This window comes from Simochromis diagramma, unplaced genomic scaffold (genome assembly GCF_900408965.1).
Source record: "Simochromis diagramma unplaced genomic scaffold, fSimDia1.1 OVJJ01000802.1, whole genome shotgun sequence".
NCBI lineage: Eukaryota > Metazoa > Chordata > Actinopteri > Cichliformes > Cichlidae > Simochromis > Simochromis diagramma.
Window position 1 is genome coordinate 24,374,812 of NW_024387492.1, and position 142,615 is coordinate 24,517,426.

General features: G+C 44.4%; 6 protein-coding genes and 2 long non-coding RNA genes across 24 annotated transcripts; 4 read left to right on the top strand and 4 right to left on the bottom strand.

Moving 5' to 3' along the window:
• The first annotated feature begins 18,560 nt into the window (after nt 1-18,560).
• sox11b (SRY-box transcription factor 11b) lies at nt 18,561-20,637 on the top strand. 2 transcript variants are annotated; one of them, XM_040018438.1, is made up of 2 exons: nt 18,561-19,347; nt 19,402-20,637. In XM_040018438.1, the coding sequence occupies exons 1-2, from the start codon at nt 18,755-18,757 to the stop codon at nt 20,045-20,047; spliced, it is 1,239 nt and encodes a 412-aa protein (XP_039874372.1). In that variant the 5' UTR covers nt 18,561-18,754; the 3' UTR covers nt 20,048-20,637. The 2 variants fall into 2 exon arrangements, with proteins under 2 accessions (XP_039874372.1, XP_039874371.1); XM_040018437.1 differs by having other exon boundaries at nt 18,569-20,637.
• Nucleotides 20,638-26,285: 5,648 nt separating this feature from the next.
• Nucleotides 26,286-46,157, bottom strand: kidins220b (kinase D-interacting substrate 220b). Of its 7 annotated transcripts, none has more exons than XM_040018373.1 (30): nt 45,946-46,157; nt 44,037-44,192; nt 43,644-43,742; nt 43,407-43,505; nt 43,202-43,300; nt 42,943-43,044; nt 42,520-42,618; nt 42,211-42,408; nt 42,032-42,130; nt 41,542-41,640; nt 41,363-41,461; nt 40,720-40,897; nt 37,741-37,905; nt 37,461-37,640; nt 37,207-37,372; nt 36,975-37,126; nt 36,590-36,879; nt 36,114-36,254; nt 35,619-35,856; nt 35,166-35,257; nt 34,754-34,898; nt 34,421-34,583; nt 34,168-34,346; nt 33,812-34,047; nt 33,094-33,219; nt 32,572-32,601; nt 31,014-31,151; nt 30,840-30,938; nt 28,890-29,120; nt 26,286-28,813 (listed from the first exon to the last, which is right to left on the bottom strand). In XM_040018373.1, exons 2-30 carry the CDS (start codon nt 44,166-44,168, stop codon nt 27,620-27,622), a joined length of 5,268 nt encoding a protein of 1,755 aa, XP_039874307.1. In that variant the 5' UTR covers nt 44,169-44,192; nt 45,946-46,157; the 3' UTR covers nt 26,286-27,619. The 7 variants fall into 7 exon arrangements, with proteins under 7 accessions (XP_039874307.1, XP_039874309.1, XP_039874306.1 ...); XM_040018375.1 differs by having other exon boundaries at nt 35,166-35,254; nt 44,037-44,195; XM_040018372.1 differs by having other exon boundaries at nt 44,037-44,195.
• Nucleotides 46,158-50,560: 4,403 nt separating this feature from the next.
• mboat2b (membrane bound O-acyltransferase domain containing 2b) lies at nt 50,561-62,815 on the bottom strand. 5 transcript variants are annotated; one of them, XM_040018421.1, is made up of 14 exons: nt 62,613-62,627; nt 60,852-60,948; nt 60,593-60,738; nt 59,969-60,046; nt 59,448-59,543; nt 59,308-59,363; nt 59,179-59,233; nt 54,711-54,894; nt 54,319-54,511; nt 54,035-54,138; nt 52,861-52,925; nt 52,638-52,770; nt 52,338-52,489; nt 50,561-52,081 (listed from the first exon to the last, which is right to left on the bottom strand). In XM_040018421.1, exons 2-14 carry the CDS (start codon nt 60,888-60,890, stop codon nt 51,910-51,912), a joined length of 1,473 nt encoding a protein of 490 aa, XP_039874355.1. In that variant the 5' UTR covers nt 60,891-60,948; nt 62,613-62,627; the 3' UTR covers nt 50,561-51,909. The 5 variants fall into 5 exon arrangements, with proteins under 5 accessions (XP_039874355.1, XP_039874353.1, XP_039874356.1 ...); XM_040018419.1 differs by lacking the exon at nt 60,852-60,948 and having other exon boundaries at nt 62,613-62,815; XM_040018422.1 differs by lacking the exons at nt 60,852-60,948; nt 62,613-62,627 and adding an exon at nt 62,435-62,464.
• A 1,656-nt stretch (nt 62,816-64,471) lies between these two features.
• Nucleotides 64,472-95,288, top strand: cep43 (centrosomal protein 43). Of its 5 annotated transcripts, XM_040018425.1 has the most exons (19): nt 64,472-64,653; nt 65,526-65,579; nt 66,120-66,174; nt 77,955-78,043; nt 80,013-80,150; nt 81,382-81,438; nt 81,531-81,601; nt 81,703-81,764; nt 81,869-81,930; nt 82,052-82,114; nt 82,862-82,909; nt 83,752-83,915; nt 86,636-86,710; nt 87,886-87,954; nt 88,701-88,810; nt 89,066-89,131; nt 91,939-91,972; nt 94,958-95,045; nt 95,120-95,288. In XM_040018425.1, the coding sequence occupies exons 1-19, from the start codon at nt 64,570-64,572 to the stop codon at nt 95,198-95,200; spliced, it is 1,470 nt and encodes a 489-aa protein (XP_039874359.1). In that variant the 5' UTR covers nt 64,472-64,569; the 3' UTR covers nt 95,201-95,288. The 5 variants fall into 5 exon arrangements, with proteins under 5 accessions (XP_039874359.1, XP_039874361.1, XP_039874362.1 ...); XM_040018427.1 differs by lacking the exon at nt 87,886-87,954; XM_040018428.1 differs by lacking the exon at nt 86,636-86,710.
• On the bottom strand, nt 85,989-104,641 carry LOC120725491. The gene is made up of 3 exons (XR_005694124.1): nt 104,631-104,641; nt 103,147-103,154; nt 85,989-86,079 (listed from the first exon to the last, which is right to left on the bottom strand). It is a non-coding gene; the product is annotated as an uncharacterized LOC120725491 (long non-coding RNA).
• Nucleotides 86,704-95,321, bottom strand: LOC120725490. Its single transcript, XR_005694123.1, has 3 exons — nt 95,310-95,321; nt 90,649-90,653; nt 86,704-87,209 (listed from the first exon to the last, which is right to left on the bottom strand). It is a non-coding gene; the product is annotated as an uncharacterized LOC120725490 (long non-coding RNA).
• On the top strand, nt 97,229-105,246 carry ccr6a (chemokine (C-C motif) receptor 6a). Of its 2 annotated transcripts, none has more exons than XM_040018436.1 (2): nt 97,229-98,700; nt 102,607-105,246. In XM_040018436.1, the coding sequence occupies exon 2, from the start codon at nt 102,657-102,659 to the stop codon at nt 103,818-103,820; it is 1,164 nt and encodes a 387-aa protein (XP_039874370.1). In that variant the 5' UTR covers nt 97,229-98,700; nt 102,607-102,656; the 3' UTR covers nt 103,821-105,246. The 2 variants fall into 2 exon arrangements, with proteins under 2 accessions (XP_039874370.1, XP_039874369.1); XM_040018435.1 differs by having other exon boundaries at nt 97,229-98,555.
• A 23,665-nt stretch (nt 105,247-128,911) lies between these two features.
• On the top strand, nt 128,912-130,754 carry LOC120724616. Its single transcript, XM_040016896.1, has one exon. It carries the CDS (start codon nt 128,912-128,914, stop codon nt 129,857-129,859), a length of 948 nt encoding a protein of 315 aa, XP_039872830.1. The 3' UTR covers nt 129,860-130,754.
• The last annotated feature ends 11,861 nt before the right edge of the window (nt 130,755-142,615 follow it).

Here is a 142,615-nt window from a genome sequence, read left to right on the forward strand (position 1 = left end):
CTGCTAGCTAGTTTATTGTGATGGTGCCGTTTTTTTTATTATGTTGCTCTTTGTTGTTTGCTTTCTCTTCTGTTTTTTTTTCTCCATACAGGTGACCCAGGTGTTTTGTTTTTTTTGTTTTTTTTGTTTTCTTTCTTCCCCCCCCTTCTCACCGTCTCTTCTCCCCTTTGGTTTTCTCTCTCTCCCTCTCTTTCTTTCATTCTCTCTCCCTGTCCTATCCCCCAGTCATGTCTGTCCCGTTTGTAGCAACTGAAAATAAAATAAATTCATAATTATAATAAAGGTCAATCAAATGGACCAATATGGCAAGGCCATGATGATCCACTTGGTAAAATAAATCCGCTTGGCATCTTTCTTGGCCTTAAGACAACAATTCTGATGGCCAAAGATCCAAACGGGACACAAAAAAAAAAAAAAAAAAAAACGTTGCTCCCTTTATGCCCACTCCTCTTCTGTAGGGCTAGCTAGATGCTACGTTCCATGAATATGACATGTGGACACCTGCAGTTGTTCCAGCCAGTTGAACTCCAGACTATCACTAATGATGCAGCTGAACCCAAAGTAACGAGCCTGTTTTGAAATGTAGGGAGTGAAACTAAAAAGTACTCAAAAAATAAATGCTCAAGTAAAGTACAAAGAGCTGAAAATTGTACTGAAGTACAGTAACAAACTTTTTGTACTTTCTATCTGTACTGTCAACAGTTCAGTAACAGTTCAGTAACAGTGTTATAGTTTTCAGTACAAGGGTCTAAATGCTATTTTTCCATCATAAACTGTAGATCTTCATCACTGAGAGCACACTGGTGCCAATCTGTGGAACCCAGAGCGAGATGAGCACATTTAACCTTTTAAATTTGGAGCTGGTATCCATGGTTACATCTCACTGGACTGAGTTCATATTTATTATAATATTAAGTGTAAATATATAATATAATATAATATAATATAATATAATATAATATAATATAATATAATATAATATAATAATATTTATCATTCTCCTTTTCTGTTTCTGACTCATTTTTTAACCCTTTAAATCTTGTGTGAGGAGCAGAGTGTGTGTGACCTGCAGGAGGAGAAGAGCTCAGAGTTTCTGGAGGTTTGTCTTCTGGACATGTTCAAACAAGTTTCATTCATTCATCACTGACTAAAACCCACAGAAGAAGGAAACTTCGCATCAGACCTGGCAGTCTGTTGGCTCAGATCCTGGTTCAGCTGCAGGATCTGCAGAGTCAGAGCAGATTACATCATCTTCAGATATCAACTAGCTGCTAACACCCAGATCTGTGGAACAAATGCAGGTAAACACACCTTTCACCTACTCTCACTTGTTCTGAGCACACACCGGTTCAGTCCTCAGGCTTTAGAGTTCAGACTTGTGAAGCTAAACTCTAAAGCATGAAATCTGGAGCCCCATCAGTTTACCGTGAGGGCCACGAACACCTCTGCAACCTAGATGTGCAAAATTTGTAAAAATGTCTTATTCCACATCAACTATTTTTTTTTCATATCATGCTTGATTGTTCTGATTTTTTGAGTGTGAATAAACATTCAGTGATACTGAAACAGAAAATGAATCCTATTGGAACTCAGACAGTGACCCTGTGCTTCCTGCCGTCGTCTTCAGGAGACACTGTGTGTATTTCAGCCGGCATCACGCCTCTAACGAGACCATGGGAGCCACACCAGAGCTTTACTGTTGGTGGTGGGGTTTCTTCAGAGTTTCAGGTTTGTCACTGAGTTTGGATCAAGGAGTCTAAACTCCTCAGACGTTACTGAGCCAACAGCAGCAGGTTGGCAGAATGAAAGCTGATGTTGCTGACGAGAAGATCTCAGTGAAGACCAGGATACGTTTAAACAGCAAGCCATCCAAGTCATCCAGCGGTAGATGGATCATCTCAGACTTTCTCTGGGCTGAAGTTTGGATCATTTTCATGATCTTCTTCCTGTCACATGACAGTGTTTGTCTCTTCCCATCGATGACCCTCAACAAGACTCTGACTCTGACCTGTTTTGTTTAGCTCAAGCAGAGTTGGTGTGAAACCAGCTCACAAACCTGTTCCTCCTCTGCTAAACCTCCTAAAGCCTCTTTTTTCCACACCCAGACATCAAGCTTCGAGAGAACAGCCACACTCATCGCTTTACTGGACCTGAAGAGTCTGGATCGCAATTTGATTTCAAGATCTGAGGGTGAAATGGTTCCCAGCCCTCAAACTAAAGAGCTGAATGTCAGAGGTTTTTCAGCTCACTGCTGACTTTCCGAGTTCAGATTTAAGCAGATGACATAATGAAAGTCTGTAGAAATGTGTGAATTAAACCAGAATGAAAACAGCGTGACGCGCCCTTCGCTGTAATCCCCCGTCTTTAATAAGCTGCTAAGCTTGGCCTGTTTCTTACACACTGATTGTATTCACATTTTCCCAAATCTGCAGGGATCTAACATCCTCAGACTTATTTCCATTTCCAAACACACACACGAAAATACACATCATTACTACCAGCGCTGGATGCTGCACAACCATCACCGTGCACGCACAACAAAGACAAGAGAATAGAGAACAAGTGAGCAGACAGAACTGCAGAGTGATTGTGTGGGAGAAAATACTCAGGAGTCTCCATCCTCGGAGAAAACAGTGAGGAGGAGAATCTAAATATTCATCGCTTTCTTGTTAGATTTAATGTGTCATTTGAATCCCAGCAGGAGGACGAGGTAAAGACGCCACTGCTGTTTACTCGCCTTCATTACAGTGCAGAAGAAGAGATTAAAAATCTGCAGCCTGCGGGCCAACTGTCGCCCCCAGGGTGACTCATCAACCTATCAGCTGAGAGAATTAGACTATGACATCATCCTGCTCCAGTCCTGCTGGTTTGAACTGGGAGATCAGGACTCTGCTGAAGGTGTTTAACTCAAGCAGAAGAGCCGTTTATCCACCAGGAACAGAAACAGCTTGTAATGTACTGATGCTTTGTTAGTGGATCCACAGCTTAGTGCTGTACACATTCACATGTGATCAAGTGAATGATCCTGGTTTTATCCCAAGAGGAAGAGGAGGAAGCTCATGATGTCTTAAAAAACTGGAGCTGCCTGCTGTGGCTATTCTAAACTTTGATTAGAAAACAGGCAAAAGCTTGTTTATAATTAAAGTGCAGGTAAAACTGTTTCCATATCTAGCAGCAGGACCTGCAGTTCCACTAATGTCCAGCAGAGGCAGCAGTCAATCAGTCAACAATAAACACTAACAGCCTGATACAACAACTATTTTGGTTGTTGTTTTGGTTCTAGATAATTTTCCCCTTTATAACAACTATACTCAGCTTTTGTTACAGAGTAAAGAGGAAGTAACAGAGAGGAATGAGCAGAAGAAGAGTGTCACTACATGCAGATGACACAGTTTTATATACTGAAGATGAGTGAGACCAACGGTTTATCTTGGTTTCATATCAGAAGTCAGAGACACCTATAACACCTGTACAAGGGAGGAGATTTTTATAACTCAACTGGTTAAACTGTATTAAGGCTTAATGTTTGTAATATTAAGGGTGTGGCTTGTTTGACTGACAGGTGGATGGTGAAACAGATGGCTGTAGCTGCTAGCTGTCTGCTAGCTTCACCTTAGTTAACCGGAGTCCCTGAACTGGATATCTGAACGGTGTTTGTGCCGTTGGTGCCTTTTGGAGCATTTTAATGACATCATGTGACCAATAAGATGGCTGCTGTGAGGTTAGTGTACAAACAGTCCCAGATACCTGTAACTGGAAACTGTTCCTACCATGTGTGCAAATTCCTTTGTGTCACTCTTAGACTTGACTGACAGCCATAGTTCTACTTTTAGGGGCCAAATATCAGGGTTTTTTTTTTTAATAAAATGAGACTAGAAATACTCATGGAAACGATGGATAATAAGATGTGGTAGATATTTGTCAGTCAGACAGATGAACTGTAGTTCAGTGGGTGAGAACATGTGATGTGACAGATCTCCTGTATGTGTCCCCTGTAGAGAAGGAGCTGATCCACTAAGTGGCGCGGTGGGTAGTCACGATGATCCATGATCGGTAACAGTTTGTTTATTGACCTCCTCTCGACCACAGCCAATCACAGAGCCAGCGTTCCTGTCCTGTGTCTGATGTCATCACCAGCTTCCAGCAGACCACAGCAGTACTTTGGACTCACCACAGTTGACCGATAGGAAATCATTTTTATGCACACGTCAGCTTTGGTAGGAAACAGAGCCTCTGGGTTGGTCTTCCTGCTCATTCTGGATATGGACATCCTTGTGTCCCAGGATGCGCCATCCTCTACCTGCTGATGTCAGTCACCATCTCCTAGGAGCAGGTGATTCCTCCAAGACCACAAACTCATTTGCTGGCTGTTCCAGCCCGGCACTAAGACATCCACCCACTGTAGAACAATCAATGTGCTTCTATTTTATTTTATTTGTGTGTGAAAATATTATTTTTCAGAGGGTTTTAAAGGTGTGTGTGTGTGTGTGTGTGTGTGTGTGTGTGTGTGTGTGTGTGTGTGTGTGTGTGTGTGTGTGTGTGTGTACGTCTATATGTATGTGTGTGACCTCTTTCTCATGTTAATGTCTCTGGAGTGTGCAGCTGCCTCCTCTGTGAGTCTGTTTGCCTACAGCTGTAATCAGGTTGAAGAGTCTGGGGGCTTTTGGGGGCCTCTGGGGGCGCCTCAGTCTGAGCCTGCTGCAAAAAACAGGAGACGGAGGCCCAGAATAACATTTAACGTGTTGAAACGTCTTTCTTCTTGCTTTGAAGCATGTTTGAATTTGGAGTTTTAAAGACTTTAAAGTCTTGCTCAAATTCTCTTCCTTGTGTGTTTCCATCTCAGTTAAATGTAGTTACATGTGAAACTTTCAAAATCCTCCAGGGCTACAAACACATTTAAGCTCTGCTAGAAACTCCGACCAGATTGGTTTTACTCTCAGATCATGTGACTAGCATCAGTGTGATGATTGCTGCAGGAAAAGTCACAAAGTGTGTTCTGGGTAAACTTCTGTACTTATATCAGCCTGTGGGACAGGTGAGAGCAGGTGAAAGGGCTTCTGAATGTGACTCCCTCTGAGTCACATCCAGAAGCCAATTTTATATCATATTCAACTGTAAACTTTCAGATTCGATTACTCTGAGAATTAAAACCATGATGAAGATGAGTGAGTGAGCATTAGAGCCATCTATCTTCTTTATTACCAGTGAACACCATCTCTGCTAAAGCTGTCCACTATCTGTCAGCCAATCAGGCTCTAAGATAACCACCAGGGTGGGGCTTCCATCTTCAGTATGAGATTAAAGTATGTACATGTTAAATGGGACCAAAGATTTGAATAATGATGTAAACATATGTAAAAGTAACAACAGTCAGCTGTACTCTTCACCCACAGATCGAAGCTGCCAACATGTTGGTTTTGGCGCCTGGCGTGACCCAGAGGTGTCATGGTCCTGGGTCCTTTTGACCCAGCATTTTGTGTTTCTCTTCGATTTTGGTTCTGTTCTTCCTTTGTTAGTGTTTACTCTGTCCTGCCCGCGTGTTCCTGTTTTATTGTGAAGGTCTGCGTCTTATGTGAGTGTTTTCAGTGTTGCCTCCCTAGTCTCGCTATGTTAATCACTCCCAGCTGTGTTTCCCACCTGTGTGTAATCTCCCTGTGTTCTCTGAGTGTATTTAAGTTGTATTTTCTGTCTTAGTAATTGCTGGTTCGTCTGTGTTGTTTCCCCTTGGTCTCCCTGCGTCTTCCCGTATGTATTTCTCCAGACCTCCCTGCATCCTCGTTCTGGTTTGTCTTCTTAGTTTACCCAGTTTAGGTCTCCAGTTTCATGTTTTGTCGCCACCGCTGTTTGTACTCACCCACCACTGTAAATAAACACTCACCTGCACCAGAGCTGCCGCATTTTGGGTCCTATTTCATATTCCACACGGCTTGCCCCGGCAAACCATGACAAGAGGAGTGCTAAATCATTCGTGAGGAATCTTTTGACCAGGATATGTCCTTCAATTAGGGCTGCCACAAACGATTATTTTGATAGTCAACTAGTCACCGATTATTTTTGCGATTAGTCGACTAATCAGATCATGCATCCATTGGATGTAAAACGATAGCGTATTGGCCCAGCATGCATCTGCTTTTATATCATTAGCTTACAGCTTGAAGTGTTTAAGGTATGTGCTAACCAAAAATAAAGACAAGATGATAGTTTATTAAACTTTTAATGAAATTTGCAGATTGTCTCGGTGGAGTTTAATAAACTCAGCCGTCTGCTCTTTGGTGTCTAAAATATAACAAGACAATAATCTGTTTTCTGCTTGCCGTTTATTCAGCTGTAGGAAACCTTAACTTTAATCTCAGCCAAACCGATTTACTCAGGAACAAATAAAACACTGAAAAAAGCCAAACAATAACATTTTTAAGTCATCTAACTAAATAACTAACTAGTTATTAATTACTAATAACCAGCAGTTGATACCTCAGATTCCTTATCAGTGGTCAGAGCTGAAGAGCTTCTCTGATCAGCTCCAGCAGCTCCATGAGGTCCTGCACAGGTATCACCTGACACTGTTCATGTTAGCGGTTAGCTTGACTTAACCCCATTAGCTGTTCTGGAGGTTGAAGTGCTTGTACTCACTGTAAAACCATCGTCTGTGGTCCCAGTGTCTTGTCCAGACATTATCTCCAGGATACAAACAAAAAGCTCATGAACTTTATCAAACAGTTGTTGTGTTGAAGGATGAGCCGCAGTATTCCTCATCGTCACCCTACAAAATCCCCTCATGCTTATAAATAACTGTATGAACGAGTAATCAGAGCAGCCCAGGAGGTTATTATTCCACAATTACTCGGTTCACTTTTACTGGTCTGAGGTGTAATAATGATGTTGCTGAGGAGGCGGAGTAAAACAAAGATCAGGAGCACAGTGACTGAACTGAATGGACTCAATGAGAATCATTAACATGTGTAGGGTGCACATGTGTGTCTGAGATAAACTTCAGATCGACTCATGGCAATCACCAAGCAGTGCAGGTTCAGGTGGAGGCAGAGCGGAGCACTGACGGAGTCAAACACACAACAGTTCAGCATGTCTTCAGAGCAGAAAAAAATTACATCTTCACAAGTTCAACACCAAAACCAGACGGACACACGGGTGACCATGATCTAAACTTTAACATGCTCTCAAGCGTCTGAACACGTGTGATGGCAAAACCAAACCACCAAATTGCCACTTCCACAGAGAGCACGGGTCCAACCACACCTGCTCCTACAGAAATATGTAAATACATGGCCAAGCCTCCACCCAACACCCATCCATTTACCCATCCAAAGATTCAAAGATTTAGTACCAGTGCTCTCATCTTAGTATAACAGAGGGTGGTGCGGTCGTTGACAAGGATAAGCGGAGAATGAATGGATAGAGCAGCTTGTAAGATATATCCTTCCATGCATCCATTCTAGGCCCTCCACCTCTCCAGCCTCCTCTTGCAGTTCTTCTGAGTCGGACCAAACCAGCCGAGAGACATCATGTCCCCAGCGTGTTCTCGGTCTGCTCCGGGATCCCCTCCCCAGTAGTTTTTAATTATAATTGTCATTTATTCTGATCCGAAATGGGAAATCTTCTTTTACCTGATTACATTTCTTCTTTTTAAACATAAAGTGTGTTCGAGTTTTGTTTCATGAAATGAAATCACACTGGAGGCACTGAAGCTGGATTAAAACACCCAAAGTGAAAAGTGTTCAAATATACCTGAGGCGCATATCAGGGGGTGCTGTGACGTGTCTGTCACTTGCTTTGCGCCAGCACTCCACTCTCACCCAAAAACTGCCACATCCCAAAAAAACAGACTAAAGGGATAAATGTAAAATATGTAAATGAGGAAATCTGTGGAAACGTGAGCGATGTCACCAAAACACCAACCAATGAAAAATTTATATAACTGTAAAATGAAATTAAACGTGGTCATAATGTTGTTTCCTGTGAGCCGCTGCTGAATCGCAGCCTGATGGTCTGAGCTTTGCACTGGAGAGGAACCCCCCTCTCTCTCTCTCCCTGGAACTTTACCATCTGCCACAGCTGTCACTCGCCCCAACCGCCTCTCTAATTGACAATGAACCCACAGGCGTGGCGATAATTACAGCCGGCCGCTTGGCAACTTCTCCGGGTTTCAATTCCTTCTTTTCAGGATTCATCAGGCTCCATCTGCTGGGTCCCAAGTCTGGCATCTGCCACCTCCTCCTCCACCCTCCTCCACTCTCATCCACCCTCCCCCTCAGCCTGCTGGGGGTTTTGTGTTGGAGCTTATTAGCGAGCTGGCCTGTAACCCTGAGAGGTGCAGTGGCCCGGAGCAGCAAGCCTCACTGTGCCTCGGAAAAAGAAAAGAATTCTTGTGATTTCCTTGTTGGCTCTCTCCCCCCTCCTTTCATGTTTCTGTCACTTTAAAATTAAATGAGAAGAGCTTTATCAGCACACAAAGAGCTCTCAGAAATGAGAGCCATTTAAAGCTGTTAAAAAAAACATCTGTCACATCATTTTCACCTCTGTACAGAAACATCTGGACACTTTAAAGTCTTCAAGAGGTCATCTGATCACCTGATTACATTTCAGGAGCCACCTCAGTCCTGATTCACTTGGCGAGGCCTGCTGACCTGGAATGATCGCAGAGAGGTTGTGAAGGTGTCGTCCAATCACAGAGCTTCTCCTGCTCCATGTGTTAGCAGGGAGAGGGTCCCGAGGTTGTTGTTGAAAACAACAGGAAACAGTTATCAGAGTACAAATAGCCTCCCCTTCTTCATACCACACTTGGTACATTCCCACAGCCAGTGTCCAGAAAGTTTTGGCCCAGTTTGGCAGTTTCTCTGTCCAAATCAGAGGAAGGTCAGGTGTAGCCTGAATGTCACACGTCCCGTCTCTCGTTTGTTTTTGGCCCACTTTGTGCCAGAAAGAGGAAACCAGCGGATAAACAACAGCAGCACGTTTAAGCTTGATAAGCTGTTGTTAGAATTTATTTAATATTACTTTCTACACCAGGATCCTTTTCTACGCAGCTGACAGCTGGTAACTGTGCAGATGCGGATCTAGCAAAGTTTTGCCAGGGAGGCAGGTAGGGCATTAACAGGGAAAAGGGGGCACAAAGAAATACTTTTCTTTCTTATTGTCATTCAAAATGTCTAGCTTTTAATAAATAATTATCTTCATTTTACTTTAAACCAAAGTTTTCATCTGATATAAAATGTATAGAAGTCCATTATTGTATACAGTAACTATTAAGTCTAGTAGATACTGTAGTAAGCTAGAGTACTTTTTTATTTGGGAAGGTACCATCTGTGCAGTCTGCAATTCTGTTGAAGAAAGATGTTGAATCTATTTAATTATTGTAGAATAATAATTGATTTCTGTGCATTTGTTTTACACATGCATTAAATCAAAGTCAGTTACGTCGATTGACGTAACTGACTTTTGCTGGGAGTTGGCAACCCTCTTGTTAGGTTGTTTAATATTTCTGCCAAGTACTCTTTAAAATACCAGAATAGGGAGGATGGTGTAGGTTTAAGCTGATTAGATTGATCAGTATTGCTGAACTATGAAATATTTTGGGTGCAATGTATTTTTTTGCATAAAGGTTTAACAGAATAGCTTTAGTGTTTTGTTTTTTAAAACTTGAGTATGAACTTATACAAAATGCAGCAAGATATGTAAAAAAAAAACAGTTTTATTGATTGTAAAATACACTCATTTCAGTGTCGGCAGATATCCAAATTTATGATATCGGTATCGGACATTAAAAAAAGTGGTATTGTGCCATCTTTAGTCACAGCCAGGTACTAAAGTGTCCAATCAGAGAGCTGCTCACTGATAAACATGAGCTAAGACTAACACCTACTCTACTCTGCTTGAGTACCTGTGTTCTAGCAACGCAGCCTGACAGTCTGTGACATCACCAGTGTGCGACACAAACACAATAATGAATGGTTTCAAGGTGTCGGCACGTACCTGCTGCTAAACCCATGTCTGCACCTCATCAGTCCCGGCCAATCAGTGGCATCCAGTCTGTTTACATTATATTTTTGGCTCATTCTACCACCTAATGCAGAACCCTGAAAACCGTTGGTACCAGTGGAAAAAAGGCATTAGTGTGCATCACTGCAACTTCTGCTCAGCATGTGTGTGTGTGTGTAGGCATGTACATGTTTAGACATCTTTGTGGGGACAGAAAATTGGCATGTCACTATACTTCTCCTCCATTCTGCTGATTTCAGTAGGCCATGTTGTGCACCCCTTTCACTCATGTTGTACCCCCTTAAACTTCATCTGCTTTGTGTTTCAGAACATCTGAAGCTTAGTAGTCATCTGCAGATGTTCCCTCGTGGTCCTCTTTTTTTTTACCGTTTCACTTTTCAATGCAAGAGTCCATCAGAAGGCAGACTGACATAAAGATGGCCTGTCTTCCACCTGAGCGCAGCTCGGACTGCAGAGCGTCCTTTATCCTCGGTTTGTGTGCTGATTGCTGTCACAGAGGCATCCTTCCTCGGCACTCGCCACTTAATCACAGCAGAATAATGGCACCCTGTACTGCTGCAGGAATGCGTTCAGACAGTTAAATCCATCAGCGGCTCATCTGGAGGCATAGACGCCGCCATGACAATGACAGCTTCTGTTTGGAGCCTGTCAGAGCTCATCGTCCCACCTCAATCAGAACAACCGCCACCATCCTCGCTCTGATCACTCACACAGACAGGAAGTGAAGGAAAGCCTGGAGTCCTCCACTCTCCTCCAGATGTTCCTGATGGGTGGCTGATCTAACATTTGACACGCAAGTGAGCCGACACGAGCAGGAGGAAAATGTCACATCCACAGATCCTGAGCTCTGAGAACCATGAACACCTTAAAACATAAACGATCCCCATCAGTGAGACACATCCAGGCTGTAAAGAACCTGCTCTCACCTGTCCCACAGGCTGCTGGAGCCTGAAAGGTTACCCAGAATGCACTTTGTGGAGTTTCCCAGCACTGGTTTCACAGACATGAAGCTGCTAATGAAGGCCTGAGGGTCGTTTTCGTGGTCCTTCGGCTGAGATTGTGTGCATATCATCTTTGATGCTTCTGTGCTCTGGATTGGTGATCTTTAGCGTTCTGGTATCTCCTGGTGTTCATGGCTCTTTATTTCTTTGTAGCTCATCCTTTGGTATTATTCATGTCTTTAGTTCTGTGCTTGTTATGTTGACCCCCATGGCTGTGTGTTTTTGTATTGTATGACGGTTAGCGCTGCAACACAGACAGCTTCATCTGTAAGCCTCTGACTTTTAAAGAATTAAACCTGCTTCTTTAGCCTGAACATAAATCATATCTGATCCCCGAGGAACATCTTCTTGTCCAGCAAGATGTTAGAGAACAAACTGTTTGAATTCTGCTCTTTATCAATTTTACAGCCTCTGAGCATTAGTGATGAGTTCGTTTTCTATGGGGGGGGCGACTCACTGCTGCCTCTGCTGGACATCAGAGGAACTGCAGGTGTTGGTGGTAGAACCAGTTTGTGCATGTTTCAGTTACAGCCAGAATAAACTCATAGAGATGCTGTCGCTTTATGTTTCGTGTGTTTGGATGTGTTGGAGGATCTCCCAAAAAAATCAGGAAGAGAACACAGGGAAAAAAACAGCTTCCAAAGTAAACAAAGAAGAAAAAACAGCATGCCCCGATTCAGCTGGAACACCTGAACAGGTGTGCTGTTTACTTGACAGCTGCATAATTACTCCTAATGAGGCCTGTGGTAATGTGAGATCTGAAGGCATGTCTGGACATGACACTCACCACAGACAGCTGAGGGGTGGACAGAGTTACAGGAACACTGAGCCGTGAGCAGTGGAAGGTACAAGTTTGATTTCCACCTGATTTTTGGCACATTTATGAAGGTGACACATGTCCTCGTGAGCTTTATGAGCAAATGCCAAAACTGAACCGCAGACGGGATAAAACAGGCGATACCTGCAGTTGCAGAGGCACTTCCTGCTGTGTTTTGGGAGAAACGATTCATCCAGGTGATATTTACAGCCATCCGCAGCGCTCTGGGAATGCTGCTGATGACCACTCATCAACAGTCATTATAATTTGCATTTTAATGACCATGAGACTGAGCATGTGGCCCATTGTTCATCAACAGTGCTGGTTACTGTCATTATGGAAATGTTTCTAAGGGTCAGCTGACACTCAAAGCTGCGTTTCACACTGAGAACACAACATCCAGACAAAGGATCAACTTCCTGGGATTTCCACAGAGAATTTTGCTGATGAGTTTCCATCTCGGTCGCTGGTTTCAGTGAAACGTGAACAACTTAATCCAGGATGTCCTCAGCATCATGTCAAAAATATATTTCATGATAAAATGTATCTATTTTAAGTAACAAAGGTTGGTCAAAAGCATTTATGTGGATTTTCACAAACTTGAGGTTGTTGTACCAATCTTAGAAATATGGTATCTAACCAAGAGCCTTGGCCTCCAGTAACACTGTGAGGAACCTTGAGGTCAGTTTTGATCAGGATATGTCCTTCAATGCACATATAAAAGAAATATGTAGGACTGCTTTCTTAATGAAAACCAGCTTCCAATTTTGATCTAGGAGACAGACACTATCTCTACTTTTAAGATTAGGCTTCAAACTTTCCTTTTTGACAAATCATATAGTTAGGGCTGGATCAGGTGACCCTGAATCCTCCCTTAGTTATGCTGCAATAGATATAGGCTGCTGGGGGATTCCCATGATACACTGGGTGTTTCTTCTTCACTCACTATGTGTTTATACGCCTCTCTGCATTTAATCATTACTTATTATTAATCTCTGGCTCTCTTCCACAGCATGTCTATGCCCCTCACCCCCTCACCTCTGCCGGAGGTTTCTTCCTGTTAAAACAGAGCTTTTCTTTCCCACTGTCGCCAAAGCGCTTGTTCACAGGGGGCTGTCTGACTACAGCAGGGGTCTCAAACTTAAATGAGATGTGGGCCACTGCTGGCACTGTCCTCTCATTGTAAGGCCACTTTAGCGTTCAAGTAGTACAAAACAAACAAACAAGAAAACAACCACAAATATTTCTGAAAATGTAGTGTTTTGTTTATTTGTTTTTAAATTTCAAATACTTTATAACAAGACATTTTTTTTCTCACTCTTAACTAATTGGAGCATTTCATTGAACACTCTTGAAGTCCAGATCAATAAATCTGGAGTCAAAACTCAAAACTAAAACATGAAACACTAAATGATCAACAAAATGATCTGTAAGTCTCCACCTCCTCCATCTCCTCCACCACCTCCCAGCATCTCACTGGGAGTTCTGGGTTGGAGGTGGGTGGTCTGATGGATGTCATTCCTCCATCAGGAGAGTTTAGAGCAGCCCGGTTTCCATGACTACCAATTACATGTTGAGATAGGAGGGTGGGGGTGTAACCTTGGATTTATGTTGCCATGGAAACAGGGCCCATGGTGCATGATGGCTGGAGTGTCAATGTACATGTATTTGTACATTTGTACATGTACAGGTGTTTGTGTGTGTGCATATGTGGGAATATTGATCAGTCAGTGTTGCATCCAAGCTGATCAATTCGTGTGATCAGTACAGACATGAAACATGCTCACACCTGAAGTGTGCCACTAAAGCTGCTGTGGACCAGGTGGAATCAAATGTGTATTTCTGGTCATTCTCCAAAGCATCTGCTGTACAGACTCATGTATTTAAACCTATTTCTTGCATGGGTGGATTATCAGTACTACCAGAACATTTGAAGGTTGCTCTATTCTGTGTTGCTACCCTCTTTGAGGTCCAGACCACCAAACAGGAAATGGGAAATTCCAAACTTCTATATATTAGGGGGGAAGTGGGATCTTACCAAGTAGTTAGAAACAGAGGGGAGTTTTTCAGTCTTTAGTCTAAATCAGGGGTGTCGAACTCCAGGCCTCAAGGGCCAGTGTCCTGCAGGTTTTAGATATCACCCTGAGGGTGGAGCTGCTAATCTGAAGGTTAATAGGTTAAGGTTAATAGTACAGTGCATGATGATGGGATAATTATTATTATTATTATTATTATTATTATTATAACCACCAGTTTAACCACTACAACCAGTTTATCTCATTATATCATTCATTAATGTTTGATTCATGGTGACTAGAAAGATTTTAAAAGCAGAGCCTGCAACATTAGAAAAAACAGAAATTCATCATTGTAAGTATGTATGTAAGTATGTGTTTTTAAAACACGATTAAACTTGCAGATATTCTTGTTAAACCCTGGGGGCAGTAAACGTCAGGAACAGCAGCAGGAATAAGGAGCATCATATTGAATCTATAAAACAGGACCGGGTTAGTGATGAAGTGTTGCTGAAAGTCTGTGTCTGTCTTTGGGACTTTATATAAGTGCGTTTGATCTTTAATATGTCACGTGGCTTTTATTTGACATATTTTCTGTCTTGTCTTTATGCTCACAGTCCTCTGTACGTTTGGATTTCTTGATTAATTTAATATTCCATTAACATTCAGGACTGCAGAGGAAAACAAGCCTGTGCGGTTAAACCTGGCTCATGTTCAAGGAACACAAACGTGAATGACAATTGTAGATGTTTTCTCAGTAACTCATCATCTTTGTTTTTTATCCACATGAATAAAAGAAACACGCAGAATCCTTTCTTGCTCCCATCCTGTGTAGATATACATCTTCACTGCAGCTAACAGCCCTCGCATATAACTCAATTCAACTTTATTTATATAGCACTAAATCACAACAACAGTCACCTCAAGGTGTTATACACTGTAAGGTAAAGGCCCTGCAGTAATACAGAGAACCCCAACAATCAGACAACCCCCGATGAGCAAGCACTTTGGAGACAGTGGGAAGGAAAACTTCTTTTTACCAGGAAGAAACCTGCAGCGGAACCAGGCTCAAGGAGGGGTGGCCATCTGAGAGACCAGGGGTTAGGGAGATTACTTGGTGTTATGCCCATCACAGCATGTGACCAGCAGAGCACCAGCTCCTCGTTTTAAGACACCAGCAGTGGAGAATATTAGAGCTGTGACTGAAAGCATTATCACCCACCAGCTGATTAACTCTGATCAGATCACTGATCATCTTTCTTTTCAAAATGATTAAGATTAAAAATGATTTCATCTGTCTGTTAGATTAGCAGCGCATAATCTCACTGATTACTTTATTTTGTGGTGAGGGGTCATGTGACAGCAGGTCATCAATCACAACAGGCCTGATAGCTCTGAAGCAAAAAGCAGCATCGTCCCTGAAAAAACACAATTAGATCAGATAAAGTTTAAATCGCAGCCTCAGACTCAAAAAGCGTCAACAGCTCGAAGGGTTTCATCCAACAACTCGAAACTTCCTGTTAGACTGACTGATCACACCTGAACCAGAATCGCCTTCAGCAGCTGCACACAGCCTTCAGATGAGGAAACATGGAGCTGCAAGACCTCCCAGCATGCACTGGGCCTGCTGGACAACAGGACCAGCAGACTGAGAGTCGGTCCATCAAAGCACGTTTGTTTCCTCCTGCAGCTGCTCCAGGCTCAGGCAGGTGTTCACTCATTGTCCCGCGTCTCGATCTGTTTCTGCTGCAGACTCGGATCCATCATTCAAATAAAGATACTGAGCTCGGAGTCACCTGACAGGTCCTCACCTGTCAGGTGACTCTGTCTGTACTGATCACATGAATTGATCAGCTTGGATGCAACACTGACTGATCAATATTCACACATGTGCACACACACAAACACCTGTACATGTACAAATGTACAAATACATGTACATTGACACTCCAGCCATCATGCACCATGGGCCCTGTTTCCATGGCAACATAAATCCAAGGTTACACCCCCACCTGCTGACAGGTTAGAACAGGGCTGCTCAACCTGTAACTCCGGCTGCGATTCCATCCATCCATGTTTAGGGTTATGTTGACATCCACAGGTTTCCAGTTTTAAACCTCAGTTTTATTTTCACAGATCCCACCAATCCACATGATGATGATGATGATGATGATGATGATGATGATGATGATCACCACCATTATCATCATCACCACAGAGAGCTCAGTCCTGATGCATGACCTCACTGCGGGTTGTTGCCTTTGTTTCTCTGTGGTTTAAGAAATCATTGTTGCGGTTGGGTTTCGTGCTGCAGACTAAACTGACCATTTGCCTTGCTCATGTTGGTAGGAAAACAACAGGAGATCCATAAGGACGGTTTAGCAAATCTGAATGTGTGATATCATCTCTGTATGATACAGGAGACGATGAGGATTCTGGCTCATCATCCCTGCTGTGACTTTATGTGTTAAAATGTGTAAAAAGAAAAGAAAAGAAAGAAAGAAAGTCTTTGTGATGGAATAAAATATTTTAAAATTGGAGTTATTAAAGTCATTGCTAATTCAGTTTTATCAAATAAAAGCAGAATTTACTCCACACCAGAGAAATATATGTAAATTTAACAAAGTCTTTGAGTCTGTTTGGTTCAACATTTTCTGTTTCTGCAGCCTAGGTGTGAGGCGTGAACACTCAGGTAGCGAGACCAGACGCAGGAGGATGGTTTATTAAATGTTTCAGATCAAACTGGACAAACTGAACCCAGCTGATTTCAGGCCCCCAAAGGTATGGAGGTCCCCCTCTGGCTTCTGCTCCGTGGCTGCTGGGTGACCCCTTGTCTGGGGCTCTCCTCAGCTCTTCCCAGGAGGGTGGCACGGATGCCCCTCCGATGGTCCTCCTTGGGCTCTCAGACTCTGGGGCCTCTGGATGTCTGGGGCCTGGATCACCTGCTTCATGCCCTGGGGGATGGGGCTAGGTCAGTGCTGACAGGAGCCTGAAGGTGCACCCTGGGGGTGTAAAACTTGAACGTCCATGCAGATTTCTGCTGCACTGATGAACTGCTGACCAAAGATTATCTAAAACACAGGACCCGACCCATGTGACCTCTCAAAGTGTTCACAGTATGAAGGTTAAACAAATATGCTGAAGTAATTGGATTAAACTAAAAGACATGAAATAAAAGTCAAAATCGTGACTCATTTCTAACAATTATAACAGTTAAAACTAAACATTGTCTTCAAAACCTTAAAAAAGGTTAAAAACTTTAAAGTTCAGATCTTTTCAGTAGAAACTCTGAGCTGCAGACACATACAAACACACAGACAAACACACAGAAACACTCACACACACACGTGGACCGTGTGCTGGTGCAGGATCGGCAGCTCACAGCTGGATTCGGGAATCATTAAATCAGACAGCGCACTAACTGTTTTATCCAGAAGTTCACTTTATAAACATCCACAATCTACCTGCCAACTGTTACAGTAGCTGGCAGGTAGAAGTAGACTGTACCTGCATTTCAACAAACACCAGGTTAATTATTTCATTCTGAGGGATGAAAGGTCCTAACGGCTCTCTAAAAGCTTTAATTTACATTTTAAAGGGCCTGAATCCCCCAGCAGCAGCTGAGCTGTGCTTACAGAAGCTTCATATGTGCTGCTCCTGGTTTCTTGTCACGTTGTGTGTAAATTCTTTTTTTATTTTATTTTCTGGTTTAGGAACTTTATCCACAGAAGGAGGTTTTTTATGTGATTTTTTTTATTGAAATGTGACCTTGAACACACGTTCCCAAGGACTCGGACCTGTGTCAGCTGATGTCTGGATGTTTATTTGCTGTACAAGTGGGAATCTCTGCAGGACGGCCGGGGGGGCGTTGTCTACCTGACTGTCCTCACACGCTGCTTACAGATGGAAATTTCCTGTAGGGCAGTTAGAAAGGCTTGGTGCTGGGCGAGGGGGGGCTGAGGGCACTGGGTGAGGACGGTCGTTCAGCTGAGGGGGAGCAGTTTTGGTTTCAGACTTCTTTTACCTGAGAGCATCAAAGCAGTGCAGCAACAACAGTGACCTGTGACCCCCTGAGAGGCAGTGTCTCTGTGGGGCTCCTGTGTGTGTTTGTTTGTGGTCATGCACAGGAAGTCCTTCATACCTGTAACGTAAGCAAACACGGTTTGCTCAGTTTCTGATGCTGACTATCTCTCCTGATGAGCTCAATGTTCTCCTGGGGTCCAACTGTGGTTCTGGCAGAAGCCAAACCAGCTCCACATCAGGAACTGAGATTATCTAAGCAGAATAACTGGAACTCCTTGAAGACTCCAGGAACCTCCCAGCCTTCCTAAAGGATTCCTGGGATGTCCTTAAAGACTCTTCAAGGAGCCTTAGAGGGCTTGCTACCTGAGCGCTGAGCTTTTCACTCATTTAATATCAGAAACACATGAGATCCAGCTGTGATTGTTATTAAACAGTGAAATAAACCAGGCTTTATTCAATATGTAAGTGACCACCAGTTTATTCACACAGAACGGTCTCTCATACAAACAAACACAGTGGGAATATTTCTCTTTTGTCGATAGAGAGCCGCAACCATTGATTACTTTCACTGATTGATCTATTGAGAATGATTTGGAGTAACGGCCTGAGGCGGGTAAGCTAACACGCGGGGGAGGAGCTCTACACTGTGACTCGCTGAGGGCGAAGCGGAGGCGGGAAGGTGTTCTTGCAAAACAACGCTGATTGGTTGAGGGCGGGAACGACTTCTACTTCGGTTAAAAAGACGCCGGTTTGAGAGCTCGCGCACGAAATGCATTAAGCGTGACTGAGGGGCGCGAGTACAGACAAACTGAGAAACTGAAGGAAACCGCGGGAACATCAGCGGGATCAGCCGGTCCGGCGGCTTTCAGGGATTATTTTAGAGGATGGGTCTGCACAAGGAGCCCACTGAGGCGAGGCTCACCGCCGGCTACCGTGAAGCAGCTGCCCCGGAGCGGAGCCGGACGGTGGGGGCCTGTGCCGGCAGCCCCTCGCCGCAGAAACCGGAGCGGTGTAAGACCGCCTCGGGCCACATCAAACGGCCCATGAATGCCTTCATGGTGTGGTCTAAAATCGAGCGGAGGAAGATCATGGCGCAGTCTCCGGACATGCACAACGCCGAGATCTCCAAGCGGCTCGGGAAGCGTTGGAAAATGTTAACCGACACCGAGAAGGTTCCGTTCATCCGGGAGGCGGAGCGCCTCCGGCTGCAGCACATGGCCGACTACCCTAACTACAAGTACCGGCCCAAGAAGAAGCCCCGGACCGAGGGGAGGTCGGCCGGTCAGTACCAGGAGAGAAACGACACACCGTCTCACAAGACCCCTGCTGCGGCGAAGAAGTTCCCCCGAGCCGGCAAGTCGGTGGGCGGGGCCGTCAAAGCGGACAGTCTCCCCCCGCAAGACCAGCAGACGGACTCCCGCCACCAGCGGAAACCACAGGACCGAGATGACCCGCACCAGCAACTAGACCCCCGGTCCCAGCAACTAAACTCCCGGTACCAGCTGAAACACCAGCAGCCGGACCCCCAGTACCAGCAACTGAAACCCCGCTATCAGCTCAGCGCCCGACAGACGGATCACCGGTTACGGTACGTGCCGAGCACTATTACACCCAGCAAACGGGACTATACGGACAGAGAGGAGGAGGACAATGACGACTCATCCTCATCCTCCTCCTCCTCTGAGGAGGAGGAGGAGGAGGAGGAGGAAGAGCTGCCCTGCTACAGTATCACCAAGCTGCCCCCCCGGGATTCCGCTGTGGGACCCAGCACGCTCCCGTCTTCTGGCCGCCTCTACTTCAGCTTCACACGGCATAGCACGCCGGTCCACCCCGCCTCCCTCTCCCCAGCTTCCCCCTCCCGCTCCGTCTGCACCTCCGCCTCCTCCTGCTGCGGGGAAGACCTGGATGACCTCCCCGTGGAGCCGCTGGATTTCACCTCCAACTTCCTGGGCGGCCTGCAGTCCTGCTCGGACCCGTGGAACTCGTCGTGTAGCTTGTCCTCGGGGAGCTTGAGCCTGTCGCTTGTGGATAAGGACCTGGACACCAGCGGATGCACGGAGGGGGGCAGCCTCGGGTCCCACTTCGAGTTCCCGGACTACTGCACGCCGGAGCTGAGCGAGATGATTGCCGCTGACTGGCTGAAGGCCGACTTCACGGACCTGGTGTTTACCTGCTAGTCTGACTCTTCACCCCCGGTTCGAGCTCCGGTCAGGGAGCGGGGTGTCGCGGCTGCTGCTGCACGGGCTCCGAGCGCTGTGGCCGGCTGCGTTCTGGCGTGGACTTGGTGCTCGTGAACAGATGAACCGATAGGGTTTTATGGACTAGTTTCTGCCGCTCGGGTCGGACCCGGACGACACCGACTGACTTTTATTTTTTTTCCCGTTCAGGTGTGGATATTTGTGATATTACCGAACCGAGCATACCTCATCTTTTTAAGGAAACCAGATTAAATATTTTCAAGCCTATTTTTGTACAGTCAAAGGGAATGTCGGACTCTTCCACTGCTCTCCTATGTGAGGGTTCAAACCCCCGTGGCCTGCCTTGCTGTACTCCCTTGTTTGAATGGTTACACACATTCAGGCCTGTCTGTACCTACCGGTGTGTAAAAAGGTTTGAGGGAAACAAGAAGTTTGTTGCTTTTTCATGCTGTTGTTTGCTCATTATTTTTGGTGCAATATGAAGGAAAAAAGGGAAATCCAAAAACCAGTGATTCTGTGCGTTATGATGGAGTGTGTATGTGAAGCTGAATAAATCGGCTGCAAACTGATCAGCGCCTCTGTCTCATTATTGATCCTCATGGGATCTGATTGGCTCCTTTAAGAGCCCTGCTGCTTTATTAAACCGTCCATCAGTTTGTAATGTTCATGTTTTTGACTGTGTTGGTGAGGTCAGACTCCGTTTTCAGTCCACGTCGGGCAGATTTGTGCAAAATGATCTGCTGCTGTGGACAGACCCGAAGTCATCGATGGTTACAGCCTCGTACGGTGAACACAATTTGTGTCACAGACACAATGAGAGGCCACAGCAACATTTGGACTTTTTTCTCTAAATGATCAGTAACTTATTTTTCATTCATGCTGTGGTCATTTGGAATTTCTTGAGATTTAACTTTTTAATCACTATATATATATAGATAGATAGATAGAGATATATATAGATATCTATCTCATTCTTCCATATGTTTCAGCTGGACAGCATAATTGCACCTGAGATATCTGAAGCCTGTCTGTGTAAATGAAACTATTTTTGTTCACGTCTGGTGTTTCTGAGGCTGTTTGCAGGCATGCATCACATTAAATGAGATTAAGCTTCCACACTTTGATGACCCCTATGATGTCTGACCTCTTCTGGTGTTTCCAGAGTGTGAACTAGTCCTCCCAGTTTATCAGCGCAGGGCATGATGTTTTCAGTGGTCACATGACTCATGTTAACAGTGGACTTCAAAACTGATCATGAAAGAGTCAAGAAGTTAAGATTGTTAAGGAGTCAGAAAAGAGAAAGTGACCTCATCGGAGGCACTGTGAGGGTTTTTCCTCACGCAGCTTTGAAAACAGGACCTTCTCTGACCTACAGTATTCCCAGGACCCTAAAACAGTCCCAAAGATGTTATACAAACATGGCCGCTACAGCACAACTCACTGGCCTGTGGACAGTCTTTTTTTTTTTTTTTTTTTTTTTTTTTTTTTTAAATTTTATTTTTTAATAAGGACAGTCTGTTATCAGCCAACTCTTGATTATTGTACTACAGCCAGAGACTGTTTGGTACCATCAGATGCAAAACTGGAGCACTGTCTTCTTGGACCATCTGTTAGTACAATGACCTCACAGCAACCATATTATTGGTCACATGATGTCATTAAAATGTTCAAAAAAGCTCCAACAGCACAAACATGGGCCAGAGGTCTAGTCCAGGTGAAATTAGCAGACAGCTAGCAGCTACAGCCACCTGTATCACCATCCACCTGTCCGTCACAGAGACCACACCCCTAATAACGGAACCTTTAAATTAGCTATAGATACCAAAAGAGTGTTTGTATCAGGTGGAAACATATTTATTTCTACTGACTGACTCACTGCTACCTCTTCTAGACGCTAGAGGAACTGCAGCTTTTGTTCTTTTTCCAACTCCTGTTGATGTTTGGTCTGAACTTCTAAAAAGCTCTGTCTCAAAATGATGACCTTACAGGGACCTTTATCTAACCTTTATTTAAGCAGGAAGTCCCAATGATCTATATTCAAACCTGTTTTAGAGGACTGGCCTGACCTAAGCAGCAACATGTTCATGCTTTTATTACGCACTGTGAAAATGTGTTATCAGTAAATATACAGAGGAGGAGGGATGAAGATGGAGTTTGCTTAGATGGCAAATGGAGAGCTCAATACCTGCTAACCAGGTGTGTGTGTGTGTGTGTGTGTGTCTTGTCACACATTATGGTAATGCCTCTGGACAGTTATTTTAGCTAGTAGCATCCTATAACTTTAAAGCCAATGCTCAAAAGGTCATAAAAACTGCACGCACTGGTCTGTTTGGCCCAGTTTTACGGTTCTCTGCAGATTACTCTTCCACTCACATCCACAAACACTCAAATGTTAACAGCTTGGTACTTTATTTGTTATATTGTAGAAATTAATAAAGAAAACACTTTTGAGTTTCATACAAACTAAGCCATCGTTTTCTTTTTTCTCCACATCCCAAAACTTGGTCAGCAGTGTTGATCCTGAACCAACATAATGATGATAATTGTGACGACACAAGTATATCAGATACATTATTGTGTTGTGTGCAGTAATGTCTAAGGTCAAGAGTACCACAGATTTCAGACACCTTACTGGTGTCTTTTCTGAGAAGGTTGGTTTTGATTGGCTGTTGTTTGCAGAGCATAGTTCGTCTTTGTTCAGTTGTTTGCTGGTTGTTAACTCTGACATCAAGGCCTGATAAACAGCCAATCAGAGAGCAGTATACTTTCCTTCACCTCTAGGTTGTTAGAGAAGATCCTCCTTGGTTTTCACCTGTGCATACATCACAGAGGTTGGGAAACGTCTGGGATTTGGAGTGAGCTGACTTCAGCGCATGTCGCTGCTCATGGTCGAATCAGAGGAAACAGTCAGACTGCTCACCTCTCTATCCCCACTACTCTCTGATCAGACGTTTGGCAGCAGATTAAAGGCAGCCGGATCCCCACCAGCCTGATAAATCTGAAGGTTCTGCTCTGGATAATTGAGGCCAACACAGCGGCATTCTGGGTAATGAGAGGACGAGGTCATTGGGGAAGTAAAAATATATTTAAAAATGTGCTTTTAGCAGCAGAAAGAAGCAAAAGTCCGAGAGGCTGAGCAGTGAATCATATCAATAATAGATCAGTGAAGCAGGTCGGCACCAACACTGTACAGAGAACTCTTCCCAACAAACATGTGAGTAATTAACCACAAAATAAATATTGTATAAGGAGCTTGAAAGAAAACCAACTGGACTTCTTTAGGTTTCTTGAAGACGTGTCGCCTCTCCTGCAAAAATCAGAGCTTTGTAAAATCAAAGGTAAAGCTCATCTTCCTTGGGCCGACTCCACCTCCTCAAAAAGTTTAATGAAATTCAGCCTGGAGGGTTTTTTTATCACTGACGTCTGAAGCAAGAACAGCAGAGACAAACGAAAAGTAACCAGTAAAACATGAAGAGAAACAAACACATAGGAGCTAACGCCGGTACCATCACAGACCACGGTGACTGCAGCGCCCCTGTCAGGCTGGCAGGTGTGGCCTTGTGTCTGGTGAGTTGTGGAGGCGAACATCTGGGATCTGATCCCAGCTCTGATTGGCTTCCTCTGCTGTGTTTGCATATTTTCACCGGAGCGTGAAGTCGCACTCTTATTAACCACTCGCTTTTATCTGAAACATCAGAGCAGCAGCCGCGATGCATTCACTGACACCCCACAGGGACTGCCATCAAGTTCATCTGCATAGCAATGCATTCACTGACGTGCATTTTTGAGCTTCATGTTTTAAAAGCATCTGGACTTCTTTAAGTTGCTTGAAGACATTTCACCTCTCATCCGAGAAGCTTTTTCAAATAAGAGGTGAAACGTCTTCAAGCAACTTAAAGAAGTCCAGACACTTTTCTTTCCTCCATCACTGACGACAATGACCTGGATGACTGAGAAAAGTCACCCAGACTTCTTCCTACATTTCCCATCATGCTTCTCACCTTCTTTGAAGCTGATTGAGGACATCTAAGCGTCAACTGACTGATCAGCTGTGTTTACATTTGTGATGTTTGATAAATTAACAACAATAACTCAAAAAATAAAAGAATACAAAATAAAACTTAATTAAATAAAACAAATATTTTCAAACAGCTCATCTGTGGCACCTGCTGGACAACAACTCCCATCTTCCACTCTGCTCCTGCAGTTTCAGAAAAGAGCAGCTGAAGAAGAAACTTCACAAGTCAAAAAAATTGTAAATGAAGAAAAAATACATTATTGAACAAAGTCAGCATTTAGAAATAAAAAGTGAAATAAAACTTCATCAAGCAGAGAGAAAATAAATCAGAATGTGGCTAAAAAGCACAGAAATAAAAAGCAAATAATTAATGAACATAATGAATAAACACAACCGCAGTTTACCAGATGAATTACAAAAAGAAAAAATTCAGAAATAATTCAAATTATATATATATACCTATATATAATATATAATATATACCTATATATAATATATAGGTATATATATATATACACCTATATATTATATATAGGTATATATTATATATACACCTATATATAATATATAGGTATATATAATATATATATATATATATACCTGTATATAATATATAATATATACCTATATATAATATATGTGTGTGTGTGTGTGTGTACACACACACACACACACACACACACACACACACACACACACACACATATTTAGAAAAATGAATTAAATAAATGAAAGGAAAATAGAAATCCAATTAAATCCAAATATAAATCTGAATTTAAGAAGTCAAATTAAATATGTGAAGAAAGTAAAGTCTTTAAAGTCCAACTTTTTAAAATTATCCTAATGGTTTAGATTTGTTTGCCACAAATGTTTGTTTGCTTATTTGTTTGTGAAGTGGAGACATCAACAGATTTATTTCCTCACAGGAAGTAATTGATGAACGTCAGCAGGCTCATTTGGTTCTGTTCATTCCTACATTTCACATCATACCCTCACTTTTACCTGGCTGGCTCAAACTAGAGTCAATGAAGGGGAGAGTTGTGTCATTCCAGTCACTCCTGTGGACCATTTTTTGCAATAATGGCAGATCATGGAGCGTCGCCATAGTTACAATAGTTAGCAGTCTATGCTAGTCATGCCCCAGAGATGTATCAGTACAGAGATGTTTGAAAGGGCGGGTGCTCAAATCTCTTTCACATCCCCCCTCCCCTGCATGTGTCTGACAGACTCTGAGGCATTTATAAAAGGTCAAAACAGGTCTGTGTCACAATCCAATGGGCCGCTCAGCACTGTGGGAATTATGTGATGGCAGCAAATTCTGCCCCCTGCTGACACGTCTCTGATTTAACATTTAATCAGCTTCAGACTGTCTGATGAACTGCAGTTTTAAATAAAGCACTGTTAAAAACTTTAATTATCCTTCAGCTCCACAGACAAAGGATGAACAGCCTTCATCATCATCACATCTTCACCATCAACATGTTCACCGTGTTTCATTGTTGCTGTTTCCTGCTATAGTCCAGGCGGATCAGAGTCATGTGACTGCAGGAGAGGCAGATGTTTGGCATCTTATCACCCATGGTAACAGCATTCCGATCCAGCTGGAACATCCAAACCAGGACACACACACACACTTTTTATATCTTTGTGGGGACATCTAATTGAGATAATACTTCCCCTATGCACTAACCCTAACAATCAACATGAATGCCCAATTCTAACCCTGAGCTTAAACCTAACCTTAACCTAACTGTAAACCTGACACTAAAACCATATTTTGAGTCTCAGACATGTCTTCAAACTCGTGGGGACAGACATTTTGTCCATTAACGGCTGAAACTTTTAAAATATTGAAATGTAAATATTTTTAAACATTAATTCTAATAAAAATATTTTTCCACTCAAATGAAAAAAGTATAGGGTCTGTAAAATGAAAATAAGAAACCTAGCATAAGTTTTTGGATTTTTCCCTTTAAACTAAGGAAGGCCAAAAGTTAAAAAATCCAAATGAAATACTGAAATAAAAAATAAACACACAAAAATAAAAAATGTCTTTTAGAAACTGTAAATATTTGGTTTTGCTTCTTTATGTCCAATTTCCTGTAAAAGTTCCTAAAAAGTGTTCAGAACAAAATAAAATTTTTATTTATTTAAAATGCTCACTACTGTGTTCATTGTTCAATAAATGTACTCGGATACTTTCAACATGCAGGTTTTTTATTTTTAGTTCACAGAAACATTTTTTCCATTAACTTCGTCCTGAGACAGGTCACATGATCACTGAGAGCGCGAGACACAAACGACAGCGTTACAGAAACATGCTTTTAGAATCTAACACTGAAAACAGCTATATTATTCATTATTTATTTTGAAGGAAACATTTATTTTTGTTATTTTATTCTGAAATCTTAAGATATCTGGATAATTTTGGTATCTTCATTTTCATTTCCTGTCGTTCATAAATGTCCGACAAAGCTCACGTTCACTGCTGATTGGTCAGAATTTTTTGCCTGATGATTGGAGGACGTTAAACTCATCGATGATTTCAAAGATTTTCAGACCAAACGACATGATCACAGATTCACTTCACTGTAAGAGCACCACATCAGTGTGACACCAAACACAAACAGCCGATTAAATACTCGTTCACGAAGATCATTGCAAAATAGTTAACAAGGTTTTTTTCTGATTATAACTGACTGCAGTACACCTCAGCAATGGGTGAATAACCCATTTGTAATGCTGAATATCACCAGGGGGCGAAGTGGAAGTCTGCGCTCACCTGTCCAGGTAATTTCTCAGGGTGCTAGTTCACCGTTTGATCAGTTAGAGCAGGTGTTGTTCCAACTCTTTCTCCTGATTGGTCCATGAAGGATCTTCTACTAAACAATCAGGAAGCTCTGCTGATGTTTCTGGACTCACAGGAAGCTGGTGATTTGTATCACCATGGAAACCTTGCTCTAACTGATGAAACACCAGATCATTCCCATTGGCTGGTTTGACCCTAAATAGGTTAGGTGTCTGTCTCTAATTGGCCAATTAGTTTGTGGTGTTCTGACAGCAGGAAGTCGCCTCTCTCGCTGTTAAACAATTGGATGCGATGTCAGTGGCGTGAACGATAAGCATCAATAATGAACTCTGTCACGATGTAAACAGGCCGGAAGCGCCCAATCACGTCAGAGCAGGACAATAACGACATGCAGCAGCTTCACGTTACGTCTCTACGAAGCTTCATGTTACCTACGGACTACAGGTGAGCATGCACAAACATCTACCATTAACACTGAAATTGAGGTCCTCCAGCAGCCACTCTTCTTCTTCTGCTCAGATTTAAAGTCCAAAATTTCTAAACATATTTTTTCTTCCTAATTTCAGATTTTTGATAATTTTTCAGTCAAATTGAGCTTTTTTTCTTTTTCACTGATCAAATGTTTTTTTTCTTCGTCAAACCTTTCTAGAGTCCTGATTGGTTGCAGAAGTTGAAAGGCGACTCTCGGTGGACCCTTGGCGCTCTCCCCCTCCTCGCTGTGAGGTCACAGGATGCTCTCACGCTCCTCGCCGAAGGTGACAGTGTCGGAGGACACAGTGCAGATCTCCGGCGGGTCTCCGGGCTTCAGGCCACGCTTCAAGTGAACCACTCTGACGTTCTCGTTGTTTGGTCCCGGCCGAGTAGAAGTTGAGGTGGTTGTGGTGGTCCCGGAGCTCGGGGGGATGATGACCTCGCTGGTGGAGGAGGTGGAGGAGGAGGGGTTGGAGGAAGTGGAGCCCTCTGGGGGCTGGCGGGCGCGGTTGGCCTGCTGGGCATTGGTATTGTTGTTGAGGGTGACATTGCTTGGCGTGCGGTTCAGGTTGTAGCTCCTGGACGACGGCCAACTCTCCTCCGGGCTGCTCGCCAGCAGGCTGCACTGATCCTCGGAGCAGATGGACATGCGCGCCACCGCCGGGTCCTGCAGGCCGCTGAGGCTGCTGGGAAGGCCACGCTTCCGGGCGAGGCTCTCTTCATCCAGCTCAATCAGGTTGGCCCTGTCCAGCTGCGACAGGTCCGCCTCCTCATCCTGCAATGAGTGGTTGGGCGAGCTCTCATTGGACCTCACGCCAGAGTCAGACGAGTCTTTCTTGTCCAGCATGGCATCAGAGAGGTAGTCCTTCCCTTTCAGCGCCAGTGAACCGCCGGGCAGTTTGGGGTCCACCACCTTCTTGCCATCTTTCAGCAGGGGGACGTGATCCGACTCTTCAGACTCCTCGTCATCGCTGGTCAGCTTCTGGTAGCGCAACCCACCACTGGCCTTCAGCTTGAGATCAGCAGCGCCCTGGAACAGCCCGCCTCTTTCAGCTGAGGACTTGCGGGTGAGCACTGACTTGGAAGACCCGTGGTCACCCTTCTCGTCTTCTTCTCTGATGGGATCTAGCGCCTCACCATTGGAAGCAAAGTCAGTGTTGTCCGCTGCCGGTTTGCTGCTGCTCCTCTTGTTGAAGGATTTGCGTCCATCCTGCTCGGTGCCATCCTTGCTCTTATCCTCAGATGATGATGTCATGAACTGTCCCGGTTGTGGTTGGATGGGCTTCTCCCCGGTGATGACGCCCAACTCCAGCTGGGCCATCTGGGCGATGTATTCCTGGTAGGCATCGCGGTACTCTGCCTGCTGCTTGTCCGTCAGCTTGGAGATGTCATTGGAGGACTCCTGCGAGTTCAGACTGGTCATGCTGGCGGTTCTGTGAGCGCCACCCTGAAGACAGAAAACAACATTCTTCAGCATCAGACCCCTCACATCTGACATCACAGATCACATGTTCTATGGTTACCATCCACGGCATGTTTCCGTGTCGCTGCGGGTCATCCAGTCCCACCGTGCTCAGCTCCTCGAAGCTCAGGTTGAAGCTGTACATTGGTGATGCATCCGTGTTCGGGGCGCCAGTGTGGGGTGGAGCCATCACTCGCCTTACTGGCTCGATGTGACCGCCAATGACGCTACCTTGCTCGCTGGCAGTTTCCTCATGTAGCACCTGGCTCTCAATGTGACGCATGTCCAAAACCTTCAGCAGGAAGGAGGAGGTGGATCTTATTTTAAGTCATTACATAGCAGTAAACCAAGATGTGTTTTATGTGGAAATGAACCCAAAAGCTGCTGCAGGTCACTGAAAACTGTTTTAATAAACCCAAATTTTTTGGTTTTCCACTGCTACAGGGTTTCTGTTTTAGAAAATTCACCTATATGGAGATAATTTTACGCTATTAGTCAGTAATGCTAATGATATTCTTGTAATCACTGATACTGGACACTCTATGGTCCTAGTTTTACTGGACCTCTCTTTGGCCTTTGATATGGTGGACCATAACATTTTATTACTAAGACTTGAGCACACTGTAGGTATTAGAGGCACTGCCCTCGACTGGTTTAAATCATACCTCGCTGATAGATCCTTATCAGTTCACTTAGGCACCTTCTCCTCTTCCTCCGCTCCGGTCTGTTGTGGTGTGCCGCAAGGATCAGTTTTAGGCCCCATTCTCTTCTCATTGTATTTGCTCCCTCTAGGCGCAATCTTTGAAAAATACAATATCGCCTTCCACTGTTATGCCGATGACATACAGATCTATTTTGAACTTACTGACGACCTTGCTGTGTCCTTGCACTACTTTCAAGAATGCATGCGGGAGGTCAAAGAATGGTTCCTGAGTAATTCCCTCGTTTTAAACGATAAGAAGACTGAGATTGTGGTGTTCAACAGTAAAATCCCTCGTGCCCAACTCTGTGCTGCCCTGGGTTCCTTTGCTAGCTTTTCTTGTGACTATGTCAGTAACTTGGGTGTACTGCTGGATAGCTCGCTCAAATTCGATAAGCAAGTGTCTGCTGTAGTGAGATCTAGCTTCCACCAACTGCGCCTTATCTCTAAGGCTAGGCATTATGTTCCGCATGAGGACCTGGAGAGGCTTATTCACGCTTTTGTGACCTCCAGGTTGGATTATTGTAACTCTTTGTACTACGGTCTTCCCTCTTCTCTTCTTCTTAGACTGCAAACAGTCCAAAATGCAGCAGCCCGCCTTTTGACTGGTACCAGGAAATTTTGCCATATTACTCCTGTCCTAGCTAGCTTGCATTGGCTGCCCATAAAGTACCGTATTGAATTTAAAATATTACTCCTTATTTTCAAAACTATTAATAAATTAGCGCCACGTTATCTTAGTGAACTTCTCAAACCACATACTCCTGCTAGAACACTCAGATCTGCCACTCAACTACTTCTGACCCAACCCAGATCTCGACTGAAGTCCCGGGGTGACCGTGCGTTTGCTCTGGCTGCCCCGGTACTGTGGAATACCCTTCCTCTCGACCTCCGTGCATCTGATTCCGTTGCACTGTTCAAATCACGATTAAAAATCCACTTATTCAATCTTGCCTTTCCCTCTAGTTAATATTTCTTTTATGATTTTATATCATGCACTTTTATGCTCATTTAAATTCTTGTTTGCTCTGTACCTGTTGCTTTCCTATGTATCAGTGACAGTTATCTGCTTGCATACTTAATACTTGCTTTGGTCCTATTTCTATTATCCTCCTCCTATTCTCTATCTTACTTGTTAAGCACCTTGGCATACCCTTGGTTTTTAAGTGTGCTTTATAAATAAAGTTTATTATTATTATTATTATTATTATTATTATTATTATTATTATTATTATCATCATCATCATCATCATCATTATTATTATTATTATTATTATTATTATTATTAATGCATTCACTGCCTGGACTGACCGTTGCCCTGAAGAGCTGCCAGTCTCCAAAGTTCATGTTCATTTCCTTCTTCAGCTCGTCGATGTTACACTGAGACAGAACTCTGCCGTTAACGTTTGCCTGAAAATGAAAAACATTTGTATTTCAGTCTCAGGTCCCAGGCTTTTTGCTTTCCTGTGAAGTTGTGCCACTGACCTTCCTGATGGTGGCGGTGTACTGTCCTATCATGCTCTGGTCGATGCCTTCCATATGCCGCACGCGCTCACAGACAGCCTCTGTGGTCATGGAGCTTAGGAGGACGGGCGGAGTGGCAGACGCAACGGAGGCGGAGCCCTGAACACAGATATATTTCCCAGGGAAAAATATCCAACATTTTTTTAGATTTTAATAACAAATGTCATTATTTTCAGATGTGACATCCAGCTGTGAGATGAATGGAAACTTCATCCAAATCCTGGCAGGTTAAAGTCTCAACCTGAGCTTAACGCTTTTAGTTCAACATTTCTCTTCAGTGACTCCACCAGACTAAAAACATAAACGCTAACTCAGGTAAAAGTACACCTGACAGACATGTAAAAGATGGATGTAGCCACTGTGAGATCGCCCACTGATCAGCTTCACCACTGTTAACTTGGTCTTTAGAAATCGGATGTGAGGAAGAGCAGCAGCTCTGAAAATCATCATGCATAATTGGAAAATTTTCTCTCATGCTCAGAATGACCAAAATTTATTGAATAACCTTGTTTTGACCCGATATGAGAGACTAAGCAACATAAGGAAGGTATTTATAAATGTCAGAGGTCATCCCACAGATTTCTATAGAACCAGAAGAAATTTTACAGTGTCACCTCCTGGCGGCCATAAAAATCCAAAACAGTTTAAGGCACTTTCGTGACTGCTTTATTTTTTGGACCCAGAAGCTACGTCCATGTTTTGTACTACCTCTGATGTACAGTTTATCTGGATCTGGATAACCATGTCACGTGACTTAGCACAGCTAGCACAGGACTCATCTGTTTCTTTTAGGCCAATTTTTAATTTTAAGATAACTTTTTGCTGAAACGTGGCCTGAAACACAGAAATGTCCCCAATGACGTAAAAAATTACTGTCCAACAGATGTTTTAAAGCTTTGTGAGCACCTTTAACTCACAGTCAGGACATTTTTTCACCATGCAGAGGTGGGGCTGGGGGAGTCTGGGGTGGTGAGCAGCTGTGTGGGTTAGCAGTGAGGGGTCAAAAGTCAAGTTAAAGTTTCTGAATAGATCAAACAACAAATTTTTGATCTATGCTACTACTACTTTTTGAAGCCACATGCTAGTAGAGGCAAGGTGCATGCTGGGGGGTTGTAGTGGTTGGAACACTTCCTCCTTTGGTCCACAGCATCCGGCTCAAGTCCGGCTGAAGTTCAGATCGGTCACGGCTCAATCACTGGCTCATGTTCATGCTTGGATCTGTTTTTCATTTCGCTGTAACTACAAATCAGAAATTTTGCTCCTTAAATAAAAACAGAGCATGCTCAGTTGTGAAGCGAAGTATTTCATAAAAAGTCACTTGTTATGTTTCAAGTGTTCCTGTGGGAACCTGTTGTGTCTGAAACATCCTTGAGAACCTCACAGAAAACTTCTGAGGCCGATTTGTCAGCTGGCTGAACGAGAGCGATCAACACCAAAACACGCGGACGCTTGCTGTGGACACTTCAGGAAGGAAGGAGGGAAAGAGACAAGGAGGGTCATGTTAGGTAAGGTTAAATACCTGCTTCCTTTTCAAAGACGAACTCTTAGACTGCAGACAGACAGACAGTTTGGGGATGAAAACATGAGGAAACACAGATGAACGACAGGACAGCACAATGATTTCTACTGAAGGCACAGTTTTAAGAAACCACCACTGGTTCAGTGTTTCCAGAAACCAAAGAAGAGGAGAATAACAGCAGCAGTAAAAGAGGGGAAAACAGAGGAGCCTTCAAGCAAAGAAAGGAACCACAAGCAAAGAAAACTAAAACTCTGAATTAGACTCTTTCTAGATTTCTAGAGGAAAACCTCTGAGCAAACAAACGTCTGGTGGGCGGAGTTTCGAAAAGATTTTATTCTAAAATATTTTATGTGTTTCTTCTTCACCAGGTAATAAAACTAAACATTTTAAGTTTCAGATTCAAAAACTGAAAACAGACAAGTTTCATTATTTTTTCACATTTTAAGACGAAATATCAGAAAAATAGAAACTTGTTAAAAACGTTCATGTTGAGTCATAGCTTCCAGCTATGGCCGTACTTACAGGAGCGGCGGCAGCAGCGGCATCCCTGCTGAAGAAGCTTTTAGGAGGTGGTCGTGGATGGAGGTGTGGTGGGAAGGAAGCCACGAGTGGGCGTGGCAGCTGGTAAAGGTGGTGGGGAAAATATGGCTGAGGGGGAGGAGGTGAAAAATTAAAATAATGTCGGTGGATGTGATGAAACATAAAAAAAACCCCTGTCAAATCAAAGAGCGAATCCCTGCCGCCTGACACCCGGTCAGCGTCAGCAGACAATTGACAAGAATAAAACAGGAATGTGAAACTTTGAATTTTTATTTCAATGTGTTTCATGAACATTTATGTGTTTTTTGTCGTTTCTGTTTGTATTTCTGTGCTTTTTTTTGTTATGATGTGAAAACTTTTGACGCATTCAAAATAAAAAAATCATCATTAGCTGAAGCTAGCTGAAAGTTGAACTTTATTCAACTCCCTGTGAAGCTTTCTGTCCTGGTTAACTCGACTCCTCTTACTCTACGGAGCTGGACGACAGCCTGTCAGCTGATCGGTGGGCTGTGTGAGACAGCAGGGATTCAGTGAAACAGGAAATGAAATCAAATCAAGCAAAACAACACAAACGATGAAAGGGACTGAGGCGGGACAGTCGTCACGTGAACCGATGACATCGCTACGCCACCTGCCGCTCAGCCACCTACAGGATTCAATGACATCATGAGGTGTGGGCAGGGGCGAGGCCTTTACTCACTCTGTTGTAGAAGGGATGCTGTGTGCTGGCCATGCCGCTGTAGTAGCTGCTGTGAGGTGGCGGGGAGACCACGCCCCCTGCCGGTGGGTTGAAAGGCCCGGTGAAGGACGCGGAGGGCGAGCACGTCGACGACACCTGACTGTAGACTGATGTGGGGCGGGGCTGAGCTTCCTGCAGGGGCAGGGGCGGGTACGTGACTCCGCCCATGTTCATCTGCTCACGGGCAGCGCGAACATCTGTGGAGGAATCTCAGACTGATGATGTCATCAAATCACGCCACGCTCATGAGAGCAACAGGAAGTACAGTCAGCAATACACTGAGCAGTATCTTCAGCAGTACTGAGCAGTACTCGTACCTGCAATGATTTCACGGAGTTTGGGGTCCAGGTTGACGGTGCAAGGCAGGAAGGTGCGAATGTCCCTCGCTGTAAGGACAGGTGTCCGTGATGACAGGAAGACCTCGAAGCTGCGCACGTCTCCGTCGATCTCCAGCAGCGGCTCCACGTCCTTTGTGGTTGGGATGTTCTTAGACACTCTGAGGGAGAGAGGACACACTGATCAGCTGACGCAGTGTCGTTTTACACCTGTGGAGGGAGGGTGACCTCTGACCTCTCATAGATGGTCTTGAGCGTGGCATGGTCAGGGACTCCGTCGGTCTCCTCCAGGTACAGGATGAGCCAGGACGTCCTGTAGGGCCACTGCTCCGTCAGATTGATCCACGACGCCAGGCGGTCCCAGTTAAAGCTGATCTGATTGGCTCGTAGCAGACGGCCTGGATAGGAGCAGGCGGGGTTAAAAACTGCATTATTATTATAATAATAATAAAAAAAAATTTTTTAATGTAAAAATACTGGAATGAACCAACAAGATCAGCAGGAAGTGGCAGACGGGCTGACGGCAGTCAGACCATGTCCTGCTAATAATGAAGGTGATGGAGGTCACCTGTGACGGAGACAATGTTCAGCAGCCTCCTCATCGTCTGTGGGCTGATGTCGCTGAACCAATCCTCCGTCACCATCAGCTTCGTCAGGTCGAACGACATCTGACGCGTCACCGAGCGCTGCACCTGGCGGCGCCGGTACGTTTCCTGCAAAGTTCACCACACAGGTCACATGACCACACATATAAGGGATGGAGTATATTTACACAAGCTGTCAATCAAGAAACAGCAGCTCATTGACACAGCTCTAAGTCAATAAACGGACCTTATCACATCTAATCACACCACACCCTTTTCAAATTAAAACCTGAAAAGCAGCTGGATTTAATTCAATCAGAGGAAACATGAGACCGCCTACAAGTCATTAGATTAACACATACACACACACACACACACAGACACACACACACTCACCCGACGGTTGAGCGTCGTCTTGCTGCCAAACTTGGTTAATTCTCCCAGACTGTGCTGAGACAGCTTCCTGTCTAGCTCCTCATGCCACCCTGCTGACACACAAACAGATGTAAACATTATGTCGTTCTGTAACCACAGACAGAGGTGAGTATGATGTGTGCAGATATTCTGGGATTACAGAATAGCCTCTGCACTCCTGCTCCTCTAATTCATACTTTTATCTTAGTAAGAAAAATAAAACCAGTCAGTGGTTTATTTTCAGGTCCAGACTGAATCTGAGTGAATCTCTGTGAGACTTCATCAAACATGATTTCAGAGCAGACGCGGTCATGTGACAGCAGAAGGATGTGACAACATGCTGCTGATGTCACCTGCACGCTTCATTAATCGGCTACGATAAAAAGCGATGTAACTGCAAGTCTCGTATAACGTAGTCATTGTGTGTGTGGATACCATCGGCGGTGGTGACGTCTCCGTTGGTGGGCGCGGCAGTGCACATCTTCCTGGCACTGGAGAGCCCCCTGCTGTTGAGAAAGACAGGCAGGTGCACGATGTTCCTCATGTAGTCGTGCCCGTTGATGTTGGAGTCGCGCAGGACGCTGTTCAGGTTCTGGTTGATGGCCTTGATGATGATGTGCGGGTCGCTGGCAAAGATGGAGATGAAGGGCCCTTTGGAGAACAGCACACGCACCTGCAGGAGGGACATGCCCACACTGACCATCTGAGGCAACTTCCTGCCCTTTCAAAGTAAATCTGACCCATGTGATGAGAGCTGAGCTGTTCCGACTGATCACATTCATCTAATGAAAACACGATTCAGCTTGACTAAGTCTGTGATGTCACAGCTAACGTTTGCGTTAAAGATGACGATGAGGTCAGACTGTGTCCATGCTTCTGCTCAGTTATCTTTAAAAACACTAACTGAATGAAGCCGTTCGAGCGTCTCACCGTGTCAAGCATCTGCAGCACTTTGTCCTGTTCGCAGGAGTCCAGCCCATCAATGACCACCGCCAGCCTCGTCTGGTGCTGCGTGAACCCGTCGATCGTCTTCGCCATCCTTGCCATCAGCTCCACCTCGTGCTTCAGGACCTGCAGGAGAAAGTGTGCAGAAGCATCAGAATTCAGCTCAGACAGACTCTTCAGTCTCTGAGCTCACACTAACAAACTCAAATGACCACCCCCATGCTCTTATTCTGAAAGTTCACCACAGCACACAAGCTACATGAAGCTTTTTCCTGTGTGCAGAACCAGCCAATTACGTTCAAGGGCTCATTCAGAACCAGGAAGACTCCTGAGCTACACCCTTGCTCCCGCCTCTTGTTTCCCTCCACCAGAGACATCAGAGGATTAAAAACACTGAAACTAAAGACCCTCAGGCTCAAGGAGACCCCCTCGCCGCCCCATAGACTGTGTCCTCTCCTCACCTTCATGAAGCCCTCGCTCTTCAGCTTGTGCATCCTGTTGGCGGCACTGTGGAGCCTCTTCCTCTGCGAGTTCAGCACCGAGTCGGTCACCTGCCACCACGTCCTGCAGTTGAGCAGCAGAGCGAGGCCAACCACGCTGCCGATGGCGATCAGCACCGCGTTCACTGTCCGGTTCTCGCCATCCACCTTGAAGACGGCCAGCAGCGCCATGCCGGTGACGAGACAGGCCAGCACGACGGTGAAGAGGATGAAGGACGGCACGCAGCACGTCTTCTTCCACTTCCTCTTACCTGAGAGCACCGAAGAAGAAGAGATTGAGCCAAACTCGACTTGGGTCAGGTGACCTCAAGAAGCGCAGGCTACCAGACAGGACGTGATGCATTACCTTGCGTCTCTTCGGTCTTAAACACTCTAAAGAGTCGTGTGGCGAGGAAGCCGAACTCTCGCTCGCAGGCGTCCGACAGCGTGGCGATCATCTCGGCCATCGATGTTTCTCCTCCAACGCTGGACAGCCGGTTATAGTCTGTGAACAGGAACCTGCAGGAGACAAGTGACATCATCGTGACATCAGCGTGACATTACTGTGACATCATGACCTCCCTATGTGGTGGCGTTACCTGACGGGTAGCGCTCGCGTGCTCTGCTCCGGAAGCTCCGGCGGGTTCACGAACATCAGCTTCAACAGCAGCTCCAGGTACCCGATGTGCCGCGCCAGGCGGGTGCTCAGCAGCCACGCCCACGTCCAGTTATCTCCCTCCCTCCGGCCACCAAAGTACACCACCACTACAGAATGTAAAACGTTATGTGAACACCGGTGGCAGTACAGGAGGTCATGTGTTAACGTGCGGCATAACATCGAGGCGTTTCTCACCAAAGAAGAGGTAAAGCAGGGCAAGCAGGCTGAGGGAGACCGCCATGGCAAGCTTGGGGTCCACACTGAAGCCGAGGATGATGGCGATGGAGCCACAGAGCAGCAAGGACAAGAAGACGACGAGCCAGGAGAACTGAAACAGCGGCTCAATCTGCTGCCCAGCAAAAGTCTTCATCTCATCTGAGGAGGAAGAGGAGCGTCAGTACGTGTTGGCCAGGTGTACGTACCCTTAGTGTAACGAGCGTGGTGAGCCTGGCGAGCGTGGCGAACACGAACTCACCCTCCAGCTTCTTGAGCAGAAAGGACTTGCCGCTGCCCCACTGAGCGTACAGACCCACACAGATGGGCGGCTGCATGGTGGGCTCGCTCAGGATGTCGGCGAGCGCCGAGCTGTACAGATCGTAGCCCAGCATGTCGCCGTCCGTCTCCGAGGGCGACAGGTGACCTGCAGGGGGTGGAGACACAGAGAGTCTTTTATTCTTTTGATTTGAGGATCCCTGAGGACAGAACAGATAAAAGTAATCTGCTGTGGCGTTGTAATCAGATTTCTGGAGTCAGAATGATTTTGGTAAGATGAGCTGATCGATTAACACGAGCCTGCGGAGCAGTCCCAGCGTGGCTGATTTCACTCTTTGTATCAATTTACAGCAAACACCAAGTCTGAATGAGCAGAGAGTGCAGAGGGAACTCAAGCCTGCAGCTTCTGAACTTCATTTTCTACTCATGACATTATTTTCTGTGAGTGGGTGTAAATACGTCAATATGCTGATGATACTTTACTGTTCATTCACTCACTCTGCACTCAGTAACCATAAATCAGCTCTTATTGCAGATAAACTACAAGTTTTTCCTTCATCTTTGTTTTTTTTGTTTTTGACTGTCCCGTTTGGTTTTTTAGCCATCAAAATTGTTGTCTGAAGGCCAACAAAGATACCCAACAGATTTACTTTACCAAGTGGATCATCACAGCCTTGCCGTATTGGTCCATTTGATCGACCTTTGGTGTTATTATTTATTTATTTTATTTTCCGGAAGAGGTCCGACCAAGCCACGGGCACCAGGCCCCGCCACGCAGCCACCGGGAGTGAGCTGGTACATACTTGAGCGCCCAGCCCCGGACACCAAGAACCACCAACGCACTGAAACACATCAGGCAGTGTGGTGAGGATAGATAGGCCTCCATACCTTGGAGGGCCTGAGATGTTCCCAGAGAGGTGCAGTCTAAGACCCGACCTGACATATAAACACAGACGAACAGGCACACAGAGACACAAACGTGCATTCCCACCCTCATGCACACATATACAAATACTCAGCACTCACCCAACGGGAAGACAGACACAAATGGACACTGTACACACAATCACACTCCCCAAACATACTCTATACCCCGGGTCCAGGTACCTTCGCCCGTAGAAAGCAACTAGACCCAGGACATGTTACCCTTTCCCCCGGGATGGAGACAAGCAGACCGCCCCCGGCTCCGCAGCAGCAGGGAGGCCCCGCATCCAGGACCCCAATCAGACAGTCAACACCTCCTCCCAGCCCCTCCACCCTGATGGCTAGCAGAGAACAGGGGTGTGTGAAGACCCCATACCTCCCTTCACCTGCTGATGTGTAGAGTTGCTGCGTGTTGTTCTAAAGTGCATTTAGAACACGGGAGGGCATGGTGCTTCCTGCCAGAGAGCAGCAGGTGTCAGCACGGCCCCTCCCGAGAACCCTCAATGTCTACATGCATTTAAAATTGAGAGGTGGGCACCGGCGCCAGAGGTGAGATTGAATACACAGACCATCCTCTGGACGCTGTATAACGTGCCCACTCCCAAGGCCCTATATGTATGTGTTATGAGAGCGTGATAATGTGGATGTTGTGGAATAAAATTGAGGCACAGGTAGCCATAAGGGGACAGAGGGGGAATGCCTCCCCTGCACCGTGGTGGTAACCCAAGCCTCCAAGGTCCAGCCAGGGCCCCAGCCCGGAGGCAGAGCACCCCCAGAACCCCAAGCCCCCACGCCTGCCCCAGACCCACCCAGAGGCAGCCAGGCTACCAGGCCAGTAACCTACGTCTGCCAGCACAGACCCTCCCCCAGCCCTGCATCACGCAGTCAGGAGGGAAACACCATCTAAGAGCCACCAGACCCCCTAACCATTTCATGACCACAACCCCCGGGTTAAGCCCTCCAGGGAAAATGTCCCTAAGTACAGTGCAGAGAGGAATGCCAAGACCTCTACATTGGAGAGACCAAACAGCCACTTCACAAATGCATAGCACAACATAGAAGAGCCACCTCCACGGGACAAGACTCAGCGGTCCATCTGCATCTTAAGGATAAAGGACAAAGGTCACTCTTTCGAGGATGCCAATGTTCAAATTTTGGACAGAGAGGACAGATGGTTTGAAAGAGGAGTAAAAGAAGCCATTTATGTCCACTGTGAGCGACCATCTTTGAACAGAGGTGGTGGTTTACGACACCAACTCTCTGCCATCTATAATCCAGTTTTGAGATCCCTTCCCAGATGCCTTAACGCCCACTCACATCCCGGGCCATGTGACCTCAGGAAATCACATAATAGGGTGGGGCTAGGTTTCACTATGAGCTCACCCGAAACCTTGGCTGATTGTGACCTACATCCGTTTTCACACATTGGCTCATGTGATTAGGTAGAGGATCATTAGGGGGTCCTTTTGTCCCTCCCGGGGGGATACTCCCACAGGGCTTAAATCTGGGACTCTCCACCTTTTGACCCTAGAACTGAAGAAGCTTCTCCGATGAGAGGTGAAATGTCTTCAACCAACTTAAAGAAGTCCAGACGCTTTTCTTTCCAAGCTCCTTAAACTACGATGACCTGACTGAGAACCTTCACAGACATGTCCCTAAGGACTCTCCAGATGCCTAAGCCAATCCCTACCTCCACATCAACCACAATAGCGAACGCAGGACCAAACTACTAGCTGCTGCTAGTGGTTTGATAAAAATTGCAAACAGTGAAGGGGAGAGTGGGCATCCCTGCCTGGTACCCCTCAGGAGACAGAAGCTGGAGGATGTTTGGTCATTTGTTCTGACACAAGCTGTTGGGGAATTATATAATAATTTTAGCCAGTTTATGAAAGAGTTTCCAAAACCAAATTTGTGTAAAGTTGAAAATAAAAATTTCCAGTTAACTGGAAACGCTTTTTCAGCATCTAGAGACATTATTGTGGTTTCAATGTTTTGTGCAGTTCAGGCTCACTATGAGGTGAGACAGAAAAAGACGTACGTGCTCCAAAAATCTGCGTCAGGATGCTTTTCTGGTGGCTGCAGTCAACGTTGTACGGCGTCTCTCCAGCCTTGTTGGGGCGGTACAGCAGGCGACCATCTTTGGGGTTCCTGAGGAGGAGCTCGGCCAGGCGCCGGCTCCGCCCCCGGATGGCAATGTGGAGAGGAGTGTCCCCTTTCTGTGAAAACAGGTGTCAGCATCAGGTCCTCTGTAACCTGTTCATTCATTTCACTCTGTGACAAATCTACAGACTAAAAAACAAGCTAAATATTTAAACCTGCTTTTACTTTGAAGGGCAGGTAGATACACGTGATGCTTGTGTCTATGGACTGATTGGTAAATGGTAAATGGACTGATTCTTATATAGCGCTTTTCTACTCTCCCGGAGTACACAAAGCGCTGTATACAAGATGCCTCATTCATTCACCCACCCATTCATTCATACAAGCACTTCTAAACTCAAGTGCAAACTAACCAACATACACACTCCGATGAACACATCGGAGGGCAACTTGGGGTTAGTATCTTGCCCAAGGATATTTGGCATGTAGAAAGCCAAGGCTCGAACCACCAACCTTCCAATAAGTAGGTCATCTGCTCTATCACCTGAGCCACAGCCACCCCTAGTCTATCTGGCTCTCACCTTGTCCACAGCAGACACCTTTGCTCCTTTGTCAAGTAGTAGCTCCACGATCTCGATGTTCCTCATCTTTGTGGCTTTGATCAGCGGAGTCTCTCCATCCTGAAAGCAAAACTCAGGTTAACCACAGAACCCCACCACCGACTCTGAGACAGATGTTCTCAGGTGTGCTGGGCTCTCACCTTGGTGCAGGTCTCCGTGTCGGGGTTACACTGCAGGATGTCTCTCACCATGGTGGCGTTTCCTTTCTCCACGGCCCAGTAAAGAGCAGTCTTATTCTCCTGGAGGCGGAGCAGAGAGATAACATTAGCAACATCACTTTACGCTGCATCTGATTGGCTCTGATCCTCAAGTTCTTCTTTACTGAATGCTCGCAGAGCAACAGCAGTGTGAAGCCCTCGGTCGTCCTTCTCATCAGAATGTTGAAGACACCAGCAAATCAAAACAGAGACAAAACTGCGGAGGACACCAAGTGCCAAAACAATCAAACCTAAACCTGCAACTGAATTAAGTAATGATGACACATTTATAAAATATTATCTGTGTTAGTCTGACTGCAGCGTGCGTGAAATTAAATGGGAAAGATTTTTCATGTTCATAAATATCTAATGAGCTAAGAAATGAACTCACTGTTTCCAATGTGATGAAGGAAATGTGTCTCCAAAACCTCACCTGCCCTCTGATGTCGATGTCAGCGTATTTGTGCAACAGAGCTCTGACGATCTCCACGTGCCCGCCCCTCACGGCTCCGATCAGTACCGTGTCGCCGCTCTGGAAAACACAGGACGCCGTTTAGTTCCCCTGTTATTGAAACCGCGTGTGTCATGTGACGATGCCTGTTGGCGCCTCACCCGGTCAGGGATGTTTACATAGGTGCCGGCATCCAGCAGATCCTGGACGATCTCGGTGTAGCCCTCCTTGGCGGCGATCATCAGTGCCGTATTCCCGTCCTTGTCGGTCATGTTGACGTTGGGGTTCCTCTTCAGCAGCTCCTTCACCACCTCCGTGTACCCGCCCCTCACCGCCACGATCAGTGCTGTCATCGAGTTCTGGGGACAGACAGGAAGTAGTTAACAGAGGCAGGCGCGTATTATTCTGGCATGCCGGCAGTGATGGTGATGATGGTGATGATGACGTGGTGACGGTGATTAAGGTCGTACCGCCCCCTCCTGGTCAACGTCAGCACCGTTCTCCAGCAGGTGCATCACGCAGTCAAAGTGTCCTTTCCTCGCCGCCCAGATAAGAGGGGTGGTACCGTACTGTAACACACACACACGAAACACACACACCATCTCTGAGCTGCTTTATTGTGAAATATGTCATAGTGTTTGGTGTGTGCTCCTGTGTTGTGTCACTTCCTGTTGTTGTCCATCATGCTACTTATTGTTGTATTGGTGTTATTTTGCAGGACGTTTCCTGTGCAGGTGTTTTTACTTTCTTACTCTCGATTCACTCGAGCCCACAGAGATTAATTTATTTGATGTCAGTCGGATGTTGTGTTGCACTGTTTCCTGTGGTTTCTTGCTGTTTCAGGTCAGGTCATGCAGGTGTGTGTGCTCTCTGTTGGGCTCTCGCCCCCTCACCTTGTCTGAACAGTTGACTTTGGCTCCATTTTGCAGGAGCAGTTTCACGATGTCAGCATGTCCTCGACCTGCGGCCCAGATGATCGGATACACACTGTACTGCTGCGAGGGACACAGGAGGACGTGTCAGCGCCATCACTGAAACACTGTGGACTGAAACCGTCCAAAACACAACAAAATCTTCCTGCCAAAATCAATTCTCTCGTCCATGTGTGTTACCTGCCCTGTGTGTGTGTTACCTGTCCTGTGTGTGTGTTACCTGTCCTGTAGTGTTGGGGTTGGCCCCGTGTTCCAGCAGCAGTTTTGCAACCTCCACGCGACCTTTATAAGCAGCCCATGTGAGAGCTGTCCAGCCGCCCTGGGACACGCACACGCACACGCACACACACACACACACACACGTTAACCCTCGGTTTAGCTACTTCAGTCTCTGCACGACATTTCCCATGAGGCTTTGCTCCCACCATATCCCTGTGCTCGATGTAGGCGCTGTTCTCCAGCAGCTCCTTTACCACCTCCACGTGACCCTCCTTGGCTGCGGAGATCAGAGCCGACCAGCAGTCCTAAAATACACACAGACAAGGTTACCATGGAAACAGGAGCCGGCCACCTTGCCCACCTGTCTCCTAGCAACCACAGCACCGGAGGATGGGGGAGGGTTTTTTTTTTCTCATTGGTGACAGAGCACTCGTTTCGCTCACCACATCATCCAGGTTGACATTGGCTCCTCTCCTGATGAGCTCCTGGACGATCTCCAGACTGCCCTGCTCAGCCGCCAGCATCAGAGGAGTCTGACCATTCTGCACACACAGGCAAGTACACAAACAAACAGGTAAACAAACCAGAAAAATAAAACAAGCACTAAGGTAAAAATCACTAAAGAATAAAAGTCAAATAAAAAGTGACCAGAAATGAAAATAATATCATACAACAGCATTAATGAACTGAATTCACAGAAGAACTACAGTACAACAATGACACTGAACATGAATGTCATTAAATACAGTTAAAGGAGGGATATCTGTGCTCAAATGCTCTAAAATGTCTTCTGACTGTGAAGCGAGTGCTACCACCATCACAGCGCGATTACATACATCACTGCGTCCATCCACTTCCTTGAAGCGATCCAGGTGAGCCTTCAGGGCGGACAGGTTCTCCTCCTCCACGTAGCTGAACAGGTTCTGGATGGCCAGAGTGGTCATCTTGATGGACGTGGTAGTGTCCATGTCTGCGGTCTCTCACGGCGCCCCCTGCTGACACAACAAATACGGCAGTGAAATGCTTGGCCTGCTGGGTAAAACTGAGCTGAACTTCTGAGATGAAACTCTTAGATTCACTCAGCTGTTGCTCCTCTAACTGCAACCAAACAGTGACCTTTGAACCTGCTGCAGAAACATGCCGTCCTGTGGTATAAATCAAGCGGCCCCCGTAGCTCCCCCACTCCACCACCACCACCGCCTCATTCCCTCATCATTAGTTTTTATTTGAATTCTGTTTAAAGGACAAAGACGTGTTTCTTCATGTTGTTGTTTGAGTTTATGAGACAAAGAAGATTTTAATTACTGATAAAAGCAATTAGCTGTACTTGAGTACTTCCTGTTTGTCAATAATCACACTGAAGTGTCAGTTTTTCTCCTGGTTTTCGGGAGCTGAGCAGCCTGCAGGAGGCGCTGGCAGGTTTAGAGAGAGGCAGCTGCAGCCTGTTTGAATCTCTGTGACATTTCTGTGGTGCAGACATCAGCCAGTGTCTGAAGACAGTTTCCTTTGAAACAAGCTGACCTGAGATCAGCTGGCGGCTCTGCTCTATGCCTGATAAAACAGGAAGTCATCATCTAACGGACAAACCGCCATGAACAGACAGCCTGAGGTCTGTCCACATGAGCGAGCGTTTCCCTCTAATCAGCCACAAACACGCCCACAGCTTTCTGCCAGGAGCCGAGGGATAAAAACAACCCAGGTGAATATGTTCCAGGATTTCTCCAGTCCTGGATCCTCACTTTTACACCTCAACTCACCCTCTTTTACACTAAAACCCCTTTCTCCTCATTCGCTGGCTTCTGGAAGCCTACTGAGGGGCACGGCACATATCTGCTAATCTGTAACATCCAAATAAAATTTTAAAACTGGAGCTTGTTGGACAGTTTGTCTAGAGGCCAGAGGTCACACAGAAGAGTCAGAAAAAGGTCAGAGCTGCTTCAAAGTCCCAGAACAAAGATGGAGATGCCAGCATGAGCAGAGTCACAGATACTGAAATCGTTATGTATTCATACTGAAGAGCAGACAATAACTGTGTCTGAGGAGCAGCTCCAATATGTCACAGAATTCATTAATGTGCTAACAGTGACGTCTTCGATAATCCCACTGTTTACAGCTCAGGACCAGCAACAAATAAATAATAGATAAATAAATACATGTAGATAAATCAGACAATTTTAATCCAGTCACAATAATAATGATCGATTAACTGCGGAGTTTTTTTTGTCTGTAGTCATATTGATTGATCAGGTTTTATTGTAAGCTGAATAAGCAGGTACCTGATGACGTCATTTAATGATTTACGTTATTATGTTGACTCTCTCGGGTCCAGTGTTAATAATAACCACGCTGTAAATGAAGAAACCGCCATGTTTCCGTGCAGTGGTGTATCTGACCGGCCCGGCTGGTCCCGGTGAGGGCAGCGGACTCTCGGACTCATTACTGGTGAAACACCGCCGCCATGTCGCCTTAACAGCGCCGTTATCTCCCGCGGTAACCGGGATAACCTTCACCCATTCACCGCCCGGAGCCCCCACCCCTCCCACCACCCCCGAACCAACCAGCAAAAAGCCCCATATTACACCGGTAGCACTCAGATTTTATGTTTTACCGTCGATACGGGGGCGGAAATCAAACCGAATCACCCTAATCTGATTTTTCTGACCGATCCGGCGACGTGTCAATCAAACAGCGATCGATGGCAGGGAGGATGCTGCAGAGAGAGCGACGGGAGCGGAGCCCCTCTACCTTCAGCGGAGAATCAGAGTGAGTTCGGGCGGTCCGGGTCCGGGGTTTGGCTCCCGTAGATCAGCGGGTCGGTGCGCGTGTCCTCGGCCTGTGTTCGGATGTCAGCCTGAGCTCACTCTCCATCCCCGACAACAGCAGCCATCTTGATCTGATCAGAACAACAGCAGGAGGCACGGAGACAGGGCAGCCAATCGCAGTCCGCCGCCCGTCAAGCGTGCCAAAGCCAGCTCGCCGCTTCCGCTCTCGGCTGCTACGATAAAAGTACACATGACAGCAGTTTCCTGTTAACTTAAAATGACTTAAAATAAAACACCCGCACTCTGAGCCCAGTGTGTTTTTCACTTCCAACGCGTCTTCATCACACATCACCCCCGACCCCCATCTCCACCCAGCCTGCACTCTCTTCTTCACCTCTGCTTAACCTAACTTACACACCTGGTTCCCGTGTTTTCATCACGCTGTACTTCCTTCAGCTCTGCACATCACCATGTTCTCGAAACTCAGAACTGGTACAGGTCTTCTTCATTTCCATCATCCGCTCAATTTACAGCATTGTGCTGTACTGTTTAAACAGACTGTTAAAAAGTCCACCACCCTCTCTCCCAGACCTCCCCATACCTGCACAAGTGTCGTCTGGACCAACCTCCTTCAAGTCAAATCAAGTGGCTTTATTGTCATTCCAACCATGTACAGTGGTACAGTACACAGTGAAGCGAGACAGTGTTCCTCCAAGACTTTGGTGCTTTCTCACTCACTATGTATTAACAGACCTCTCTGCATTGAATCATATCTGTTATTAACCTCTCTCTCTCTTCCACAGCATGTCTTTTATCCTGTCTTCCTTCTCTCACCCCAACCGGTCGCAGCAGATGGCCGCCCCTCCCTGAGCTTGGTTCTGCCGGAGGTTTCTTCCTGTTAAATGGGAGTTTTTCCTTCCCACTGTTGCCAAAGTGCTTGCTCATAGGGGGTCATATGATTGTTGGGTTTTTCTCTGTATCTATGAAGCGCCTTGAGGCGACTTATGTTGTGATTTGGCGCTATATAAATAAAATTGAATTGAATTAATTAATTAAATATAACAGACAATAAAGACAGGACTACATACAGTGCAAGTGTGCAAAAATTGCAGAACAATTGCAAAAGAATAAAAGAACAAAACAAAAACAGTGCAACACCAGACAAAGCACAGCAATACAGACACAAGACAGTGCAGTAGAAAAGCAAAACAATGACAGTGGGTTGTGCAAAATGACTGAGCATTTTGCAAAAGTAACTTGATGTATGAAGGTATACCTGTGTGTGTCAGTCCAGTCACTGAGTGTTCAGGAGTCTGACGGCTTGGGCGAAGAAACTGTTTCAAAGTCTGGCAGTGAAGGCCCGAATGCTCTGGTACCTATTGCCAGAAGGCGGCAGGGTGAAGAGTGTGTGTGAGGGGTGTGTAGGTTCCTCCACAATGCTGGTGGTTTTGCTGATGCAGTGGGTGCGATAGGTGTCTGTGATGGAGGGAAGAGAGGCTCCAATGATCTTCTCAGCTGTTCTCACAATCCATTGTAGGATATTGCAATCCAATACGGTGCAGTTACCGTACCAAACAGTGATGCAGCTGCTCAGGATGCTCTTGATAGTCCCTCTGTAGAAAGTGGTGAGAATGAATGGTGGGAGATGGGCTTTTCTCAGTTTCTGCAGGAATTAGAGATGCTGCTGGGCCTTTTAAGTTATGGAGCTGGTGTTGAGGGACCAGGAGAGGTTTTCCACCAGGTGAACGCCAAGGAATTTGGTGCTCTTGACGACCTCCACAGAGGATCCATCGATGTTCAGTGGACAGTGATCTCTCCGTGCTCTCTTGAAGTCGACGATCATCTCTTTTGTTTTGTCCACGTTCAAAGACAGTTGACTCTACACCATTCTGTTAACTGTTGCATTTGTGTAGCACTTTTCAAAACACAGAGTTGCAGAGTGCTTCACAGTTTCAGTAAATGCCACACATTAAAGATAAATATACATATTTCAACATACACACATGCATTCATGCAGGGTTGCAAACTATGGCTGAAAATTAAGTGGAAAAGATTAAGGCACAGCTAACCTATAAAAATGAGTTTTTAGCAGTCGTATAAAGAAAATGAAAAAGAGTGATCCTGATTGCAAAAACCTCAAAACCACAATCATCTCTGGTTTTAAAATCAGTTAAGAGACCCTGGTTAGAGGGTCAGAGGCCAGCTGCCGTGACAAGGTTTCAGAGACTGCTGGATAAGCAGGGGCGAGTCCATGTTGACATTTATATGTTGGTAACAGAATTTTAAAGTAGATTTTAAATTAATATGAATTGTGCAACATGAATTCTGAAATATCTGTAGAAGCTGGTGAAGGCATGCCTTCACCAGCTTCTACAGATATTTTCAATCAAAAATGATGATATTTTGATCAAAACTGATCAAGGTGAGAGAAAAGTGTGAACTACAGGTTCCAGATGATTGAATGACAGTAAAGGTTCAATTTTTTCAATATTTCTGAGGTGAAGGAAAAAAGACTGGATGGGCTCTGAGGTGTGAGAGTAAAAGTTAGTCAAAGATGATGCCAAAGTTTTTAGCATATGATTTCATGTTATTGGCAAGGGGGCAAAGCAATGGCTAACCTCCTTAGAGAAACTGTCTGGGCCGAGCACTAGAACCTCAGTTTTACTGGAACTGAGATGGAGGAAATTTGAATATATACACTCAGTAATGGCAAAGAAGCATTTGTTGAATCAGGAGACGCTGTCGAGGTTGCTGGGCTTTACAGAAAAGTATAGCTGTGTGTCATCTGTATAGCTGTGGTAGGAGATTCCATTAAAACCATTAGACAGGTGACCCAGGGGTAAAGAAAACAGAACTGGTCCAGGGACTGAGCCCTGGGGGACTCTACATACGAGTGATGAGAACTTACACTGCAGCAGAGCTTGGGGAGAGTCTGTGCTGGCGGACGTGGGTTACTGGACTGGTAGTCTGGTTTGGGGGCTTGGGGATGCGGGGGTGCTCCTCGTCTGGGCTGGGGCTCTGGCTGGGCCTCAGGGGCTTGGGTCCTGATGGTGGTGTGTCACGGGCATGGGGGGCCTCTGGTGCATTTGCAGAACTGAGGCTCCCTTTAAATGGCGGGGAGGTTGTTACATCCTTGCAGGTCTCTGTTCTTCAGGAGTTCACTCTGCAGGTGAGGGAGAGATATAGGAGAGGTGGAGAATGAACTCAACCTGGGTGTCTATTGTCTTATGTAGTCCGGAAGATAATTGGATGATGGGTTGAGGGTAGAGCCCCAGGCTCTGTGGGGCTTGGTGGTGCTACTGCTGTGGGTCCCGGTCTGGATGGGCCTGGACCCCCTGCCCTTGGTGGGGGTCCAGGCCCAGGGAATGGGGGCGCCTACTGGGATCAGCAGGGGACCAGATAAGTCGAGCGGGACTGAAATAGAAAGCTCACCTTTATCTGATTGTATTAGAATATCCTTAGTCATTAAAGCTGGTTCAGTGCTGTGGGTTTATCTCTAACCGGACTGGAATTTAAACGATAAATGGCCTGACAGACTTTCTCAAGGATATCAGAAATAAATGTGAGTTTGGAAATTGTCCTGTGAGTATCTGAAACAGTGGGATCTAAGTAGGGTTTTACAGCAGAGCAAAGATGCTAGCTGTAATCTGGAAGGCGGCCAGATAAAAAGGACTGATTCATAATAGAAGGAATCTGAGGGAGATGAGGCATAACGCCTTTGATGAATTTAGGAGGGATAATGACCGCTGGGCAGGATGACAGCGTCCATGTGTGAGACTATATTGAGAAGATCTGTCGAGGAAACCGGTTTAAAGTCAAAGAACAGGACGTGAACAGCAGACTGACGAGTCTGCTGATGGCGTCAAACAATAACCTTGGATTGTGTTTGTCGTTAATCAAATCAGCAAAATAAGATGTTCTCACATCTTTTATAAGCTGGTCCAGGATAGTTAGTAACTCCTTCACATGGGAGGGAGTCACTCTCACCTGCTGCACATCCTTTTCAGCTCGGTCTCTCTGCCTCTACAAGTCCTTCTCTCCTTCCTCAGAGTCCAGCCTCACTATAAACCTTACCTTTGCCTCATAATCACATTTATCTCAGTATTTAACATTTTGAGCATGTCAGGCTGTGCAATTCATTATTATGACTGTTTGTCCTTCAGTCATGACTGTACTATGTAAAGCACCCAGATACTTACTGAGGTTATACATACTGTAACAGACTGCACCTCCTGTACAAAAGCCAAAGTTAGTGCAGTGGAACATTTGGTTAACTCAGAATTAAGGAAGAAGCAGGAAAATGCAAGCTCAGGCTGAAAGGCCGGAGTGTGTGAGGATAGCAGAACATCTGGTGTATTTGATATAAATCCACTGAGTGATAGCTTTAAATAACGTGTTTGTGTGTGCATGTTTGTGGGTTTAATGCTGTGCTGGTGAAATCTCTGAACCACAAACATCACCCAGCGACTTTATGACCTGATATTTGAGGAATTATTAACAGAGTTGTTCTCTAGTTTGATTCCTATCAGCCTGCCAAAGTTTAAAGTGCAGACTCAAACTTCCACCCATCCCAGCAACAATCACACATGTTCACCTGGTCAGGTGTCAAAAATCAGCTTTATTTCACATTTACAAAACCATGAAGCCCACAGAGAGGTGTCTGTGTCCCAGAACATCTCCACCAGGAACAACACTGACGATACAAATATGGCAACAGGAAACAGAAATGTGTTTTCCTCAGTTTACAAAAACACACAGCAGTAAACGCATAGCACTTCCTGTCGGAACGTCCTCCTAGATCCGAAGACCAGACTACAGAACCACGATGAACCCAACCCGAAGCACTTTCTTTATTTTCTTACATAATATTAGCATGTGTTCATACGAAACATGGCCCAAGGTCAAAGTAATAACACTAGCATGTGAACGTAATCCAGAGTAATCTAAAGTAACCCAACGTAAAGTAATCTAGTCTCAAGCCTGCTCTTAGCACTCAGCTTCAACGCTGTTCTATATTTTTGTCATTACATTAGATTTCTTTATGTGGTCATCTCCTGTGGGCAGCACAGCTCACAGGTACAGAGTGCTGCCCCTCAGTGGGTTTTCAGAAGCTGGCCAATCAGAAGGAAGTGGGATTTTAAAGAAGGATGACTTTAAAGAGAGAGGAGCTAAAAGAGTTTATTGAGCTGAGAAGCCAGAGTTAAATAAAGTAAAGTTGTTTTTATTTTATTTTATTATTTTTGAATCATAGGAGGGTAATACAGCTGAGTAGAGCTGCAGGTTAGCTCAATGGTTCTCCTTTAACGTGAAAGATGATCACATGACCCTTACTGATCTTTCAGTTCATTTAATCTTCGAGCTAAATCTGCAAACACCTGACTGCTTGGAATGAAATGACATAAATCACCTGATTCAGACATCTGCTAATGTAAACGTGATGCCACCCTCTCCAGGTAACACCTGCAAAAACCCAAACGGGTAAGGCTGCTGAGTGGACCTTTATCGGCCCCTGTGAACACTGTCATGCTGTGGTTTAACCTGCCTGACTTCCATTTGTGCATGCTTCACTCATCCAGCGACTCTTCCCGTCCTTCCTTTGTTCTTCTTCCTTGCAGATGAACAGTCAGCAGGTGTTTAACCACAAAGAAACACTACACAGGTGATCATGAGAGTTTGGGGCAGCTCGGTTCCCACACAGCAGCTCCATGTCAACTTACACTGTATGTATTTATACACATGAATCCTCCGTCACCACACATCTGTCTGAATCTGAGCAGTCACGAATCCTTTTGAAGACAACACGGGGCCTGTTTCCATACCCCCCCCTATGACTCCAAGTAATCGTCATCATGTTTCTGTACCCAGCCAGCAGGAAGCTCCGTCTGCCCACTTTCTGTACACGTCCATGTAATGCATGATGTCACATCATCGCTCTCTGTCCTCTGTCTCATGTGGTTTTCTCCTTCTGGCTGCAGGTCCTGTCTGTAGCCTCTAGGTGGCGCTGAAGCGATTCCTGCACTGGGCTCTTCTGCTGGTCTTTGAGAGGGAGATTCCTCCGTTTGACGGGCAGCACGAATGCGACCAGAATGCAGCCGATGTGGAGGCTAAAGTACCAGGAACTGCAGAGAAGACGAAAATTCAGAAATGCTGCTATGAGCAGTCAAAGTTACACACGAATTAAACCTGGGTTAAACAAGGTTTAAACCTGGGCTGCACCAGCAGTAAACCTGAAATATATCTGGGTTAAACCTGGAATAACTTATATTAAACCTTGGTAAAACCTGATTTAAACCTGGGTTAAAGCTGTGTTAAACATGCATTAAACCTGGATTGAATCTTGATTAAACTTTGGTCAACCCTTTCTGACTTACTGACCTGTAGAACTTCATGGAAGGACCCACAGACAGCAGGACAAAAGGTATCACCGTGTAGCAGATGGCAATCTGAGTGGCTGCCCACGTGATGACATCATAGACCAGTTTGTGTACGGAGGAGTGCAGGAAGTATGGTCGAACGTTGTGTCTGACCTGAGGATGAGAAGTTAACATGGAGGACTGCTAAAATGGACACAGGTCTCATTTCAAAGGCTTAGCAGCAACATCAGTTAACAGATAACAGCTAACTGCTAACAGATAATGGCTAACAGCTAGCGGCTAATAGCTAACAGCGGCTCACCGCTCTGGCTGCCAGCGTGATGACGATCCCTGTGAGGAAGGTGAGGTAATATCCTGGATAGGCTCCGTGCCACATGGCTGACAGAATGAAGGTGGCTGCTGTCGGATGGTAGGGACATCGCTCATAACACACCCTGTCAATCAGAGATAAGGGGTCAGAGGTCACAAACAGTCATTTTTACACATGCCAGGTACAGATTCCAGATCAGGTAACTGAGTGTGACCTTTTGAGCCAGTGTGCTGTCTGAATGTTCCAGTTGTCCAGGAAAACTTTGAAGCTGGTGGCAAACTGGAAACAGACAGAGATCCATTAGACTGATGTTATCAAACCATTTTAGTGACTCGTAAATAGGGATGGGTACTGGTATCCGGTGCCATTATGGCACCGATTCTGACATAAACGGTAGTAACCAGACCGAAAAGCAGCGTACATTTCGGTGCTTTATTTCGGTGCTTTTTTTCCTGAGCTGTGATACACTTTAGATTCTAGCCAATCATTTTACGTTTCCGAGGATAGTAGGCGGGTCCAGGTACGTACGTTCTTTTAGAGCAGAGCTACAGATTAAAAATGCCCAAGGTGAAGCGGTCAAGTCTGGCTGTACTTCACAGCAAAATATGCAAACTCAGCAGCCTGCAACAAGTGCTTTAAGCTGATACTGTGATACTGTCAAAGGAGGTAACACCTCGAATCTGATGAAACACCTGGCGACGCATAGCGGGTTTTTTTAAAAGCCGAGAAATGAGCCGTATTTGATAGCTTGCTGCGAGACCTCACACGGTGCACATCTACTGCGGGTGTGGTGCCAGTTATCGGACCCAGAGTTAGCAACATCCCCCAAAAACCCGAAGAGGAGAGTCCTGGCTCCTAGCCCTGCCAATGTAGCAGAAATGATGACGGATGATGATGGCAGCAGCAGCCGTTCTTCTCTGCGTGAGTAGCTTAATGTTGTTCGTGTGTAATTTACGCTGAGTAAATTAATGCATGTAAGGTGAACTGGCAAACATCATCATAGCTACATGCGGCTGTCTTCTTGTTTGATGGCAGATACTCCCTTCACCCTGGCCAAAAAGGCTAAAATGACCAAAGAAAAAGTGGGAAACAGCTAAACATGAGAGGTTTTTGGACAAAGTTTGTGTTTTTTCCATTGATTAAGCACTGCTTCCAGCCAAGAGTGATGCCATAAAAAAGGCTAACATTGTTATTTTTTTACAAAAAAACAGCTGAACATGAGAGGTTTTTGGACCAATTTTGTGTTCTCCATTCTTTAAGCACCGGTTTGAGCACCGTTTAAGCACCAGCACCGTTTCAAAAGTACCGGTTTGGCACCGATATCGGATAAAACCTAAACGATACCCATCCCTACTCGTAAACTTGTCCAGGTCTGTGATTGTCCTGACCTCAATCTTCAGGATCCTCAGATTGGAGATGAGGTCCCAGCGAGCAGAGCCGTCGCTGTCGTAACCATTGAAGCCAAAACCGGCGGCGTTGTTGATGGCGTCAGCTGTAGCAGAGATGTGACTGGTCAGAAATTTAGGTATGAACAGTGTGTTTGTGCCCAGCATTTTCATTTCAGCACATTTTCATTTCAGCACAAATGATCGGTTAGATTTTGATTTTAATCCAATTTCTCTACAGCAGCACATGAAGGTTTATTTGCACAAAGCAGATTTCAGCCACCCACCAAGCGTCCAGACGAAGTAGTACTTGGGTCTGGTAGTCAGCATGGACAGGTACAGGTAAACCACTTGAGCATAGAAAGGTGTGTTGGCAATGAAGTTGTCGTCGATGTTTCGCTCCACTGGGAAAACCTTACACACTGACAGAAACACCAGCAGGCAGAAGAAGGAGGTGGTGACCTTACGTACGACCTCCATCTGTGAAGAAACATAGTATTCATTCAGGTTCAGTATGTCTTAAATTCAGTCAGCAATCATGAACAAAAGAAGAAATGGATTACGCTCCTCAGTTTAAACGTCTCAAAGGTAAATGTCTTAAACCTGCTTTCTGTTTAATGTCAAGCGGGGGCGACTGCTCATACTGTAAATACAGGTATACCTTAGTCATACGACCTACGTTTGGGGAGGGCTCACTGTGCCTCAGCTTGCTGCTGGACTTCCTTTCATCCTTGTAGTCTCTGCAGCGTTGAGGGGCTCCCTCGATGAAGCCGATGTAGTCGTTGTAGGAGCAGGTGGGGCCAGCCAGGATCCCCATGAAGTTACAGTTGTAGCTGAAGTACTCCAGCAGACTGGGCATTCTCCTAAATAAATAGAGGGTTAAGACCATTTCACCACAATGCTTTCTATTGGTAACTCCTGTGAATGTTGTATGCTATGGAAACAGCCGTGCTCTGAAAGAAGGCATGGAGAACTATTCAATTTTCAATTCAGTTTTATCTATACAACGCCAAATTACAACTACAGTTGCCTCAAGGTGCTTTTTACAGTAACTTAGACCCTACAAGAATACAAAGAAAACAGAGAAAACCCCAACAATCACATGAGCCCCGATGAGAAAGCACTCTGGTGACAGTGGGAAGGAAAAACTAAATTTTAACAGGAAGAAACCTCCAGCAGAACCAGGCTCAGGGAGGGGCGGCCATCTGCTGTGACTGGTTTGGGTGAGGGGAGGAAGACAGGACAAAAGACACGCTGTGGAAGAGAGCCAGAGATTAATAATAAATGAACCTTAAGTTGTATATGAAAGATCTGTTTTCACACACCCTAATTTCTATCACTGCTGGGATTCTGTTCTGCTGTGGTGGGCCATCAGAGTACTTGCAAAATGGTTTCATTAAATTCTGTATGTCAATAAATAATGTTCAGTTTCTTGTACTAATCTCTTTTTATTGAACCAATGATTTAATGCGAGAGGTGTATGAACACATGAGTGACGTGAGTTAAGAAGAAACACCCAGTGCATCATGGGAATCCCCCAGCTACCTTCACCTATTGCAGCATAACTAAGGGAGGATTCAGGGTCACCTGATCCAGCCCTAACTATATGCTTTAGCAAAAAGGAAAGTTTGAAGGCTAATCCTAAAAGTAGAGATATTGTCTGTCTCCTAAATCCAAACTGGAAGCTGGTTCCACAGAAGAGGGGCCTGAAAACTGAAGGCTCTCCCTCCCATTCTACTTTTAAATACTCTAGGAACAACAAGTGTGAGAGTGAAGTGCTCTAACGATATGATACTATAAGGTCGTTAAGATAAGATGGGGCCTGATTATTCAAGACCTTGAATGTGAGGAGCAGGATTTAAATTCTGGATTTTTAATGGAGCTAATGAAGGGGAGACAGTAAAGGAGAACCAGAACATAGAACAAAGAGCTAATGTGATTGGCATAGTGAGACTTGTAGTAAAAATCTCAGTTAGAAAAGCTCTCTAAAAGTACATATCCATTTATCATGTCTGATATTTAGCTAACATCTGCACAGACAGCATGCTAATGCTAAGCTAGCCAAGAACTTAAGAGTGATGAAAGAGTGGAGTATATGCAGACCCCAGTCTAGCAGCCAGACCCTGAACTTCAACAGGTTAACAAAGGCAGTTCTACCTGTTCATGTTTCTAAAGCAGAATCACCATGACGACTGCTCTGAAGTCTGTTTGGCTGGTTTTAACTTTGCTTTTATTCAAACTTCAAGACTGTGTGTGTCCTCATTAGCACAGAGATCTGTGTCAGTGTGCGACTGTAGCTTCAGGTGTACACTGTTCATTGATAATTATCAGACTGTGCTTCAGGTTGGAGTGACATGGAGGTAATGTAACAGGTTGTGTAAGAAATTACTTTCTTCAGTGAGTAATTAAGTAACATACAACACTACTTTTAATATAAGTAACAAGTAATGTGCAATAGATTACTTTTTTGAGGGACAACTCTAACACTGTCTTGATGCATGCTAAATCACCCAGGTAGGTAAATCCCAAAAGGTTGATTCTGTTCATCTGGATGTAACGTTTTTAGTGGGGGAAACATTTCGTCATTTATCCAGGCGACTTCTTCAATCTCAGTTGACTGCAGGTTTCCCTAATCTTATAAACAGTAGATTTGCGCAATAATTGAAACCAGCCCACTGATTGAACAATTTGCTGTGAGGTTGGTTTATGATCATTAATATGCAAATTGTCATGACCACTAAGATGGCGAAAGATGTACCCTTAGGCCCCCTTCTTGATTAAGAGATGGTCTTTCCCTTTTCACGTAAATGGCCTCCTTGACTCAACCAGCGCTCCTAACTGTCCAGAATGTTTACATCCTCATCATTGAAAGAGTGTCCACTGGCCTGTAGGTGTGAATAGACTGTGGAGTCCTGGCCTGACAAGTTAGCTCTTGCGTGCTGTGCCATCCACTTAGCCAGAAGTTGTTTAGCTACCCTGATGTATAATGGCAGTCCTTCTGGCACTTAACAGCACACACTGCATTACTCTGTTTGTGTCGGGGGACCCGGTTTAACCTGAGTAGCGAAAGACCGTGGGGGGTTTGAAAACGATGGGCCGGGAGTTCGCTGTTCTCACCGGCTCTAGTGAGCCTTGACCTCCCGGTCACCTATCAAGCTAGTGGGAAACAGACGTCTCTGAAAATGTCTGAGCATTTTTGCAAATATGCGATGTCTTGATAAATTGAGCAGATATTTGAAGTTCACACAGCTACATTCTCTGAAAATATCTTAAAAGTTTATTTTGTGACCCAGAAGGAGCAATAAGAGTGATATTAAAACTAAGTAGCTGCCACCATTGTTGGAAACTGGAAATTGGCTGGGCCACACTGTGAATTCTGAGATATGGGCCACGAAGGATACACCTGACCCATCCTTCAAATCTGGGGAAAAGCAGGACGCATTTGTCGACCGCATTTGGAGGAGTCTTTGAATTGGGACAGCCTTTGTCGCGTCACCTTTACGTACTCGGCCTACAAAAGTGCAGCTGTCTATTGTAATTTTTGAGTGTATGCTAAAATAAAAATAAAAGTGTTCTATATCACCTGTTTGTTTTTATTCAAGCATACGTGTATTCTATTTTTATTGATAGAGAGATTAAGCTTGTGTTTCAGTCATGTAGTGACTGTGCTTATTATGAGGCTTATTAGACATTATAAAACAGATGAACGTAATTTTGCCAAAGTGCTTAAGGTCGCATTTGGAGGAGTCTTCAAATTGTGACAGCCTTCGTTGTGTCGCTGTCACGTAATCGGCCTACAAATGCGGCTTCCGAAGATATGCAGTGCCTGAAGTGGACACAGCTATGATACCGGAGACTGCTTCTTCTTCTTCTTTGGCGTTTAACGGCAGCTGGCATCCTTGTAGAGGCATTGCTGCCATCTTCTGTTTCAGTCCGTTATTACACTCTTAAATCCTACTACTTATTCCTGTGTCTTGCAGGATCAAAGCTTCAAATGATGCGTCGACTATTAAATTACTCGGCAACGATTTTGATAGTCGACGTAATCGTGACTAGTCGACTAATCATGGCAGCCCTACCTCCCTTGTGAATTTGATGTGTTGGTCCATCGAGTTAATGTGATCCATGAATTGTGGTATGTCCCGTGCTGAGATCTGATTTTCACCCAGGTGTCATCCACATACCTGAACCAATGACTTGGTGGTGTTCCATAGTAGGATAAAAGAGCCCTCTTTTCCACTTCTTCCGTGTACACGTTGGCCACAGTAGGTGAAACTGGGGAAATCATGGCACACCCATGTTTCTGACTATAGTACTGACCCTTGTATGTGAAATAGGTGGAATTAAGACACAGTTCCAAAAGTAAACACACTTGGTCAATGCTGAGAGTGGTCCTGTTGCTAAGGTTGGGGTCATCCTGTAATGTCTTACGAACTACCTCCAACGCTTCAGTGACTGGAACACAAGTGAAGAGAGATGTAACATTGTATGAGACCATTGTTTCATCTGCCTCCATAATGACATCTCTCACCTTCTCAATAAAATCCAAGGTGTTCTGGATGTGCTGTTCAGAGCTGCCTACCATTGATTGATTAATGATCAAGGAACTGACCTCACAGCCGATTGTTCATTTAGTGGCTAATTTCAGTTATTGTGTAAATGTACTGTTTGTAAGGTTGAGGAAACATGCAGTCAGCTGAGACTGAAGAAGTCACCTGGATGAGTGACGAAATGCCCAGACGAGCAGAATCAACAATTTTGAACTCCAACACTGCCGATAACGTGATGAAAAATGAAGGCCACAGAATGAGGATTGTTCATGCAAAGATCTACTAAGAGCAGGAAGAAGACCATTCAAAGGATTCCGCTATGTCATGAGTTTTGAAGGACTGATCCAGTAAAAGTGACTCAGCCGAGTATTTTTTGTTTTTAGTTTAGGTGAAGCTATTTTTTCATACTAAACCTGTTTTGCATGAACAGAAGTACAGCAGGAAGTTGCATTACTTTTAGGGAGAAGTATTAGGGCGGAGATACCTTTGATTGACAAGTGTCTACCATGGAGGCATGGATTTTGTCTTAAGCTCCACCCTCCTGCCTAAACACGGTGATTTCTGCTCCAGTAAATAATGTTTCTACCATGAACAAACCTTATTGCCAGAATCTTCTGTCCCGCCGTCAGATGTTCTTCCTTCCGAGCCATTCCTGTCAGAAACACAGAGTGGACAGTAAAACCTGCAGGATTTACGGAAAACAGCCTGTCTGAGAGTGCAGCTCACCGTCATGGATCTCAAACGCCAGACTGGTGATCTTCTGAGTGATGACCATCATGGGGCTGCAGAGAGGGCAGAGGCAGAGATTAGAGCCTGGACACGGGGAGGCGTTTAGGAGTGAATGGGCCACAGAGCGGAGGCGTTACCCTGTGAAATCGGCGGTGTACATGCCGTAGTCAAAGACGTACACTCGAGTGATCTGACACAGACTCAGGTATGTGAGCGCCACCACTAGGCAGTACCTGGAAAAACACAGAGAACAGGCTGTTATTCAACTTGGGGTCGGCGGTCCTGACGGCCTCACTGAGGTCTGAGGACCTCTGTGATGATCTGGCTCACTCAGGTTTCTGGCTGTAGCTCATGTGAAGTTCCACAGGTTTAAGACCTTCACCAGTCTGAAGTTTGCATCCTTTTGAGGACAGAACACCTGGTGCAGTCATGTTTGTTTGGCTGAAAGGAGCACATTGTTACTTTTACAACATCAGAATCTGTGGAAGTCCTTTTGTGCCAGTATTCATGACCTAATGTTCACAGAGCTGGAAATAACAGAGGTCCGACTGTGAGCTGCTCTCCTGACATCAAAGGTGATAAAAAGTTTCCTCATTAACCCTGAGCTCGTTAATGGCTTGTTAGCAGCATTTTAATGCATGTCGTGTGTGACGCTCACTTGTGCATGTGTTCGACTCCGGTGAGGATCATGATGCCGTAGGTGAGTCCGCTCTGAACCAGGAAGTGGAGAGCATACCTGTAAAACAAGGAGAACACAGAGCGTCATCTCCAGACACCAGCTGACCAGAACACGTGATGTGTCTGCTGCTCCTGTGACGGATGCTCACATTAAACATAATGAGCTTGGTGTACAAACAGTAATCTCTGTGAGCCAACGCTCAGGCTGCCCTCAACACTCAGTCAGTCACAGCATTTTTCCCTCTGGGATCTGGATGATGTCATAGAGAGTTTGTTTTAGGGTCATCTGACACACAGACCGAATCAGAAGAAAGCTTTCTTAAAGGGGGAGGAGCTAAAAGTTGTTTCAGACGGTGAGAAAATGAAAGAAGAATTATTATGACTGCGAGTCATGCAAAGCTGCTCTAACAGCGGATCCTTATTTAGTCCAGCCACATCTGATGTTTTCTGCTCCTGACAAGTCATTATTGTGTAATTTTTCCTTTACAGGTGAGATGAGCGATGCAGGTGTGACCTCTATCAGAGCTCTGATTGGTTCAATTTTAGGATAAGTCAGACTTTGGAGAGCTCAGTTTTATTGATCCTGAGTCATAGTTGGTCTTACCAGCCGAAGCAGAACATGGCAAAATAGAGTCCCAGCAGCGTGGCCACCACGTGCCGGATGATGGGACTGGTCTTACTGGGATGGAGGAAGAGACGAAACCAGAAGGCGGAGATCAGAGCGCAGAGCTGGCACGCTACGAAGTTCACCTGCAGGTGAAGCAAACAGACAGCACCTCATTGGTGCTTCAGTACATCCAGGTGAGAGAGGGCAGACCCGCCCACCGTTAGACTGCTCCGCCTCCCTCAGGCTGACCCCTCACCTTCTCTAACACCTTCACAGAGGGGTGCTGCATGCTCATTGGCTAATCCTGCCTTCCTCCTGCTGAGGGGACCAAACATGAGCGCCACCGCCCCCTCCTGGGTGTGAGAGAGGTGTCACATGACTCTTTCAGAACCAACACAAGCACAAAATGGCTGCCCTTTTCTCCAAGCAGCTCCTCCTGCAAGAAGGCAAGGAGGAGGATCTTCATCATCATTAGCACAGTAACAGCCATGTTATTGTCCAGTCACCGTCTACTACAGACTAATACCAGAATACTAAGAAAATAACATCAGAGTACTATCTGACTAATATCTGTAGTAATGTCAGAGTATCAATAGCGCTGTCAGTTTTTGTAGTATTGTGTGTGGTATTGTGAGTGTTTGTAAACAGAGCAATGATATCACCACCTGCAGTACTTTATGTCTCTTTGTACTTCAAAACTCAGAATTTGACTTTCAAAGTTCTCTTGTGTTTTTTTGCAACACTGTGAAGTCGAAGTACTCATCACTGAGTCACTGTCACGAGGTATTTTCTTACAGTGTGAAGTTTTTATCAGAGTGTCCTGAAATATAAGACGTTACAAGACGCCTTGAAACTACCTAAATGATACTCAGGCAGGTTTTACTGTGCCTGTCCCAAAGTACACATCTGAGTCAGGACGATGGGAATAAGGAGCAGCGAGATCTCTGGCTTTGATCTTTTACAGCTTTGAGATTTTCATATTTGAATGGGTGAAAAAGGCCTGAAAGTTTGCTGATGCAGCAGTTTTCAAACAGTTCTCTGTAATACTCTCTGTTGTACTGTTAGAGTATCTACAAACTGTTTAAAGGTTACAGCGGCCGTGTGTTCACACTATGGACCATAAATATTTATGAAAATCAGAGACGGTCGAGCAGAAGATGAAATGTGCTGTTTGAGAAGGAGCGACCTTGGTGAGGGTCGCACCCCCCGGCCTCCTTCTCGGAGCACCTCTGGCAGTGCCCATTTCCTGCCTTGGACGGAAGTGACACCAGAGCCTCCACTCTTCAAGGCGTGAAACTTGCTGTGTGGTGTAGAAACAGGATTTTTCTCTGAAGACTCACACACAATGACATCGGCCCACAGGAGACACTGGTATCATCAGTACTTCCCTGTAAAACTAGTAAACTGAGGCAGCTGGTCACCTGAACCGACTCCAGAGGCCTGGCTGTCAGCCAGTCAGAGGGTAGGTGTGTGCAGCAGCTCACCAGGATCACCTGGTGTAGGTCCACACAACCACACTCTGATCTACCATCTGCTGAATGAGTAGCTGCTCCACCCCCTCTGAGCTCTGGACTGAGGAATGACCAATCAGGAGCTGACGTGGAGGTCATGGCTGTGCCTGGTTATCACCTGAGCCACACCTGCGTCAGAGAAGCTCCATACCTGACCCCAGCGCAGACGAAACCTAAGAGGAAAGGTGGAGCCTCAGGAGCATCACGGGTGAGAGATCACCCCCCCTCCCCTCCCCTCCCCCCACCACCACCGACATGCCTTCCCCCTTCATCATCATCACAATAGGAACAATCCGCACAGCTACATCCCCTTCCTCCTCCTCCTTACGTGAATGAGCAGCATGAAGCCTCTCCTCCATCACAGCTGCAGGAGTCTGCACGAGGCCTCCGCCCTTTACTTTTACGGGCAAAGCCCTCCTCCCTTCCCCGTCCTCGCCTCTCTTTGTACCCCCGTGTCGGACCTCCGGAGCGGCGGCCGCCGAGGTCCGGGCTCCGGCGGCTCTTACCTGGTCCAGCGGCAGGTCGGTGAGCTCGCTGAGCGGCTGCAGAAGGCTGGAGCCTGTGCAGGCCGTGGATGGAGCTCCGTCGTCGGCCATAGTTCCGATGTTAGGCCGACCGTACTGCTTCTGATACCGGCTGCAGCTGCGCAGAGGCGGCGGAGGCTCCGTGATCCACCGGAGGTCCGTGCCCGTGCGTCTGCGCGTGATTCTCTGCTTTCTGCTCCTCCTCCTCTCCCCCTCCGTCTGCCTCCTCCTCCTGCTGCTTTCTCTTCAGATCAGTCTCAGAAACATCTGTTGGCATCTGGCTAAAGAACACACACACACAGCTCACGGCATCTGAAGGCAAAGTCTTTTTTTAATCGTTTAAGTCTTCAAGGATAAAACTGGCAAAACAGGAAATCAATAACTAAAAAATTAATAAATTCATTCATTAAAAAAAGTCTGTCGGTCACACTCAAAACTGAGGGACTGAAGGTGTTTTACTGTATATGAGAGCCATTCCTGATTTGATCAGAATCAGAATACTTTATTAATCCCTAGGGAAATTATATGGGTTACAGTTGTGTCAGTACAGTAGCATTAACAAAAACAAACTAGACTATTTATCAATACAGTATGTTAAGATATGAGAAATAGCATAATATATACAATACAAGTCACCAAGTAATAAATATTCAGGGTTGACATATGTGATTATAAGTAAATATTAACAAATTGGCAGACATTTTTTTGTTTCCTGTTCTCATGCTGTCCTACTATGGAAGCATAGCATGAGTAGGGGTCTCTTTTTTTCCTCTTGTACTTTCCCCATTGTAGTGTACATTTCAATGTTTTTTTTCTCTAATGCTACCAATCTCCGACCTGTATCCCCATGTAATGTTTGTGCTATATGTGTAAGGTCGGGGGGGTCCCATTTCACTGCAGGGCAACCTGCATGTGACGAATAAAGCTTTGATTGATTGATTGAAACATTACAGAGTAAGAAAGAGTGTGTGCCAAAAGGATGTAACTATTGTAGTGTTTACATTGTATTAGAAGGAGGAGAGATGGCCACAGGTAGGAACGTTCATTGGTGCTTTTTGGTCATTTCTGGTAACCCTTTTGTATGCAGTATTCTGTGCAGTACAGTGCAGTATTTCTACTCACTGGGGATCTTTTGAGTCTTCTGTTTTATTTTTCGGCCCCTCTGAAGCTTTTTGTAGCAGACGTGCAACGATTGCAGTTATTAATTTAATGTGAAGACAGACTCCGTCTGGAGATATAATAAATACAAGGTCACAAACTAGCTCAGAAACTTTTATCTAATCATAAGATAAAATAACCTTTATTAGTCCCACACGTGTGAAATTTGTTTTGTCACAGCAGGAAGTGGACAGTGCAAAAGTTATGTAGCAAAAATTAGAATATAATAAGAATAAATACAGTACACAACTGTACAGAATAGAATAGAATACTATATACAGTAGAATAAAATATACAATAGGATAAAAATAGAATACAAATTCTATATACAACTGAGTAAAAATACAACGATGCAAGAAAAGAGAATTGCACTTAGTGTTATTGCACATGTGTGGATGTGTGTGTTTGATCAGTTGGAGTCTTTGTTGTACAGTCTGACAGCAGTGGGGAGGAAACACCTGCGAAATCTCTCCGTCCCACACCGTGGGTGCCGCAGCCTGCCACTGAAGGCTTAAATGTAAAAAATAATAAAAGTGGAAATAACATGAAAAACGTGAGGCTGAATCCCTCTCACGGACCGTGAACGCCGTTTGTTAAACAGGTAAATTATCCAGCTGTAGTTCCGACTGCAAGCCAGCAGATGGGATTCAGGCTGAACTGCGTAAAGATCGGCTAAAGAGCAACAGAAGAAGAAAGGGCGGAAGTTGCGTCAGGTTGTTTTGGCGTGTTGTCCTGGCAGTAGCAGTTAGCTACGTTAGCACCTTAAGCTTCAGACAGAAAAATGTCAGCAGCCGAGGACGACACGGAACTGCGGGACCTGCTGATCCAGAATCTTGAGAACAGCGGAGCTCTGAACAAGCTGAAGGTGAAAGGTCACGTTTAACGTGAGACGCCCTGACGGCGGGATAGGCTACAGCTACTCGCAGCTAACGACTGCTAACCGGCTGCTCAGAGACTGTTTCAGGTTTATTTTATTTAACCTGAGAGGAGAGATGAAGTTCTGACTGAGTGTAGAGGTTCAGCAGCTGTGTGAGCTCTGTTGCTGCTGTTATCGATCAAGCAGGATCTAACCTTTGAAACCGGTTTAAACATCCGCGAGAGTAGATGAGACATTTTATTACTAATAACGTGTAACTGCGGCTCAGCATGGAACCTCAAAGCTCACAGCCAGGAAGAATAAACCTCACAGAACAAATAGAAATAGTTTTCCTTTTTTATTTCCTTTCACGCCCTGTTTTTGTCATGTGACTCGACAGCGTCAGGTGCTGAGAAAGACTTACCTCCAAACCTGAAACCACTCTTATTGATATCTGATCAGTTTGTGACTGATATCTGATCAGTTTGTGACTTATATCTAAACTAAGCGCTGTGTGGATGGTGCAGGTCTAGTTTAGTGCGTGCTAACTTCAGCACAGTTGGAACCCGTCAGCCTAAAATCTGATCCAGGAACCAGGAAGATTCGCGCCGAGAGCTCGTATAAAAATAATGTGAAATAAAGCAAATGAATGAAACGCTGTTAGTCCTGCAACATGCTGGTGACCCGTCCAGGTGTGTCCCGCCTCTGGGAGAGGCTCCACCCCCCACAACCCTGAATACAATGACTGGAAGAAAACTGATGAATGGAAATGAAATAATATTTAGGAAACCCTTTTAGTTTGAAATATCTGTCATGAATGACATGTATGAATTTACTGATAGGTTTCAATAACTACCTGTATTGATGACATGTTCCTGCAGGCGGAGATGAGAGCGGCGGTGTTCCTGGCAATGGAGGAGCAGGACAAACTGGAGGTGAGTGATTCACACAGAAGTTCCAAGCACAGTGTTGATCAGTCAGTGCTGTCCGTCATAGTCCAAGATCAGGACAATGCCGGACAATACGTCCCACTCACTGTGACATGCTGGCCAGTCACAACGAGAGCATGAGATTATATGTAATGTAGCACTGAACAACTCCTCCATCTAATGCACAGCATACACTAAAATATCTGCACATAACAAGGGCAATGTTAACCAAATATATTTAATTTGTGTAGCATACTGGAATATTTATAATAAGAGCTATTTTGCTATATTTTAACTTTAGTTTAGTCAGTTCCAGTTTTTAGTGTCTTGGAGCGACTATTACTACGTCATTAATAAAGTATTCAAATTCAGGAATACGTGAGACAGCAGGTTCATGGTGTATTTAGATTAAAATCTAAGTTTGTAGTCTGGAAAAGTGAACAATGAGGTGGGAGGAGTCAGGAAGTTGGGAGGGGTCAATGATGGTCTTGATGTGTGACTGACAGCTTTGACCTGCTCTGAGCTCTCGCTGATGTTTCTCCTCAGAATAAAAGTCCGCTGGTCAACGAGAGCCTGAAAAAATGTCTCAACACCAAAGACGGTGAGTTCCTCAACTTCCTCTTCCTGCCTGCAGCCGGTTTCACTGAGCAGCAACATTTCACGAGCAGGTTAGCAGTGATGAAGGTCATACTGCTTCATGGCTGTTATTTTACAGTTTTACTAAAATTAGTCCAACAGAAAGACTCATCAGCGAGAGAGTTCATAAAGGTTTAAATAATTTCAAACATGCTCTAAAGAATCCCTCACTGATCCAGCAGCTTTCACTAAGAGTGAAACTGCCCGTGAGCACCATGGTGGAGCATCCGCAGGTTCACCATGCGTTTCTTTCTTATCCTGATGTCATCGATCATCAGACTGCAGTATTTGTTACAATGGCAACAAGTAATAATAATAATATTAATAATACATTTTATTTGAGGGCGCCTTTCTAAAACCCAAGGTCACCTTACAAAGAGAAGAAGACATCAATAAAACAGTAGATTAAAATAGATTATAATAAATTAAAATACAAAAAACACAAAATACAACCACAAACAACAAATTTAAAAAAAAAAACACGATTTGACAGCAAGTAAAATCTGTATTAAAGCGAGTAAGCCAGTTTAAACAAGTAGGTTTTGAGTTGTGACTTAAATAAGGGAAGGGAATCTATATTTCTTACGGCTGAAGAAAGTGAGTTCCAGAGCCGAGGAGCAGAGCGACTGAAAGCTCTGTGCCCCATAGTGATAAGGCGAGCAGAAGGAACAACAAGATGAAGATCTGAGTGAGCGGGAAAGAGTGGGGATATGAAGCAGATCACAGAGATAAGGAGGGTACGATGAGGTTATAAATACACTTAAATGTGAGAACTAAGATTTTAAAGTTTATCCTGGCTTCTATGGGCAACCAGTGAAACTGTGGAAGAATTGGGGTAATATGGTCTCTTAAGGGAGTAAGAGTTATGACCCGAGCTGCAGAATTCTGAAGAAGTTGAAGTTTATGGAGGGACTTATTAGGGAGACCAAATAAGAGAGAGTTGCAATAATCGATCTAGGAAGTAATAAGACTATGGACAAGGATGGCAGCAGTAGGACTGGGCGATATATCGAGTTGTTTTTTTTTTTTTCAAATATCGATATGTTTTTATATGAGATATAAGATGTGACAGCATCGTTTATATCGATATGGTATATGTTGCGTTATAATTATACTTGTGGAGCCGCAAGTTTGCCTCTCTTTTGTCTCTACTCGGCCTCGCCTCTCCTTCACTGAACACAAGTCCCCCTCCCCCATCGCTTCACCTGCAGGCAACAACAAGACGGACACAGCAAATCTCCGTTCTCTTTCATAGCATTCGTTTCGTGTCTCACTATGGGAACGCCTCCTGCGTGACCTCATCAGAAGCTCAAATACCACTACGCCAGCCCTTACAGGCTGGCTAGGTGACGCCCATGTCAGGAGGGGCCAGTGCCTCCCTATATAATAGGCTGACATAGCGTCAGATGTCATTCAAAAACCTCTTCTCGCTTCTCACAGAAGCCTGTAGACAACTGTGCTATTGGGTGCTAAAGCTAAACTGTCCACAGATTCGAGTGAACAACTCGGTCGCCGGGCGCTTTGTTCCCAGCTTTTCAGTTGTCCACTAGCATACAAGCAGTAGCAATACTGTTCTGTGGCTAGTGCGGGTGCCAAGTAGCAATACTTTCACCCAGGGAAGTAGCAATACTTTCCGAAAGCGAAGTAGCAACACTTTGCTAATAAAGGTACCCCTAGCTTCACCATCAGGTAGCAATACCCTTCGACGCTAGCGGTTTTACACATTAGGTAGCAATACCTGTAGGAAAGTAGCAACACTTTTCACCCCACGTTAGCGAGGAATAGCAATATTCTCCGCACTCGGTGTCAGTCTTGCTAACGTGCGCAACCCTCTAGCTAACCATGGCTACGACGGCCAACGAAGTTGCAAAACTTTGTCCTTGCGGCAGGAAGATTTCTGCCTGGGATACACACCCCGTGTGTGCGGCATGCCTGGGTTTATCTCACGCTCAGGCTGCCTTGACACCTGCACACGACTGTATCCACTGTGCGGCTTTCCCACGCAAACTACTCTGCCGCAGGCTAGCTTGCCAGGCTAACCTGTCGGGTGGCGACCCTTTGCTGTGTGAGGCTGCTGCGGCGCAAGGAGAAACTGAGATGCCCGATGATTTGGCCGCAACGCCAGGGCCGAGCTGAGCAGAGGCAGACCTCAGCCCATCGCGACCGCTTTCCCGTCACTGGAGGCACATGGAGATCGTGTGTTTTTCCGCGATGCTGGAGTCACCTGGGGAGGAGATGCTAACGAGGACGGAGATGAGTCGGCTGACTCGGAGCTCCTGCTGTCTGACGACGGCGAGGAGGAAGATTCCATCTCCTTGGCTAGCATCAGCTGGGCTGCAAAGCCCTCAGCTACCGGCGAGGTTGAAAAACCGACACCGCCGTCTCCCCTGGATCTCGACATGCAGGACATGTGCAAGCGCGCAGCCGCTAGGCTCAACATCCCGTGGCCCGCCATACAAACAGAGGTTGTAAAGTCTCGTTTTGACGGTAAGAAATTGCCGAAGGCGAAAAAGACGGGGAAGCATGTGTTGCCTGTTTTCCCTGAGCTACTCGATGAGATAGCGGTGACGTGGAAAGCAAAACCTTACAGCGAGAAACACCCCATCGTGGGGAGCTCCCTGCTGGATTGTGAGGGGATGGAGTCTATTGGCCTCCGCCAGATGCCACAAGTGGAGCCGTTGGTGGCGAGCCATCTTCACCCGAAGACGTCTCTGTCCTCATCGGCTCCATCTCTCCCCTCCAAAACAGACCGCTTCCAGTCTAGCCTTACAGATAAGTGCTACAAGGCAGCAGCTCTGTCAGTAAGAGCCCACAACGCCTCTTCTATGCTAATGGCTTACCAAGCTGAGCTAGAAGAGGACATGACAGCTAACACAGATCCCACAGTGTGGGAAGAAATCTGCGTTATAACTGACCACGTCCTCCGCCTCCACAAGGTAGCCATACAGGCTACTGGGAGAGCCATGGGCCTCATGGTTCTTCAGGAGCGAGCACGCTGGCTCGGGCTCACCAACCTGACGACCAAGGAAAAAGAGGAACTCCTCGACACCCCTGTCGTCCCTCACGGTCTCTTCGGTGCGGCTGTTACATCCATGCAGAAGAGATGTGAGGAGAAAAAGAGAGATGATGAGGCTCTGAAACTCTGCCTGCCGAGGAGGGCCCAGCACGCCACCCCAGCAGCGCCGCGCCAGTCATTCGCGCAGGCAGCGTTTCGCCCGGTCCCCGCTTTGAGGATTCCCAAAGTGCCTAAGCACTTTGGGAATCCTCAATCCTGCACTTTGGGCAGCCCCCCAGGCTGCTGGGGCCCCTAAGAATCCATGGACTTGGAAGCAGTCTCCCCAGGCCAGACCTCAAGCGGCCCCTCCTCCTCCCCCCGCTGCCGCGATCGTGAGGAGGAAGAAGCGGCCGGCCTGACAGCCTCTCCTCTAGGCGGGAGCGAGCCCAGTTTCCCCCCTTCATGGGCCACCCTGCCGCCTCCCAGCTCCGTTCCAGAGCAAGTTCAACGGGACATGTTCCACACAGAGTGCTTAACTCGAGCCGGCGTTCCTGTCACCGGACCCGCCAGAGGGAAAGAGAGCCAAAGTTCGCAGTGTTGTTTCACGAGCACTTCTCTCATGCATTCTGTATTAAAAAAGCCCCGACACGCGCATCCAGGCAGTTTGCCGAGGGCGCTGTCGAGTGTTGCAAAACACATGAAAAAAAATCAAACATGCTGAAAAACAGAGCACCGTCTGCCATAACGCAGCCCATGGAGACTCGCGTTTCCACGGCTGTGATGATGCAGATGAGCCCGTCACCTCACTCGCCTGTGACGGAGGTGACGGGACACCGAAATGGCGTATGTTTCGCACTGTGACCACAAGGGGGCGCCAAAACGCCATATTCGGTGGAGTGGCCAGTGAGCGCTCTGTCTCTCCACATGAAGAGCTGGGCCACCTGCACTCAGTCAGCATGGGTGCTGAGGACATTGGAAAAGGCCTACAGGCTGCAATTCAGTGTCGCTCCACCACATTTCAAAGAAATCGTTTACTCTCGTGCTCTGGGCGAGTCTGCCAGTTTTCTCTTGGAGGAAATTTCCACCTTGAGAGACAAAGGAGCTATAAGAGTTGTCCCTCCCGAGGAAATGCACAGCGGATTTTATTCAAGGTATTTCCTTGTGCCAAAGAAAGGGGGGAGGGGGATGAGAGCCATTCTGGATCTCCGTGCCCTGAACAGGCATTTGAGGACATACAAGTTTAAGATGTTGACGCACGCCTCGCTGCTACGGTTTGTACGAGCGGGCGACTGGTTCACATCAATCGACCTGAGGGATGCTTATTTCCACATCCCCATATATCCCCCACACCGAAAGTATCTGAGATTTGCTTTCCAGGGGATGGCATACGAGTTTATAGTCCTGCCTTTTGGTCTCTCACTGAGCCCAAGGGTGTTTGTGAAATGCACTGAGGCAGCAGTGGCCCCGCTCAGGAAAAAGGGCATTCGGGTGGCCACATACATCGACGATTGGCTGGTGGCAGCCCCAACCCGCCAGGGAGCGACTTGTCACACAAATGCTCTCATACACCATCTGGAGAGTTTGGGTTTCCAGATAAACGTGGAAAAGAGCACATTGACGCCAACTCAATGCATTACTTTCATAGGGCTCAGCCTAGACTCCCTTCGGGTGAGGGCTTTTCTGTCCCCGGAGAGAACGGCGGCCATACAGTCATCCCTAGCACTGTTTCACAGAGGCAACACAGTGACCCTCAAACAGTGCCAGAGGCTGCTCGGTCTGATGGCTTCTTCTCTAGTGGCGATAACACTGGGACGCCTACACATGAGAGGCTTTCAGCGCTGGGTGGGCTCGCGGGGACTGGACCCTCACCGAGATGGCCACCGTCGCGTGAGAGTCTCTGCAGACTGTTCACTCGCTCTCCGCGAGTGGAAGAGGCCAGGTTTCTTGTCTCAGGGCGTTGCCATGGGGGCAGTTTCAGCCAGGAAGGTGATTTCCACAGATGCCTCTCTTTCGGGCTGGGGGGGCCACCCACGAGGGCAGAACAGTGAATGGGGAATGGGGCCCTCACATGCGCTCCGCCCACATAAACTGTCTGGAACTGCTGGTGGTTCACCTGTCGCTAAAACACTTTCTCCCTTGGCTGAGGGGTCATCATGTTTTAGTGAGGTCGGACAATTCCACCGTTGTGGCCTACATCAACAGACAGGGGGGTCTGGGGTCCCCCAAGTTACACACGCTGGCACACAGACTGATAGTCTGGAGCAGTTTCCCCATGCTTTCACTGAGAGCAACTCACGTGCCGGGGATCTTGAACTTTGGAGCAGATCATCTCTCCAGGGGCAACCCGCTGTATGGGGACTGGAAGCTTCACCCAGAGGTGGTGAAGCAGATCTGGCTGCGATTCGGGCAGGCGACCATGGACGTTTATGCATCCAGGGAGAATGCTCAGTGTCCCCTGTTTTACTCGCTGCATGATCAGAGAGCTCCACTCGGGGTGGATGCTCTAGCTCACGAGTGGCCAAGAACCCTCCTCTATGCTTTTCCCCCAGTGGCCCTCATTTCTCCAACTCTGGCCAGAGTGAGGGAGGGAAGTCACTATATGATCCTGATAGCCCCGCACTGGCCAGGGAAGCACTGGCTGGCGGAGATTTTTCAGCAGCTGTGCGGCCCACCTTGGCCGTTACCACTACGCAGAGACCTCCTGTCTCAGGCACGGGGGGAAATATTCCACCCCCACCCAGAGAGGCTAGCTCTATGGGCTTGGCCCGTGAGTGGTTTAACCTGAACACGGTGGGGCTCCCTCATAGTGTTATCGACACTATTCAGTGTTCTAGAGCATCGTCTACTCGGACGCTATATGAGCACAAGTAGCGTGTGTTTGAAAGCTGGTGCTTAGAATCACGGGCCATCCCTTTTCAGTGCTCTGTGGCTGTGATTCTGTCATTTCTTCAGGCCCTGATTGATAAGGGTAAAGCCTTCTCCACCATCAAGGTGTATTTGGCAGCAGTTTCGGCCTGCCATATTGGTTTTGAGGGAAAGACTGTTGGCCAGCATCCCTTAATATGCCGTTTCATGAAGGGTGCACGGCGTAAATTGCCTACGTCTAGGCCGTTGGCTCCATCGTGGGACCTTCCCACAGTATTGGCTGCGCTCTCCTGTTGCCCATTTGAACCCCTGGAACAGGTTGAGTTAAAATGTCTGTCCTTGAAGACGGCTCTATTAATTGCTTTAGCTTCTGCTAAACGTGTGGGAGAGATCCACGCTCTCTCAGTGCATCAGTCATGCATTCAGTTCTCCTCGGATAATACGAGGGTCAGTATGCGGCTCAACCCTGCCTTTGTCCCGAAGGTTGTCGGCACATGTTCCCCTATAGAACTGCCGGCCTTTTGCCCACCGCCTTTCTCCTCAGAGGAGCAACAGCGGCTGCATACCTTGTGTCCAGTCCGTGCCCTGCGCATTTACATGGACCGAACCCAGAGTGTCAGACAAAGTGACCAGCTGTTCGTGTCTTGGGCTAAACCACATATGGGAAAGCCTGTGTCTAAACAGCGCCTCTCCCATTGGATAGTAGGAGCAATTTCCCTGGCCTATACTAGCAGGGGCCTTCAGCCCCCTGCTGGCTTGCGTGCGCATTCCACTAGAGGTCTGGCAACCTCATGGGCTCTCTTTAGGGGAGTTTCTATTCAGGAGGTGTGTGCAGCTGCATGCTGGACCTCACCTCATACATTTGATAGGTTTTACAGGTTAGATGTGACAGCGCCTAACCTAGCACATTCAGTCCTCAGTGCAGGTTCTTCCCGGGTGGGGGCCTCTCCCCTGTGAAGTGCTGTTGGGGACAGTTGTCTTCTTAACAGGCATGTCTGGCAATCCGGGAGTCAGTATTTCTCCCATAGTGAGACACGAAACGAATGCTATGAAAGAGAACTTAAGGTTATGTATATAACCCCGGTTCTCTGAGTAGCATGAGTGAGTGTCTCACCAGACCGCCCTCCTTGCTATGGAAGCGAGGAAGAGGTGGGCTTGTTTTGAATGACATCTGACGCTATGTCAGCCTATTATATAGGGAGGCACTGGCCCCTCCTGACATGGGCGTCACCTAGCCAGCCTGTAAGGGCTGGCGTAGTGGTATTTGAGCTTCTGATGAGGTCACGCAGGAGGCGTTCCCATAGTGAGACACTCACTCATGCTACTCAGAGAACTGGGGTTATATACATAACCTTAAGTTACCGCGGATCGCCCTGTGCGTGGGGCTGGACGCATCAACGTGTTAACGAGCTAACCGCGCTAACAGCTTTCTCAAAAGTTGACAGTGTACCTTATGTATGAATTCTGGTTGTTCTTAATGACCGTGAACCGATTTTATGTGGTACACGGCGCTCAGCAATCTGTCAAAAAATGTTTTAGTACGACTTTGGAAAGCTACGAAGCTGCATCACTTGATGGATGATGTTGGAGCATTACGGCCACCGTAGTCTGGAGCCTCGCGGAGCAGTAGCGGTTTTAGATACGGGTGGTTGCCCAGGGCGGCATCGTGGTGGGGGGCGGCATCACTGGCATCGGCAAAAAATAAATAAAAATGCTCGTACTCATGCTGCCCCGACGTCATGCCAGCGCATATTGGGAATGGCATAGGCACCGATCGGTTTTCTATCGCCCATTTGCTGGGAGTAAGGTCGCCCTCGTCCGCTACATACAGTCCAGTATATAGAGAGACGAGACGACGTGGCTCCAGTTACAGCAGTGTAAGTAAACAAACAATAAATATAAGAAGAGTAAGAAAATAAATATACACTTTAGGACCAGGGGTAAAGGGATCAATAACAATTTAAAATTTACAGTTTGATGATTTAAAGTCTCACACACAACCCATCGAAAGGGGAGGGGGCCCCTGCTGCTTCCAAATAGAGCACATTTAATTTATAATGTTGTAAATCCAAGCCCACTATCTATTCATGATTTGAATCCTGGGTTGTGTGAAATCTCAGAAATGCACCCTAGACAAAGTGAATCTGTGAACTAAGGCAGCGGTCCCCAACCCCCGGGCCGAGTCGTTTGGTACCGGGCCAAGAGAGTTGAGGCTCGGGTGTGAAATGCATGGTTTTCAGGGTTTTTATCGGTTTTTGGCGTTATTTTGTTATCATTTTTATTGTTAACTCTGTTTTCCTGGGTCTTTTCACGTGTGTTATGAATAAATCTTCTTTTTTTCGGTGCCGGTGCTAGTTTTATGTTGTTGTATTTATCCGCGACACCTTAAAGGCCGGTCCGTGAAAATATTGTCGGGCATAAACCGGTCCGTGGTGCAAAAAAGGTTGGGGAACGCTGAACTAAGGTGTAGGTGTGTTAGATTATGTTGTGGTGTGAGGGACCAAGCAGCCAAAGCAAAGAGGACACAGGCAAAAAAAAGTATCTTCAAAAAGGGTTTTCTTTATTTTAACCCTCAAAAAGTCCAAAATTAACAAAATTCAAAAACATACTTAGCAGGCCCATAAAACAGGTCAACTAAATATAACTCTACAAAAAGTAATTTCCAGAAACTTAAACAAAGCAAAGTGAGACACAACATAACTCACAAACTGACCTAATTACAAAGACACATGAGGGTAGCTTTTATAATGATTTGGCCAAGCCATTTGAACACAATAGGGGGGAAAAACAAACACACACTAATATTAACTAAGCACAGAATAACCTAACTAAACCTAAAACACCCCTGCTCCTGGTAAGCCCATGGTTAGTCCTGCTGAGCAGGCATTTTGTTCCCAGAGTCCTCAGCCACGCCTTTTGCCCAGACAGGAAACAGCCACCGCCCAAACCCAGGTAACTCAAAGAAAGAGAAACATAATTAATATAACAAAACATTTTAGAAAAACCACACAATGTTACTATGTGCGCGCCTCATAATACCAGTGTTAGGTTTAACCAAATGATTAATGAAGAAAACTGCAAAGCAAACTAATAAAGTAAAAAATGGACTAATTTACCCCTGTGTGGCTGATGCCATCACATGTGGTGATCCTCGGGTTGAGGGATGGGTGTTCATACTGGAGTGCAAAATTAAAACCAATGGAAGATGGACAAGAAAAGTGGGGAGTGTTCGCCCAGGGCGCCAAACAGGCTAGGACCGCCACTGTCGCGGAGTAATACGTATTGTGCTTCAACGTAATGTTACCGTATTGTGTGCGTGTCTGTTAGTTTACATTTTGACTGCACAATTGTGAGCGTTTTGTTATCACAAAAACAACATTGTTTTCTTTTATTTATGGAGCATTATTAATAAATGCTGATAATTTATTTTTGAGTAATTTTTTAATGTACATCTACGCTGTATGTTAATAAAAGTGCCTGTGTTACATCTGGGACACAGCTTTGACTAAGGATGGGATGAAGCTGGTTAATGTTACGTAAGTGAAAAGTATGCAGACCGGGTTATGAAATGAGAGAGTACTGTCAAGTATGACACCCAAACTCTTTACCTGCGGGGAAGGAAGGATGGGGGAATTTTCAATATTAATGGAGAAACTGTTAGATTTGGTTAAGATAGAGGCTGTGCCAGTGAGTAAAACTGTTTTATTACTGTTAAGTTTGAGAAAATTGGAGGAGAACCATGATCTGATCTCCATAAGACAGTTCAAGAGGGAGGTAGGTGGAAGGGATGAATTAGGTTTGGAGGAAATGTAGAGCTGGGTGTCATCAGCATAACAATGAAAATTGATATTATATTTTCGGAATATTTGGCCAAGAGAGAGCATGTAGATAATGAATAAAAGAGGCCCTAATACTGAACCCTGGGGCATGCCAGCAGAAACAGGATAGAGACTTGAAGAGTGTGATTTAAGTTGGATAAACTGAGTGCGGTCTGAGAGCTATGAGGTGAACCAGGCAAGGGGGGTGTGACTAATGCCAATGGATGCTAATCTGCTCAGGAGGATATCATGAGAAATTGTGTCAAATGCCGCACTAAGATCGAGAAGGATGAGGATGGTTAAAAGACCAGAATCGGCTGCCATCAGAAGGTCATTAGTAATCCTTAACAAAGCCGTTTCTGTAGTATGATTGGGGCGGAAACCAGACTGAAATTTCAAAATAAAGGGGAGGTTTGATATAGGGCGGAGATTATCAAAATTATTGGGATCTGCACCAGACTTTTTGAGAATTATAGTGACAGAAGCAGTTTTCAGGGATGGAGGAATGATTCCAGTGTTAAGGGAAGAGTGGATAATACTAGTTATAGGAGGAGCCAATGAAGGGAGACAAGCTTTAACTAACACAGTGGGAAGAGGGTCGAGCTGACAAGTGGTTGATTTTGATTTTTGAGTAAGATTTGGTACATTAGCTATGGAGGGAAGAGGAAAACAGAAAGTCTACTTCACAGCTAGAAGCTCCTACAGAGTTAAGTTGTTGGTGGATATCAGCGATTTTATGAGTGAAAAAAGATATAAGAGAGTTGCAAAAGTCAGCAGAGTCCATATGAGAGGGGAATGAGTCCGGAGGTTTTGTAATTTTACTAAACAATGAAACGAGAGACCTGTAGTTACCTTCACTAGAACTGATTAAACCATAGTTTAATAGAATACATAGAATAGCATGTAGATTTGGCTGAAGCAGTGCAGTCCTTATACAACAAGATATGATTGTTATACATTTCTTTGTGTATGGTAAGTCCGGTTTTCTTGAACAGACCAGTTGGCGTCCTTTGGAGCTGTGACAGCAAAGGTTAAGGCTGCAATGACCTCGGTCAGCAGGCGTTGCAGCTCCTATGTGCCCCACAGGGGGGCACTGTGGCTCCAGCTGTCAGCTGGTCTTATCTCAGACCACTGTAGGGAGCAGACAGAGTTGACGAGCAGGAGTTCACTGGGATTTTAGGTGTTCATTGTGACGTTTACATGGTGTCAGTATTTTTATAAGGTGTGCTCCATTAACAGGAATCCACCAATCAGAGCTAACTCCAACTCACACCCTGAGATTCTGGGTCACTCCTGCATTATGTGACTTCCTGTTGGTATGTAATTTTCTGTCCTTTATTTAGCAGCAGTCACATTGATGATGATGAAGATCAGAGCTTTGATCTCTTTGGCCCTCGAGGGTGTCACACAAACTTCACAAACACACAGCAGCAGGACGCCACAGACATGCACACACATACACATACATGCACACAGACATACACTCATTTAAACCACTGGGGTCAAACTGGAGGCCTGCAGCTGAGTCCTGGTTGGTCTGTGGCATGAGTAGTGACCACGTTCAGTGGTGTGAAAGCCGAGCAGAGAGTTGGAGGTCAGGACGTGTTCGTCTGACCAAAAACAGTTTTCTGGTTTCCTAGTTAAATCACAGTGCTCATCACAGTGTTCCCTGCTTCAGAGGCATGTGAAGAGTTTGGACATCTCCAGCAGGATGTTTTTCACCTTTTGGGATTAAATTGTGTGAATAAGTGATGAGACGCCGATGCTTCGTGTGGCCTTCAGGAATTAAATGATGTTAAACAATGAGAAGAAAAAAGCTTCATTAAAATTAGTGTCAGGACAATGCGAGCAAAGTCACATCAATCAGATTTTAGTGTTTGATCAGTCTTACAGATCATGAGTAGTGACACGCCAGGTAATCAATCAATACGTGAAGTGATTGATGAGTGATAAGGATTGGTAGATTGTCTCTGAACACAGCATCAGATGATCTCAGCTGCTGAGAGAGAAGTTTTCCCTGTGATGCATCTTGATTATGGTGATAGTGATGATATCATGCCCTTGCAGGTCGTCTGGTGGCGAGTCTGATCGTGGACTTCCTGCAGATCTTTAACCTGGACTTCAGCCTCGCCGTCTTCCAGCCAGAGATCAACTCTGTGAGTACCAGAAGCTTCTCCTCCACCTCTTCCTCCTCTTCCTCCTCGTCATTGCCTCTGACTCCTCATGCTGCTTTCAGGTGTCATGAAGCTGTGAAGAAAGTGCAGCTGTATTTGCTGTTTGAGTGTTTGAGCTATGAGAGCTGTGGTATCAGTAGAGGATCCATAATAATACATATTCCAGTGTATCGATAAATCAGAGGCGTGATGATGGCGGCTTGTGACTGGAAAGAAAATGTGAGCGATGATGTGTAAATAACAAAGGACCGAAGCAGCTCCTGAACGCCGTGTTCGACACTTGAAGCTCAGCGCCACACAGCGAGCGGTTTCCTCCTCCTATAGCCGAGGACTCGCTGAGGCGCGCTCGCGACCACGAACTGACTCAATTTTCCTTCTCGTGGTTTGTGGGTTTGAAGCTTAGATCACTGGTTGGCTTCCCCTCGGCTGTGTGACTGTTTCTGTTCTCTGTTTAGTTACAAACTGTAACTGGACAACTGTACCCTTAAACACACAATAATAACATGGACTGAACCACCACTCACAACCACTAGCACTTTATATAGCCTCTGTAGAAACTATCTACACCCTCACTTATCTTAACTGCACTACTGTATAGCTCTGTGTAAATAATCATTCTGTACATTCGATAATCTTTAATCCTACAACTGTTTACAACTTGCATAGTTCCCATTTCTGTATAGCTGTATATCTCAGATTCTGTAAAGTTATTTTATTTCTATTTCTATTCTGTATAGTTTTTCATATTTATATCCTGTTCATAGCCTGTACATAGCTTGTACTCACTACAGCCTGTACATACTTATAGTTATAGAATATTCACAACATACTTCATACCGTGTACATTATAACATACCATAATAGACCCATTTCTGTAATACACTCACATATCTATATTATTGCTAATATATATTGTAATATATCTATATCACTAAAGCACTTCTGGATGGATGCAAACTGCATTTCGTTGCCCTGTACCTGTGCATGTGCAATGACAATAAAGTTGAATTCTATTCTATTCTATTCTAAACTCTGGAAAGCTCACAAACCCTCGAGGACGATGCGATTCTCCCACGTTAGAACAAACTGCTCGGCCCAAGCAGAGAAGCATCCAGCTGCACCTCCACCTCTGCATCCCCTCATACAACCTTACAGCAGAGGTGTTTCAAGGACCAGCACAGATGGAGCTAGACGTGCAGAGAGCCATCGGTAACAGTAATGACTGTCAGATCGGCTGATGATGATGATTTTACTGGTATGCTGAGATTAAACTCTGTTAGGCCTGACTTTACTCAGCAGGAGCTTCCTGCTGTCGTTTTCAGAACACTTGATCTCTGACCTCTGAGGACACTAAGATTTGAACTCCTCTGAGATTTTTAGTAGATACACTGATGGAGTCAATTTCAGGCTCCGGTGTCGCCTTGTTTTCAAGTTCTCACAGTTGCAAACTAGCGTGTTCACGTCGCCCGCCCTGCATGGTGACAACAGTAAGAACTTTGTTTCTGTTTTAGATGAAGGGTTCAATGAGAAGCTGCAGGGCAAGGGAGGCCTGCTGACAGGTGTGCTGACAGGTGTGCAGACAGCGCCGGTGTCGTTGGGAGGCTCAGGGGTGATACGTTCAGCTCACTCGCGAGTTCAGACTTCAACCTGTACGCTGTCAGCGAGTAAGGGTGCCGATGGCTCACTGATGAGGGTGAACGGACTGCAATAATGCAAACATTATTGCTGACAAATGCAACACGACCTTTAAGTGTCCGCTCCATGTCTGCTCAGCGTTTAAATAAAGTTTTGTCTCTGTGTTTTTTTTGTTATTTTTAAACAAAGAAGCCAGTATCAGCCAATAAAGGATGTTTATGCTGTTGCTGAGCGTGAGGCCTGTGCCGGCTGGACGAGTTCTGGTTTAGTTTTATTGATAAAGCTTTATTTGTTTCCTGCTGCTGTGTTTGTCCAGGCGAGCTGTCTGGATGGGCGGGATCAGGTCTCCAGGGAGCTCGGCCTCTCCGACTTGGACCTGAACAGGAAGTCTCCGCTGCTGCTGGAGCTTGTCAGGAGGGGGCGCCACCGGGACAAAGCGGCCTCCTTGGCTGAGGTGAGACAAACCTCCTGAGGATGATGATGTCAGTGAAGTGATGAAGAGTTATTGATGTAATGTGTGCGTGTGAGAGCAGGGAGACCAAGGAGGGAGCATTCCCAAGATGAGCGGACTTCTCCTTCACTGTGTGTGTGTGTGTCGTGTGTTTGTGTGTCGGTGCGTGTGTCTGTGTGGGTTATTCTGGGTCATGATGTCAGTAGATGGAGGGTTTTGGTTTCCTGTTGATCTCAGGGTGTCCTAGTTTCTGCTCCGAACTCTGCAGCACACGCAACCAGCCCACAGTACTGGTATTACAGTACTGCTACTGACACTAGTACTGATAGTAACGTGCATGAAGTCTTCTGTTCAGCTCTGGACTCTGCCACGGCACCTTTGCATGATCCACATCAAGTTTGTTTAATTTTTGTGTAGTTTGAAGACATTTGGACTTTTATTCGTTTAAATGCTAAAAAAGTCTGTGGATGACAGAAGCTAACCAATCACATTGGTGGTTACATGCAAGTAAACAATGAGGTGATCAGTAAGGATTATTTGAAGCAGCAGGTGGGCAGGGCTTCACCCCTGACAGTCAGGTGGAGCTAACATGAAGAACAATACAGAAGATAAGAGCGACTATGAGAACTGAAATGGACCAAAATGTAAAATTAGGCTGCACACGTTTGATCCCTCTGAAAGAAACGGCTCAGCTGACACAAACATGAGAATCTGACTTAAAATGATTCATTTAACTCACTTCCAACTGAACACTGACGCCACAGATGGATGAGTCAGGAGGAGCGTGGAGAGGAAGGGGGACTCCGTGCTATTTCTGGAGCTCGATTGGTCAGTTCGTCAACCCGTCCTGCTGTTAGGGGCATTTATGGGTTAGTGTGGGCGTGGTCTCTGAACGTTTTTCCATCCGTGGCATCACTCAGAGGCCAATTTGAGTGTGAGATTAAATAATCCAGAGTTATCCCTTAACCCCCCAAGGTTTCTGTTCAATGTGGTTTAAATGTGTGTGTGTGTATATATAAGGCGTGTGTTTTGTGTGTGTGTTTGCTTGCACCGGTTTGGTTTAATCTGTGGTTTGTTTTCTGTGAGCTGCAATCTAATCTCAGCCAATATCTTTCTTCAGCTCTTTGATCACTGAGCGTGCTAAGAGAGGTTTAGCGTGAGGTCACAGGTTCACACGTGTCACATCTGATCCTTATCAGCAAATAAACTACTTCCTTCCTTCCCCTCGTTGTAGGAGCTGACTCAGAAACAGATCACAAATGCCAATAAGAAGTTTGAATTTTACGACAAGGTGAGCCCCACACTGTACCTGTGTGTGATGTCATCAGCCATTATCCAACCACAGGCTGCAAGTATTGATCTTTTGTCTTTGACCCCCGGCAGGACCACAGCGGCTCAGTGCTGAGAGAAAATCTGAAAAACATCTTTACTGATTTGTTCCCCGCTGTGAACAAGTAGGTTTTACTTCCTGTTTCAGACAGTGAAGAGGGACACGGAAAGAGTCTGAGGATGATGACGATGATGATGAAGGTTAATCTGTTTGTGTGATCTACAGGAACTTGTTGGAGAGGTTCGTCACTGATGAGCTCAGAGCCTCAGACAAAGACTTCTCTACAAGTAAGAAAACGATTTTAAACCAATCACACTGATCAGAAACTCTGATGGCGCTCTGACTGATCTGTGTCTGATTGATCTGGTTGATTTGATCAATACGTTTACAGCTATAGACTTCCAGCAGTTCCTCGGGATGTACCGGCGGCTCTTCTCTCAGTGCAGGAGTGTGGTGAGACTCAATTTTTGGTTTCTGATCACATTTTATGAGTTAATGTGAAACATTTAGAGTATAAATCCGAGAAAATGCTCTTCAGAAACTCAGAGTCTCACAAGGTCTCATCTTTGTTCAGGTGCTTCAGGACTCTGATATGGGTGTGACTCATAGCCAGTTACCTGAGCAGAAAGTCAGTAAGGTACGTTTGCTCTGTCATCTGACCGGTCAAAGGTCATTCCGCTTTACTTCATCTCCCTGTATTTAAAGCTGGTGACATCACAGCGATTCTGGGTTTGTATTTTTGTTTTTTTCCCAAATGCGACCGCCTTGAGGTGACAGTTGTTGTAATTTGGTGCTAGCTAAATAAAATAAAACTGAGTTGGATAAGGAAAGAATATTTAAAAGAATATTTAAAACACATACAGAAACAAACCTAAAAGTAAACAGTTCACTAAAGGTCAGGTTGCAGCAGACTAAAGTCTGCTGCAACCAAATTGCTGCACATGTGTACACGATAGAAGGAAAACCGTGGGATAAATAGTTCACAAAATAGAATTAGAACAGTTTAATTTGTGTTCTAACACAGTTACAGCTGCTGGCACCAAGATGAAGATGCTGATGTTAGCCTGTTAGTTCTGCTGGTAGCTGCATTGAGTTAATGCTAGCACTAATTTCAGCTTGTTAACTGCCATGTAGTGAAGATGATGGCCTGTTAGCTCTGCTGATAACCATTTAGCTGTAATATTAAGAGCTGATATTAGCACTGATGTTAGCCTTTTAGCTGATAGCTGTGTAGTGCTGATATTAGCCTGATAGCTCTGCTGATAACCATTTAGCTGTAATACTATCCTGATAGCCATGTAGAGCTGATATAACCTGTTAGCTGATAGCCGTGTAGCACTGATGTTAGCCTGTTAGCTGATAGCTGCTATCCTGTCCTGCACAGATCCCCAGGTATAAAGGCCTCAGAGGACAAAGTCAGACAGCAGCCCAGGTAACACAATGAGGAGCAGATGAGAGACTCACTTTGTGCTATTGCTAACCATCACCATAAACAGCAGCACTTCTGACTAACGCTCCTCTCTGGCCTCCTCTGTCACAGCTCAGAAACAGGAAGCTATTCATGTTATGACTTATGTTCATCTCATAAGACATCAGCTATAATGATCACAGCTCTTCTGGTTAGGAAATAAAATGAAAGGCTCTAACTTTAAATCTTTTAATATTCAAACATCCCCAACTTTCCAGAGTACTTTTGCATCAGTCGTAGTTCAGAATAATCAGTTATCCGATTATGGGAAAATACGTTTTACCTCCTTCCCCTCACTGCTGTATTTCTCTTGATTGGCGGACTTCAGGAAGCCTGCTGAGGGGCAGTACACTAAGCCTGTGAGCGACAGCATCTGAATTCACCAGACACTATCACTGCCACCATAAACCTAGTTTATTCTGTGTTTATGTGATAAAATGGCTTCTTCCTGTTCGCATCTTTAAGAATAAAAGCTGCAAAAGAGTACACATCTTTAGTTTTACTGATTAAATAGATTTGTTTATTTCTGAATGAAGACGTGAACATTTTTCTAACTTGTGTTGCTGCCTCTTTAAAAGCTTGTATTGTGAAACATACAGGAAGTTCCCGGCTGCTGAACATCAGCTTTTGTTTGAGACCTGCAGCTGATTATGATCAAATCTAACTTTTCTGCTCTGAAACACTGTGACCTCGTTACTACAGCTTTAATCGGCCTCCACATCTTCCTCTTTACCGCGTCTTCATCACCTGCTCACCTCCAGTCTGGGGTGCACGGTGTGATCTGAACTTGTCATGTTGCTGCTTAGGACTCAGAACGCTCTCTGAGTAAAGGAGATTTCCAGCAGAAGGAGGAGATCTCTGCCGACAAGAGGGAGCGCCTTGACCTGGACCTGGAGGAGGAGGAAGACTTCGATGAAGGAGATTCTTTCTTTGACGACCCCTTGCCCAAACCACAGAAGACCTATGGCTGGTGAGCTTGGCTGACCTTTAACCTCTGAGTCAGTGTGAATTTGTGGGTCAAACGTATTTCCTTTCAGCTTCAAACCACAGTAGTTATCCTTCCCCCTCACATTTACCCTCCCCTCCAAAATAAAAGGAAAATTTCCAGAAAATATTTGCTGAATCCAAAAAAGGAAAATAATTTTAAGATTTTCTTTCCTACAAATTGTTTCAATAAAATAAATGTTGCAAACAATCTGAACATTTTGATACATGCAAACATGTTGTAATAGAAAACTGAATTTTCTGTATTTAAAAGAAATTGTTCCAGCTTTCTCTCTTTCATCTCACACCTGAATTTTATGGGGTTATATTTGTGCCACTATTTTGAGCGCACATAAAAACATTTTGAGCGCATGTAAAACAAATTTGCATGTACAAGTGTTGCATTTTGAGGAGAAATTTATTTTGAGCAAAGAAAAGCTAAATTTGAGCGCACAAAATTCATTGCTGCGTGCAAAAAATGTATTTCAGGGTTTGCTGTACAGGGAGTGCAGAATTATTAGGCAAGTTGTATTTTTGAGGAATAATTTTATTATTGAACAACAACCATGTTCTCAGTGAACCCAAAAAACTCATTAATAACAAAGCTGAATGTTTTTGGAAGTAGTTTTAGTTTGTTTTTAGTTTTAGCTATTTTAGGGGGATATCTGTGTGTGCAGGTGACTATTACTGTGCATAATTATTAGGCAACTTAACAAAAAACAAATATATACCCATTTCAATTATTTATTTTTACCAGTGAAACCAATATAACATCTCCACATTCACAAATATACATTTCTGACATTCAAAAACAAAACAAAAACAAATCGGCGACCAATATAGCCACCTTTCTTTGCAAGGACACTCAAAAGCCTGCCATCCATGGATTCTGTCAGTGTTTTGATCTGTTCACCATCAACATTGCGTGCAGCAGCAACCACAGCCTCCCAGACACTGTTCAGAGAGGTGTACTGTTTTCCCTCCTTGTAAATCTCACATTTGATGATGGACCACAGGTTCTCAATGGGGTTCAGATCAGGTGAACAAGGTGGCCATGTCATTAGTTTTTCTTCTTTTATACCCTTTCTTGCCAGCCACGCTGTGGAGTACTTGGACGCGTGTGATGGAGCATTGTCCTGCATGAAAATCATGTTTTTCTTGAAGGATGCAGACTTCTTCCTGTACCACTGCTTGAAGAAGGTGTCTTCCAGAAACTGGCAGTAGGACTGGGAGTTGAGCTTGACTCCATCCTCAACCCGAAAAGGCCCCACAAGCTCATCTTTGATGATACCAGCCCAAACCAGTACTCCACCTCCACCTTGCTGGCGTCTGAGTCGGACTGGAGCTCTCTGCCCTTTACCAATCCAGCCACGGGCCCATCCATCTGGCCCATCAAGACTCACTCTCATTTCATCAGTCCATAAAACCTTAGAAAAACCAGTCTTGAGATATTTCTTGGCCCAGTCTTGACGTTTCAACTTGTGTGTCTTGTTCAGTGGTGGTCGTCTTTCAGTCTTTCTTACCTTGGCCATGTCTCTGAGTATTGCACACCTTGTGCTTTTGGGCACTCCAGTGATGTTGCAGCTCTGAAATATGGCCAAACTGGTGGCAAGTGGCATCTTGGCAGCTGCACGCTCGACTTTTCTCAGTTCATGGGCAGTTATTTTGCGCCTTGGTTTTTCCACACGCTTCTTGCGACCCCGTTGACTATTTTGAATGAAACGCTTGATTGTTCGATGATCACGCTTCAGAAGCTTTGCAATTTTGAGACTGCTGCATCCCTCTGCAAGATATCTCACTATTTTTGACTTTTCTGAGCCTGTCAAGTCCTTCTTTTGACCCATTTTGCCAAAGGAAAGGACGTTGCCTAATAATTATGCACAGCTGATATAGGGTGTTGATGTTATTAGACCACACCCCTTCTCATTACAGAGAAGCACATCACCTAATATGCTTAATTGGTAGTAGGCTTTTGAGCCTATACAGCTTGGAGTAAGACAACATGCATGAAGAGGATGATGTGGACAAAATACTCATTTGCCTAATAATTCTGCACTCCCTGTATACACATACAATAACAGCCCCTCTTGCTCAGTTTTTGCATTTGCACTTGCTCAGATCTCTGCGGACCCGCTCGCAAAAGTGCTGATCTAACGTTTTCGGAGATGCCTGTTACCCACCAGCTGACCGCACAGCTGGTGGGTAACATCTCCGAAAACGTTTTTGCAAATATGTGATGTCTTTATAAATTGAGCAGATATTTGACGTTTACGCAGCAACATTCTAGCCTGAAAATATCTTAAAATTTTATTTTGTGATCAAACCCTGCCACTCTGCGTTCCTCTGCAACTGCCTCGTTTGAGTTTTTGACGAAATGCATTCTAGGATATTTGCTTGGGTTTGGCTACAGTAGCTAGTGAACTGATTGGAGACCAAAACAGCCAATCAGAATTTTTGCATCCAAGTCTGTGATTGGTTGGTTTTGTGGCACAAATATAATGTACAGAAAGAGTTGAACGCGCAGGGGCAGAGATGTGGAGAGCGCAAGCGACAAATTGCAAGTAGGTCCGCAGAGATAGTGGCAAATAGTTGCACAAAAATAACACCATAGAACTTTACCTGTCTGTGCTGTTCACACCTGTGCTGTGTCTGAACGTGCTCCTTGTCCTTCCTCTCCTCCTTCTCCTCCTACTCCTCCTGCGGTAGTGCCGTCCCCGTGTTGGAGGAGAGTCTCTCTGGCTCCAACGTGTCCTCCATGAGACGAGGCAAAAGTCTGAGCGAGTGAGTGTGCACGTCCCGTCACGCCCAATCAGAGGAGCTGTACGTTCTTTATTTAAAGAACTTTATTGAAACAGATGCGCAGAGACCAACACAGACACACTTCACTACAGACTGCATAAAGAATCATTGTTGTTGTTGTTATTATTATTATTTATTTGTATTTGTTCTTAATGAGCAGATTTTCACTGAAGTGTCTCTGTGCGCTGGGCTGTTTCACTGACCAGCTGATGAATGCAAACATTCAGATTTATCCAGGATGATGATGATTGGCTGGAGAGTTTCCTCCATGGTGGGAGCGATCCTGTGTTTCTAACAGCTTGTCAGGAGGCGTTCAGAGCTGTGAGCTGGGGTTTGAATGTGGAGCAGGATCACGGTGTTGGTGTTCCCTAGTTGGACTGGGTGTGGATTGAGCCCTCTGTGGGTGTGACTGAGCCCTCTGTGGGTGTGACCGAGCTGTCTTTGTGTGTGTGTGACTGAGTTTTGTGGGTGTGGCCAAGCTCTATGTGGGTGACCTCCTGTAGAGCATGACGCAGGTCTCAGCTCAGCGTTTGTGATGAAAGTGGAGCAGCCGGAGTCTGGGCAGCACCTGAAACCATGTCAGTCTGATCAAACAGTTTTTAGATCAGTGATCGATCAGCAATGAGCAGATGTTATTGATCTCCCTGCTCCCTGTCTACGTGACGGGCTCTTGCACGCTGCTGCCCATTAATAGCAGGGGGCGACACAGAGATACAGGAATGACACTCGTGTAAGCACCGCCTGACGGAGCGACCACAGAAACACTTGCCGAAGATCTCCCAGCATGCCCTGCTCTTAACTGTGCCCGCCCTGCTGTGCCCCGTGTCACGTGTTGGGGAAGGTAAACTCGGAGCTGCTTGCCTGTCCGCCTCATTACGCGTGAGTTAAATCAGCATCCCTGTTGACGCCAGTCCCGTGGACTAAGCTGTACTCAGCTCAGATTACAGTTTGATGGTGGCAATGTGAAACTTTAATGACGTTTGTAAAGTGGGTCACGGGGGAGCTCCAAGCTTCTCTTCCTCCTCTGCTCATGACTCCGAGGGCGTTTAACAGTTTTCATGGCTGATTACGTCCTCCTCACTGGAAGCTCAGACTTTGATGTTCACTGACTCCTTTCTTTCCTTCTTTTCTCCTCTTCCTCATTCTCCTGGCTTTAGCCTGTCTGTGCTGGCTGCTGACTCAGAGGGCGAGCGAGACGAGCCTCTCTCTGATCCCTCTGAGCTCAGGTGAGCTGCAGGTGCACCTCTCTTCATGTGATTGGCCACTGATGAATCCTTCCAGGTGAAGCAGGTCAGCATCAAACCTCTAGGCTTTCCTCTCTGCTCTGACATTTTGGTTCCTCTCGTGAACACGAAAGTGTTTTGATAAACCGTTTTTATATTCCTGGAACTGTCTGATGTCAGAGAAAGGGGATCTCCTTACATAGTCAAATGATTTATAGGCTTCATTAATAGGTCAGCTTTGAGTTTCAGGAATGACTTTAGGAATCATAAAGACAGGATAAACTGATTAAACACCATGTTTTCTGTATTTATTTTTGCCTTGAAGCTGTTGCTGGCTTCTCTTTGTCATAAATCAAGTACACCCCTTTCGGTTTTCATTCAGACTCTTGCTGACTTAACAGGAGTGTTTGATCTGTGCAGAAAATGTAAAATCTACGAAAAGTTTCTGAGTGTTCATATTACGACTCCTAAGGTTTATCTCCTGACCTGGTGAAGGGCCATGCCCCACAGCATGGGAACCAGCAGTCTGAACTGTGCAGCTGTAGGCGGAGCTGATAGACCAGCCGCTTTACAACCCTCCTCTTCTCTCGTTGTTTCTGGTCCATGTTCAATCTGCTGTTTGATGCTGTCTGCTCTGGTTAGGTGGAAGAGAGGATGCCTAATCTGGGGTGGAGTGGGGGGTTTCTGATTAATTTGACTTGCTGGACTGTCTGTCAGGGTCTTCAGTCTTTGCTGTCTCCTCTTCACAGGAAGGGGGAGGTGTCCGGATCCAGGGGGAGTCAAGGAGGGTCGCCTGAGGGTCAAGGAGGAGGAGGAAAAGGACAAAGCAGCATGTCGGAGCCAAACCTCAGCAGGAACGGTCAGTTTGATTTCTCTCGGAGCGAGTTTGGGTCGAGTGTGTTTCTGTGAGGTCACCTGATCTTTAACAAACTGATTGTGATCCTGAACATGGCCGTTCTCTGTGGACTCCAACTGGTATGGTTGTGTGTTTGGATGTTCGTGTGGTTGGATAGTTGTGTGGTCTGGTGATGTGGAACTTCCTGTTTGATCTGGAGCAGTCTCAGTCACGCTGTTGGTGCTGACAGATAAAATGGAACTCGTGATTTCTCTGCAGGAGCATCTCAGGACAAAGACAGAGGCTTCAAGGCTCCAAGTGACAGAAGTGGATCTCTGCACTTAGGTAGGATTCAGGGCTGACACGCAGCAGGTTCAGATCACATAACACAGAGTACATGAAATATATATAAAACACGTTAACAATATATGACTGGACAAACACCCAAACAAGGTCAAAACTCCTTTTTATAAAATGGTTTTCTAACCCGATTGGTTCTCTTCTAATATTGTCCCAATCTTTATGTTTTGTAATGTAGTCCATTAACTACAAATATCTATAATGGTCCCCTGGGGATAAAGCATATTTAGCCCTTAGCTGGGCAAAACTTTTAAGAGTATTCTTTTCAAACAGCTGATTGACTGTAATCAGTCCTTTCTCCGCCCACCTCTCAAAACTCCGATCTGACAATGATAGAAGGAACTCAACATTTCCATTTATGGGAACAGCTCGAGACATGGTCAAATTCCCTTTTAGCATTTTTAACACTTGGTTCCAAATCTTTACAGTATGCTTGACCCATGGATTAGTTATTAAAAAATTTTTTCCGTGATTGTGGGTTGAGAAATGGGAGACTCCGAAGGGAGATACCTGGTAATGAATACTCTTCCATAGATACCAACTGCATTTCTGAATTATGAATAATCCAGGCAGCCATTGATTTTAATTGAGCTGCCCAGTAGTACATTCTGAAGTTAGGCAATTTGAGGCCCCCTTTTTCTTTTCCATTAACATTTTGAGTCTGACCCTTTGTCCTTTATTCTGCAAAATAAATTTAGATGTAATGCTTTGTAATAATTTGAATGCAGACTGTGGGATCAAAATGGGTTGGTTCTGAAATAGGAATAATAGGTGTGGAAGCGCCTTGAGGTCACTGTAAGCGCCTTGAAGCGACTGTTGTTGTGATTTGGCGCTGTATAAATAAAATTGAATTGAATTATTTTTATTCTCAATAATATTAAAATTTCTATAAACAAGGTCTTAAGAAACCTGTGAAAGAGTGGTGATTTATAATTAATAAGAATATTCATCCTTATACATTCAATCCTCCCCATAAGAGTGAGTGAGTTTGTTTACTTCTGAAAAACATTCAGAAGTAAACAAATAAAGAACATTAAGAACAGTAGCTTCCACGTACCCGACTGAATTCAGAACAACCTGAGTAATCCAGACCCCGGTGTATCCAGGGCGGAGGGTGGTGACGAGTCCTCCGAGGGGGGAAAACACAATGTGTTACGTTGTCACTGTTGCCCGCTCGCAGATCGGTTCATTGCGGCTATATAAGTGGGGAATTGGTATCTACTTGTGTGCGCACATTCCATCCACTGAACAAGCAAAATTTGGTTACCTTTTCCTAACATTTATGTCCAAGAAAAACTAAAATGAACTCGGCAAGAGTAATATCTCAGTGCTCCATAAAGACATTTTTCATTTCTGCAATGGAGAGGGTCATACCTGCCCTAGTTCCCTCAGCTGACCATCGGCACCGGGATAGCTCCGCTTCCATGCACTCCGTCTGGTCGACTCGCACTTGTACCCCCAGCTCTTGAAGCGTCAGCAGGGCATCCATCAAACTTGAGAACGTCTTCTCACCACCATCCTTGAACAGTCTCCGTTTTGCTGGAAACACACACTTGGCTCTTATGTTTTTCAGATTTAATTGCTTTACTGCATCTCGTACCAGTGCTCTCCTCTTTTGCAGTTCCGGGGAAAAATCATGGTCAAAATATATCTGTGTGCCCATATATAAGACTCGCTTCTGATCCCAGGCTTGTTGTAGGATGGTCTCTTTCACAGAGAAGTCCCAGAATCTGACCACCAGCGAGCGCGGTGCTGACAGGGTTCTTGGGCTTAGCGGCGAGGGCTCTGTGTGCTCGCTCTATTCCAATCTTAGTCTATATTGCATGTCCTCGCATCGTGCAGTGAGATCCATTTCTCTATGCAAGAAGTACCGGAGGGCTCGTTTATGGCGCCTGGTGGAGTCTTCGCTGTCACCGATACGCTCCTCCATCGCCGTTGTTCTGTTTTCCAGCTTTGTCATATCTTCTCTCAGATTCTTGACAGACGCCTCCAGTCTTGTCAGAGCTTGCTGTGTTTCCATATGCCCGTCTTTGTTATCTTTTCTTATCTTCTCTAGTTCTGCTAGTATCCTCGTATCTGCATCCCAAGTGCTAGCAGTAGCATTAGCATCTGCATTCAAGGACAGAGTTAGTTGCGTCAAATGCTCGCCTTTATCTTTATTTTGATCCTGTTTTCTGGATCCCTTGCCTCTCAGGGACGATGCCATGTTGGTTAGAATGGAAATTGCATTTTTAAAAACTGCAGTTTTAAAAACTGTAGTTAGGAGTATTGTATTAATCTGGACAGAGCTCGTTCCTTATGCTGCTTGACTAGATCATGGCGTCAACGGAAGTCCCATGGTGTACTCCTTTAATCAATCAGATGCTGCGACCAGTCAGATGATTAGTGGATCCACATCCGCACATCAGAATAATCTTTCTTTGTCTGATACTCTGTCTGAAACTAGCTGCTTTAGCTCCTTCCCCTTCACAAAATGTTTTCCTGATAACTGCCCCCCCCCCCCTTCTGTGACATCATACAGGTGCAAGATTAAAAAAACAATTTATTGATGAAGTTCAGATGAGCCTGAGTTCGCACACCTTTAGCTGGTACTGACAACTTCCTGTTTACACAAGTGTCCACCGCAGGAACAGGAAGTGAGCAGCAGCAGCACATACAGCTAGCTGTATGTTCTTCCTGCTCGATGACAGAAACATAAATAAAACGCAAACAAACAAATAGGTCCTCAAACACCCTGACTCTGAACTGGATGAAGTCAGACGATTAACGAGGTTTTCACTTTTTTCCCTCAGATGACGAGGTCGAGTACGACGACGACTTCAACAGGTACGTACCAGTGTGTGAGTTTCTCTCTCTCACACTCACACACAAACACACACACTTGTTTTTATTCACGTCCTTTTTATTCACAAGGATTCAGAGGGTCTGATGTTCCTGTGATATCTGTGAGTCGACCACTCACACTTCGAAGGCGCTGCTGGATCTGCTCCACGCATCGCTATCATCATCATCATCATCATCATCATCATTAGTATTATTATTATTATTATTATTATTATTATTACATCAGAGCGTTTTTTCTACGGCATCGTGTTTGTACTTTATTACTTTAGTACTTTATTTGATCTTTCACTGGGAAATCCAGCCTGCTCCAGATGTCTGATGAAAGTCCAACCCCGAACACAGCTAACGTCAGTCATAGCACCATCTAGTGGCAAAATGAAGTTATGTTTCGTAAAAGCGTGTTAGACCAGAGTTTAGACATTGACAGGAAAAGTAGTTTGTGTTTTTTCTTGCATGGTAACCACTGATGTGCATGATGGATTAAATCAGTGTTTGACGTCACAGCTGTGATTTTTGCAACGTTTTTGCTGCTCCCAGATTTCAGGGATATTTAAATGTTTCTGCACAAAGTAAGCTCGCATCCAAACAGGTTTTAACTGACTCTTATTCAAGTTTTGAACTTCTGTGGTTTGAAGTGGGGCATCCTCGACCGACACTTGTCACAGCAGTCTACAGACCTCCAAAATACCATAAAGATTTTATCAAAGGCTTTTCAAATTTTTTAGTAGGAAATGTCCCAAATATTAATTGTTCGTGATTTTAATATTCATGTGTGCTGTTCTTCAAATCCACTGGCCAGAGACTTTTTTACCCAGTTTGTGTCGGCACCAACCCATAAACAGGGTTACTCTCTGGATCTTGTGCTGTCTCTAGGTCTACCAGTCTCAAACATGGAAATATGTGACGTGTTTTTTTTTTTGGTGTTTGACATACTTTTATCCTATTGCCATACTAAATTTTTTATTCCAACACCCTGTATTTAAACCATCTGCAACAGGACAATTTTCTATTGCTTTTAAAAAAGTGTCAAGAGCAGATTGCATCGGCTTTTAATTATAAATGCAAAATTGTTCTTGATTAGATTGCCCCGTTTAAAACTTTTTTCATTCAGCCAAACGAGAGTGCAGGTAGGCTGAACGTAAGTGGGGAAAAAAGATGGGTTGCAGGTGTCTTTCCTGATGCTGAGAGACAGCCTGTCTAATGTCCTGTCTAATACCAGGACATTGTAAAAGCAGAAAAATCAAAGTTTTTTGCCAGTATTATTGAGAATAGCTTCAACAACCCCAGGCTTATTTTCTCAACCATTGACTCTGCCCTGAATATTTCTCCTGCTTCCCACATAACTAGTTCCACACAAACTTGTGAAAGATCTTTGCATTTTTTTTTATAAATAAGATAAAACATCTTCAGTCTGGTTTTAAAGCTTTTCATAGCACTGAAACAGCACTTGTAAAAGATCGTTAAGAACTTTTAATAGCCACTGTCTCAGCTGTGCTTTTGCTTTTGGATTTGACCGCTGCATTTGATACTGTTGACCACAACATCTTAATCTCTCGGTTGGAGCACTGCGGCATCAAAGGTACTCCATTAGAGTGGTTCAGATCTCATACCTCTGTGATAGGACTTTCTCAGTGAAGATTGGAGATTTTATTTCTTCCACAGCCCCCTTTACTTGTGGTGTTCCCCAGGTTTGTGTACTGGGGCCAATTCTATTCTCTATCTATATGTTGCCTCTGGGTCTTATTTTCAGGAAATGTAATATTAGTCTTCACTCCTATGCTGACGACACTCAGATCTATCTTTAGCTAAAGAGAAACAGTTCTGCCTCGCTAGAACCTTAATTTCAGTGTCTCGTCGAAGTTGAGGCCTGGATGGCCTCTAATTTCCTTAATTTCAACGAAAATAAAACCGAAGTGATCGTTTTTGGACCAAGTTGCAATTCTAGAACCTCACATTTTAATTTTCGCAGTTTAAAACCTTTTATCAAATCGCATGCTAAAAATTTGGGGGTTATATTTGACAATAAGTTCACCTTTGAGAAATAGATTAGCTTAGTTGTACAGTGGTCTTTCTTTAAACTGAGGCTTTTATCCAAGGTGAGATCTTTTTTTTGTCTTTTAAAAACCTAGAACGGGCAATTCATGTTTTCATCCTATCCCAACTGGACTACTGTAATTCTTTATATGTAGGCATTAGTCAGACTTGTCTTTCAAGGCTCCAGCTGGTCCAGAATGCCGCTGCTTGTCTTTTGACATGAACGAAGAGAAATGAACATATCTCCCCGGTGGTTGCCTTGCTTCACTGGCTCCATGTACGTTTTAGAATCAATAAACAAAAACCTTGGTAACTTATGAAGCACTGAATGGACAGGCCCCAGGGTATCTGTCAGACCTACTGCAGCCTTATACGCCCCCTAGAACTCTTAGATCGGATGATCTTTTGCTCTTGGGCACACCAAGGTCGAGGTTGGTTTTTGGAGGTGATCGTACATTTGCAGTCGTGGCATCTAAATTGAGGATTGATTTGCCTCTCCACATTAGACTGGTTCCTACCCTCAACCTTTTTAAATCCTATCTTAAAACACATTTCTACTCACTGGCTTTTAATTCTGTATGAGAGTTATTTACTTATTTATTTGTTATTAGCTGTTTGGTATTGATGTTAATTGATATTGCTATTTTATTGTGTGTTATTTTATTGTGTAATTTGTATGTTTGTACAACACTTTGGTCAACACCACTGTTAAAAAGTGCTATATAAATAAATAAATAGAAATAGAAAGTAGTTGAAACCTTCCACACCTTTACAGCAGCTGTTCAGATTCAGCTTGAAGGAACAGAGGACAGATGTGTTGCTGATCGCAGTGCCACAGAGCCACTGTCATGTTTTGCATTAAAGTGATATCTGTCCTGCGGTCAGGCTGGGCAGGTGGAGGATTGTCTCACTTTTTTTCTTCTATTTGTTTAGTCACCGCTCTGAGTTCTCCAAGAGTGAGCTGAGCATCGGCGAGGAGATCGAGGAGGTTTCCATTGAGGGCCCCGACCACAGCGACAAGGTGAGACCATGCCCCTGCAGCTCCACCTGTAGCTCCACTTGCAGCCTCAGGCTCATTTCTGTCTCTGTCCACAGGTGGATGAATCCACTCAGGACGTCAGCATCTCTCAGCTCAGTCAGAGTCACGGAGCCGACTACATGGAGGACGTGAGCTGACCCTCCCATCATGCACCTCTTCTTTATATCCTGATATTTAAGCTTGTACAGTCTCAGTGAAGAATAAAGCTCTGTGTTCATAAATCAATACATCCTCCCTGGGTTTTACTGTGTGTGTGTGTGTGTGTGTGTGTGTGTGTGTGTGTTTATGGGGGAATAAAACAGAGATAAGTAAAAAGCAGAAACAGAGACTGTTTCTCATTACTCAGTGAAAATGTAGCAGGGTGAGAGGTTGTCGGTGCTCAGGGCTGATTTTATTGTTCAGAGGCATCGTGAACTTTAAAACTCCTCTGGTTCACTCAGGGGCGGTCCTAGCCTATTTGGTGCCCTGGGCGAACACTCCCTCTGCCACCCTTCATTCCCCCCGACACACACACATAAAACATATTAAGGATTGTACATTAACATACGTTATTGTGGAAAACTGTTGTCGGAACCAAACTGAATTTAACCAGATAAATATTTTATATATATATAGAGAGAGAGAACATGCACATGGCTAACAAACAGCCATTATATTTCATCACACATTGAGAATAGCAGACAAATCAGCAATACACCTCTTCCAATTAATGGGTAATTAATATTGTGCTGAACACAGTCCAAAAGATTCAATAAGCCACATCAGTGTCTACTGTCTGTCTACTTTTTACTATCATAGCCAAGTGGCTCAGTGGCTACTTTTTACTATCATGACCGTTGCTCAGGGGGTTGGGAAGCGTATCTGTAACCGGAAGGTCGCTGGTTCGATCTCCGGGCTCTCTGTCCTGGTCATTGTGTCCTTGGGCAAGACACTTTACCCTACTGCCTACTGGTGTTGGCCAGAGGGGCCGATGGCACGATATGGCAGCCTCGCTTCTGTCAATCTGCCCCAGGGCAGCTGTGGCTACAACTCTCACTCTCACATTCACATGAATGTGAGAGTGAATGAATAGTGGCATTGTAAAGCGCTTTGGGTGCCTTGAAAAGCGCTATTCCAATCCATTATTATTATTATTCAATGAGTGTTAACATTGCTGTGGACAAATTTTGGCCCACTAGTCTTTACCCAGTAAGCTTCAGGGCAGGAACTGATGATGGCCATCAGAACCATGAATTCCGCTCTGTACCAGAAAATGGTCGAAGGCAGAATTCATGGTTTGTCCTGAAGCTGCAGTGTTAGCAGACCATCACACTACCACCACCATGTTTGACTGTTGCTGTGATGTCTTTATGAAATGCTGTTAGTTTGACGCAGGACTCAAATGCTTCACAAAGTTCAGCTTTTGTCTCGTCAGTCCACAGAATATTTCGATTCCGTTTTATTTATACAGCACCAAATCACAGCAACAGTCGCCTCACAGCACTTGATATTGTAAGGTAGACCCTACAGTAATACATACAGAGAAAAACCCAACAATCATATGACCCCCTGTACACTTTGGCAACAGTGGGAAAGAAAAACTTTCTTTTAACAGGAAGAAACCTCGGGCAGAACCAGGCTCAGGTAGGGGCGGCCATCTGCCACGAACGATTGGGGTGAGAGAAGGAAGACAAGATAAAAGACATGCTGTGGAAGAGAGCCAGAGATTAATAAGTATGATTCAGTGCAGAGAGGTCTATTAACACATAGTGAGAGAAGAAGAAACACCCAGTGCATCATGGGAATCCCACACCTATTGCAACATAACTCATGGTCACCTGATCCAGCTCTAACTATATACTTTAGCAAAAAGGAAAGTATGAAGCCTAATCTTAAAAGTAGAGACAGTGTCTGTATCCTAAACCCAAACTGGAGGTGGTTCCACAGAAGAGGGGCCTGAAAAGGCTCTGCCTCCCATTCTACTTTTAAATACTCTAGGAACAACAACTATCCTAAAAGTAATAAATGCATGTCCTAGTTTTTCAGCGTCACTCTGAGACAGGATATTTCTAATTTTAGAGGTATTACACAAATGGAAGAAAGCAGTCTTACATATTTGTTTAATATGTTCTTTGAAGGACATATCCTGGTCAAAAATGACTCCAAGGTTCCTCACAGTGTTACTGGAGGCCAAGGTAATGTCATCAAGAGTAAGAATCTGGTTAGATACCATATTTCCAAGATATTCAGGGCCAAGTACAATAACCTCAGTTTTATCTGAATTAAGGATCAGAAAGTTAGAGGCCATCAGGGTCTTTATGTCTTTAAGACATACTCATCACTGCAGTTTAACTTATTGGTGTGTGTTATCTGGCTTCATGGATAGATAAAGTTGGGTGTCATATTCATAGCGAAAATGTATGCTATACATTCTGATGATACTGCCTCTAAATGAAAGACTCTAAATGAATATCAATGGTACTGAAAGTAGTTGTAGGTAATGTTACATCTGAGATGATTATGAGTCTTTTTTTTTTCACTTTTTGTCAGCCTGGCTACAGTGCTGAAGAGAAACCTCGGGTTGTTGTTCTTATTTTCTTCAATCAGTGATGAATAGTAAGATGTTCTGGCTTTGAGGAGGGCTTTCTTATAAAGCAACAAACTATTTCTCCAGGCTCTGCAGGTCTGTCCTCAGGGTGTGTGCCGCATTACGGAGGGAATCTTCCTTTTTACATCTCTATTGAATATTCACTCTGCTACTGTGCATGATGGATGTCCTTTTATTCAGCTTTTCTTTTACAGATATGAAATCTAAACATGTAATGATGCCATAGACCGTGTTACTACATGTTCCTGACACGTCTGTAATTCTGAGCGGTCCATGCAGAACTATATTAAAGCTGTCTGAACGTCACTGATGGTCTGAGAGTCATCTGAGGTGAAGCAAAACTACAAACAATAAATCATGCGTAATGCTGCTATGGCACTTTTAACCCCCCATAGAACGAGAGGAACCACAACAGGAAACCGACACAACAGATAATACAAAAATGATTTTTATCAGCAAACACACACACACACAAACACACACACAGCCTTTAATCTTACAGCAGCGACCCCCAAATGTTATAAAGCTCTGTCTCCACAGGAGGTATAAATAAGGTTCAGTGTGAGTAAAGACGAAGTGACAAGACCTTGAGCAGAAAAATGGAACAATTCTGACTTTTATTTTATTTTTTTTATCAAACTGTGAGAGGAAGCTGAGACGAAGAGCTGACGTCACAGTAATGTGTGCTGAGCCGGGCACACACACACACACACACACACACACACACACACAGAGGGCAGGGTAAAGAGGAAGGCTCGCACTGGGGTTTCTCACTGCTTCGTAGTTCTCTTTAATTGCAGCTCTTAGTGTTTGTTGGATGCTGTGCAGCTGCATCATCGCCCTCCTCATCCTTGTCCTCACCTGTGTGGCCTCAGCAGCCAGCTTCATCATCCACCGCCACACCTGTGAGTTTTCTCTGACTGGAGTTTTTGCTGTAGCGCTGACTTGAACGGTCAGACCCCAGCTTCTCCACATTGCTCTGAAGGCTGTTTCAACATTTCAGGCTGGAAACAGAGGCTGAAGCTCAGAGGTGGCACTTTGAACCTTCAGGTGTGTTTTTCCTGCTTTTCAATACAGCATGAGAGAAAGTTTGAGGTTAAACTCTGTTAAATGATGTAATGTGTGATATTTTTTAGATAAGATCAGGTGTGGTGCAGTGAGGCATTTTCTGTTGATCGAATCGATAAGACGACGTTTCCCTCTGAATGGCACGTTCTGTCAGCTGCTCGCATGAGAACAGAAACCACACAGTAAATTCCTCTTCACTGCATCAAGAACAAAGTTTAATCAAAGAGAAACTGAGTCCATCAGCTGTGCAGCATCTCTGCAGCTCAGAAACATCGTCGTTAAATCACTGCAAGATAAAGTTTGTGCTTGCTGGAAGAAGAGGTTGCCGTCAGATGCAGGTTAATGATTGTCGACAGAAACATCAAAGCAGAAAATATCATGTTTATACTTTATCTGATTTTTAAACTTTGAAAAACAAAGAAATAAAAACTGTTAAAATCAATTTAACACGTTTTCTGGAGCCTGAACTTTTCCACTTGTCAGAAACGCTCAATAACCTCTGGCCTACCCAAATGTGGGTGAGTGGCTACTCTCAGAAGGACTCTAAGTATAAACGTGCGAGCCCAGGCAAGCTCCAAGCTGTCATGAACTGCCGGCTCACATTTCTCCACAAGCAGAATAGAAATCTTCCCATGAGCCTCGGCGGAATGGTGATGCGGCATCTGTGTCGTGCAGGTTAAACTGATCTTAAAGGAGAAATAAATAGTTCCTCAAACACCTCGGGTTCCTGCTCTGCACTTCTGCTCCCAGGGCCCTCGGCTCTAATTTGTCCCCTCAGACTTCCTGTATTTCAAATGTCACCTGGGGGGAAGCGAAAGGTCCAGAAGACCTCAGACGATTTCATCCACCACGCTGCCCCAAACATCGGACGTGCGAGTGGTGGGAAACGGCCACTTCTCGTTTGTGTCTTTCTGTCACCTGCTCAGGTGTTTGTGAATTAACTTCCTGAAAAACAGCAGCTGATCTCAGGCCAGCATTGAGCACACCTGCCCGCATACTCCAAATAATCTATTACATTTCCCGTCCTGTGATTAATGGACTGACTGAACTTTATTTAAGGCACAAACACACCTGTCAAATCAAAAATCAATTAAAAACACAATAAAAATATAAAAGTAAGACTATCAAATAAATATAGTTGCATTAATTTAACATAAGAAAATAATAAAGATAAAAATAAAAACTGTAGACTACATGAGACTATATTCAGTTTAGTTTTATTTATACTTTTTATTTATACCAAATCAGAACAAAAGCTTAAAAACACAATAAATAAATACAGTTATATTAATTTAACCTAAGCAAATGATAAAGAATTATAATAAAGAAAAGAAGACAATACAAAATAAACCAGACTATTAAACAAAATGAAGTTTAAAAGAAAACTAAAGGTATAAAAATCAAATATGAAGAATACAATAAAATACAGCAAACTGCAGAATAAATAAATTACACAAAGGTAAAAATATAAAGATGTAAAAATGAAAATACATCAAATAAAAATGAAAAATGAAATTACATTAAAAAGATGATAAATAAAAGTTACTTTTCATTACTTTTGCTCACACTGGGTGATTACAGCTGGTAACATGAAATGAACTTGACTCGTGCCTTGCATTCATACAGCATTTAGTGACATTTGGACATTTATTGATGACTAACTGCAGCTAAAGGTTAGGAGGAAGTTCTCTTATTTACAGGAAGCACATCGATAAAAAAACACACCTGAGCCTGTCAGTTAGACGGACACCTGGCTCTTTCGGCTCGACTTTAATCTTTGACGCTCTCCGATGCATCCATCGGAGTATGAATGTGTGCGAATGTAGTTAGACAGCACTCAGTTTAGTGTCAGTGCTTGTGAGAATGGGTGTGATTGGGTGAATGTGGCATGTTGTATAGAGCGCTTTGAGTACTCCGGGAGAGTAGAAAAGCGCTATATAAGAATCAGAATCAGTCCATTTGATATGAAGGTAAAAATGTGAATATGTGAAGAAGAAGATAAGAGGGGTAGGTGTTTGTTGGCTGCGGATTGTGGGGGAAGTAACCAGGGGGGAAACCATGCATGCACGAAGTGGGTCACTCGCTGTTTCTGACCTCTTTTCTGCAAACTTCCTGCAAAAGCTCAAACACCTGAAATGGCGTGACGCGCACACCATTGGCACTGCAACGAGCATGTCTTCATCTGAGTTTACGAGCAGCAGCAGCTCAATGTAGCCGGCCTCTGCACCACTTTCACACGTTTAACATGTCAAAGTCCCGTTTAGGTTTCAGGACTCGTAGCTCAGCGGGGATGAGTCAGATCAAGAGCAAGCGCTGAAATCTGGAGGCTGTAAAGTGTGTCACTCATTAACATCTCAAAGCTTTCTGTGACTGACACTGTCTGTTTTCTCTTTACAAATCAATCCAGACTTTCCTCAGAAGCTGTTTCCAAAAACATCTCACTGACAGACACCTCAGTCTGTGCTGTAACCAACACTTACCATCAGCCTCACATTGAGCTCAGAACCCAAACGAGGGCCAGGAGCCTCGCAGAGTTCTGCCTAGTTTACAATGACACAACAATGATCACATCACAGTGCAGGAACATGAGCATGGCACATGCAGAGAACAGCAACGGCAACATGAAAATGAGATAAAACTCATTCTTCAGATTCTTAAGAGGGAGATTATGGGAAAATGGGAACATTTAGAGCATTCAAGTGGACAATGGGACGTTTTAAAGACATAAGCTTACACCCACTGTGAAGCTTTGTCACTGTGTTTGCATCAAAGTCACCAAAAACAGTGTTTAAATTAATGAATAAGAAGAGTCACTGTGGTATTTTGAAATGCTGTTTCATCAGCCGGAAACATGCCTGCTTCAGGTTAAAGTTATGGTAATAGTGTGGCACTTAGTTCTCGGAGTTGGTAATTTAGGATGACGTGTCTGGGATCCACAGGCAGTTCTGTGGATTTCCAGCTCAGGCTGCTTTCCGCTGTCTCACAGCCTTGGACAGTGAACTCATCTTAGTGCTCCTAGAGTTTCACTGCAATAAAACGCTGGTGTTAAAAAGAAACACTGCGCTGGTTTGAGTCGTTTCTCTCTGATAGACTCCAAAAAACAGAGTTGTCATCACACACAGCGTTAGTCATGGAGACCCACAGGTTTCAATGCTGCGACCAATACTTCTTCACATCATACATGCATGAGAAAGAGAGAAGGAAGAGCAGGCTAGAATTAAAGGGTGGGTTTGAAAACAGTAGTGAGACTTGCTGTGATGGATAGTTTGAACATGTGCAGAGGGAGACTGGATATATTGGAAAAAAGATGATGAAGATGGAGCTCCCAGGCAGGAGGAGAAGAGGAAGACCTCAGAGGAGGTCCATGGATTTAGTGAAGGAGGAGATGCAGAGGGTTGGTGTGACAGAGGAGGATGCTTGGATAGGAGAAGATGAATGCACATGATCACATGGCTAGAGAAAGGAGCTGAAAAACAAGAAGAAGAATTAAATTCTCTTGTGCAATACCATTAGAAATATCCTGTCTCAGAGTGATGCTGAAAAACTAGTTCATGCATTTATTACTTGTATAATACTTGTTCTTCCTTAGGCTTCAAATTTTCCTTTTTGCTAAAGCATATAGTTAGGGCTGGATCAGGTGACCCTGCACCTGAACCAGCCCTTAGCTGTTAAGTGTTTGCAGAGATGTAGTTGAATAACATGTGGATTTTATTTAATTTTTATGAAAATACAGAGCTGATTAATGTGCGAACTGAAGATGCTATAGCATCCACACAGCTTCTTCATCATGTGTTCTCTGGTCTTCCTCTTGCCATTGTCTTTGTTTCACTGTAAGTCCATCAGACACATGTGCTGTAATTTGATGTTTTCTCTCTGCTTGCTTTACAGTGATCTACTCTGCAGAGGATTTGGTGTCCAACCGATCATACCCCACGGAGATGTCCAACCAATCATACACCACGAATATGTCCAACCATTCATACACCACAAATATGTCAAACCAATCATACCCTATGTCGACATCCAATGATGACTACAATGTCACTGATTACCTAGATTACGGTGGATTTTGTTCATTTCCCAACAACCAGAGTGCGGCGAAGGTGATTGGCCCGTACATCCACTCTATCATCTGCATCCTGGGCTTTGTGGGAAACAGCCTGGTCATTGTTACCTACGCCTTCTATAAGAGGACCAAGTCCATGACTGACATCTACCTGTTCAACGTGGCCATCGCTGACCTGCTGTTCGTGCTGGCGCTGCCATTCATCGTCTACAACGAGCAGTGGTCGTGGCCGATGGGGCAGGTGGCCTGCAAGCTGCTGCGTGGCTCCTATAGTGTGAACTTGTACAGCGGCATGCTGCTGCTTGCCTGCATCAGCACTGACCGCTACATCGCCATTGTCCAGGCTCGGCGTAGTTTCAGACTGCGCTCACTGTCATACAGCCGCGTCATCTGTACCATCGTCTGGATCTTCGCTATACTTGTGTCCGTCCCCAGCTTCTACTTCTACAACTGGTACGAGCCATCACACTTGAGTGATCCTAATAACCAAACGCATGTTTGTGAGTTCAAGTTTAAAGACTCAGAAACAGCCGCTGCGGTGAAGGTGGGCATCCCCAGCACCCAGATCAGCGTGGGTTTCTTTCTGCCACTCTTCATCATGATCTTCTGCTACAGTGCCATCATCATCACCCTGCTGAAGGCCAAAAACTTCCAGCGGCACAGAGCAGTACGGGTGGTGCTGGTGGTTGTGGCCGTTTTTATCATCTGCCACCTGCCTTACAACATAGTGCTGCTGTATGACACGGCCAGCCTGTTTCAGGAGGTCTCGTGTGGTGAGGCGGACACGTTGGAGATGGCCAAGACGGTGTTCCAGACCATTGCTTACATGCACTGCTGCCTGAACCCAGTGCTGTACGCCTTCGTAGGGGTGAACTTCAGGAACCACTTCAGGAGGATCTTCAGGGACCTGTGGTGTCTTGGAAAGAAGTACATGGCCCCACGCCGCTTCTCCAGAGTCACCTCTGACTTCTACATGTCCTCCACTCGTCGATCAATGGATGGGTCCAGCAACAGTGGCGCTTCTTTCACCATGTGAAGACATCCATGTGTTGATCTCTGAAGCTCCAAGTCTCTAACTCACCTCTCCTGACTCACTTCTGTTTTACCGACGAGATTCTTAATCCAGAGTGAAATATTTTGAAGATAAAAAGATCTAACACCATGCTGCACATCTTGTTGTACTTCATCATTTTAATTGAGAAATATTCCAACTCCTGCATTTGACTGAAGACGAGTCTCCTGCAGAGCCTCCTGCTGTCTGTATTACACAATTGAAGCCCAGAGCTCAACATCTCCTGCAGCTGCAGATGATGAGCTCTAAGCGAGGATAAAAATAACCTTGAAGAGTTTCTCTGACTGATGTGTTCCTGAAAAGACTGATGGCGACTGGAAACTTCCCAACAGGCTGAGTGTTTCCTGTCTTCTGAAGGTCCAGAAAGGATGCAACAGGCTCTGATGTGTAGTCCTGCACACCTGAAATATTCCTGTGCTCAGGTAAAATAGCTATGTGACCTGCATAGGCAGCAATAATCAGCTGCCTCTCCAGTGAGTCCCTCCTCCCACAGCTGAACTACGCCCCCTGGTCCTGGTTCTGCTCATGAACCAGTTCTCCACCTGCTGCACTTTCTGGTTAGAGAGACCCTCAAGAGCAGAACCAGAACTAAACCCACTCTAATCGGACCATCTGTACCAGGAACCCCGACAGCGAGCACATGGATTTTCAAATTAAGAGTGAGGGGGATTGTCCAATCCCCAACACACCTGATCAGCTCATTGTAGTAAACTCGTCATCAGACCAACACCTTCTAGCTCCATTTGGTCTCCTAAACGTCATCAGAGTGAAAACCAACATGTCTGGTGACAATGTCTGTGATTGCTTTGTGAAAACTTTTAATGAGCTGTTTTTACTCATATCGCTCCCAGCCACCACCCATCAATGCAGATTAATAAAAGATGGCTGGCATGGCGTGGAGTACTGGTCATCAGGGTCAGGGGTCAGGCTTAGAGTTTGGTTGTGTTCCAGCCAGATGATCAATGTTACAGTGATTCTGTCATGTAAGTGTGTCACACAGTAAAATATATCCATATAAGGGATGAGCCTAAACCTGACCCCTGACCCGTTAGAAGGTTCTTCAGCAGACTAACTGGACATTGACCATTAAAACCTACCAACAAATAACAGCTGATAGGCTCCATCACCCACATTACATGCATGTTTTCAATCCCTTTTTAACGTTTTGTACCTAAGAATTTTTTTTTTTATGTTAATTTGCTGTTTGTCATTTCATTTATATCAGAACTGTGCAAGTAGTCTGCATTGACGTGAATGTGTAATCCTAATCTGCTCACAGGTGATTTCCAGGATTAAGAATTGAAACTTTTCAGAGGTTTTCACATCCTCATTTAAGCCCTGATGAAATACAGGTTTTCAGTTTTAATTTTGTCTCAAGGCTCAAACATTTCAAAAACTCTGCTTTTCTTCATATCCAACTCTTATTTGTTGCAATTCCTCTCATTCTTTTTTTTTAACTGTTCGTGCCTGGGTTTACTTTTATGACACCCAATGTATCCTTTGAATGTAACATTACAGCTCAGTTGTCAGATTTGTGCCTTTCAGAATAAATGCAGTTTATTTCGTCTATTTCTACGAGTCTGAGTTTTTATTTTAACGTCTCTGTGGCTTTAATGGGATTTAATGCTCTGGTGTTTAAAGGACGTTTACTGATTTCCTTTTAAAGGAGTGCAACAAAGTACTTTTAAAGGAGTACTTTGTTGCACTCAGCTGAGTTACGGCATGACCTCAATGTTCAGACTCTTTGCAGAGTTAGACTCCACAAAAACAGGAATATGGCTGTATAGGAATTTCTTTTACTTATGTATTAATCACATTATTTTATTGTATGATGCCTTGGTGCCACTGGATTTTAACATGTCTCACACTCATACAGTAAGACAAATGTTGGGGTCTAGTAGGGAAGTTGGGGGAAGCAGACAACTCCACAGGAAGAGTCTTTTGTCTCTTCGAGGACTCTGGGAGGTTGCAAGGGAGTGTGAACCTTAAGGTGTGAAACAGCTGTGTACTGCCTTTTGTTCCTTAAGAAGGTATTTAACTGAGAGCCATGCTAGGCTCAGGGAGACTCTGCTGACCGTCTGCTCCGTTGTCATAGGCTCTCCACAAGCTTGGTTGTCTGTTCTTTGTGTGTTTTGATTAAAGAATGTTAGCTACCGTTCACCGCTCGTCTGCAGGCTTTATTTAAATGGAAAACTTCCACAACAATGGTGCAGAGCAGGACAAATCTGTGAATCCATGAGACTGTGTGAGTGACTGGGTGAAATCACACTACTTACAACAGAATTATGATCAAATAAAAGAAAAACATAAGTATTTATAGACAACACTGAGCTACAAATGAGGGGTTTAATCTATTGCGATATTGTGTAATCATCTATAGTCTGCCTGCTGTTAGAGGTTGGGTCTGCAGAATTCTACAAAGAATTCTGGACAATTCTGGCACCAGTATTCCACGGAATGTTGCAGGAAATCGAGGAAAATGGCAGACTACCACCAAATATGAATTCTGCCAACATTAGTCTCCTGCTAAAACCAGGCAAAGACCCTTTATTTCCCTCAAGCTATCGTCCAATTTCTCTTTTAAATGTAGACCTTAAAATAATCTGCAAAGCTCTCTCAAAGAGATTAGAGAAAATAACCCCCCTCTTAATTCATCCTGACCAAACTGGTTTCATAAAAGGTCGGCACTCCTCAACAAACACTCGTAGATTACTTAATTTAATAGACTACTCATACAATAAAAACATCGAAACCATAATATTATCTCTAGATGCAGAAAAAGCATTTGACAGAGTTAACTGGAAATTTTTATTTGCAACTTTACACAAATTTGGTTTTGGAAACTCTTTCATAAACTGGATAAGAATATTATACAATTCCCCAACAGCTCGTATCAGAACAAATGACCAGACATCCTCCAGCTTCTGTCTCCTGAGGGGCACCAGACAGGGATGCCCACTCTCCCCTTCACTTTTTGCAATTTTTATCGAACCTCTAGCAGCAGCATTTAGACAGGCTACAACATTTAAGGGCATAAAATGTAAGAACATAAAACATAAAATCAGTCTCTATGCGGATGATGTGTTGCTTTTTCTGCAAAACACACAAACCAACCTCTCTGAGGTAATTACTCTAATAAACTGGTTTTCAAGAGTTTCAGATTATTCAATTAACTGGCCAAAATCTACAGTTCTCCCCATTAACTGCTCCTTCCATAATTCTTCCTCTGCCCCACTGCAATCCGGAAATATTAAATATTTAGGTATTAATGTTTCTCCTAAGCTTTCAGACTTAACTAAATTAAACCACATCCCACTTCTAAAGAAAGTAGAAGGCGATCTGACTAGATGGAAATCTTTACCCATATCACTCATGGGAAGGGTCGCCACTATAAAAATGATGATCTTGCCAAAAATAAATTACTTATTTTTGATGATCCCTAACAAACCATCACAAGATTGGTTCAGATCTCTGGATTCATATATTTCCAAATTCCTTTGGAAAGATAAACCCCCGCGTATCAGCTTAAAAACGCTACAAAGAACCAAGGATAGAGGAGGATTAGATCTGCCTAATTTTCACCAATACTTCTTAGCCAACAGGCTTCAGTTCATCTCAGAATGGTCAAAACATACCTTCTTAGATGAGCCCTGGCTAGATGTTGAACAGGCACTATGCAAGGATCTAGAGATTTCAGACCTACCATTTATTAGCTCAAACATCAAAAGACATGAATGCTTTAAAAGTATCAACATCAGCTCTTCTCTGACAGCATGGTGGGAGTTTCTAAAAATAACGGAGTCTTCATTAATCCCATGCAAACGTACATCTATCTGGAATAACCCTGACATATTACAAAACAATAATATGATTAATTTCCCAGAATGGAGTTGTAAAGGAATTAAATACTTAGAACATATATTAGAGGGAACAGAATTTATTCCATTTGACAGACTAGTTGCACAATATGGGATCAACAAGAAAAGATTTTTAGAATATCAACAAATTAAATCCATAGTAAAAAAGAAATTTAACCTCAGTCAAGTTGAATTACAAACACCACCAAGTGCGGCACATTTCCTTACTCTTAAATCCCCCAAATTATTATCTAAAATATACAGAACACTTTCTAAATTAGATGAATCAATATCCCTTCCTATTGCAAAGTGGGAAGCAGATTTATCAGTCAGTTTAGACCAAAACTTCTGGTCTCAGGTATGCTTAAAAACCTTTAAATTGATTAAAAATCCCAGTCTGCAATTAATACAATACAAAATACTACACAGAGTGCACTATACAGGTCATCGGATGTTCAAGATGGGCTTTACATCTTCCAACAACTGCTCACACTGTCAAGGCAATACACCAGACAATTACATTCACGCTCTTTGGTTCTGTCCACCAGTGCAGACGTTTTGGCACGAGATATGTGAAGACTTATCAAAGTGTCTGAAATGTAACATTCCAACTTCCCTCTTAGTGTGTTTGTTGGGCAGCTTAGATAATGTCACTTCAGAAAAGAATATAGCCCATATGGTTTTCACTGCCCTATGCATAGCCAAGAAAACTGTCCTCATGAACTGGAAAAATAAAAACAATCTTAATTCTAACCAATATAGAAATTATCTATTAGATTACATTAGTCTTGATACAGCCTCTGCCACCACATCAGATCAATTGCTCTGGGCTCCTTTGATCAGCTCCATCACCTAGTGGGGGTAGGGGGTCATAGTTTGGTCCCGCCTTCACTGTTGTGATTGGTGTGGGGGTAGGGACAGGCTTAGGGCATCGGGGGGTTCCCCGGAGGCATCTTCCTTGGGGGGCTCAACCCGGGGTAGCGGTCATGTCCGGTTAGGGGCTCTTTTGGCTCTCGGGTGACTGTTTCCTCGTGGCTGCGTGCAGCGGGGTTAGGGGAGGGTCTGTGCTGACGGACGTGGGTTACTGACCTGGTAGCCTGTCTGCCCCTGGGTGGGTCCGGGATGGGCGTGAGGTTCTGGGGGCGCTCCGTCTCTGGGCTGGGGCCCTGGCTGGGCCTCGGGGCCTTGGGTCCTGGTTGGTGTGTTGCCGGGGTTGTGGGCGGGTGGGTGCATGGGGGCCGCCGGTGCGTCGAGCCACCTGGGGGGCTCTTCAACTGGTGGGGGAGATTGTCACACCTTGCAGGAGCTTTCCTCCCCTCAGGAACTCTCTGCAGGAGGGGGAGATACAGGAGAGGTGAAGGAAGATCTCAGCCTGGGCGTCTATTGTCTCATGTAGTCTGGAAGATGAGTGGATGGTGGGGTGGGTGCAGTTTTCTCTGTGGTGGGGTTGGGTGGACTGTCCCGGGCTCTGTGGGGCCGGGGGGCGCTGCTGCGCTGGCCCCCGGTCTGGATGGGCCTGGGCCCCCTTTCCCTGGCGGGTCGCGGAGTATGGGAGTGCCTACTGGGGTCAGCGGGGGAGCTGGCCCCAGGGAGGGGTCACCTGCCCTTCCCTTCCTTCCCTCCCCATCTCCAGCTGCCTCCCTCTTCCCGCTCCACCACAACCACCCACACATGCAGGGCCTTGGAGTAGGGGTATGTCACCAGGGTGCAGAGGAGGCTACCCCCCCCTCTGTCCCCTTCTGGCTGCCTCTACCTCAATTTTATCCCCAAATTCACATTACTCACACTCTCATTACACATACATATAGGATCTTGGGGGTGGGCACGATACACGGAGTCCAAATTACCATCAGGGTGTACACCTCACCCCTGGCGTCGTTGCCCACCTCTCAATTTTAAATACACGTAGACATTGAGGGCTAGCAGGAGGGACTATGCGCTTACCTGCTGCTCTCTGGCAGGTAGCTCCATGCCCTCCTGGGTTTTAATTGCACCTTAGAACACACATGCATCAACACTACAATGAGCGGGTGGAGGGAGGTTTGGAGTCTTCTCTCACCCCCATTCTCTGCGGCCTGCTGGAGCGGGGGGGCTAGGAGGAGTTGGCCGTCCGACTGCGGTCTGGAGTGTGGGGCCTCCCTGCTGCTGCGGAGTCGGGGCGGTCTGCCTCTCCCCACCGCAGGGAAAAGGGTAACACCACCTGGGTCTGGGTGCAGTTCCCCCCTCCAGGGGCAAGGGTACCTAGACCCGGTTCGTAGAGTACGCTTGGGGAGTGTGATTGTGTGTACAGCGTCTCTTTATGTCTGTCTCCACGTTGGTTGAGTGTGGAGTAAGTGTATATGAGAGCATGAGGGTGGGAATGGATGTTTGTGTCTGTGTGTGCCTGTATGTCTGTGTCTATATGTCAGGTTGGGTATCAGACGCCACCTCTCTGGGGACATCTCAGGCCCTCCAAGGTTTGGAGGCCTGTCTCCACCCACCACCTGCCAGTGGCGGACTCCCTCAGACATCGGTGCGTTGGTGGTTCTTTGTGTCTGGGGATGGGCGTCCGGGTACACACTGGCTCACTCCTTGGCGGCCGCTTATCGGGGCCTGGAGCCTGGGGCTCGCTCGGGCCACTTCGGAGGTGGGGTGCCCCCAACCTCTTGGCCTGGGGCTCGGTCACTCAGGCACAGCTGGCTGCCGGCGGAGCTCACGGGCGCGTCACTGCAACTCCCCCTGGCTTCTGCTCCGCGGCTGCTGAGTGAGCCCTCATCTGGGACTCTCCTCAGCTCTTACTGGGACAGTGGCGCGGCTGCCCCTCTGTTGGTCTTCCTTGGTCTCTTGTGTTCTGGGGGCCTCTGGATGTCTGAAGTTTTGATCTCCTCCATACCTGCTTCATACCCTGGAGGATGGGGCTGTGGCTCCCCACACTCCCTAGCAGATCGTTACATGGAGAAACCTTTGGAATGCAAGCATGCTGATCCACACAGGTATGCACACAGGTGTACACACGGGTATTCACAGACGCGGACTACAGCTTTCTTGGCTGCTGCCTCAAAGCACATTGTGCGCTGTCTATCTTGCGTGCTGCACAATATCGTTTATTATTTAGTATCTACTGATATCTACTGCTAGCTAGTTTATTGTGATGGTGCTGTTTTTTTTATTATGTTGCTCTTTGTTGTTTGCTTTCTCTTCTGTTTTTTTTCTCCATACAGGTGACCCAGGTGTTTTTTTTTTTTTTTTTTCTTTCTTCCCCCCCTTCTCACCGTCTCTTCTCCCCTTTGGTTTTCTTTCTCTCCCTCTCTTTCTTTCATTCTTTCTCCCTGTCCTATCCCCCAGTCATGTCTGTCCCGTTTGTAGCAACTGAAAATAAAATAAATTCATAATTATAATAAAGGTCAATCAAATGGACCAATATGGCAAGGCCATGATGATCCACTTGGTAAAATAAATCCGCTTGGCATCTTTCTTGGCCTTAAGACAACAATTCTGATGGCTAAAGATCCAAACGGGACACAAAAAAAAGAAAAAAAGAAAAAAAAAAGAGGTTGGGTCTGGTAAGAGCATGCTGCTGCCGTTTCCTGCAGGAAACTGTTTCTCACCAGCAGAGACGACTTGTGCACAGAGAAAAGTCATGTGTGGATATACCTATACCACACTAGAAGTAACAACAAGAAAAGTAAAATCAATACACAACATTCTCATAGCTCCCAACTGGATTTTACAAAAATATCTGAGCTTTACTGGCACAGTTCTTGTTGGGTCTGTGCTTCAGCAGCCCTGCTGGTTCAGAAACGTATTCCCGTTAACAAAGCAAGACAAACAGCGATTGATCGGTTTTAATTTGTGCAAGGGAAACCCCGGTCGGTGTCTCAGAAAAGCACTCTGAATCCAACCGCAGATGACTCTGACCCAGGTCTCTGCTTGCCGCCTTTTTATTTAAAACAGTTACAGTACACACAAGCACCACCCATTGTACCCCCCCCCCCCCCATGGTTATAAACGATAAGGCACTGTGTGTGTGTGTGCACGTGAGTGTGTGTGTTAGTGTTTGGGGGTGCGTTTGTGTGACTTCCTGCTCACAAAAGGGTCATCTCTCCCACCCTGTACATGACTTAACCCCTCTTTAACAGTCTAACCATACACAAACACAGGTGAGGTCATAAAGGGCAGGAAGTAAAACATCCTCACTAAATAAGAAAACAGAACCCTCACATAGGATGTGCCTATAATAAAACACTACAGCCTCCCACACCATTCAACACGCTGGGGAGGGGGTCAGAAACAAAGGGATGTCTTTGATCATACAGTGTGAAACAATGTAGAGATGGTAAGCATAAAAATTTCAACATTTAACAATTCACTCTAACATTTCCCTCCTGTTTTGTCATGCCAGATTATTTCTGTGTAATATATTCTTAGCCATACACCACTTGCTTGACATTTTCAGTGCAGGCGTCATTTATACACAGGCTTCTGTCATGTCATTTATTTCATATTGTTGCAAAAGTACATAGTTAACAAATGTATTAGAAATCATTTTAGTTAGCATTGATCTTATACAAAGTAAAATGCATCCTATACATAAGTAAATCAATGTTAACAGTCCAAAAACAGGAGTTAACATTTTCAAAAGAAGATGCCTCCATGGTCCAGACATTAACCAAGCTATCCAGCTTTGTGGTGCATCTCCTCCCGGTGTGCGATTCATCATGTATTTCTGCAGTGTGGTTAAGTTCTGCAGTGCTTCATAAATGTCTCCTCCAGTTGTATATCCATCTGGTAAAAATGTACTACATGTTTCACCTATCAATTTGCATACTCCTCCTTGCGATGCAAGGAGGACCAGCTACTGGTGACTCTACCTTTCCATTCAGGTTCAGGCAGTATTCCAAGTATGTCTGTGAAGGTTCTCAGTCATCCAGGTCATCGTAGTCAAAGGAGCTTGTAAAGAAAAGCGTTTGGACTTCTTTAAGTTGCTTGAAGACGTTTCACCTCTCATCCGAGAAGCTTCTTCAGTTCTAAGGTCAAATGGTGGGGAGTCCCAGATTTAAACCTAGTGGGAGTATCCCCCCAAAGAGGGACAAAAGGACCCCCTGATGATCCTCTAATCGCCTGAGCCAAGGTGTGAAAATGGGTGTGGGTCCCAATCAGCCAGGGTTTCGGGTGAGATTGCCATGTACCCAATCACTTCATTTACAATGTGTGGGCCATTATCACTATAAATAGTCTATTCCAAGTACGTTTTCCTCCTGGGTGTGTGGCTAAAGCAAGCAAACAAACTGTCTCGCTCTCAGTGATACTATACGGCCATAGCCCAGAAGAATGTGTAGACAGCGGCATGTGTGCACAAACATAACAATTAGTCTTGTTGTTTATGTAAGCGGTTGTGTTCATAAACTGCCACCAGTAATTGTTGAAAACCCATGCGGGTACTGGGTGTGGTTTGCTTTGTCCCAGTGTGCTCCTGTCAGCCCACACAGGGTCAACAGGCTCAAGAAGGTGAACAGCACATACCCAGCCATTCTAAATGAGTAATGGATCCGTTGGTTTCTTCACCAGTTTGACACCAAAACGACACTAAAAGTCGCGCACCCTTTGTACCTGGACTTTTCACCATTACCCAGAGTCGGCCAGGAAGTGTGTTACCCTCTTGCAGTGCGCTTAATGTATCCAGGTGGGCCTCTCAGCTATCTTCACCGCTGTGGGCGTCATCAGCAGCACCTGATAGCGACCTTGCCACCGCGGACTGGACCAGCACTTCCTCTTTAGGCCTTTATCAGCACCCAATCTCCAGGCCCTGCTCCTGTGGGGAAACAGAATCATCAGGCAGATCTTTTGTTCTCATGACTTCCTTACTCTTTAACATTTTAAGCATCCAATCTGCTAATGTGTTCTTCTCTTCTGCTTTTCTATCATCACTACAGAATACTGGAACTCTGAATGGTCTACCATATATAATCTCAAAGGGTGTCACACCATTCTCTGTTGGAGTAATCCTCATATACATTTTAACTAATTCTATACAGTCTACCCATGTCCTGCCTGTCTCTTCCATTGTGTAATAGGGATTGTCTGCTGGTGTTGTACTACTAAAATGTGAACACCATGTGCTCCTAAAGCTGCCTCTTTTGCAATCTTATCTGCAAAAGCATTCCCTAATGTGACTGGATCATTCCCTCGGGCATGTGCTGCACATTTACAAACAACAATTCTGCTGGGCAATAATACTGCCTCCAGCAAATTTTGCAGGAGCTTGGCATGTTCTACAGGTTTCCCTGTCAAGGTTGTCATACCTCGTCTTGCCCACTGCGCTGCAAAGAAATGTAATGTAGCAAATGCATATTGGCTGTCAGTGTATATTGTCACATTTTGTTTCTTGGCAGCTTTACACGCTTCCGTTAAAGTTACTATTTCTGCTGCTTGAGCAGACATGGAACATGCTAACTGTCTTACACGGATAACTTTCTCACTATCTACTACAGCAAAACCTGTTTTAGTCTGTCCCTCTGCTGTTGCAAAACTTGAACCGTCAACAAACCAAACCTTTCCCCCAACAAGTGGCACGTCTGTTAAGTCATTTCTTGGTTTACACTCCTTCTCCACGTGCTCTCTACACTCATGAGCAGTGTTGGTCAAGTTACTTGAAAAAAAGTAATCAGTAACTAATTACTGATTACTTCCCCAAAAAAGTAATCCCGTTACTTTACTGATTACTTATTTTCAAAAGTAATTAATTACTTAGTTACTTAGTTACTTTTTAAAAACACGATTTACAACCTGAATAGGTGATAAAGCGATAGATCTTTCAGCCCAATTCTACTTTTTCTACATAATCCATCATACAAAATGTAATCAAATGGAAAAGTCTTTTTTTAAAACTTGTTTTATTAGTTTTAAGCTTTTAACTTTATGCATCAAGCAAAAAATTTAATTATATGCAACATTCTCTGACTTGAATAAATTAGTTTAATATTTAAACCTATTTTCTACACATTCCAGCACACAAAATAAAATATTTTTTGTGTTTACACTCACTCTTTCAAATAGATGCAAGTAAAAGACAGCAGAAAATAAATAAAGTCAAAGACTCAGCGGTCCTGTTGCTCTATTTTCACCTGTAAAGCAGGAGTGGAGTAGGCAGAGGTTTACCCTGGTGCAGGTGTGCCGCGATCAGTTGAAGAATCCTTTTCTCTGTGAGTTTCCCATTACGTTGTTGCGCACTCGGTGCTTGCTTGGAAATTTAGGGGTTTTTTTTCGCTGTAAAAAGAAGTTTTCTTCCCACGCACGATGGGCGCTAATGTTTTTGTCACTTTTTATGGAATCAAACTCAAAGTAAGGTCAGTACTTCCACGCTTTAAACGCTGTACGCTCATACTCTCTCCCACAATCGATATGTGATCCATTGTTGATCTGCACACAGCTGTTGTCACTAACGGCGCACTCGCTTACGTCACTGTCATGAGACATTCTCGCAAAAAATCACGGTTTTAGTAACGCAGTAACGCAGCGTTACTACGGGAAAGTAACGGTAATCTAATTACCGTTTTTGCAATAGTAATCCCTTACTTTACTCGTTATTTGAAAAAAGTAATCAGATTACAGTAACGCGTTACAAGTAACGCGTTACTGCCCATCTCTGCTCATGAGGAGTGCCCTCATCCTCCGTCGGCAGAAGGGTTGACGGATTCAAAGTTGTGCACCGCTTTATGGTTATGTGTGGTTGTGAGAGTAGCAGTGACATTAAAGACAAGTGTCTTGCAGGTGACAGAAACGTCATTTTAGTCTGCAGCAGTAAAACATCTACCTTGTATGGAACTAGCAGTGTCAAAGGATGAAATAGAACTATTTCCCCACAACATTGTACAGCTTGAGCCGCTGCACATACTGACCTCACACATGGAGGCAAAGCGCAAGCAACTGGATCTAATCTTTTAGAATAGTAGGCTACTGGCTTCATTCTTCCCCCGCTGTCTTGTGCTAACATTGAAGTCATAAAACGTCCTTTGCAGTCAACTGTTTGGACAAATGGCTTATTATAATCAGGCAATCCTAACACAGTCGCACTTGTCGACAGTTGTTTCAACGTGCAGAATGCCTGCTCTCCCTCTGGCTTCCAGCTCAGACTATCTGACATTGCTAAAGACCGGCTATACATCATATCTAACAGTGGTGGAGTCACTTCGGCAAAGTTAGTCACCCAGGAACGACAATAATTAGACAATCCTAGAAACTGCATCATGTGTTTCTTTGTCACTGGCCTAGGAGCTGCTAATAGCTGCTTTCCTCTCTGGGTGTATGCTTTTCCCTGCTGAACTGAGCTGGTGACCTAAGAATTTCACCTCCTTTTGTATCCACTGTGACTTTGAAAGTGACGCTTTATTCCCTGTTTTTGTTAGATGTGTCAGCAGTGCCATAGATGTGGTTTTACAATTTTGTTCTTAGTCAGATCCCTACTTCTGCATCTGGTTTGAGGGGATATTGTTTCACTCTGGGTCTATATGAGGTTTTAGGCTGTAATTACTACTGGGTTTGCTGTTATCATTAACCCTACATCAGTCTTTCCTTTTGACCACAAAATGTCTGGAATCTGTTTAAGCTCAGGGTGATCATTTAGATCTACCACATGTCATTCTGCTGTTTCATTCTCACTTCCCTTTAAGTGTGTCTGAGGTGTTGCATGTGTCACCCACCCCAGCTTCTTACGGAAGATACTGTTGTGCATATCTGCCTCCCATTCCCCTGCAGCTTGCTGCCACTCATTAGTGTGCTCTCCCTGCTCCACTAAGAATGCCAAATCTCTTCACTCAAACGTTGTTGAGTTGCTTCAGAAATTATCGCACTGCATCCTGCCATTTGTTTTCCATCAGTGTATATTGCATTTACAGTAATTCTTTGAGGACCTAATTTCATTACTTTTTCAGTGTAGGCCTCATCAGGTCCTGGTGTAGTTTTAAACCTAAGTGTGATATGCATTTCATCTGGCACCTGTCTATGATAGCCCTCAGCTAATCTCTCCTCAGCTGTGGTCAACATGTTTATAAAACGCAATTTGTATTCATTTTTGTTTTTTCTTTAAAGTTGTAAGAATATGCTGACCTAGTTTTGTTATGTAAATTTGTAATTCATTTTATTGGAAAAGTTTTTGGAAAGTGATTGGTTTATTGGCTTATGGACCCTCCCATTAATCAGGGGATTAGGAGCACCCTGGAGGGGTGTGGTAAAGAGGGTTTTTTGTTTGCCAAATGTCTGATGGGAAGACGGGAGGGTTAGAAAATGATTTTTTGACCACTTTTGAAGTTGTTAAAGCAAATTAACTTTTTTTTAATTTTAAGTTTTAAGAAGTTATTTGGTTGATTTTTGTTTATAATTTTCCACGAAATAAACGGCATATGATTTTTAAACAATGGAGTCAGAAGTGCGTTCTAAAACAAACCTCCCGTTGCCAGCCACGGCCTTTTCTTGGACTTTTTTGGTGTTTGGAACATAAAAGGCCGTGCCATTTAAGTCAAAAAATCATTTGACTCGCTTGGATGTCAACTTGGAAGCTGGGAAAAACTTGCAAGATTGAACTTGGAAGATTGCATCTTTGCAGAATGGACTGGAAAAAATGACGCAAAGTTCGTGAGTAAATGCGAAACTTTGTTTGGATGAGCTGAGCATCCAAACAAAGATTTTCATAAATCTTATGAAACATTTATATTAAGCAATTATCTTTTGGACCTTGTGAAACAAATTTTGTGGTTAAAATGGAGGAACAAGAAAGAGAGCTTTTTAATTTGATTAAAAAATGCAGAGCGAAACTTGGTGTTCTGACAAAAAAATGAAATGACATTAATGCTCTCATTGATGCTGGAGAATCAAAAGCTTCCATAGATGAACACATGAAAACATTTAGTGATTATTTGGGAGAGTTTATGGACTTACAGACTTCAGTTCAAAAATTGCTGAACGATGATGAAAAGGAAACGGATCACAGCGATTGGTATGAACCTAAGCTGATCGGTTTTAAAGAATTTCTGCATGAAATCGACACTTGGATAAATGCAGACCGTGATCCACAAAAGGATGAAGTTGCAGCCTCTAATGTTGAATCAAAGGTAGCATCTCATGACAGTGACATTGTGCCGCCTGACAGTGTCTCACAAGTAGCGCAAGAAATGAGCGACATGATTTCTGAACGAGTTGCTAAACCTGTCAGCAAGGGCTCTAGTAAAGTGCCCAGTAATGTTACTGCAGCCTTAAGTTTAAGGAGTAAAAGCTCGCGTGCAGTTTTAATGGCGCTGATGGAAGCTGAGTTGGAAAGAGCCGCTTTGAAAGTGGAGGTGGACGCACTGGAAGAAAAACATGCGCTCGAACTGGAAGAAGTTCAATTAAAAGCAAGAAAAGAAGCATTGGCTCTAAGAACTAAGTTGGTTATGGCAGATGCAAAAATGCAAATTTTCACCTGAGGTTGAATCAGAAGGCAGGATTACAGCTCCTTCTGGAACATCTACTGAGTTCATACCTGCTGCTACAGTTCAAAAGGCTTCAAGAACAAAGAAAGCCCCTTTAGTTCATTCACCTTTGCCAATGCCCCTAGAGACACATGCACCTGCTAAGGTTAAACCAGAAGGGGAAAGCCCAAGGCCAATCTCTTCTCAGGTTGATGTCCACAGCAGTGCCCTAACAGATATCATGAGAAAGCAGAATGAGATTACTGAGATGCTTGTAAAACAACAGAGGTTGTCACTGCTTCCAGCAGTAGAAATTCCTGTTTTTGGTGGTGATCCTTTGCATTTTAGATCCTTTCTTAAGGCATTTGAGCAAGGAATAGAAACTAAGACTGATAACATGCAGGATAGGCTTTATTATTTAGAACAGTTTACTACAGGACAGCCAAGAATTTTAGTGAGAAGTTGCATGCACATGAGTCCACAGAAAGCTTATGTTGAGGCAAAAAAGCAGCTTGAGTGGAATTTTGGTAACAGAGCAAAGATAACATCTGCATTTATAGACAAGGCTCTTAACTGGTCAGTTTTAAAGTCTGATGATGCTTCAGCATTACACATTCTTTCTAAGAAGCTGCTTCAACACAATGGATGAAGCCGGGTTTCTTGATGAGCTGGAAAATTCAACCAATATGAGGATTCTTGTTTCAAAGTTGCCTTTTAGACTTCGATAAATGGCGAATAATAGTCATTGATATAACAGAAAAGTGCAATCGCAGAGCAAGATTTAAAGATCTTGATTTTCTTGAAAAGCAAACAAGAGCTGCATTAGATCCTGTTTTTGGAGAGAGTCAAAACACAGAAGAAAAGATGGCTTCAAAACCATCAAAGACACCATTTAAAACTAAAAGCAGTAGCTTTGCTACTTCTGTTGCTGTAGTTTCAGAACAGAACAATGACAAACACAAACTGGAACGTATTCAAATAAGCCATGAAGATAAAGGGTTGGATTAAACTCGGTGCTTGTTTTGGTGCTCATTTTTTGGACGTATGTGACTCATTCAAGCTAAAAGCCAACAAAGAAAAGGTGACATTCCTTAAGAGTAAAGGTTTATGCTTAGGTTGCTTACAGAGAGGCCACATAAGTAAAGCTTGTCCACATCGTTTGACGTGCCACACCTGTAATAAAAATCACCCTACTGTTCTCCACATAGACTCAAAAGAACGGCAGTGGCAAGCAGCTAAAGCTGTCTGTAATGAATCATTAGTCTCAAATGCTCTTGTTTCTTTGAACTTTGGTAGCCATACTGGGGCTAATGAATGTGCCTTGTCAGTTATTCCAGTAAAAGTGAAGTTGGAAAATGGGACGAAGGTTGTTGAGACATATGCCTTTCTTGATCTTGGCAGCTCTGCAACTTTTTGCACCGAGGCGTTGATGATGCAGTTAAATGCATCTGGAAAGAAAGTGGAAATCATGTTAAAGACTATGGGTCAGGAAAGGCCAGTAAGTAGCTATAAACTTTTTGGTATGGAAGTAGCTGCTTTAAAACAGAATGAGTATTTGAGGTTGCCTGATGTGTACACTCAAAAGGCTATTCCGGTCACTAAAGAAGAAGACTGAAGAAAATGGCCTTACTTAAAAGATGTTGAGTTGACACTGATAAATGCTGGCATTGGGCTGCTTATTGGTGTAAATTCTCCAAAGCACTAGAACCTTGGAGAATCATTAACAGTGAGGGTAATGGACCCTATGCTGTGCTAACTCATCTTGGTTGGGTTGTCAATGGGCCACTCAATCAGGGTAGTGAAAAGGATGAGCATGATGCTAGTTTTGTCCAGGTAAACCGCATTTCTATAAGTAGTTTAGGAGAAATGCTGGTTAAACAGTATAATCAAGATTTTGTGGAGAACCAGTGTAATGAGCGTGCAGAAATGTCTGTAGAAGATAAACAGTTCATGAACATAATGTCAGAGTCAGCTGTACTTAAAGATGGTTGTTAGGTTTTGTATTGTTGATTGTCATTTATGCTTAGAAATATTTAAGCATATATGCTTAGAGGTGTATAATCAATTGTGTAGTGATAGGATGTGTGATCTTTAGCAGGCTGGAAAGGCTTGGTGTGCATTCCAGGAATGCACACCTACATCCTGGGAGCATGGGAAGAGGTCGTACCTTGTTTTATTGTTTTACGGTAGGATTAACGTAGCTATGTCAGTTTTAGTCTAAGTGCTTTTTTACATATAGATGAACTGTTGGATTTTCCAGACCAGCAGGTTAAGGGAAGTCGTTTATGGGGCCACACTCTGACCACACACACACACACACACACACACACACACACACACACACACACACACACACACAGGCAAGGTACTCTTTGTTTGTATGTAGACGTCATATGTTAATGAACCTATGCATATTCATGTAACCTCAATAAAAGAGCAGTGTTACGGGGGAGCGGACGAGAGCAACTGGGGTCAAGCGAAGGAGCGGCGTTTGTCCGGTTCTCTCCCGTGCACGAGAAACATGAAGAACTTTGCCTACTTCGTGTCTTGCTTGCTGTGTAATTATATTGTCTTCAACGTTCCAGCGAATAGGTTCAAGCTACAAACCTATTGGTCCTTCAAGAGCCGGAGCCCTGGACTCGACATTCATCGAGGGGAGAAGAGACACACTGAAAGACTAACGTCAGCCAGGAAGTTCCTGTAGTAAAGTCCCGAGACGTGAGAATTCGTCATCGGGCCGGTGGATTAGCTGTCTGTTTTCTCTCCTTGATGAATGACGATCGGCGGGATTTGAGGCTATACTACACGCTAAGCAGCACCGAGTAAGTTTAGAGTCCAACTCTATAACTGTACGTCTTCGCCGCTCAGTGGGGCGATGTACAAAGCCGCTCAGTGTTTTTTTTTTTTTTTTTGTATAGAAGCATTAAGTCGCAGAGTTGTGCAGTTCGAACTTTTTTTTGGTTCGCCGTCTTAGTGGGACGAAATGTAGACCGCTTTGTGGGGTCCGCCGCTTTGTGGGGAATTGAGAAGTTCCGCGGGGTCCAGATTGTGCTGGACAATAGGCCTATTCTTTGTTGTTGTTCGTGGTGTATGTGTGAGTGAGTGTGGAGCAGAACGTGTGGTCTGTGACACCAGCCGTTGTTGTTATCATGGGTCCCTAAGCAACCAAGAGTGCGTCAGAGGGTGACAGACGTTTATGCTGGACTTTGCTCCTGGCAGCGCAAAGTATTTAAATAAAAGAGAGCGACGGCTCCTTAGCTGCGCGGGTTCACGCGAGCACGGTCGCGCGGGTTTCACGCGGACCTGAGCCGTGCGGTTAATCGCAGGCTTATAAATGGAAGAGATTCAAATGTTAGAAGTTTTCAGAAAACACACCAGCCTTGAAGAGCGTGTGGAGAAGGCCAGCCCACATCAGCAGCACTTAAGATATGCTCTGGTGAATGGCTTTCCCCCACCCCTTGCTGACACAAAATGTTTATTCTTTAGCTTGCCCTGATTGACAACAGCCTGTGCTCCAGACCATAGATTTAATTGAGGTGGATAATTGTTAAAAGTAATCTGCATTAAGCTTAGGGTTGCTCAAATTCAGTACAATGACATATGAGATGAAGTAAAATAGGCAAATATTTAAACTAATGAAGTGCATAGAGGCACTTGACCTGTGTGAAAGACTGTCGTTTTATTATGAGCCATTGTTGAGATATAGAGCACACCTGTGATAACAACTAATATGCTGAACCCTGTATGAAGCGGCTGAAAACTACATGATGGAGAAGCTGAATTGAATATGAAAGCGCAAGTCTTTGCCACTGTGGGGCAAAGCAAGCAACCACTGTGTGAGGTTGCGTTGTGTTCTCTTCTGAGCCGATGAGCAAGCTACACATTATCAGATCGAGAGCTGGCTGAGAACTCATCAAAGAGAGGGAAACAGAACTATGATAACTGTGATAACTGGAGTGTGCAGAGTTTCCGTTAATTCAGCTTCTTCTTTCAGATGCGCAGCAGTTTTTCTGCATCTTGACTTGTGTGTAGAGTGTTCATAGCATCAGCATCATGTTTTTGTTTATTTGTTTTTTTGTGTGTGTGCTGACTAAGCAGTGATAATAATAATGAAAATGTCTTAGTTTGTCACTTTCAGGTGAAAAGCAGACCTGAATCAATTTTCCACATGCAGCGGTCGGAAGAAAGTTATAGTTTAACATCATTGGAAACATTCAGGCCAAGTTTCTGGCTGACTTATTTACAGCTCCATGTGTCCCTCAACCTCACAAGCGAGCTCTCACTCCTCCCTGAAGACAAGGAATGCAGTTCCAAAGAGCAATGACATGGCAGATAAAGAGACAGCAGCAAAGTCCTGAGCAAAGAGTCCCAGCAAGCAGCAGCAGTGTGGACAAACAGCATCAGAGAAGAAGAGCAAACCCATCATCCTACCTGATTGGATGAATGGCACTGTGTTTCCAACAAGCTGCAAATTCACTGTGCATGGGACAAGAACATTTGAGGAGACTGTTGGAGTTTGACATTTGCCACCTTTGGAGAAAATGGCAAGAAGAGACAGTGGAACACAGGACAAAGCTGAAAGAGAACTGCTGGCTATTGGACTGTTGAAGTGGGAGAGGACAACAAAGTGAGAGTAAGTGAGAATGCTGTTGTTTTTATGTGGGAAATCAAAATTTGGGTTAGCAAACCTGGGAAAAACAAAACTGACTGCTTAAGTGGGAAAATTGTGAAGGAGTCTGAAACACTGCAAAAACGAAACAGACAAAATCACACACACAAGCAGAACATGCATTAACCCTACTAACACTTCCAAACACGAGAGCTCATGAAGATTAGACAACATCTTAAGCATGTGAGTCTGTTTACCATCTTGTCCAAGTCACTTAGTGTGATGAGAAGTGATGCAAAGATCAGTGGACTCATAGCACATCAGTTACAAAATGATTAAATAATAGCAGAGAAATGTGTAGGAAAGGCAGCTTTTAGAACATGCTCTGCTGGATATGCAGCTCCACAGACATGCATTAAACCTGCCTAATAACACAAACACACATGCAATGAAAATCAGCTTATCTCTCATCAGTGATAAAATAGTGTAAATTTAACAGACACTTGTTATCAAATGCTGAATTTATCCAATTCAAAAAATTGACTCTCTAGGTTGCAGGACAACAGTTTAACTTTTGTGGGGAAAAAAAGATTCTGGTTTGACCAACCAGTGATCAGACAATAAATTTAGTCATTGATATAGTAAATTAGGAGATGCTTCCTGCTTGATTGATGCAGCACAAGTAATTTACTGTATGAGGGAAATTCTATTTTTGTGATAACAATTTGAACATGCATTTCTGTTGTCCTGTCAACTTAGTGGTTAATAGCTGATATGCAAATTAGTTGGTCGTTCTTAGATTAATGAAAGGTGATTGAATTTTAGCACAAGTGAATGGGATGTGTTGGAGTTTGTTGTGTGTTGAGTGGAGACTCTAAAACACTGAGTTTCCTGTTTTGATGTGCGAGTGAATCCTGTACCTAGATACACAACTCTGAATACGTCAGAACAAACTTCTTTTGTGAAGTGCATGACAACATATCACGTTTTATGATGAAGGGAAAAAGGAAAACTGAATAAAATGGGTGTGTGGCCTAAATGAGTGAAAAGCACAGACCTGAGGATTAAACTCATAGCTAATAAGACATTAGGCTTATGTTGTGTGTTGTGCAGCTGATGGTTGGTTTGGAGTTAATCTATCTGATGATTTTTCTTTTGTTGTGAAGTTGAGCCTGCCAATTAGTATGATGGTATGATAAATCATGCTAATGGTATGATTTTACCCTCCTGAGATGAGGAGCTTGTGTCATGACTTAACGAGGCCTTTTTATTTTGATACTTTCACAGTGCACTGAAAGTTTTGTTCGATAATCTCTGTTTGAACAGATCTGCACGTCGGGAATTAAAAGTGCTACACGTCGTCGAGAAAATTGTTGCAAGTGAGTTTCTCCACATTAAAATGGGCTCTGGAGAAAGTCACTTATTTGGGACAATTAGAAAATGAGAGTCCCTGCCCAAAAGGATTCAGCGAGGTAATCCGATCTAAAGTTCTTCTTTTTCTTTTTGAAATGACGTCATTTTGCTGAGAGTGGAAACTAAATGTGACGATAGGTTCCACTATCAGCAAAGAATGAATGAATGAGTGAAGGAGAAAAAACTGACTGGTAAAAGCTGACAGAAGCTGACAGACTGACTGACATCACTGTACGAAGTTAACCCCCACCTGACAAAGGTGCAGATGAATCTATGTGTGTTTCTTTTTGCAGGAGCAGAAAGATGACAGCAATATTCGAGGTTGCGTGAGCTTTACCGATTTAACCTTTTAAATGCCACTTTCTGTGTCTGTGCATCTACCAGGGGTGTTGTTCATTACCTTGTGTTGCTCAGCGCTAACGTTTGCATTTTCTTTTCTACGGCATTACAGTTCTTCATGTGACTTGATGATGCGATTTATACCAGGACAACTGATGTTTTTTCCTACTACAGGATTTCTGGATTTGTGTGTGAAGAAAACTGTGTTTATAGGTTATGAGTGGTGATGCTGTTACATTGTGTTTTTGGGAAAATGTGAAGGTTACTTTGATGTGAATAACATTCTTTCCACAGCTATGGATGGCTAACTTTATGGTCTTTTTATAGCACCTCTGGAACCTGTCAACCTGCGCCTGACCACCGGGATGGTCAATGTGTGTTGCTAATGTTTGTTTTTTTTGAGAATGGATGTAGAGGATTCAGCAGAAGCGGACAAGTGACATGAGAAAAACAAATAAGAGATACAGTGTTTATGGAATAGTTGAATATGGGTCTCATTAGCTGGCCACTATTGAGCTCCTAGTAATATGAGTGGAGTGACTTTGCTTAAGGGAAGTCACCGATTACATTAATGTTGACTGAGTACATGGGATGATCCATGTCTGAGGCAAATTATGGTAATAATTGTAGTTTACTGATTTGAGAAAACCTGCACATGACACTTGTCTTGCTGATGTTGAATGCTTTATTACTCTTATGATACAATTGTTTATAAGTGTGAAGTTTGATTTCACTTCCAGATCTTGCTTTCCAGGCCATAATGGTCTGTATGCAGGCTCCTGGCAGAGCCAGGTGTTAAGCAAACTTAATATGCAAAACACACTAACATCTTTTATTGCAGGGTTACGGAGCTACTCCGGAGGAGACACCCTGATGTTGCCTGGGACATGATCTAGCTAACCTTTTTCTTTAAGACAGGAATCTAGGGTTGATGAGTTGACTCATGGGAGTGTCCATGCGTCAAGAGGAGGGGTCCAGGATTAACATGAAACAATGTTTTTTTATGATTGTTGCAGTGATTTGTGTGATTAACAGTTCATTCAACGGGTGGTGCATCCATGTTCAGATGAGGCTTTGATGGCCTATAAGTGAAGTTCACTGAACAAAAGAATGTGGTTTGATGATTTTTGACATGCTCTCCAAATAGTTTTTCCTCCTAGCAAGGAAATACAGGTGCAGCAGTCAGAGTATTGATGAAAGGGATCTCCTGAGAAATCTTCAGAGGCCCAGTGAGAAGCGAGAACCATTCCAGGCATGGCTGGCAGCCCAGGCAGTGGTTGAGGTCAAAGGTCGAGCTGGTTGGAGCCCATCATGAGATCAGACTTTGGAGCCACAGCATGGACCATGAAGCTGCGTGGGAATGAGAGCTGTGCCAAAGGGGCTTTCCAGAGGCCAACAGAGGAGATTGTGGACAACAGACGGGCACCTGAAGGATGAGGGGAGCGCGCCAAACTCCATCGACAGCGCAGAGGGAGTCTAAGGATGGCATCATGATTCTGTGAAAAGCACAGGAACCAGAAGCTATGGTGGTGATGATAGCAGTTTCTTATGAATATCACCTAATGCTGTGTCACTGTACTGTGCATACGATGACACACTGAAGACGGCTGGGATCATAACAGCAGTAAGATAACTGGACCCAGCACCCTTTCCACAGAGGGGTTTTTCTGCAGAGCATGGACAATGGAGGAATCATAAGTATCCCCCTCACAGGACGAAGGCCTGAAGTGAGGTGATGGGGGTTGGTAGAGGCCATAAAACTAGAGTGCTGAAGAGGTCTGCAACTTTGGAGATAGCTGAAAGCCTCATTGACAAACAACAAAACCAACTGGTATGTTTGAATGTCTATTTTACATACATTTGGACTCTGGTCCTATGGACAGTGATGGAAACAACTGGAAGAGACATTCATGACGCCCTGCCGAACTAAAACCACTCTGCACAGATGATGGGTGATCACCGCAGAGCTGGGATGTTTTTGAAAATGTTACTTTCTTATTTTAACTATTAAATTAACAATTCATTTGTTTGCTCGTAGGATGCAGTTTGCCATTGGATGAGATCAATGAGGAATGGGATAACTGCTAATACGTTTTGTCAAACTGTGTACGTTTACAGTAATTTAGGGTGATTGACATATGCTGTGTATAAAAATGTTTGCATTGAAACTGTCAGACATGAGGTGATCATAACTGGGAACTTTTCTAGCATAAAGGTCAAAAAGGGGGGAATGTTAGGTTTTGTATTGTTGATTGTCATTTATGCTTAGAAATATTTAAGCATATATGCTTAGAGGTGTATAATCAATTGTGTAGTGATAGGATGTGTGATCTTTAGCAGGCTGGAAAGGCTTGGTGTGCATCCCAGGAATGCACACCTACATCCTGGGAGCATGGGAAGAGGTCGTACCTTGTTTTATTGTTTTACGGTAGGATTAACGTAGCTATGTCAGTTTTAGTCTAAGTGCTTTTTTACATATAGATGAACTGTTGCATTTTCCAGACCAGCAGGTTAAGGGAAGTCGTTTATGGGGCCATGCTCTGACCACACACACACAGGCAAGGTACTCTTTGTTTGTATGTAGACGTCATATGTTAATGAACCTATGCATATTCATGTAACCTCAATAAAAGAGCAGTGTTACGGGGGAGCGGACGAGAGCAACTGGGGTCAAGCGAAGGAGCGGCGTTTGTCCGGTTCTCTCCCATGCACGAGAAGCATGAAGAACTTTGCCTACTTCGTGTCTTGCTTGCTGTGTAATTATATTGTCTTCAACGTTCCAGCGAATAGGTTTGTAGCTTGAACCTATCAATGGTCATTATTACTTGAAATTACCTTTTCGTAAACCTGAAGTAAGAATACCAAACAACAAGCAGGTGGCTCAGCAGAGGGCGCAATATCTGCTAAAACTGTTTCAGAAGGATCAGTTATTCGTTGAAGAATACAAAGAATTCATGCACAATGTTAGTATAGAGGGACATTCAGAAATCATACCACAAGAACAGTTAAAGCATGAGGAAGGAAAGGTGTGGTATATACCTCATCATGGGGTCTAGCACCCCTGCAAGAAAACACTGCGTGTTGTGTATGATTGTGCTTCAACATTTGCTGGAACATCACTGAACAAAGAGCTATTACAAGGCCCAGATTTGACTAGCACTTTATTAGGTGTGCTGATTCGCTTTCGGCAGGGTCCAATAGCGCTTATGACAGACATTAAACGGATGTTTCATCAGGTCAGAGTAGCTGAGGAACACGTAAACTTTTTATGTTTTCTCTGGTGGCCCGATGGTGACATCACAAAACAGCTGGTGGAACATAGAATGTTAGTCCACATTTTTGGTGCAGTATCTGTCATCCAGGGAAGGACGGATGTTGTTTTGCTTTGTGTTTTAATGTGAAGTGTGCTTATTTATTTTTTATATTGCATGTTTTTGGTTATACCGTCAATCTGTTCTGGAGAGACTCCGCCCTTTTCCCGTTTTACTAATTGGACACACCTGAGAGGAAAGGGAGTGGTAATTTACAGAGAGTGCTCAGTGACACGTAAGACTGGTGGAGTTTGGCGTCAGCAGAGGAGGATACAGCGCCAGCAACCAGGGACGCGGAGTGAGCGGTCCAACTGCTGCAGCAACAGGAGGCCAGATTACGCGTCTGCAGGGAATTGGAGGCGGCGAGGTGGGCCGGTGCCGATTGGCGGTTACAAAGAAGCGGCGGGCAGAGTTAAGAGCTGCCCACCCAGGGTAAGTCTTTTGACTTGTCCCCTTTAATGAATTATAGCTGCCTAAAAGAATAGTGACTGCCGCTGCCTTCCTTTCTTTAGTGCACCGGGGCGCAGAACGCAGAGAGGAAGGCGAGGACGCCGCCGGGTTTCCCTCCTGCACCGCTTCACTGGATTTTTAATTCTTAGTGACTCTTATACCGTGGCGGATGCCACTGGACTTTTAATGTTGTGTTTTATTGATTTTTACTGTGTCGTCCCCTGGCCAGGGTTGTTTTAATTCATTTTATATTTTTAACTATTTAAATATAATAAATTATATTTTAACTATACAGTTTTTATTTGTGTGCTTTCCCTTGGCGGCTCCACTGCTCTGTCCATTTGGAGGAAGGTTTCCCTCCTTTAAAAAACACTGTGGAAATAAAATCACCTTCGCTCCGTTACATATCCTCCCCCAGCTGTTCCACCTATGCACTACTAAAGACTGCTGATGACAACCAACATCTGTACCCAGAGGAGGTTATACGTACAATCAGGCACAGTAATCTACCCAGTCTGTTGAGCAGGCCGTCTGACTTTATCAGCAGCTTACTGAGGTGTGTGCCAAGGGGGGAATTAAGTTCAATAAGTGGGTATGTAATGATCGCTCTGTCCTCTGTCAGATCCCGGAGGAAAATAGAGCCACAGGTGTAAAGATGCTGGGCCTTAGTCGGGACCAGCTACCCACAGAAAGAGCTCTCGGTGTGCAATGGGATATTGAACATGATGTTTTCACATTCAGTATTGTGAACAAGGACAAACTACTTACAAGACGTGGTATTCTGTCCAATGTCAGCTCCATTTACGACCCTTTGGGTTTCTTAGCTCCAGTCATTCTGCCTGCAAAACAAATTTTGCAACATCTATGTAAACTGAGGTTTGGCTGGGATGAGACAATACCAGAAAAAATGGCGCAAACTTGGCAAAAATGGGTTGAGGATTTAGTTCTTCTTAACAAGTTTAGTATTAGTAGATGTGTCACACCCAAAGGATTTGGGGAGATAAAAAGTGCACAGCTGCCTCACTTTTGTGATGCCAGTGAAACTGGGTATGGTGCTGTATCATATCTTAGGCTATCTAATAGCAAGCAGGAAATGTGTGTTTCCTTTATTATTGGTAAAGCAAGGGTGGCGCCGTTAAAACAAGTCACCATCCCACATCTTGAGCTGGCTGCTGCAGTTTTAGCTGTGCGCTTGGACAAAATGCTATCAGTTGAACTTAAGCTTAATCTGAGAGAATCAGTCTTTTGGTCTGACAGCACAACTGTGCTACAGTACATTGCAAACACAACCACACGGTTCAAAACGTATGTAGCTAATAGAGTTTCCATCATTCATGCTTTGACAAAAGTTGAGCAGTGGAGGTACATTAGTTCAAAGCTGAATCCAGCTGATGCAGCCTCTCGAGGAATGGCGGTTGGCTGTTTCCTGAAATCTTCCACCTGGATCAGTGGTCCAGAATTTCTCAGTAAACCTGTTGTTCACTGGCCTGTAGGCATGAATTGTGTATCTGTCCATTTGGAAGCTGACCCAGAAATAAAATGGAGAGGGCCTGATGTGTGCAGCTGTGCTGAAAGAAGATGTGTCCCACTACTAAGCTGCTGATGTACTTCTCCAGCTGGACAAAATTAAAAAGGTGTGTGGCATGGATCCTGAAAGTAAATTAAAGGCTTAAACTGCAAACAAAGAAAAGACAAAAGTTGCTGGACACGTACTGTGGAAGTCAAATATGTGTTAAAGAAGATGGGAACACTCTGCTCAAAACTGATGATTTGTCCATGGCTGAAGAAGCTATAGTGAGCTTTGTGCAGAGAAAACATTATGCCGATGAAATGACTGCCCTAAACTCTGGCACTGTAAGGAAGTCAAGTCATCTGTATAAGCTTGATCCTGTAGTTACTAATGGTGTCTTGAGAGTGGGTGGAAGACTGAGCAAAGCAGATTTACCTGAGGAAACAAAACATCCTGCAATTTTGAAGAAATGGTTGGTCACAGAGGAAGAAATCACATGCTTTCAACCCTTCTCCGCCAATACTGGAGCCCTCATGCTAATTCAGCAGCTAGAAAAATAATCAAAGACTGTATAGTGTGTCAAAGACAACGGCAAAAGCCAGGTGAGCAGAAAATGTCTGATCTTCCTATTGACAGAATCTCAGCTGATCTTCCACCATTTACTTATGTTGGTGTTGATTATTTTGGACCAATAGAAGTAAAGAGAGGCAGGAGTCTTGTTAAGAGGTATGGAGTTCTTTTCACATGCCTAACCTGTCGTGCAGTTCACCTTGAGGTGGCACATTCTCTTGATACAGGTTCCTGCATTAATGCCATCAGGAGATTCATCTGCCGCAGAGGACAGGTCAAAGAAATCCGGTCAGACAATGGAACCAACTTTGTCAGCTCAAATTGTGAGTTAAAACAAGCTATGTTAGCGCTAAACCAAAGTAAAATCCAAAAAGGTTTAGCACAGGATGGCATAAAGTGGACCTTTAACCCGCCTTATGGGGCCTATCATGGTGGAGTATGGGAGCGCTCGGTGCAAGAAATAAAGAGAATATTATGCTCTATCACAAACCAGCAAGTACTAGATGATGAAACCTTACATACAGTTTTGTGTGAAGTGGAGGCTATACTGAATGACCGCCCAATCACACCTTCTTCTGATGATCCCAGTGATGTAGAAGCTCTTACTCTGAATCACTTGCTCCAATTAAAAGGCAAACCTGAGCTGCCACCAGGTTTATTCAAAAAAGAGGATCTGTATCTGCGAAGATGATGGAAACAAGCCCAGTATATTGTGGATCTATTCTGGAAAAGGTGGGTGAAAGAATACCTTCCTATGTTGCAGGAACGACAGAAATGGAACAAGATTCGTAGGAACTTTTGCATTGGTGACATTGTGCTTATTGTTGATGGAGCTGCACCAAGAAATTCTTGGCCCATTGGCCGCATCACTGAAACCATGGCCGATGCACACGGAGTAGTTCGCCGTGTTCGAGTTAAGACACGAACAAATGAGCTGGAGAGGCCAATCAACAAAATATGTCTCCTGGTGGAGGCCATCTAGAAGAAACAATGAATGTTTGCCTCCAACTGAGCCAAGTTCTGGAACCTCTGGCTCTACATTTACACTGACACTCGCTTTGCTCTACACTCCATTATGCAACATACACATTTTTTCAATACACACAAAGTAAACACATGAACAACAAAGACTTGAAATCATAGAACATTGACCTTTCCTTTTGTTTGTTTTTTAAGAAGATGTATATGGACTACTGAAGAAAATTAATGGTATTGCTTTTTGTGATGGCCACTCAGACAGATATAATTCATGTTACACAGGAATTAGGGGCCAGAATGTTGTGGCGATTTTTGTTGAATGTTTATAAAACGCAATTTGTATCCGTTTTTGTTTTTTCTTTAAAGTTGTAAGAATATGCTGACCTAGTTTTGTTATGTAAATTTGTAATTCATTTTATTGGAAAAGTTTTTGGAAGGTGATTGGTTTATTGGCTTATGGACCCTCCCATTAATCAGGGGATTAAGAGCACCCTGGAGGGGTGTAGTAAAGAGGGTTTTTTGTTTGCCAAATGTCTGATAGGAAGACGGGAGGGTTAGAAAATGATTTTTTGACCACTTTTGAAGTTGTTAAAGCAAATTAACTTTCGTTTAATTTTAAGTTTTAAGAAGTTATTTGGTTGATTTATGTTTATAATTTTCCACGAAATAAGCGGCATATGATTTTTAAACAATGGAGTCAGAAGTGCATTCTAAAACAAACCTCCCGTTGCCAGCCACGGCCTTTTCTTTGACTTTTTTGGTGTTTGGAACATAAAAGGCTATGACATGCATAGTGCGGCTGTCATCCCCGCCCACTCCAAAATGTGGGTTAGCAACCTCTACCATAGGGTAAGTGCTCACCTCATGGAATGGGTCAGGTCCAGGAGAATAACTTCTTTTACCCTTGTGCTCAGGGGCTAAAACACCAGAGCACTGAGTGCATGTTTTCTTTGTTGTTGGGTTTTTTTTTTTTTTGCTGCGTCAGGAACGGGTATGTGGCTACAACCTTTGTGTTTACTTTTTGTCATTTCTGTCTCCTCTCCTGCCTAGTCTGTCTTGGGCTCAACACTGCTCCTAATGTCTCTCCATACTCAGCTTTCAGTCTCCCCTCCTCTTCATTTGCTCTCTCACGCTGTTCTCTGACTGTTCTTTCTGCTAAGATTCTTGCTCTGTCTAATGCTTCTCTACGGTGTTACTCTAAAGTAATTACAGTGGATTGAGCTGTGGTTTCATCCTCAGGTTTCACAACAACTGCTTGTACTATTGCTCTTTTTACCTTTTCTACTTCTTTCCTCTTTTGAGCCTGCTCCAGCCATAATTTAGCAACCGCTAACTGCAATGCTTTCCTCTGCTTAGCTTTCCCTGTTTTACCAGCTGCACTTACAGCTGTTTTTTCTACAACCATTGTACACTGACCTTCCACAAGTTTCCCTTCAAACTCATATTTCTTACGCCAATAACCAACATACTGCGTGCTGCCCGGTGACAATTTCTCCATAAATTTTTCATCCCTTTCCAAGGCAGTCTTACTTGTTTTATTCCCCATTGTGTCAACTTTTAAGTTTACGGCAGGTAACGTGCCTCAACCCAAACCCCAGGCTTCGTGTACACAACAGGCCACAGAAATCTGTTAGCACCGCTTAGGTTTCCTTCTGTGCTGCTGCTTCCACTTACTGGCCCTCACACACATTCACTCATTCACACTCTTTATAGTCCTTTGATTTCTGTTGAAAGCTCTCTAACGCCCCAAAATGGCGGCGAAATCAACAATCGGACGCTCTCCTAACGCCCCAAATGGTGGAGATTCCGAACTCTCCTCACTGCAGAGTCACCGAACCTAGGTTTTCTTTATGCCCCACATGGCGGAGAAGCGTGTGCTCTCTCACGCGGCTAGCGCGCACCTCCTATTAATAGGTAATAAAATGTTCATTTAGGAGTAGTTAAGGCACTTCTTACCAAAAAATGTAGTTTTTTTTTTACTTTCACGGCCTTATAAGTCTATACTGGTATTTTTAAAAGTCATATTTGGCTTTATGCTTTTCTGAATAGTTTCTGGGATGCTTGGAACTCAAATTACATTGCAGGAAATAGTTTATTTTGATGCACATGCTGTTGTTTTGCAAATTTGGATTATAATAATTATTTTCACTTTTTCTGTAGTATATAAAAATTGGTGTATCTCAAAAATAAAACTGAAGACACTCAAAATAAATTTCCTGTTGTTGGAAACTTTTTTTGTGCAACTTTTTTGTATTTACGGTTTTTGTGGTAATAAGTTTTGTAAATGGGAGTAGTTGGCCGTCCGACTGCGGTCTGGAGTGTGGGGCCTCCCTGCTGCTGCGGAGTCGGGGCGGTCTGCCTCTCCCCACCGCAGGGAAAAGGGTAACACCACCTGGGTCTGGGTGCAGTTCCCCCCTCCAGGGGCAAGGGTACCTAGACCCGGTTCGTAGAGTACGCTTGGGGAGTGTGATCGTGTGTACAGCGTCTCTTTATGTCAGTCTCCACGTTGGTTGAGTGTGGAGTAAGTGCATATGAGAGCATGAGGGTGGGAATGGATGTTTGTGTCTGTGTGTGCCTGTATGTCTGTGTCTATATGTCAGGTTGGGTATCAGACGCCACCTCTCTGGGGACATCTCAGGCCCTCCAAGGTTTGGAGGCCTGTCTCCACCCACCACCACTTCCCCTGCCAGTGGCGGACTCCCTCAGGTGTCGGTGCGTTGGTGGTTCTTTGTGTCTGGGGATGGGCGTCCGGGTACACACCGGCTCACTCCTTGGCGGCCGCTTATCGGGGCCTGGAGCCTGGGGCTCGCTCGGGCCACTTCGGAGGTGGGGTGCCCCTGGCCTCTCGGCCTGGGGCTCGGTCACTCAGGCACAGCTGGCTGCCGGCGGAGCTCACGGGCGCGTCACTGCAACTCCCCCTGGCTTCTGCTCCGCGGCTGCTGAGTGAGCCCTCATCTGGGAGTCTCCTCAGCTCTTACTGGGACAGTGGCGCGGCTGCCCCTCTGTTGGTCTTCCTTGGTCTCTTGTGTTCTGGGGGCCTCTGGATGTCTGGAGTTTTGATCTCCTCCATACCTGCTTCATACCCTGGAGGATGGGGCTGTGGCTCCCCACACCCTCTAGCAGATCGTTACATGGAGAAACCTTTGGAATGCAAGCATGCTGATCCACACAGGTATGCACACAGGTGTACACACGGGTATTCACAGACGCGGACTACAGCTTTCTTGGCTGCTGCCTCAAAGCACATTGTGCGCTGTCTATCTTGCGTGCTGCACAATATTGTTTATTATTTAGTATCTACTGATATCTACTGCTAGCTAGTTTATTGTGATGGTGCCGTTTTTTTTTTTATTATGTTGCTCTTTGTTGTTTGCTTTCTCTTCTGTTTTTTTTCTCCATACAGGTGACCCAGGTGTTTTTTTTTTTTTTTTTTTTTTTTTTTTTCTTTCTTCCCCCCCTTCTCACCGTCTCTTCTCCCCTTTGGTTTTCTTTCTCTCCCTCTCTTTCTTTCATTCTTTCTCCCTGTCCTATCCCCCAGTCATGTCTGTCCCGTTTGTAGCAACTGAAAATAAAATAAATTCATAATTATAATAAAGGTCAATCAAATGGACCAATATGGCAAGGCCATGATGATCCACTTGGTAAAATAAATCCGCTTGGCATCTTTCTTGGCCTTAAGACAACAATTCTGATGGCTAAAGATCCAAACGGGACACAAAAGAGGAAAAATAAATAAATAAAAAAAATAAAATAAAAAAAATAAAGTAATTACAGTGGATTGAGCTGTGGTTTCATCCTCAGGTTTCACAACAACTGCTTGTACTATTGCTCTTTTTACCTTTTCTACTTCTTTCCTCTTTTGAGCCTGCTCCAGCCATAATTTAGCAACCGCTAACTGCAATGCTTTCCTCTGCTTAGCTTTCCCTGTTTTACCAGCTGCACTTACAGCTGTTTTTTTCTACAACCATTGTACACTGACCTGAACTTTTTTGTATTTACTGTATTTGGTAATAAGTTTTGTAAATGGGTAAAAACTGCTTTACTCCCAGCCCACTGCTGAAATTCTCACTAATAATAATAATATCTCCCTCGCCTTTAATATCTCTCGTGAAACCCGTCAAGGGTGCCCTCTATCGCCACTTCTCTTCACAATGGCCATAGAACCATTTGCCATGGCTGTTAGGAAGCACGTAGATATTACTGGTATTAAATTGGGCAACCAAGAGTACCAGATAGCACTTTATGCTGACGATGTTGTGCTCTTTTTGAAACGGCTAGATCGATCAATTCCAACTTTATTAAACATAATTAGCTCCTTTGGATGCTTTTCTGGATGCAAAGTAAACAACTCGAAATCCTCTTTAATGTTGCTGAATGAAACGGAGCGAGTTAATTATCTCAGCTCAACTCAGACATTCAAACCATTGGAATGCCTGACATACTTGGGAATTCATATAGTACCAGATGTTAACAAGATAGCAGAGGTTAACTACGACCCTACCGTTCAATCTATTACTGAATTGATAGATAGATGGGCAAATCTACCGATATCAACTATTGGGTGGATTAATATTGTGAAGATGAGTGTACACCCTAAACTCTACTTATTTCAGAATATCCCTCTACCAGTACCTGTAGGTCTCTTTCTTAAATTAAAGAAAAATATTATCAATTTTATTTGGCAAAATCATCGCCATCAGCTTCGGTTAACTCTACTATATCTGCCATTTGACAGGGGTGGGCTTAAGGTTCCTAACTTTGGTACTATTGATGATGTACTATTTTTCATCTGATCCTCCTCCGGCATAGGTTTACATGGAATCGTTCTTACTCAATTCAGAATTGCACTTGAGTGCATATTTGTACTCAGTGCCAGTTAAAACTCTTAAAAGAAGCATAGCAAATCCTATTTTTTTGAACATGGTCAAGGTATGGCACAAAGTACAGGATGTTTTGGAAGTAGGGAAATCCCTATCTCGTTTTAGTCCGATTCAGTGAAATGAACATTTTAAACCTGGTATGATTGATACAGGATTTCGAACTTGGACTAGGACAGGGCTGAATAAGATTGAAGACCTTTTTTGTGATGGTGTAATGATGTCATTTGAACAGCTGAGAGTTCAATTTAACTTACCTAAAACACTTTTTTTTTTTTTTTTTGGGATATTTATAAGTAAGGAGCTTTGTGGCAACCTCACAATAACAATTTGACCCTACCTGACCTATCACTAATAGAAAAAGCAGTTTCTGACCATCCTTACACTCATATTTGTACGATATGTTTATTTCCAGTTCTACTGAATCCTATGCTGGCCGGCTTAACGCGTGGAAGAACGATATAGAAACAGATATATCTTTAGAAAAGTGGAAATCAGTGTGCTTAAAACCTCTTACTCAAACTGTTAACACAAGATTGCAGCTTTTACAGGTTAACTGGTCCATGCCAACGTATCTAACCCCTGTTAAGCTACATTCATTTGATAATATTTCAGGGAATTTTTAGGACTTCCTTATAATAATGAATTACAGTAGTCTAGCCTGGAAGTAATAAATGCATGAACTAGTTTTTCAGCGTCACTCTGAGACAGGATATTTCTAATTTTAGAGATGTTGCGCAAATGGAAGAAAGGAGTCTTATATACAGTGGCTTGAAAAAGTATTCGGCCCCCTTGAACTTTTCCATATTTTGTCAGATTACAGCCACAAACATGAATCGATTGTATTGGAATTCCACGTGAAAGACCAATATAAAGTGGTGTATACGTGAGAAGTGGAACAAAAATCATATGTGATTTCAAAATATTTTTACAAATAAATAACTGAAAAGTGGGGTGTGCGCAATTATTCAGCCCCCCCGAGTCAATATTTTGTAGAACCACCTTTTACTGCAATTACAGCTGCCAGTCTTTTAGGGTATGTCTCTACCAGCTTTGCACAACTAGAGACTGAAATCCTTGCCCATTCTTCTTTGCAAAACAGCTCCAACTCAGTCAGATTAGATGGACAGCGTTGTGAACAGGAGTTTTCAGATCTTGCCACAGATTCTCGATTGGATTTAGATCTGGACTTTGACTGGGCCATTCTAACACATGGATATGTTTTGTTTTAAACCATTCCATTGTTGCCCTGGCTTTATATTTAGGGTCGTTGTCCTGCTGGAAGGTGAACCTCAGCCCCAGTCTCAAGTCTTTTGCAGACTCCAAGAGGTTTTCTTCCAAGATTGAGCCAAATACAGGGCAATCTATCTTCCCATCAACTCTGACCAGCTTCCCTGTCCCTGCTGAAGAGAAGCACCCCAGAGCATGATGCTGCCACCACCATATTTGACAGTGGGGATGGTGTGTTCAGAGCGATGTGCAGTGTTATTTTTCCGCCACACATAGCGTTTTGCATTTTGGACAAAAAGTTCCATTTTGGTCTCATCTGACCAGAGCACCTTCTTCCACATGTTTGCTCTGTCCCCCCACATGGCTTGTGGCAAACTGCAAATGGGACTTATGGTTTTTTGTTAACAATGGCTTTCTTCTTGCCACTCTTCCATAAAGGCCAACTTTGTGCAGTGCACGACTAATAGTTGTCCTATGGACAGATTCCCCCACCTGAGCAGTAGATCTCTGCAGCTCGTCCAGAGTCACCATGGGCCTCTTGGCTGCATTTCTGATCAGCGCTCTCCTTGTTTGGCCTGTGAGTTTAGGTGGACAGCCTTGTCTTGGTAGGTTTACAGTTGTGCCATACTCCTTCCATTTCTGAATGATCGCTTGAACAGTGCCCCGTGGGATGATCAAGGCTTGGGAAATCTTTTTGTAGCCTAAGCCTGCTTTACATTTCTCAATAACTTTATCCCTGACCTGTCTGGTGTATTCTTTGGACTTCATGGTGTTGTTGCTCCCAATATTCTCTTAGACAACCTCTGAGGCACAGAGCAGCTGTATTTGTACTGACATTAGATTACACACAGGTGCACTCTATTTAGTCATTAGCACTCATCAGGCAATGTCTATGGGCAACTGACTGCACTCAGACCAAAGGGGGCCGAATAATTACACACACCCCACTTTGCAGTTATTTATTTGTAAAAAATGTTTGGAATCATGTATGATTTTCGTTCCACTTCTCAAGTGCACACCACTTTGTATCTGTCTTTCACGTGGAATTCCAATAAAATTGATTCATGTTTGTGGCTGTAATGTGACAAAATGTGGGAAAGTTCAAGGGGGTCGAATACTTTTGCAAGCCACTGTATTTGTTTAATATGTGCATTGAAGAACATGTCTTGGTCAAAAATGACTCAAAGGTTCCTCACAGTGTTACTGGAGGCCATTGTAATGACATCCAGAGTAAGAATCTGGTTAGATACCATATTTCTAAGATTTTCAGGGCCGAGCACAATAACCTCAGTTTTATCTGAATTAAGAAGCAGAAAGTTAGCGGCCATCCAGGTCTTTATGTCTTTAAGACGTTCCTGCAGTTTAACTAATTGGTGTGCGGTATCTGGCTTCATGGACAGAGCTGCGTGTCATCAGCATAGCAGTGAAAATGTATGCTATGTCTTCTAATGATACTGCCTAAGGGAAGCATGTAAAATGTAAACATAATTGGTCCTAGCACTGAACCCTGTGGAACACCGTATTTGCCCTTAGTGTGTGAAGAGGACTCTCCATTTACATGCACAAATTGGAGTCTGTTAGATACACTCCACTGCATTGCAGTACCTGAAATACCTACAGTGTGCTCTAATCGCGCTAATAGAATATTATGGTCAACAGTATTGAACGCTGCACTAAGGTCTAGCAGGACAAGCACAGAGATGAGTCCACTGTCAGAGGCCATAAGAAGATCATTTGTAACCTTCACTAAAGCTGTTTCTGTGATGTGATGAGCTCTGAAACCTGACTGAAACCCTTCAAATAAGCCATTCCTCTGCAGATCTGTTAGCTGTTTGACAACTACTCTTTCAAGGATTTTTGATATGAAAGGAAGGTTGGAGATTGGCCTACAGGGAGTGCAGAATTATTAGGCAAATGAGTATTTTGTCCACATCAACCTCTTCATGCATGTTGTCTTACTCCAAGCTGTATAGGCTCGAAAGCCTATTACCAATTAAGCATATTAGGTGATGTGCATCTCTGTAATGAGAAGGGGTGTGGTCTAATGACATCAACACCCTATATCAGGTGTGCATAATTATTAGGCAACGTCCTTTCCTTTGGCAAAATGGGTCAAAAGAAGGACTTGACAGGCTCAGAAAAGTCAAAAATAGTGAGCTATCTTGCAGAGGGATGCAGAAGTCTCAAAATTGCAAAGCTTCTGAAGCGTGATCATCGAACAATCAAGCGTTTCATTCAAAATAGTCAACAGGGTCACAAGAAGCGTGTGGAAAAACCAAGGCGCAAAATAACTGCCCATGAACTGAGAAAAGTCAAGCGTGCAGCTGCCAAGATGCCACTTGCCACCAGTTTGGCCATATTTCAGAGCTGCAACATCACTGGAGTGCCCAAAAGCACAAGGTGTGCAATACTCAGAGACATGGCCAAGGTAAGAAAGGCTGAAAGACGACCACCACTGAACAAGACACACAAGCTGAGACGTCAAGACTGGGCCAAGAAATATCTCAAGACTGATTTTTCTAAGGTTTTATGGACTGATGAAATGAGAGTGAGTCTTGATGGGCCAGATGGATGGGCCCGTGGCTGGATTGGTAAAGGGCAGAGAGCTCCAGTCTGACTCAGACGCCAGCAAGGTGGAGGTGGAGTACTGGTTTGGGCTGGTATCATCAAAGATGAGCTTGTGGGGCCTTTTCGGGTTGAGGATGGAGTCAAGCTCAACTCCCAGTCCTACTGCCAGTTTCTGGAAGACACCTTCTTCAAGCAGTGGTACAGGAAGAAGTCTGCATCCTTCAAGAAAAACATGATTTTCATGCAGGACAATGCTCCATCACACGCGTCCAAGTACCCCACAGCGTGGCTGGCAAGAAAGGGTATAAAAGAAGAAAAACTAATGACATAGCCACCTTGTTCACCTGATCTGAACCCCATTGAGAACCTGTGGTCCATCATCAAATGTGAGATTTACAAGGAGGGAAAAACAGTACACCTCTCTGAACAGTGTCTGGGAGGCTGTGGTTGCTGCTGCACGCAATGTTGATGGTGAACAGATCAAAACACTGACAGAATCCATGGATGGCAGGCTTTTGAGTGTCCTTGCAAAGAAAGGTGGCTATATTGGTTGCTGATTTGTTTTTGTTTTGTTTTTGAATGTCAGAAATGTATATTTGTGAATGTGGAGATGTTATATTGGTTTCACTGGTAAAAATAAATAATTGAAATGGGTATATATTTGGCAGCACGGTGGCACGGTGGTTAGCACTGTTGCCGCACAGCAAGAAGGTCCTGAGTTCAATTCCAACATCAGGCCGGGGTCTTTCTGTGTGGAGTTTGCATGTTCTCCCCGTGTCTGCGTGGGTTCCCTCCGGGTACTCCGGCTTCCTCCCACCGTCCAAAGACATGCAGCTTGTGGGGATAGGTTAATTGGATAACCCAAATTGTCACTAGGTGTGAATGTGCAAATGAATGTGAGTGTGAATGGTTGTTTGTCCCTGTGTGTTAGCCTTGCGACAGACTGGCGACCTGTCCAGGGTGTACCCCGCCTCTCGCCCTATGACAGCTGGGATAGGCTCCAGCGCCCCCCGCGACCCTGAAAAGGATAAGCGGAAGTGAATGGATGGATGGGTATATATTTGTTTTTTGTTAAGTTGCCTAATAATTATGCACAATAATAGTCACCTGCACACACAGATATCCCCCTAAAATAGCTAAAACTAAAAACAAACTAAAAACTACTTCCAAAAACATTCAGCTTTGATATTAATGAGTTTTTTGGGTTCATTGAGAACATGGTTGTTGTTCAATAATAAAATTATTCCTCAAAAATACAACTTGCCTAATAATTCTGCACTCCCTGTATAATTAGCTAAGACTGCTGGGTGTAGAGATGGCTTTTTGAGTAAAGGTTTAACTACAGCCAGCTTGAAGGCCTGTGGTACAAAGCTGATTATTAGAGATGATTTGATCATATTTAAGATCGAAGAATTAATTAATGGCAGGACTTCTTTGAGCAGTTTTGTAGGAATGGGGTCTAAAAGACACGTTGATGGTTTGGAGGAAGTAATTACTGAAGTTAACTCAGAAAGATCAATTGGAGAAAAAGAGTCTAAATGAATATCAATGGTACTAAAAGTAGCTGTAGGTAATATTACATCTGTAGGATGATTATTGGTAATTTTTTCTTTAATGATTAAAATTTTATTTGTGATGAAGTTCATGAAGTCATTACTAGTTAACGTTAAAGGGATGGTTGGCTCAAAAGAGCTCTGACTGTTTGTCAGCCTGGCTACAGTGCTGAAGAGAAACCTGGGGTTGTTCTTATTTTCTTCAATCAGTGATGAATAGTAAGATGTTCTGGCTTTGCGGAGGGCTGTCTTATAAAGCACCAAACTATTTCTCCAGGCTAAACGATGATCCTCTAAATTTGTGACACGCCATTTCCTCTCCAGCTTACGAGTCATCTGCTTTAGGCTACGTGTTTGAGAATTATACCACGGAGTCAGGTACTTCTTTAGGTACTTTAGGTATTTGAGGCCTTAGTTTTCACCGGAGCTACAATATCCAGAGTCGTACGTAGTGAGGAGGTAAAATAATTAACAAGATGATCGACCTCTGTTGGCGTAGCAATCAGGTAGCTGCTGTGCTCTATGTTGGTACAGGGCATTGAAGATTATAACAGTGGGTGCATTATATTCTTAAACTTAGTTACAGCGCTTTCAGAAAGACATCTAATGTGATAAAGTCTACTCTCCACAGCTGTGTAATCAATTATTGTAAATGTTATCAGGAAATGATCAGACAGGAGAGGGTTTTCAGGAAACACTGTTAAATGTTCAGTTTCTATGCCATATGTTAAAACAAGATCTAGAGTGTGATTAAAGTGGTGGGTGGGTTCTTTTACATGTTGAGAGAAGCCAATTGAGTCTAATAACAGATTAAATGCCAAGTTGAGGCTGTCATTTTTAGCATCTACATGAATGTTAAAATCACCCACAATAATTATTTTATCTGAGCTGAGAACTAAATCAGATAAAAAGTCTGAGAAAGCAGACAGAAACTCAGTGTAAGGCCCAGGTGGATGATAGATGATAACAAGTAAGACTGGTTTCTGAGTTTCACAGCCGGGGTGGACAAGGCTAAGCATCAGGCTTTCAAATGAGTTAAAAGTCTGTCGTGGTCTTTCATTGATTAATAGGCT

Bases quoted from the DNA above. Each gene is read 5' to 3' on its own strand.
- sox11b (XM_040018437.1), top strand. From the start codon at position 18,755: ATGGGTCTGCACAAGGAGCCCACTGAGGCGAGGCTCACCGCCGGCTAC.
- kidins220b (XM_040018373.1), bottom strand. From the start codon at position 44,168: ATGGACACTACCACGTCCATCAAGATGACCACTCTGGCCATCCAGAAC. The intron at 43,301-43,406 runs GTGGGAGCAAAG...TGCGTGTCCCAG, and splicing joins ACATCGAGCACAGGGATATG to GGCGGCTGGACAGCTCTCAC. The intron at 36,880-36,974 runs GTAATGCATCAC...CGGTGCTCTCAG, and splicing joins TAAGACCGAAGAGACGCAAG to GTAAGAGGAAGTGGAAGAAG.
- mboat2b (XM_040018419.1), bottom strand. From the start codon at position 62,702: ATGGCCGACGACGGAGCTCCATCCACGGCCTGCACAGGCTCCAGCCTT. The intron at 54,139-54,318 runs GTGGGTGGCTGA...TCTCTGCTACAG, and splicing joins CTACTTCGTCTGGACGCTTG to CTGACGCCATCAACAACGCC. The intron at 52,771-52,860 runs GTCACACTCAGT...TCTGATTGACAG, and splicing joins ACAGCACACTGGCTCAAAAG to GGTGTGTTATGAGCGATGTC.
- cep43 (XM_040018425.1), top strand. From the start codon at position 64,570: ATGTCAGCAGCCGAGGACGACACGGAACTGCGGGACCTGCTGATCCAG. The intron at 65,580-66,119 runs GTGAGTGATTCA...GTTTCTCCTCAG, and splicing joins AGGAGCAGGACAAACTGGAG to AATAAAAGTCCGCTGGTCAA. The intron at 86,711-87,885 runs GTGAGTGTGCAC...TCCTGGCTTTAG, and splicing joins CGAGGCAAAAGTCTGAGCGA to CCTGTCTGTGCTGGCTGCTG.
- ccr6a (XM_040018435.1), top strand. From the start codon at position 98,468: ATGCTGTGCAGCTGCATCATCGCCCTCCTCATCCTTGTCCTCACCTGT. The intron at 98,556-102,606 runs GTGAGTTTTCTC...CTTGCTTTACAG, and splicing joins CATCATCCACCGCCACACCT to TGATCTACTCTGCAGAGGAT.
- LOC120724616 (XM_040016896.1), top strand. From the start codon at position 128,912: ATGCTGGGCCTTAGTCGGGACCAGCTACCCACAGAAAGAGCTCTCGGT.